Below are 133,765 nucleotides of genomic sequence, written 5' to 3'. Positions count from 1 at the left end.
GACAATTTTGTAATTACTAAGATACCACACTGAAAAGTGTCAGATGCTTAAAATTAGCCAGGTTGGTGAGTCAAGAACAAATCCGACTGATCCTTACATCACACATACTAGTGACTTCTTTCATCTGTATCCTTTCCATGTAATTTTTTTTTCATTTAGAGTGGTACAATTCTTCTTTATATCCAGATTCAGTTCAGTTCAATTGCTCAGTCATGTCCGCCTCTTTTCAACCCCATGGACTGCAGTACACCAGGCCTCCCTGTCCATCACCAGGACATACTCAAACTCATGTCCATCGAGTTGGTGATGCCATCCAACCGTCTCATCCTCTGTCGTCCCCTTCTCTTCCCTCCTTCAATCTTTCCCAGCATCAGGGTCTTTTCAAATGAGTCAGCTCTTTGCATCAGGTGGCCAAAGTATTGGAGTTTCAGCTTCAACATCAGTCCTTCCAATGAACACCTAGGACTGATCTCCTTTAGGGTGGACCAGTTGGATCTCCTTGCAGTCCAAGAGACTATCAAGAGTCTTCTTCAACACCACAATTCAAAAGCATCAATTCTTTCAGTGCTTAGCTTTCTTTATAGTCCAACTCTCACATCCATACATGACCACTGGAAAGACCATAGCCTTGACTAGATGGACCTTTGATTTCAAAGAAATATCCAGGTTACATAAATTTTATTGTTTTTTTCATAATGTTATATGGTTTATACTTACGTTCACTGAATAAGTCCATATCAGTAAAATGATCTGAATAAATTGACCATTAAAACTAAGAAATGTATAACCTTTGCCCATGAAGCATAGGTGCAAAGTAACTGCCAGATGTATAGCAGACTCACATTTGAGAAAATGGAGAAATGTCTGTCCTGGGATTTCATGCATACAATTGCAAATGTATACAGTAAAAATAAACTGTAATCCTAATAAGATTTGTTCTTCAAGTGTTCACTTGAGGAAGAGGTTTTCTTGGCACATATTCCAGATACCACCTTGTAGTAACTTACATATCTTTGCTTATAAGTAGGAATTTGAAGGAGGGGCAATCTCTATTATGAGTTACACCTACTTTTAAACCAAAGATTGGCTAACTTGGAATGTTACGTTACGATTTAGTATAACTGTCTTTATAAACAGTAACTGAACCTAACACCTTACATAGGTAAAATCTCCATTGACTGAATCTAAAACTTTTTATTCAGATGTTTTGGTGTGCCATTTGGCAATCACTTATCTGTGTCAGTTTAGAGTAGTTACAACGTCACATTAGTCCCAAGATTTCACTGATGTTTTTTCAAATTTGTGGATAATTAAGTAAATGCATTGCTTCTACTAACTAGGGAGACATTCTGGGACTATTTATACCTGAGGTCAAAGAATCAGTTCAGTCACTCAGTCATGTCCGACTCTGCGACCCCATGAATGGCAGCACACCAGGCTTCCCTGTCCATCACCAACTCCCGGAGCTTGCTCAAACTCATGTCCATTGAATCGGTGATGCCATCCAACCATCTCATCCTTTATCATCCTCTTTTCCTTCTGCCTTCAGTCTTCCCCAGCATTGAGGTATTTTTCAATGAGTCGGTTCTTCCCATCAGATGGCCAACGTATTGGAGCTTCAGTTTCAGCATCACTCCTTCCAGTGAATATTCAGGACTGATTTCCTTTAGGATGGACTGGTTGGATCTCCTTGCAGTCCAAGAGACTCTTAAGGGTCTTCTCCAACACCACAATCAAAAGCATCAATTCTTCAGAGCTCAGCTTTCTTTATGGTCCAACTCACATCCATACATGACCATTGGAAAAACCACAGCTTTGACTAGACGGACCTTTGTAGGCAAAATAACGTCTCTGCTTAATATGCTGTCTAGGTTGGTCATAGCTTTTCGTCCAAGGAGCAAGCATCTTTTAATTTCATGGCTGCAGTCACCATCTGCAGTGATTTTGGAGCCCAAGAAAATAAAGTCTGACACTGTTTCCACTATTTCCCATGATGTGATGGGACTGGATGCCATGATCTTAGTTTTCTGAATATTGAGTTTCAGGCCAGCTTTTTTCACTCTCCTGTTTCACTTTTATCAAGAGGTTCTTCAGTTCCTCTTTGCTTTCTGCCATAAGGATGGTGTCATCTGCATATCTGAGGTTATTGATATTTCTCCCAGCAATCTTGATTCCAGCTTGTGCTTCATCCAGCCCAGCATTTTGCATGACATACTCTGCATATAGGTTAAATAAGCAGGGTGGCAATATACAGCCTTGATGTACTCCTTTCCCAATTTGGAACCAGTTTGTTTTTCCATGTCTGGTTCTAACTTGCTTCTTGACCTGCATACAGATTTCTCAGGAAGCAGGTAAGGTGGTATGGTATTCCCATTTCTTGAAGAATTTTCCACAATTTGTTGTGATCCACACAGTCAAAGGCTTTGGCGTAGTCAATAAAGCAGAAGTAGATGTCTTTCAGGAACTCTCTTGCTTTTTCTGTGATCCAGTGGATGTTGGCAATTTAATCTCTGGTTCCTCTGCCTTTTCCAAATCGAGCTTGAACATCTGGAAGTTCTCGGTTCATGTATTATTGAAGCCTAGCTTGGATAATTTTGAGCATTACTTTGCTAGCGTGTGAGATGAGTACAATTGTGCGGTAGTTTGAGCATTCTTTGGCATTGCCTTTCTTTGGGACTGGAATGAAAACAGAGATTCTTGGTTATTATCCTGAGTGGGGGGCAGGGGAGGGGAAGGGGAGGAGAGGAGCCTGTTTTTCAAAAAGTCACCCTAAATAGAAAGCTCAGTAACTTTCTACTGTGTTGAAGAAAATCTGATTTGTGCAGCAAACTCTCAATAAATGTTTACTGATGGTGGGGAGACAGCTCAGTTATTCATCCATATTAATGATGATTCATGATTTTATCTGTGACTATGTAAGAAAGACATGTTCTGCAACTTTATTTTTATAAATCTTTATATCTGAAAAAAGAATGCTTATTTACTAAGAGTCTTGTCTCCTTATAGTATGTTCAGAATAAATTCTGACTTACATTCTTGGGTTTATTGATGCTTCATTAGTTCAAGCAAAAAAGGGAAACTATAAATCTCAAAAATTAGTTACCTGGCAATATGCATGGGTACATGCTAAGTAACTTTAGTTGTGTCTGACTGTGTGACCCTGCGGACTGTGACCCGCCATGTTCCTCTGTCCATGGGATACTCCAGTCAAGAATACTGGAGCGGTTGCCATGCCCTCCTCTAGGGGAGCTTCCCAACCCAGGGACCGAGCTGGTGTCTCTTTTGTCTCCACCATTGGCAGATGGGTTCTTTACCACTAGCGCCACCTGCGAAGCCCCTCCTGGCAATATATGTGATGACAAAGGCTGTGTTTGCAGATAGTTATTTCATATATATGTGATAGGTAGGTATGTTGCATTGACAAATATAATGATAGAGTATTATATGTTACTTTTGAAGCTCATTTTCCTTTGGTTCTTCTTGAGACATGCTTACTCTCTGGTGGGGCAGCGTGCTACTCCAGGGGTGTGATCTCTCATCTGATCCCCATAGCAGGTCCCATATGGCGGGAAACTAACTGTTGGCTGTCGAGAGTAAGCAAGCAGCAAGTGGACTGCCAGCTTTTGGGTCCCAGTTTCTCCACTTGACATTTGACCTTGAGCAAGTAAAAATGGTCATGTCATTTTTCCAGTGGTCATGAATGGATGTGAGTTGGACTGTGAAGAAAGCTGAGCACTGAAGAATTGATGCTTTTGAATTGTAGTGTTGGAGAAGACTCTTGAGAGTCCCTTGGACTTCAAGGAGAGCCAACCAGCCCATTCTGAAGGAGATCAGTCCTGAGTGTTCATTGGAAGGACTGATGCTGAGGCTGAAACTCCAATACTTTGGCCACCTCATGTGAAGAGTCGACTCATTGGAAAAGACTCTGATGCTGGGAGGGATTGGGGGCAGGAGGAGAAGGGGATGACAGAGGATGAGATGGTTGGATGGCATCACCGACTCGATGGACATGAGTTTGGGTGAACTCTGGGAGTTGGTGATGGACAGGGAGGTCTGGCGTGCTGCGATTCATGGGGTCGCAAAGAGTCAGACACGACTGAGCGACTGAACTGAACTGAAGTTAAAATGTAAAGTTTCTGTGACCCAATTTTTTTTTATCTGTTAAACAGTCATAATAATCGTGTTTACCTCAAAGGCTGGCTGAGGTCTCAGTAGTCAGTGCATCTGAAGTATTGTGTGTAGCACGTGGAGTGTAGCAGTACTAAATACGTCTGGTTCTTCAAATCCTCCTCCCACCCCTGGTTCTACAGGTGAGGAGATTCAGAGTTCAAATAAAGTAAACGAAAGTGACTTAACTAATACTTCTGACAGAGAAAAGCACTCCTGCTTAATGAGGATGTAACGCAGTATTTCAGACTTTGTAAGTGCCTTTAAAAAGTGGATGATCATTACTCTGACCATAGTTATTTAAAGATTACAGTGGTTTTAAAAATCTAGATAAAAGAATATAGAGATTACAAAAGGGGAGATTCTCCATCTTTCATAAGAAAATCTCCTGATCTTTCCAAACTGACCCCACGTTGGTCCTGAAGGCTGAGGAATGTCTGTCCCCTCAGACTTGCAGCACAGACTCCTTCTGAGGTCGGCGAAGGTGGTGTGTAACAGCAACCTCAAAGGGCTTTCCGTGCAGTGCCGTGTACACGTGCACGTGTGTGTGTGTGTGTGTGTGTGTGCGCGCGCGCATGCGTGCTCGAGTGCTTACTCAGGCATGCCCACCTCTGCACATTGACTGACAGTAGCCGGCCAGGCTCCTCTGTCTGTGGTATTCTCCAGGCAGGAATCCTGCAGTGGGTTGTCATTTCCTCCCCCAGAGGACCTTCCCCACCCAGGGACCGAGCCTGGGTCTCCTGCATGGGCAGGTGGCTTGTTAACCGTCTGAGCCACCACCAGGGGAGCCCCAGACTACCCTGTATACTATGTCTATGTATATGTCCATAAGCGGTTCTGCTTTACACTAGAACTAGCAACTTTCTTGTTTGAAGTTTTTTGGTATGCTGTTCTAATTTGGCATGTGACAAGGATAAACTTGATATTGTGAAATGAAATAAAGTATATTTTAAAGGATCAAGGCAACAATTTATTCCTTTCTTCTGCTGCTGCTGCTAAGTTGCCCCAGTCGTGTCTGACTCTGTGACTGCATAGAGGGCAGCCCACCAGGCTCCTCCGTCCCTGGGATTCTCCAGGCAAGAACACTGGAGTGGGTTGCCATTTCCTTCTCCAATGCATGAAAGTGAAAAGTGAAAGTGAAGTCAGTCGCTCAGTTGTGCCCGGCTCTTAGCGACCCCATGGACTGGAGCCTACCAGGCTCCTCCATCCATGGGATTTTCCAGGCAAGAGTACTGGAGTGGGGTGCCATTGCCTTCTCCAATTCCTTTCTTCATGTGTGCTAATATCTTTATCCTTTTTTTTTTTTTTTTTTCCTTTTTGCCTCTGTATTCCTTCCCCATCTGTTTCTAGAAGTTGAATAAAGGTCAGAAGTAAACCCATACAGAGCACCCTCCCCTGGCCCTTTTCCTGGGGACCTCCAGGCCGAGCTTGTCTGACACTCGTACTCCCACGCCCACGCTGGTGTCTGCTGGCTCCTGGTGTCAAGTCTGTCGCTTTGTTTCCTGACACATTTTATTTCTAACTGCTGGCCCGGCTCTAACATGCATGTGTGTCTGGCATTGGCTTCTGGTGGGCAGACTGGTCTATAGGATGACAGAGGTCTGTTGGGGCTTGTGGGTACTGAGATTCCATCCCAGTTCCTGGCATACTAGGCACCCAGCACATTTATTTACCTCACTCGATAGAGACAGTGAAACTGAAAGGAGCTCAGTCGTGTCTGGCTCTTTTCGACCCCATGGAATTCTGCCAGGCTCCTCAGTCTATGCAATTCTCCAGGCAAGAATACTGGAGTGGGTAGCTATTCCCTTCTCCAGGGGATCTTCCCAACCCCAGGGACTGAACCCAGGTCTCCCACATTGCAGGCGGATTCTTTACCATCAGAGCCACCAGAGAAGCCCAAGAAAACTAGAGTAGAGTTTTCCAAGGAAAACTGAGTTCCTTCTCAGGGGAACTTCCTGACCCAGGGATCGAATCAGGGTCTCCTGCATTGCAGGTGGATTCTTTACCAGCTGAGCTACCAGAGAAGCCGATTTAATTCAGATGACCATTATATCTACTACTGTGGTCAAGAATCCCTTAGAAAAAGTGGACTAGTGCTCACAGTCCACAAAAGAGTCTGAAATGCAGTACTTGGGTGTAATCTCCAAAATGATAGAATAAACTCTTTTTGTTTCCAAGGCAAAGCATTCAATATCACAGTAATCCAAGTCTATGCCCCAGCCACTAATTCCGAAGAAGCTAAAGTTGAATGGTTCTATGAGGACCTACAAGACCTTCTAGAATTAACACTAAAAAACGATGTCCTTTTCATCACTGGGGACTGGAATGCAAAAGTAGGAACTCAAGAGATACCTGGGGTAACAACAGGCAAGTTTGGCCTTGGAGTACAAAAGGAAGCAGAGCAAAGACTAACAGTTTTGTCAAGAGAACACACCGGTCATAGCAAACACCCTCTTCCAACAACACAAGAGAAGACTCTACACTTGGAAATCACCAGATGGTCAATATCAACATCACATTAATTATATTGTTTGCAGTCAAAGATGGAGAAGCTCTCTAAAGTCAGCAAAAACAAGACCGGGAGCAGACTGCGTCTCAGATCATGAACTCCTTATTGCCAAATTTAGAATTAAATTGAAGAAAATAGGGAAAACCACTAGACCATTCAGGTATAGCCTAAATCAAATCCCTTATGATTATACAGTGGAGGTGACAGATAGATTCAAAGGATTAGATCTGATAGAGTGCCTGAAGAACTAAGGATGGAGGTTCATGACATTGTACAGGAGGCGGTGATTAAGACCATCCCCAAGAAAAAGAAATGCAAAAAGGCGAAATGGTTGTCTGAGGAGGACTTACAAATAGCTGAGAAAATAAGAGAAGTGAAAAGGAAAGGAGAAAAGGAAAGATATACCTATTTGAATACAGAGTTCCAGAGAAGAGCAAGGAGAGATAAGAAAGCCTTCCTTAGTGATCAGTGCAAAGAAATTGAGGAAAACAATAGAATGGGAAAGACTAGAGATCTCTTCAAAAAAATTAGAGATACCAAGGGAACATTTCATGCAAAGATGAGCTCGATAAAGGACAAAAATGGTATGGACCAAACAGAAGCAGAAGATATTAAGAAGAGGTGGCAAGAATACACAGAAGAACTATACAAAAAGATCTTAATGACCCAGATAACCATGATGGTGTGATCACTCACCAGGAGTCAGACATCCTAGAGTGCAAAGTCAAGTAGCCCTTAGGAAGCATCACTACAAACAAACCTAGTGGAGGTGATGGAATCCCAGCTCAGTTATTTCAAGTCCTAAAGATGATGCTGTGAAAGTGCTGCACTCAATATGCCAGCAAATTTGGAAAACTCAGCAGTGGCCACAAGACTGGAAAAGGTCTGTTTTCATTCCAATCCCAAAGAAAGGAAATGCCAAAGAATGTTCAAACTACCGCACAATTGCATTCATCTCAAACGCTAGCAAAGTAATGCTCAAATTTCTCCAAGCCAAGCTTCAATAGTACATGAACCGAGAACTTTTAGATGTTCAAGCTGGATTCAGAAAAGGCCAGAGGAAACAGATCAAATTGTCAACATCCGCTGGATCACAGAACAAGCAAGAGAGTTCCAGAGAAACATCTGCTTTATAGGCTACACCAAAGCCTTTGATTGCATGGATCATAACAAACTGTGGAAAATTCTTAAAGAGATGGGAATACCAAACCACCTTACCTGCCTCCTGAGAAATCTGTATGCAGATCAAGAAGCAACAGTTAGAACCGGACATGGAACCACAGACTGGTTGTAAATTGGGAAAGGAGTACATCAAGGCTGTATATTGCCACAGTGCTTATTTAACTTTTATGCAGAGTACATCATGCAAAATGCTAGGCTGGATGAAGCACAACCTGGAATCAAGATTGCTGAGAGAAATATCAATAACCTCAGATATGCAGATGACACCATCCTTATGGCAGAAAACAAAGAGGAACTGAAAAACCTCTTGATGAAAGAGGAGAGTGAAAAAAAACTGGCCTGAAACTCAATATTCAAAAAACTAAGATCATGGCATTCAGTCCCATGACTCCATGGCAAATAGATGGGGAAACAATGGAAACAGTGACAGACTTTATTTTCTTGGGCTCCAAAATCACTGCAGATGGTGACTGCAGTCATGAAATTAAAAGATGTTTGCTCCTTGGAAGAAAAGCTATGACCAACCTAGACAGTGTATTAAAAAGCAGAGACACTACTTTGCTTACAAAGGTCCGTCTAGTCAAAGCTGTGGTTTTTCCAATGGTCATGTATGGATGTGAGAGTTGGACTGTGAAGAAAGCTGAGCGCTGAAGAATTGATGCTTTTGACTGTGGTATTGGAGAAGACCCTTGAGAGTCTCTTGGACTGCAAGGAGATGCAACCAGTCCATCCAAAAGGAAATAAGTCTTGAATGTTCATTGGAAGGACTGATGTTGAAGCTGAAACTCCAATACTTTGGCCACCTGATGGGAAGAACAGACTCATTGGACAACCCCCTGATGCTGGGAAAGATTGAAGGCAGGAGAAGGGGAGGATGTAGGATGAGATGGTTGGATGGCATCACCGACTCAATGGGCATGAGTTTGAGCAAGCTCCGGTAGGTGGTGATGGACAGGGAAGCCTGGTGTGCTGCAGTCCATGGGATCACAAAGAGTCAGACGTACTGAGGGACTGAACTGAACTGAATCATGGATACACACCCGAGGCTCGATGTTTCACAGTTAATCACTGGGCCAACAGATCAAATATCAGTTGAAGTCTTTCTAAAGCCACTGTGTCTCACTTTTACCGTCTGAAGTCAACAAATTCTTTTTAAAAGTCAATTTAAAAATTCTTTTTAAAAGTCAGTATTTAGCAAGTGATATGGAAGTTATGGTTTGGGAAGGTCATCGAGGAATTGATGGTGATGAAGACAGAAAAGCACAACCAAGGAAGACAATGTGAGGCAGATATGATGCTATCAAAAGGTTTTCATTCTGGATTGGGCTTTGAGTGGTTATCATATCTTGTCAGTTTCTGTGTGGAGGAAGAGGGGTAGGGTGGGGGGTGGGTGGGATTTTTTGTGTATCTTCAAGTTTTTCCAAATTAAAAAATGTTAAATTTACTAGGCACATAGGTTATTTTGTTTAGCACTATTATCAGAACATAATTCCATATGGTATCATGATGACTAGTAGTACTTCAGTAAAGTCTTAAAATCTGCAGCATTTGAAAAATCCTCTTTCTGTTTATCTCTAAATGAATTCAATCAGTTAATTTATGTGGTAGAGTGACTGCAAATAATTATTGGAAAATATCTGTGTGCTGTCGCATCTGCTTCTAATGAAAAGAGAAGCTCTTGTTACTTCTGTCTGTTCCTTTCATTCTTTCCAAAGGGAATTACTTGGGATGAATTGTGTTGAAAGGCAGTATGTTTATAGCAGCCTCAGAAGACACATTAAAAATGCTGACAGCAAAAGAATGAGACTTCTTATTTTTAACAAGGCTGCAGTTGATTTTGAGAAGTGCATAGGAAACAAGATAATTCCCCTAAGTTGTTAGAAGAACAATCTTGTAATCTTGTGAATAATGTCGTGTTGTTTGTGCGTGCTCAGTTGCTCAGTCGTGTCCAACTCTTTGCGACCCCATGGACTGCAGCACACCAGGCTTCCCTGTCCTTCACTGTCTCCCGGAGTTTGCTGAAACCCATGTGCATTGAGTCGGTGATGACATCCAACCATCTCATTCTCTGTTGTCCCCTTCTCCCGCCTTGAACCTTTCCCAGATCAGGGTCTTTTCCAATGAGTCAGTTCTTTGCATCAAGTGGCCAAAGTTTTGGAGTTTCAGCTTCAGTATCAGTCCTTCCAATGAATATTCAGGATTGATTTCCTTTAGGATGGACTGGTTGAATCTCCTTGCAGTCCAAGGGACTCTCAAGGAGAAATAGATAGGGGTCCCAAATGTCCTGTTCACAACAGTGAACATTTATTACCTTTTTTTTTTTTTTAAAAATCTCATCCAAAAACAGAACTGGGCCCTAAGAGATGTGTGACATTTGCTTTTATGTCCATAGACGATGAAACAGGTCCACAGAGACAAGGCCAGTTGGAAAAACACATCCCCTGTCCAGGGAGTCCAGGGATTTACAGTATAAAAGCCACTGGTCATTTCTTTTGAAACTGTAAACGTGTATGAGCAGAAGAGCACTATAGTTCATTGATAATATTGGATAATACTTAGATTTTCACATTAAAAGTTACTTTGAAGCCTACGTCCAGATACCCCGTGGGGAGCGGTGGTGATCATGGACTTTGGGGTGAAAGGCAGGTGTCGAGTGTAGACAGAATAAGCTGGAGCCCCCGCCCAGGCGAGGAGAGCAGGAGGAGCAGCCTGGGTCTGGGGGCGGGAGAAGCATGTTTGATGGAAGCACGGGGCAGTGGGTGGCGGGGGCGGGGAGACGCGGAGAGGAACCAGCAGGTCTCACCGGGTCGTGGCGCCGGACTGGGGACCTGAGCTGCCTCACCCCGCCCATGCCGTCCAAGACTCCGAGGACAGGCAAGTCCATCCTGCGTCACGGCTGAGGCCCATGAAGCCCACTCAGACTAAATAACTTAGGCAGAGTTCCTGAAGAGCCAGGGGCTGAGCCAGGTCCGAATCCGTTCGTGTGAGCCCAGCACCAGGGACCGCTCACCCCAGCGCCTCCGAGGAGGCCTCTAGACAACCCCCGCCGGCTGGGACGAGGGGCAGCCCCGGCCCGGCCTCTGCCAGCGTGGCGGCCCCCCCCCCCCCCCCAACTCCTTGGGGAAGTCAGCAGCCCTCGCTCACCGGCAGGGCTCTCTCATCTAGAAAGGTCATCGCGACCAGCGCCTACGTGGGAAGCTCTCTGGCTGCACACCGCCCGCCCAGCAGGCCTGGGAGAGCTGGCGGGCACAGCCCCGTGTGGTCGCGGAGAAACACTGTTTCCTCCCCACTCACCCCTTTCTCCAGGACAGAACTGCCCGGCAGGACTGAAGTTGGCCTAGATGTGCGTCTGATTCTCCCTGGGGTCAGACTTCCTGCCTTCTTGCTGTTCTTCCGTTGATGAAGTTTCTGCCCGCAGGAGAGCCGTGCCTTTGACAACGTGACCTCCTTGAACCGACCCAACCAGGAATCAGAAAGGACAGGCTGTCATGCGCCTCCTCCTCCGCCAGAGTTTCTCAGCTTCTCTGTGTTCTGGTTTGGCTCCTTCAGACACGTTCATGCCGTCTGTGTGTCGGAGGAGGCTGGGGAGGGGAGGTTCGGGTATACAAAGTGAGGCCGGCGGGTCGGCTCTGTCTGTAAATGCAGCGGGCGACTCTGGGACGAGGAGTGGATTTGGGGAGAGTAAACGCAGGCGCGCTGTGGTTGGGTGTCTGTCTGCGGGGTGCCCCCTCTCCGTGTGGACTGTCAGAGAGAAGCCTGGAGGGACGCAACTGATGGACACTGGGCAGGTATTGCCCCAGGAATGAGTGTCTGCCCTCTTGCCTCCCAGCCCTGTCCGAATTCCCAGCCTAGCCCAGCCCAACCCACAAATCTTCCTGCTCCCAAAATGCCGCTCATATCTAATCTGGGCAAATCCACTATTGACCTGTCAGCTGTCTTTCCCAGGGCCCAGCAGTGTCCAGGGGAAGCAAAATGACTGATTGGGTTTGTGAATGAATACGTGTCAACCTGACCCCGCCTCCAGGTGTGAAAGCAGTGTGGGCTTGATTCTGGAATCACATGTGACTGGTGTTAGAGAAGGTCTTAAATGGTGATTATGGTAAAGTGAGGTCATGGGTTGGGACCCTGATCCCAGAGGACAGGTGTTCTTTACTGCTGTTATTCTTTCATTGCTAAGTAGTATTTGACTCTTTGTGACCCAATGGACTATAGCCCACCAGGCTCCTCTGTCCATGGGATTCTCCAGGCAAGAATACTGGAGTGGGTTGCCACGCCCATCTCCAGGGGATCTTCCGGACCCAGGGATGGAACCCGGGTCTCCTGTATTGCAGGCAGATTCTTTACCACTGAGACTCCGGGGAAGCCCGTCTTAGAGAAAGAGACACCAGGGATGTGTGTGCAAAGGAAAGTCCAGAAGATGGAGTGGGAAGGCGGGCCTGGAGCAATCTAGGAGGTCACGTGGTTTAAAATTAGGGCCTTATTATTTCAACTCATTTTACTTCAGAGGCAGAAGCCAACAAAGGTCCTATTTGAGGAAGCCAGAAAAAGCCACCATCCCGTGTGTCCTCAGAACACTCTTCTCAAAGGTGATCGATGTGAAGTTCAGGGGAGCCCAGAGCATGGCTTGCTCCTCCCTATCTGCAGGCCTTCCTGTTTGTCCTGGGACCACAGCATTGGAGGGCAGGGACGGCAGAGGTTGTCGGAGTCACAGACCCCCTAAACCAGCACCTCCACAGGCCCGAGGCTCCCTACATCCCCAGTCAAGGTCACAGCTGCAGGCCTGGGAAGACAAGCCTCCTCGGGACAAGCCACGAAGGAGGCAGCCTTCTGCGGGAGGGACCAACCTGCCCGAGGTACTGAGGGACTCACAGTCAGCCATGTGAACACAGCAAAGCCCGGCCCAGCCGGTCCTGTGGACCCTGAGGCCCAAACAGCTCGGGTTTCCCCGCAAAGGATGGAGCGGCCGGAAGGGCCAGGCTGATGGGACAACCAAACCAACAGCCGGCTTTTCCCGCCGCATACCGAGGAGACCCCGCCTGCGGATGGAGACCGGGAGTCCGGGGGTCCTGTAAGCGGCCCCGTGGCCCGAGCGAGGCTTCCTAAACGGCGGGGGCGCAGGTTCCGTATAAGACGGAACCTCCGAGGACCTGAGATGAGGATTCCTAGGTAGCGCATCTCAGCTTCCGTGACCCGGGAAATATTTTGGCTCCAGGCTTTTTTCTCCCAGACGGGCTTCCAGATTTAGTACATTTGTGTTTGGCTCTTTTTTGTTGTTGTTTTTGAAATCCCCGCCTAGATTAGACTTCTGTAAGCGTTTCTCGACGCAAAGCCGCCGCCCAGGGGAGCGGGAGCTGGGCCGGGCTCTCAGCGGACGCGGGTCGCAGAAAGGGGTGGCGCGCCATCTAGTGGCCAGAGGAGGGACGACAGTTTGGCCACTGGCTTCAGCCCAAGTCCTTCAAGGATGAGTTTGAGAACCAAGACGCAGAAAGCAAGACAGCGGCTTCAAGGCCGAGTCATCCTGTTAACACGGAGGGACGCTACGTAGCTGCCCCGCGGCCAGGCCTCGGTTTTTTCCCGGGCTCTCGCTTGCTCCCAGGTGATTTGCTCCAGGCACCCCGAGTCCCTCCTGCGTCCTGAGTGCCGGGAGAAGGTGCCCAGGGGCTCTGTCTTCCGTGGGGAGGACACCCCGCCTGCTCAGGCGCCCAGAGCCCTCATCAGTCACTCCTGCCTCGCCGTGCAGGGACAGAAGGTCCCTCCTGTCCTGTCGGCCTTATGCGTCCAGCTGGACCCTCCCCCTTTCACACCAGTCTTGCACGTGAGGAAAGTGGGGTCACCTCCCAGGTTAGGACACAGCCCTGCCTTTGGGGGCTTCCTTCTCCCAGTGGGGGAGACCTGCTGTTGCTGGCATCACTGGTGGAGACCCGGCTGCCATGTGCTGGAGAGACTGGTTTGCCCTCCGTGCGAAACACCTAGAGACAGAGAGGTCAGCTTTCTCTTTGGACACCAGGAAAGATCTTTGCTGCACTCCTAGAAGCAAGGGGACAGTTTTCAAGAGCTGCAGGGTGGGGTTCACAGAGAGCCTGGCCTCAGAGGCCTGGGGTGCTCTCTGGGATGTCTGAAGTCAGGAGATACGAAGGAAACAGCCCTCTGTAATTCCCTTTCCATCGCTGTTGTTCAGTCACTAAGTTGTGTCTGACTCTTTGCAACCCCATGGACTGCAGCACGCCAGGCTTCCCTGTCCTTCACTATCTCCTGGAGTTTGCTCAAACTCATGTGCATTGAGTCGGTGATGCCATCCAACCCTCTCATCCTCTGTCGCCCCCTTCTCCTCCTGCCCTCAGTCTTTCTCAGCACCAGGGCCTCAACTAGTGGAACACTGTGCCCCTAAATGCATGTGGAGAGGTCTGAAGAAGGTTGGGAAGACATGCCTTGTGGAATGTCACTAAATGGTAAGGGGCTCATGTATAACCTGCAACAGGTCATAATTTTTCTCACTATTGAAATGTGTTCATTTCCAGACTGAACACAGCTGGCACAGACAGGGGGTCGTAAAGTGTGGGTTTTTGCTCCACTGTCCATTGGTCATGGTAGCCTGGAACTCCTTCCCCTACTGAGTGTCTCTGAGGAAGTCTCCTTGAGTCCTGGTTTCCTCATTTGCAATCTGGGAACAGGTGAGAGTTCCTTCCATCTTGGGTTGTTGGTAGGACCAGGTGAATCAGTGCATCAGGCCTGGCATATAGGTGTTTGATAAATGTTTGCTATCATAATCTGAATTCCTGTTAACTCAATCAAATAAATCCAAGGAAGTAAACATTAATTTTAGGCTGGTATATTTTTCTGTGACTAGAAAAATTGGCTAAAAAATTGTTGTTAGTCACTAAGTGTCTGACTCTTTTGTGATCCCATAGACTGCAGCCTGCCAGGCTCATCTGGCCATGGGATTTTCCAGGCAAGAATACTGGAGTGGGTTGCCATTTTCCACTCCAGGGGATCTTCCCAAACCATGGATCGAACCCATGTCTCCTGCATTAGCAGGAAGATTCTTACCACTGAGACACCAGGGAAGCTCCTGGCTAAAAAATAGAACCATATTATTTTTCTTTTTTGGTTTGGTTTTTCAAGAAAGAAAAAAAAAAAGAAAAAACTCTCTGCAAACTTAAATGAGCAAATGAACTAAAGGAAATTTGCCTCTATGGGGAGTCATTAAATTTCAAGGCCTCCCTGGGGGCCTCGGAGAAGCCATCACTCCATGACTCCAGCCCATGGAATCATTTGAGAATGCCCTTCCCGGGACTGGATAAAATGATGCAGGCTGATTTTCCATCTGCAGGGCTGTGAGGATGGTTCCCACTGGCCCCTGACCCATCTGAGGCCTGTGACTAGGTGACTGCTTTCTTTCCACATGGAAAAACTGCCTTTAATGGGAGATCATGATCATGGAACCCTTTGCGTCTCATGATGGACAGTGTTTCCTAGTTCATTTCATTTCCCTTGACCACCAGAAGGTGCTGACTCTGTTGAAAACATGAAAGTCCATCTGCTTTAACTAGCCCATCCCCAAACCACAGCCATTAGCCTCGAGTTGGAAAGCATCTTTCCTCCTGGGGTTGCTGCCTAGGTTTGAACAGGAATGGACTTCAAACAGGCAGCTCGTTGAAAGAGGGCTGGATCTAGACAACCTGGTCTTACATCCTAACGTTACTTGCTGTGTGATCTTGAGGAATCCTTCTTTCTCAGTTCCTGTGTATTCATCAGTAAGGAAGGACGGATGCTGAAGCTGAAGCTCTAATACATTGGCTACCTGATGTGAAGAGCCGACTCACTGGCAAAGGACCTGATGCTGGGAAAGACTGAGGGCAGGAGAAGAAGGTGGCAGAGGATGAGGTGGTTGGATGGCATCACCAACTCAGTGGACATGAATTTGAGTGAACTTTAGCAGATAGTGAAGGACAGAGGAGACTAGTATAATGCAGTCCATGGGGTCACAAAGAGTCAGACTCAACTTAGTGACTCAGTTCAGTTCAGTCACTCAGTCGTGTCTGACTCCTTGCGACCCCATGGACTGCAGCACTCCAGGCCTCCCTGTCTATCACCAACTCCTGGAGTTTACTCAAACTCATGTCCACTGAGTTGGTGATGCCATCCAACCATCTCATCCTCTGTCGTCCCCTTCTCCTCCAGCCTTCAATCTTTCCCAGCATCAGGGTCTTTTCAAATGAGTCAGTTCTTTGCATCAGGTGGCCAAAGGATTGGAGTTTCAGCTTCAGCATCAGTCCTTCCAATGAATATTCAGGACTGATTTCCTTTAGGATGGACTAGTTGGATCTCCTGGCAGTCCAAGGGACTCTCAAGAGTCTTCTCAAAAGCATCAGTTCTTTGGCACTCAGCTTTCTTTATAGTCCAACTCTCACATCCATACATGACTACTGGAAAAACCATAGCTTTGACTAGATGGACCTTTGTTGGCAAAGTAATGTCTCTGCTTTTTAATATTCTGTCTAGATTAGTCATAACTTTTCTTCCAAGGAGGAAGTGTCTTTTAATTTCATGACTGCAGTCACCATCTGTAGTGATTTTGGAGCCCAGAAAAATAAAGTCTGACACTGTTTCCACTGTTTCCCCATCTATTCTCCATGAAGTGATGGGACTAATGCCATGATCTTCGTTTTCTGAATGTTGAGCTTTAAGCCAACTTTTTCACTCTCCACTTTCACTTTCATCAAGAGGCTTTTTAGTTCCTCTTCACTTTCTGCCATAAGGGTGGTGTCATCTGCATATCTGAGGTTACTGGTATTTCTCCCAGCAATCTTGATTCCAGCTTATGCTTCATCCAAGCCCAGCACTTCTCATGATGTACTCTGCATATAAGTTAAATAAGAAGGGTGACAATATACAGCCTTGACTTACTCCTTTTCCTATTTGGAACCAGTCTATTGTTACATGTCCAGTTCTAACTGTTGCTTTCTGACCTGCATATAGGTTTCTCAAATGACAAGTCAGGTGGCCTGGTATTCCCATCTCTTTCAGAATTTTCCAGAGTTTGTTGTGATCCACACAGTCAAAGGCTTTGGCATAGTCAATACAGCAGAAATAGATGTTTTTCAGGAACTCTCTTGCTTTTTTGATGGTCCAGTGGATGTTGGCAATTTGATCTCTGGTTCCTCTGCGGTAATTTGAGCATTCTTTGGCATTGTCTTTCTTTGGGATTGGAATGAAAATGGAGCTTTTCCAGTCCTGTGGCCACTGCTGAGTTTTCCACATTTGCTTAGTGACTGAATAACAACAAAAAAAGAAAACCGAGGAGTGTGGCGTTTTGTTATACGATGTTCAGATGAGGCATAGATAGTGGCTGGATATGAGGACGTGGGTGGGAAAGGCTGGCGGGTTGGCGAGGATCAGGTACTAGAGGGACTGTGGAAACCCTAAGAGCGAGCTTGAGGAACATTGGTTACCATATGTCAAAGGCGAATTATTTATTCGCTAGGACAGGTCAGCACCAGGTAACACAGCCAGTGTGTGTTCAGGAGGAAAAAGTCTGTTTCCTGGAGACTTCCAGAAAAGTCTCTGAAACAGTAGGTGCATATGATATATTAAAAATATATAAGTCCTAGCTGTATTTCACGAACACAGTGATAAGCACACACGCAGTGGGAGGACAGTGTGAACACGGGAGACACACAGTCCTCCACGTGAAGCCAGTGGGTTGGAGACAAGCCCCCGCAAGCCAAGGAACAGCAGCAGGAGCCACAGGGGTGAGAGGATCCCCGAGGGCTTCAAGGGGGTGGGGCCCTGCTGACACCCAGAGTTTGGACATCTGGCCTCCAGAACCGAGATAATACATTTCTGTTCTGTCCCTGTGAGGGCATCAGAGCCCACAGCTTTGTTTTGAGGCAGCTCAGGAGGAGACACAACTGTTACAGAAAGATGATCCGAGAAACGGTGCCCTCCTGGAGGGGGCGGAAATGCAGCTCCGGGCAGGAAACTTTCCCAGAGAGAGCGGCTGATGGAAGTTGAGGCAAGGCTGGGGTAAGCCGGCCTGGAAACAGGCCTCCTGGCGTCTTGAGTGCCGTGCGATGCTGCCATGTTGCTTCCAGGAGCATTTTCATGTACCTTTTGATGCTGCAAAGGATATAATATTTTTAATGATTAAAAGCCAGTCTGCAAACGATCGACTAGACTTCACACAACAGCAGCAACGGTTAAATGGTTTATTTCTCCCCACAAGGGGTAATCGACTATCTCATGTGGTTATCTTATTTGTTGTTACCCTTTCCTCCACTGTTTTTATTTTATGACTTAAATTTTAAACTTTATTGACATGTCATTGACATGTCAAATTTGGCTGTATTTAAGGTGTACAACTGGATGTTTTGGTAAATGTATGCATTATGAAAACATCACTGCAGTCAAGCTAAATAACTTATCCATCACCTCTGCACAGTTACCCTGTGTGTGTGTGTGTGTGCAGGGGGTGATCACTATTATGTACACACCCTTTTTATATATAAAACGCAAAAGCAGTAATGTGGGGAAAATTTCTCCAGCCTAGTAGTTTTCCACACTGGCTCGGAGGTGAGCTGCAAATGGTACAAATTACTGGAGGATTTGGCTGATGTTTCCCTGGTTTTGTTTCAGGAAGTGACTACCCCGAGCTCGGTGGGGGGCAGGTGGGGCAGAGAGGGCTGTGGGGTCTCCTCCTCTGAGCCCTCTGTCCCCTGGAGACCACTGGGCCCCCAGGAGCCATGCGGTTCAGGTTCTGCCGGGGGCTGGAGTCCTTCCGGGGAGGCAGCTCCAGTCTCTGTCCGCTATGGAGGGCGCCATCGGGGCTCACCGTAGCTGCGTGTGTACCAGGTTGCTTCAGTCGGGTCTGACTCTTGGTGACCCCATGGACTGTAGCCCGCTAGGCTCCTCTGTCCATGGGATTCTCTAGGCAAGAATACTGGAGTGGGGTGCCATTTCCTCCTTCAGAAATCTTCCTGACCCAGGGACTGAACTCACATTTCTTATGTCTCCTGCATTGGCAGGCGGGTTCTTTACCACTAGTGGGACCTGGGAAGTCCCATCACATGTATTTATATCTACAAAAAGACAGATAGATAGATGGATAATTTTCTTTATCCACTCATCCACTGATGGATTCTTAGGTTGCTTCTGTGTCTTGGCTGTTGTAAGAACGCTGCCATGAACATGGGGGTGCAGACACCTTTTCGAGTTAGTTGTCTCTTTTCCTTCGGATAAATAACCAGAATTGAAATCGCTGGATCATATGGTGTTGTATTTAGTCTTTCAAGGAAACTTTGTATTGTTTTTTGCAGTAGCTGCACCAATGTACATTCCCACCAACAGTGTACAAGGCTGCCTTTTCCCCACGTCCACTCAGCACTTCTTATTTGTGGTCTTTTTGCTGACAGCCATTCTGACAGGTGTGAGGTGCTGGCTCTTTGTGGATTTGATTTGCATTTCCCTGACGACTAGTGACATTGAACCTCTTTTCATGTACCTGTGGGACATCTGTATGTCTTCATTGGAAAAATGTCCACTCGGGTCCTCTGCCCATGAGAGGAAATGAAAAATGAGATTTTTTTTTTTCTTTTTGGCTATTGAGTTATGTGAAAGTGAAAAGTCAAAGTGAAAGTCATTCAGTTGTGTCTGACTCTTTGTGACCCCTGGACTACACAGTCCATGGAATTCTTCAGGCTAGAATACTGGAGTGGGTAGCCTTTCCCTTCTCTAGGGGATCTTCCCAACCCAGGGATCGAACCCAGGTCTCCAGCATTGCAGGCGGATTCTTTACCAGCTGAGCCACCAAGGAAGCCCATTGAGTTACGTGAGTTCCCTTTTAACCATTTTAAGGGCACAGTTCAGTGGCATTATATGCATCCACGCTGTTCTATATCAGTTATTACTTCCCACCTCCAGGGCTTCCCAGGTGGCGCTAGTGGCAGAGAACCCGCCTGCCAATTCAGGAGACATAAGAGATGTGATTCGATCCCTGGGTCAGGAAGAGCCCCTGGAGGAGGGCATGGCAGCCCACTCCAGTATCCTTGCCTGGAGAATCCCATGGATAGGGGAGCCTGGCAGGCTACACACTGAAGCGACTTAGCATGCACACATCCACCCGTGGATCTTACCCCTTTTAAACAGACTTTATATTGTTAAGGCCGCTTTCGGTTCAGAGTGAAATTGAGGGGAAGGCACACAGAGTCCCCACAGCCCTGGGCTCTGTGAGCTCTGCGGGGTGGCTCCCTCACTGCCCAGCAGCCCCTCCAGCCAACGCCCTTCCTCTTGGGAGCTGCCGGGGTCCCAGCACAGAGGGCTGTGCTCTGGCAGACACGAAGACCCCACCAGGGGATTGGGGGTTAGATTTCAGGAGAGGAATTCAAAGGCCTCTGCAGGTTTATCTGGGAAAGATCCCAGGCCTTGTGGAGGCCTTACTGGGATCCTGGTGAAGAATGAAGCCTCAAAGGTAATTACCTACCTGCAGAGGTGAGGCTAACTGATCAGATAGCCCGACACACAAATCCGTTTATGCCTGGCTTTTTTTGTTTGTTTGTTTTTGTTTATTTTTAATTTCTAGTTGGGAGAAATAACATCAAGTTTGTATGCAGATGGGAATAACCCAGTGGAGACTTTAACAATTCGTATATTACCTAATATATTGACCATATATATTTGACCTCTGTCTAACAATCTGAATTTACAAATGCATTTCCCCTAGAAACTGGTTATGTATTTCTGACTCTAATCTCTCAGTATCAGTACTTCCACTGGGAACTTATCATCCTAGCAATTTGATTGATGATTAAACTCTTTCCTGGTATTTTCTAGAGCCTATAGCAATCATGCTTTTTCAATAGAAATTTGATTTCCTTTAAAGAGCTTTACAAATAGACGTTAAACAGAAATTAGCTACCATTATGTTTTAGTGGTAAGAAAAATCACTACTGATATCAAAAATCAAAAGGAAACTCATGTCCAGGACAGACTGAGTCCTCTCCCGATACTTCAGCTACTACTGATTCAAATCTGATTGAACTCTGTGTAATTATTTGAAGTTCCAGTGATTGAGGCCTGGGGTTGATGCTGACCAGGTGGAACATCACTGTGGAAGCTGTGTTTTGTAGCAGGCATCTGGCTGGGGGAAAGACAAGCTAAAACCTACCCAGAGGGGGCAGATTTTCCTGTCATGTAGGAGTGGGTGACGGGAACTGGTGGTGGCTCAAATGTGAGTGCCTGCCAAATCCACCTGCCAACACAGGAGACATGGGTTCGATCCCTGGGTCAGGAAGATCCCCTGGAGGGGGATTGCCATCGCAACCCACTCCAGTATTCTTGCCTGGAGAATCCCATGAACAGAGGAGCCTGGTGGGTCACAAAGAGTTGGACACGACTGAGCACACACACACGCACACCCCACAGTGAGGGCAGGGGACATGAAGCAATGTTGAGGGCTGACGGTCTACAGGGGAAGGAAACCAACAGTGTGGAGCTTTCCTACAGCAGGATTTCAACTTAATTCCTCTCTTTCTTCCCTTTTTTGGTAGCTTAATATTTATCTTGAGTCTCACATGCCAAACACCATGGTAGGCAGGATCCTTGTGTGACCTCAAGAGCACTGATGAGCTCTGTGCAAGACAGGCGCTAGCATCCGGCCCACTTCCTGGATGAGGAGACTGAGGCGTGAGGCAGGACCCCTGCCAAGGTCACGGCAGGCACGCTTGATGCAAAGCCAAGCCCTGCTCTTTGCCTTTGGCTGCTCCTTATGGAGATCCAGGCCCTGATGCTCAACGATGCATTTATTTTTCACCCCAAGTTTATAGAGGTTGTGTACATGTTCAGATAAAAATAGACTCTTTCTGGGAGGCAGCCAAAGCCTGATGAGAAAGTATCTTGAAAATTGCCAAGTGTTACAAAGAAGGTTTTTTAAACAACCTCATTATACATTATTGCATAAAGTGTTACTGTTTCTATTATTAGTGGACATGTCCTAGAATTGTTTTTTTTGTTTTTCTGCAGAAGAACTGACTTGGGGATATGTTGGAAGGGAAAGAAAAAAAAAAGATTTCTCTGACCAGCATTGCAGACAGAGGATATCTGAGTCTTATGCAGCAGGTACCTGTATTGCAGATGACACCCCCCTTATGGCAGAAAGCAAAGAGAAACTGAAGAGCCTCTTGATGAAAGTGAAAGAGGAGAGTAAAAAAGCTGGCTTAAAACTCACCATTCAGAAAACTAAGATCATGGCATCCGGTCCAATCACTTCACAGCAAATAGATGGGGAAACAATGGAAACAGTGACAGACTTTATTTTCTTGGGCTCCAAAATCATTGCAGATGGGTGATTGCAGCCATGAAATTAAAAGATACTTGCTCTTTGGAAGAAAAGCTATGACCAACCTAGACAGCATATTAAAAAGCAGAGATATTACTTTGCCAACAAAGGTCCATCTAGTCAAAGCTGTGGTTTTTCCAGTGGTCATGTATGGATGTGAGAGTTGGACCATAAAGAAAGTTGAGTGCCGAAGAATTGATGCTTTTGAACTGGTATTGGAGAAGACTCTTGAGAGTCCCTTGGACTGCAAGGAGATCCAACCAGTCCATCCTAAAGGAGATCAGTCCTAAAGATGCATTGGAAGGACTGATGGTGAAGCTGAAACTCCAATACTTTGGCCACCTGATGTGAAGAACTGACTCATTGGAAAAGACCCTGATGCTGGGAAAGACTGAAGGCGGGAAGAGAAGGGGATGTGGTTAGGATTAGCCTCCAAGAGAGCCTGGAGGATGGAGGTGATGTCAGTTGAAGGAGCTGGAGTTGGCAAGGTGACAGGGAAGGGGGAGGGTGGTCCGAGGAGGCAGTTGGACTGGGGAATGTTTTGAAGCAACATTTGTTTGACGTGCAGGTGTGTGTGGAATCTTAGCAGAAGCACCTGGAGAGAGAGGTGGTGGGGATAACTCACCCAGGAAGGTCAGGAGGGAACAGGAAGGGACGGAGGGGCTGGGGTGGGAGATGGGATTTTGTAAGGACGAGGACCAGAGATAGAGAGGCTGAGCAAAGATCCCAACCCCTTTCAGCAAGAGGACATGGGAAGCCGAGGGGCTTGCTTCCCTTCTGATGGGGTCTATCTTCCCAGTTCAGCTAAAGCACAGAGGAGACCCTTGGGATCAATGCTGTGGGCGCCATCGCAGGGAGGAAGGGGAGGTGGGGAAAGCGATTCTAGACACACAAAGAGCCCGGATCAGAGCAAAGAGGGTGCATCCATGGGGAGGCTGTCTCCTGCTTTGTGGGTTTTCTCCCAGAGCCTGGATAATGGTTATCCCTGTTGAGTGTGAGCTGAAGTTGTCATCAAATCTCTCAAACTTCTGAGTCATGGGCTGGCCTCTGGGGGCCTGGGGGAGGTGGGGGGAGCTGGGGGATTGCGGTCCCTCAACAGTTGCACACACCCCCTCTGGGAGTGGGTCGGGGGGCACGTCCAGGCCCCCTCTCCTCAGGCTCTGTAGATGCTCCTCACTGGGGGCTCAGGGTGACCAAAGGACCAGCTGGAACCTCCTTGCTGTGCCACTGCAGAAACAAAGACACTGAAAATTCTTTATTCCATAAACGTGTCTTGAGCACTCAGAGTGTTAGAACCAGGCAGGGTCCTAGGTTCCAGGGTGCAGTGGGGAGCGAGGCTGCCTGGCTGCCGCAGGGGGCTCACATTCCATTCAGTTCAGTTCACTTCAGTCGCTCAGTCGTGTCTGATTTGCGACCCCATGAACTGCAGCACGCCAGGCCTCCCTGTCCATCACCAACTCCTGGAGTTTACCCAAACTCATGTCCATTGAGTCGGTGATGCCATCCAGCCATCTCATCCTCTGTTGTCCCCTTCTCCTCCTGCCCCCAATCCCTCCCAGCATCAGGGTCTTTTCCAATGAGTCAACTCTTCGCATGAGGTGGCCAAAGTATAGTTTCAGCATCAGTCCTTCCAGTGAACACCCAGGACTGATCTCCTTTAGGATGGACTGGTTGGATCTCCTTGCAGTCCAAGGGACTCTCAAGAGTCTTCTCCAACACCACAGTTCAAAAGCATTAATTCTTTGGTGCTCAGCTTTTTTCACAGTCCAACTCACATTCATACATGACCACTGGAAAAACCATAGCCTTGACTAGACGAACCATTGTTGGCAAAGTAATGTCTCTGCTTTTTAATATGCCGTCTAGGTTCGTTATAACTTTCCTTCCAAGAAGTAAGCCTCTTTTAATTTTATGGCTGCAGTCACCATCTGCAGTGATTTTTGAGCCCCCAAAAATAAAGTCTGACACTGTTTCCACTGTTTCCCCATCTATTTCCCATGAACAGATGGGACCAGATGCCATGATCTTAGTTTTCTGAATGTTGAGTTTTAAGCCAACTTTTTCACTCTCCTCTTTCACTTTCATCAACAGGCTTTTTAGTTCCTCTTCACTTTCTGCCATAAGGGTGGTGTCATCTGCATATCTGAGGTTATTGATATTTCTCCCGGCAGTCTTGATTCCAGCTTGTGCTTCTTCCAGCCCAGCGTTTCTCATGATGTACTCTGCATATAAGTTAAATAAGCAGGGTGACAATATACAGCCTTGACGTACTCCTTTTCCTATTTGGAATCAGTCTGTTGTTCCATGTCCTGCTGCTGCTAAGTCGCTTCAGTCGTGTCCAACTCTGTGAGACCTTATAGATAGCAGCCCGCCAGGCTCTCCCGTCCCTGGGATTCTCCAGGCAAGAACACTGGAGTGGGTCGCCATTTCCCTCTCCAATGAATAAAAGTGAAAAGTGAAAGTGAAGTCGCTCAGTAGCGACCCCATGGACTGCAGCCTACCAGGCTCCTCCGTCCATGGTATTTTCCCGGCAAGAGTACTGGAGTGGGTCGCCAGTGCCTCCAGGAGACCACAAATGCCAGGTCATCCCCTGTGCGGAGAAGCAGCACCCGGGAACGAGAACCTACCGCCGATCTCAGCCCCGCGGTGCCGAGAGCCCGGTGCTGCTTAGAGCAGACTCGCAGAGGCCCGAGGACTCCACTCACACCCGCAGGGCCTGGGCCAGGCCGCTGGGGTCCGGATGGAGCCGCTCTCTGACGGCGGGGCCCCGGCGTCCAGGTGCCGCAGCTCAGCCTCCGCGGTGAGGGGCGCAGGCGGGTGGGCGCGCTGCTGCTGTTGGCACACACGGCGCCCAGGCTCAGACAGCACCTGCCCGTGGAGTTGGATGCGTGACCCGACACCCAGGGCGGCTGCTCTGCGGCAACCTGGAGCGATGGGGGGCGGGGGGGGGGGGGGCGGGCAGGAGGGAGGGGACACGTGTGTGCCTGTGGCCGAGTCACACTGACACCTCGTAGGGGCCATCACAATATTGTAATTACGGACTTTCCTGGTGGCTCAGACGGTAAAGCGTCTGTCTACAATGCGGGAGACCTAGGTTCGATCCCTGGGTCGGGAAGATTCTCTGAAGAAGGAAATGGCAACCCACTCCAGTACTTGCAAAGAGTCGGACAATATTGTAATTATCCTCCCATTAAAATAAATATATATTAAAGAAAAAAAAAAACCTTCCCTTGAAGAAAGGGGATCGCTGCTCCGCCCAGAGCCTTTCCAAATGCTGGGGAAGGCTCCGGAGGGGCAAAGCCAGGAAGGCACCAGGAGCCCCTATCACCTTAACCCTGGACTCGACGGATGGTGAAAAGCCGAACATGGCGGAGAAGCCATCACTTCCCAGCCCAGATGGTAACCAGCCTCGGGACTGGCCGCAGCAAGGGCACCCGGGGGAGCCGGGTTGAATTCCAGGCTGTGTTGCCCTTGACGCCCCTGTCTGGGCAGGAGCAGAGAGCTCTGGGATGCGGGGTGCGGGGGGCGGCGGGGGGTGGGGGGGGGGTGGAGGGGGCGGTGGAGAGGCTGGAATTCAGCCCAGGCCCTGAGACTTAGCGTGTCTTCCTCTGACCCTGCTGTGGCCCCCACCCCCGGACGCCTCTAATCTGCAGGCTGTGTTCTCTGAGATGGCCCCTGGGGGGACTGAGCTTTCTCCCAGGGCTGGAGGACCTTCCTCTGCGTGTGCTCTGGGAACATCCCAGCTCGGGGGGCGGGGGGATCTCAGGGCCCTCCTGTCTTTCCCCGCAGGCCCGGGGAGGTGTGGTCCCTGCAAACCTGCGGCTGGGGCCTCGAGGAAGCAGAGAGGAGAGGCTGCCTTCAGCGGTCGCTCGTGGAGGACAGAGTGTTTCCTGTGCACTTCGCTGGACATGTTCTGGGAGCCTGGTTTGTATTCAGTGGATATTTTCCTTGGCTCGTCACCAAAGCACAGCTTGCCTGGAGGTGGAAGAAACCAATTTGTTAACAATCCTCAGAAAAAGAAGAGGCCGGACGGGTAGCAGGAGAATAGAATCCAGAGGCAAAACCCAGCCAGCCCAGAGAGAGGCCTGGGTCCAGGCTCTGCTTTTGCCTCCTCCTCTGGCCAGGACCCCTCACCCCTGCAAGTCCTCCTCCTTCAGGAAGCCTTTGAGCCCTTCTCCTCCTGGTGATGTGATCAGCTCTCTTTGCTTCTTTGCAGGAGGCGTCCTCCACAGCCACGAGCTGGATGCGTTGCTTTGGTTTGCTTTTATGCTTGTTAAGATGGTGCAACCCTGCTTGAAGTTGTCTGCTCTCAGGCCACTGGGGTCCATGTTTCCTAAGTCCAGGACACCTGTGACTCTGTTTTGTTTCTCTTAATAGTCTTCATTTTTTTTTTTTAAAGCAGTTTAGGTTCATAGCAAAATTGAATTGAAGGTACAGAGACTCCCCATGACCCCTTTGTACCATGGCCTCTCCCAGGAACCACATCCTGAACCAGATGCCACATTCGTTTCAATCAGTGAACCTCCACTGACAAATCTTAGGGCTCACTCTTGGTGGTGTGCATCCTATGGGTTTGGACAAGTGTATAAGGGTGTGTATCCACCACTATAGACTCATTCAGAGTCTTCTCATTGCCCTAAAAATCCTCTATGTTTCACCTCTTCATCCCACCACCCCTCAATCTCTGAAAACCACTTATCTTTACAGTCTCTATAATTTTGCCTTTTCCAGAATGTTACAGAGTTGGAATTACACAGCATGGAGACTTTTCAGATTGGCTTCTCTCACTTTGTCCTATGCGTTTAAGGTTCCCCCATGCCTGTTCGTGGCTTGATTTTATCACTGAATAATATCCCATTGTCTGGAGAGACCACAGTTTATTTAGCCATTCACATTCTGAGAGACACCTTGATTGCTTCCAAGTTTTGGCAAGTATGAATAGAGTTGATAAAAATATCTATGTGCAGAGTTTTGTGTGCACCTAAGTTTTCAACTCCTTTGGGGAAATGCCAAGGTGTATGATTGCCGGATCGTGATTGCCGGTAAGAGAATGTTTAATTTCTAAGAAAGAGCCAAAGTGGCTGTACCATTTTGCATTCCCACCAACAATGAAGGAGACTTTCCTGCTGTTCTACATCCTCACAAGCCTTTGGAGATGTCGGTGTCCAGGTCCGGTCATTTTCCTAGGGGTGTGGGGCATCTCCCTACTGTTTAAATTTGCATTTCCCTGATGACATCTGATGCGAGGAGCATCCTTCCGTGTGCTTGTTTGCCATCAGAGCATCTCTTCTCCCACACAGTGACAGGGTCGTGCTGGGCAGTCATTGGGTTCTGAGCACTGGACTTGCTCTCTCATTCCTTATTCTTGAAATTAGGAAGAGAGCTTGCTGAGGGCAGGGTGTGTCTCCCAGGTCAGACCTTGACCCTGGAGAGTCTGGGCACCGTGGGGTAAGAGCACATCTGCTTGTGTGATCACAGAGAGGCTACATCACCCACCTGAGCCTCAAGCTCATCACCTGTCAAGTGGGGAGACGCCCAGGACCTTCTTTAGAGAGTTGTTTCCAGTAGTAAACCTGCTGCTGTATATAGAATAGCTCTGAGCCTGGCACATGGGCAACCCCAGGAAAGATTAGAGAATGGTGACCGAGACTGTTCCGTTTGCATCTTGGAGGAAGGACCAGCTTCCATTAGCCCAGATAACAGCTGAGCTGGGACAGGGGAGCTGGAATCATTCTCAGAAGAAAGGCCAAGAAATCTGAAGCAGCTGCCAGGCTGCCTCCTTGTGTTGTCTCATTACGAAGATTTTTTTTTTTTTTCTAAAATAGGTGCCTAGGAGTTTGGGGTGATGAGTAGGCAGAAAAGGTTAAGACAAAGCCACTATGCCATGGTTGCAGCTTGATAAACTTCAACTCCCAGAGCAAGTATTTGGTTGGAAACACACAGTTTTTGAGAATTAAATGTAAAGATTAAGAGACATTACCTAATATGGGGATTCACCCAGGAGTCAGGCTCAGTTATCAGCAAAGGGGTGAGCTGTTAACAGAAGACTAGTTCCTGGGGTTCCTCACTCACTTTCTTGGCTCCAGCCAAGGCCAGTCCTGGCCTGCCCTCTTTCCTCACACCATCAACACACAATTAATGAAATGTTGGAATGGGCCCAGACGAAAAACTTGTTTAGAACACTTCCTCCCCACTTCACCAGCACACAAACATCTATTCTGGGTTTGGGCTATTTTCCAAGTTGTGTTACATGATAATAAACAAGCTTGTTTTGGTTTTTTTTATGAGTGAAATTTTAACTGGGTACTTTGCAAAACACAATTAAAAACATTATTTGGAGAAACTATTAAGTGGAAAATTTCAAGACATAAAGAATTGCATGTGGGTTATAAAAATGTTTTTCTCTAAGCTCTGTTTATTCCTTGGCATTTGGAAAGACCTGCTTGGACACATTTCTTCTCAGGAATATGTGCTTCCCATAGATGTTTGGACTTTCTTATATAGGCTATCAATATTAGCTATCTTATTTTAAGGATAAAAAATGGGAGAAGTTCAAGAAATTGATGAGCAGGCTTAAATTTGCTGAGAAGCTTAGAATTCATGACTGAAATTTACAAAGTAAATCAACACACTATGAAGAAGTAAATTAACCCCGAATGACAAAATGAAGGGATGGTTCCCATGTAACCTCATAAATTTCCTGCTTGATGCATTTCAAGTCTCTGATTTCTAATAAAATTCTCATGAGAACATACTATTGCTCCATAAAATCTCCTGAACTCTCCCCATGAGAACCAACTGGTTTATAAGGGCACAAGGGTTCAAGGCTGTGGTTTATTTATTAAAAAATTCTCAGTAAATAGATCACGGTCCACTGGAGAAGGCCCCACAATTATGGAGCGGCCGCATGTCATTCCTCCTGTCCCCAAGCATGAAGAAAAAAAAGAAGAAACACGTCAAAAACTCTGAACAAGGAAAAAAATTGTAACCATTTTTTTTTTCCCTTAAAGAAAGTTCTATGTGAGTTGCTCCAGGCCTTTTTCCTAGGTGCCAAGGATAGGGAAACTCTCACGGGAGTTTCACCTTTGCTTTAGGGGAGTCTGGTTGACAGCGAGGCCGCAGGCGCAGAGTAGAGTCTTGGTGTCCTTTCCCTTTGGGGAGCACCCCCCGGGGCACCCCTCCTGGGACCACACGGCAGACAAAGGCTGCCAAGTAGGTCTGCACAATCTGAGAGATTTCAAACGTCTCAGAGAAGACAGGTTTTAATGTATTTAAATGTAGTCATGAAGATAAGGAGTTTGTGGCATACTCAGCTCCACCCCACATTCCTACCACCTGGGAAAGTAATCTCTACTAACCTTGTGTTTTCATCTGTGCCAAATACTTGGTGAAAAGCTGTATGGGGGACCTCCCTGACGGTCCTGTGGTTAAGACTCCATGCTTCCAATGCAGGGGCATGGGTTTGATCCCTGGTCGGGGAACTAGGATCCCATGCATTGCATGGTGCAGTCAAAAAAAAAAGAAAGCTTTATATTAGACCACACTCGATTGTACATACAATCCTGTAACACAGGCTGTTTCTGTCAAGCTCATTTCAGAGCCCTGAGGGAAACTCCGCACAGAAAGGTTAACTCAGCTCACAAGGTATGGAGCAGGGACCCAAACCCAGCCAGGCAGACTGAAGTGCTGACCGCTAACCACCCGACTGGACTTGGAGGAAATGCCCACCAAGGAGGTGCCATGACTCCTGGGCCTTTCCAGGTCTCAACAAGCTCACCCAAGATGCTCTTTAAACAGACTCAAAGGTTCAGGTCTAACAGCTGCAAAGCACCTTATCGGGTTGAAAACTGTACTGAACTCCTCACGGGTGGGCTGCGTCTGACCCCGGCAGCCTGCAAGGGAGACAAGCCCTCTGCCTTCTGTGCCACTGTCTTTTCACCGGACTCCACACTCCAGACCTGGACCTTGTGTTTCCAGCGCTTGGTGAGGGGACTGGCACATATAGGTGCTTGATGAGATGTTCTGAGAGATAAAATTAGGTTTTGGCTCATGGCTGAGAAGAAAGGATAATTAAGATTTAAAACAACGGACTGCTTTTAAATAGCAACCTTGGATTCAGAGCAAAATTGAGAGGAAGGTACAGATTCCCAGATATCCCCTGTCCGACCAAGGCGTCACCTCCCCCACTGTCAACATCCCCACCAGATGGCACGTTTGCTGCGACTGATGAACCAACACAGATACACCATCACCACCCAGGGTCCACAGCTTCCGTCAGGCTCAGTCCTGGTGCTGTGCCTTCCATGGGTTGGGACAAGCGTATAACTGTGTGTATCCATCATTGTAGCATCATGTTGAGTAGTTTCACTGCCTGAAACATCCTCTGGGCTCCACCTGTTCACCCCCCTGCCTTCTGTCCCAAGCCTCGGCAGCCACTGACCTTTTTACTGTGTCCATATTTGCCTTTTTGAGAACGTCACAGAGTTCGTAGTCTTTTCAGATTGGCTTCTTTCTCTTGTGTGTGTTGTTACTTCAGTCGTGTCCAACTCTGAGCGACCCCATGGACTGTAGCCCGCCAGGCTCCTCTGTCCATGGGATTCTCCAGGCAAGAACACTGGAGTGGGTTGCCATGCCCTCCTCCAGAGGATCTTCCTAACCCAGGGATCAAGCCTGAGTTTCATGTCTCTTGCATTGGCAGGCAGGTTCTTTACCGTTATTGCCACCCGGGAAGCCCGGCTCTGCTCTTAACAATTATCTCAACAAACCCTTAAGCCTACAACTGATAAGGGCAGGGCCTCTGCTGGTTGGGAGACGCAAAGGCCACATGTAGCTTTTCAGAGCACGTGCTGCCGCCCATGCGGGGTGTTGGTGTACATGACTGAAAGCAACGGATTAAAAATCAACCAACTAAACTTGTACATAAATGGATGAAGGATGGAGGGGCAAGAGCGCCACCTACTGAGCCCACACCACCCTGCAGGTGCGGGAGCCAGCCTGTGGCTGCAGAGAAATCCCCTGTGCATTGCCCCTGCTACCCAGGGTTGGGGATTATGTGATGCTAGCGCTTGCTCTTAAAACACGGACGTATAGTATGCTTAACTCCATAACACACATCTAGTAACAGCCCCACACAGCACGTCTTCATTACAAAAGTCAGCAAGATCTATGGCCATTTAATGCATTAACATGTCAGGGGATGCTCATCTCTGCACAGAACGGGCTTTTTGCAACTTAGAATTATGGCTAAACCTTGTCATGAATTAAGTGAGAGGAGAAAGCAGTTGGCCATTTATTTCAAACCCAAGTCAAAACGAAGCCAGATTAAGCTTTTTAGCTGATAGTTATTTAAAATAAATGACTTGAAATCCTAAAAGTTTGTATAACCTTACAAAATGCGATTTGGACCTTTGTCCACCTACCTCCATTACTCAGATTAATCACATTGCTTCCTGACCGCTGAGAAAAAAAATCTTGACCTCCAAATTCTTCAGACGTTTGAGAAGGGAAAGTGGGGTCTGAGTATCTAAGGAAATATTTATCCCTTGACTTGTAATGGCTGTGATTTAAAGCAAACACGGGACCTGCCACCAGAACCAGTCTCGTTTCCTCTGGTGTTCCTAGAAGTCCGGGGGCTTTCAGAGGGGCAGGCTGGGACGGAACATTTCGGGAATTCCTGTTTTGTTTGTCAGTCGTTTCTAAGGGTCAGTTGATCATTTCTAAGGATCACCCTATGAGCCTACAAAGCCTGAGAAGGGTCTCTGCCCTCACCCCACTGGATTCTTGCAGGAGGCTGACCTTGTGACCCCACGAGGTCCTAAGCCTGTGGCGAGATGCCCTGAAGTGAGTTTATGGCTTTGGAGCAATTACTGTAAAACGTTTTAAGTCAAAACAAGCTTAAGTCTCCATGAGGACCCAGGATGCACTGTCTCTGGGGTATGTCAGCGCCCTGAAGGTGGTGGCGTCTCCTTTCCTCCATGGTCTGGGGAACAAAGTACCCCCAACCGCACCAAGTGACTCAGGCTCCATCCTCTCTGGAGGGCAGCCGGGACACTGGGCTTGGGAGAGGGGGCCCACGAACTGAAGGGGCCTGCCCCGGGGGTGGGGCAGGCCATCTCCGCTGGCCGTGAGGCCACGCACAGGGACTCTGTGAGGCAGCCAGGCTAGCTCAGTGTCTGATTCACAGAGGAGGAACCTGAGGCTCAGAACCCTGAACTGACTTCTGTCCAGTCAGACGTTAGCTGGAGAAAGAGCAGAAGAGAGTCCAGGTCTCATCTGCTGCAGGGATCTCCCACCTCAGAGCTTCCCTCAGAGGTGCAGTGCACCAAAGCTCATCTCTTTCAGGCATTAAAAAAAAAAAAAAAAGTGAATCTCCATTCTCTTACCAAATATTCCATCTCTTAAAGTAAATTAAAGGCCCGTATAGTCAAAGCTATTATGTTTCCAATAGTCATGTCCGGGTATCAGAGTTGGACCATAAAGAAGGCTGAGCGTCAAAGAATTAATGCTTTCAAATGGCAGTGCTGGAGAAGACTCTTGAGAGTCCCTTGGACTGCAAGGAGATCAAACCAGTCAGTCCTAAAGGAAATAAATCCTGAATACTCATTGGAAGAACTAATGCTGAAGCTGAAACTCTAATACTTTGGCCACCTGATGTGAAGAGCCGACTCATTGGAAAAGACCCTGATGCTGGGAAAGATTGAGGGTAGGAGGAAAAGGGGGTGACAGAGGATAAGATGATCGGATGGCATCACTGACTCAATGGACATGAATTTGAGAAAACTCCAGGAGATGGTGAAGGACAGGGAAGCCCAGCATGCTGCAGTCCATGGGGTCACAAGGAGTCAGATACAACTCAGCGACTGAACAACAACGACAAGACAAAATGTTGCCTTGAAATCCAAAATGCTCAGGTCTGGATGTCATTCTCAATAACACTGGTTATTTTTTGGTTGGTCTGTGTTCTCTTAGTTTTGGCTTGAAGGATACACTAAGAACAAAAATCCATATTGTTTATGCTGTTCCCCTCTTCCCATCCCCCCACCCCCAGCCTTGCCAATTTGTAAACAAATCAGAAAAAAAAAAAATCCCCAGTGGGCTGGAAACCTGTCCATGGTTTGCTCCAGCTGGAAAGAATTGTGTTCCACCAAGATTTAGACCCCATTTATAATGGAAACCCTGACGGGCAGTGTTGTAATTATAGTCTTGCCGTAATGAATGTATCTCTGTGGTCAGTCGTGGATTTTTCCATGGTATTTTTCCATGGGAGATTTCCTCCCTGGGAGATGCTAACTTAAAATCTGGACTATAGCTTTGACTTCAGAGCAGACTTCTCCTGGCATCGATGGAGCTTAAAGTCGACCATCATATTGGCTTTGGTAGACAGCGTTAGCAAGGGGGACATTAGTCAAGTTGAGTTTTGCAAGATTGATGGGGCTGGGGGATAAGGGTTTGGTGCTGGAGGACTGTATTTTGGGAACCTTGCATTGTTGCCCAGATTTTTAAACCAGAGACTGTTTTCTCTGCTGAGTGGCTACATGAAGTAGGAAAAAGTGTCTAGAGTGGACAGGTATCAAGGTGACCAGCCATCCCGATCGGCCCGGGAGACTATCTGGTTTAACTCTAAAATCTCACATCTCAGGAAACCCCCAGTCTTAGGGAAACCAGGATGGTCGGTCATCTTAAAAAGTGGGTGAAATTGAATCAAATTCTACAACTGAGCTGAGTTTTAAAGTAAAATCCTTTCTGTGTGTTTAAAAAAAACTCAAGTGTCATCAGCCCTTAGCTTGAGAACTGAATTGGGGGCATGGGAGCGGGGTCTCAGAAGGAATAAGTCTCAATCTCACGCTTGGCTCGGCACAATATAGTATGAAAAACCCAAGACGCCACCACGCTGTGTAAAGATTTCTTACGCTGACCGATCCCACTCTGGAGGCGTGAGCAGGACAAGGCGGCTTGAGGTGTGCTGGCTGTCCCAGGAGATGCTGCCGGGGCCCGCAGAGGGAAGGATGCAGGGGCGAAGGCGTCAGGGCTGGCGTGGGAGCCGGGGCACCCTCTCTGGGCCCCGACTCAGTGCCCTGGGCCCGGAGGTGGCCTTTTGGGCCTCTCTCAGTTCGCTCTGATGGCCTTTTCCAAGGACTGCGGAAGCCTCTGCCTTTTAGGGACTGGGAGGCTGACTGGGGTAGGAAGAAACAGAAGAGTAAGGAATCAAAGCCTAGGCCAAAATGGCCAACACCAGGGACTTCCCTGGCGGTCCAGTGGTTAAGACTTTGCCTTCCAATGCAGGGTGGATGCAGGTTCGATCCCTGGTCAGGGAACTAAGACCCCACATGCTTTGGGGCCAAAACACCAAAACATAAGACAGAAGCAATATTGTAACAAATTCAATAAAGACTTTAAAAGTCATCCACATAAAAAAAAATCTTAAAGAAAATGACCAACTCAAGATCCCAAAACATGAGGGACCTTTGCACAGGGGTGAGAAGACACACGTGTCAAACCTCCTTGTGACTTCTAAAACCAGGCAGCTTGGGACACAAATATTAAACCCGTTTTTGGGGTTATAAATGCTGAGGTTTCGGGGTAGGAATAGAAGCTGTTTCTATAAGCTCAGAGCCTTTGGTGGATGTGTGTTATCTCTGCTGTTGCAGATTCTATAGCTCTGAGGTTGAGCATCGAGACAGAGAAGCAGGGCACACTTAAAACGGCCACGTCCCTGCTTGGGGGCAACCGGTTTAGAGGCAAGCGCGCTATAGTTTGTGAAAGAAGCTGAGAGCACTGCTGGGGGGAACTGGGCAGTTACTTTCAGTAACCCCAGGCTGGTCTCCCAAGCTACTGGGCTCGGGGCGCCCACTTTTGGGGAGTTCGTGTCCTCTGCCTTCCCTTTCTGGCAGTGGTGGTGGAGAGCGGGCCCGGGACATTCACTCCTTGGCCTCCTGTGGCCTGCTCGTGTGGGTTGGCATTGGTCCTTACCAGCACCAACAGCACAGCACACCCAGGGCTCCACTGCAGCAAGAGGACCCTCCTGGGGCTGGTGCAACCCCCTTCTCCTGCAAGCTAGGGTGCTCTGGTTCCCGGGACTCCAGCCAGAACGCTGCACACCAGCCCCGGTCAGACTGTCGACCAGCCTGTGAACGTAAGAGCCACTTGTGCTCTAGGAGAGCAGGGAGCTCAGCAATAAAGGCAGGCGTGTGCAACTGTTTTTTACAAAAACCCAGACAGTTATTCAGAGGCTTTGCTTATGACCGGCGCAATCTCTAGTCTTTCAGAAAAATCTAGAATTTAATTCCACATAGGGGTGTTCTCTGCTTGCTGTAAGCTGTCTGTCAGCCAGGCCTCACCAGGCAAACAGCTGAAGAAAACAGCCTGTCCCAAGGAGCGAACCATCAGAGAAACATTCGTGGAGACCAACCCTGATTTCCTCAGCTTCTGGAGAGCCCGCTTTCCCTCCTTTGTGTGGGACATGCGGGCAGTCGGTAGCAGCCGATTCTGCAAGTCCTTGCATTGCTTCCTATGCAGCTTCAAGGGAGAAGGGAGTGAGGTAGGCTTAAAGAAACAAGAAAAGCAGGTGCGACAGCAGATATGAGATAAATGTCCTCAAGCAAATATCCGGGGGCAGCCTGTACTTTCAAGGTTCTGGATGACGGCCACTCACTGAAGCAGGAACATCAACAGAATATATCCAATATGTGAGACTTAGCCTAACAAACAGCTGTGCAGGGACTACCGATATTCCGAGGGAGCAGAGAGCAGCCCCTGAATCTGGGAGCTCATTGGATGCTCCCAGCTGGGCCATGTGTTCTGCCATTCACAGGGTCTCACAGGTTATCAGCTTCAGAAGAGGCCACCTGGAGACGGCGACAGAGAAAAAGCAACATCACTGCACGCCCCGCAAGATCCACCCCTTCTACCCAAAGGGGCAACGGCTGGCCGGCTTTTCAAGCGTGGCTTCTTTCCCAGTCTGGTCTAGCCTCTGCAGGTGCAGGGGCCAGGTCACAGAACTGCACCCGAATCAGAGCGGACACCTGCTCCCCAAGGTCCTTCCCAATTCCCGCACCGCGGCCCCAGCCTCGGTCCCTCCTCAGACTCGTCCTGAGATGCCCTGTGGCGCTCATTCCCCGTCACCGTGATGAGTCCTGAACCTGCTGGTTCGAGCTCAGGTGGCTCCTGGTGGTCCTCCCCTGAGGACATGTGCAGTGCCATCTCCAAACGTCACGCTCAAGGTGCGCGCGTCCTGACCACGGAGATCCAGACGAGGAGGAGTCGAGTAGAAAGCTCCCTCCAGTGACCGCTTTCTCAAGGTCACACAGAGCATCCAGTTCTTGCTGAGCTTTTGATGTGGAGGGGAAAGGCCAGAAGCCCCGGGTGGAGCCACTGATGCTGTTCTCCGCGTCCTCCTGACAAAGATTCTCTTTGACCAAACCCTGCTCAGGCTATCCTGAACTTTTCAGCCAAGTCCTCTTCCATGTTCCTCTCTGCTTTGTCCAGTTTTAGCATGAATCCTGCTAAGTCAACTTAGCCAGAAGCCCCCACCCTCAGTATCTGATCATCTTCCATACCCGATCGGGTTCCTCATTCACCCGATCCTCCGACCCAGGATGTCTGACCTCACTGGCCTGCCTTCAGCAAGCATCCTGCTACACTGGTTTAGCCAGAAGCCCCCTAACCCCGATGTTTCCTCTTTATAATTTTCCACCCACTAAGCCCCACCTGCTCCTCGGCTGTAAACCCCACTTGTCCACACTGAGTTCAGAGTTGAGCTAGTTTTACAAGGAGGCCTCTTCCCCTATTGCAACAGCTCCTGAATAAAATCTGTTTTCACCACTTCAACTCTGTCCAGCTCTGGCTTTTCTCTGACTCTCCTTCTACGGGACAGAGGCCCGAGGTGTCCTGAGGCTTACAATGGATTTCATAAAATAATGCAGCTAAAATACATTTAAAAGAAGAGTGACTAATAACCACTTAAGTGTTATTAACGAATAAAATAGGGCTCTAGGTTTTACCCTTGAGTTTACTGGGGAAGCCACAGAAGAATCATAGAGTTTGTCAGGGGCTTCCCTGATGGCTCAGATGGTAAGGAATCTGCCTGCAATGCAGGAGAGTCAGGTTCAATCCCTGGGTCAGGGAAGATCCCCAAGAGGAGGGAATGGCGACCCAGAAGCAGGCGATTGGAAGGAAGCTTTATCGTCGTCAACTCCCTCACGGTGTTAGAGAAGGACTCCTATGAGAAGTGTGGCGTGTGGTGCTTGCCGGGGACCTTAGAAACAAATCTAATCCGGTTCCCCCGTTTTCAGGCTGAGCGGACAGACGTCCGGAGGGGCTGTGACATACTCAAGGGTGGAGGTGTCGGAAGTCCCTACCCCAGCGACCAGCCTGACGGGCCGGCCTGTGGGTCACCTACTGACCGTGCTCAGCGGAGAAAACCTCGGCCGTCAGCCTCGCCCTGCGGCCGCAGCCCCCGGCGCTGGCCGTGCACCGGGGTGGACGTGAGGCAGGGTGCGTCCGCGGGTCTCGGGTGCACCTCGGATAGCGGCCTCTGGGTGCCAGCTGCGACGGGGCGACGCGGGGACTCCCGCTGCCCCCGGAGCCCCGCGCCGCCCCAGGTCCGGCTGCTGGGCTGCAAGCGTCCTCCGGGGCCTAAGATGGGGCTGATGTCGGCCACGCTGAGGGGAAAGCGCTCGGTGGCTGGCTGGGCGGAGCTGCCCAACCCCAGCCCCCTCCCGGAGAGGGGCGTCAGCTCCCCGGGGGAGGGTAGCGCCTCTTCGGCGGTGGCGCTGAAGTACAGCGTGGAGCCGCCCTGCCCGCCCTCGCCCCCCGGGCGCCCCCCTACACCTCTCGCCCCAGGGGCGGCCAGGGATCCCTCCTCTGAGCCGCTCTCCCGCCCTGCAGCTGAAGACGGCAGCTGGGCTGGAGCTCGGTCAGGACTCTGGCTGTCAAAAGACAGGTAACTTGAAGTCTCGTCAGCCTCTGCTTTGGGGACCACTGGAAACTCAAAGCCTTCCTCTGAGGTTAGAGGATCCTGGGGTGATGAAGGGGGCTCCTGCTGCGGGGGTGGGGGCGTCCTCCCCTCGCTGTGGTGTTCGCTCAACCCCCACTCAGGGGAGCAAAAGCGGGCCAGGCCGTCTTCTCCAAAGGCTGCATTGATCTTTGACACGTTCCCAGTCTTCAGAGCGAGCTTCACCAGCAGCCAGTGGTGGCGGCTGAGCAAAGAGGCCTCCCCCGCTGTCTGGCTTTCCAGCCCAGCCTCTGGGGGCGCCCACTGTGGGCTCGGGGGTTTCTCCAGGCTTGGGAGCTCACTGGTTTCCTCTGGGCAGGGCCCCAGGCTGTCCAGTCCCTCCCCAGCTGGGCCCAGGGCTTGTGGAGAAGAGTCTCCTTCTGCTTTATCACCCTCTGTGGGGCCACAGGATGTGTGTACACAGCCCCGCCAGATGTCTGTGGATTTCGGATGCAGCAGGCTGTAGTAAAGGACCAGCGAGACACTGCCTGCAAAACAGGGCGGGGGAAAAAACGCACAAGGTTACGTTCTTTGAAGTCCTGCATCCTCCCTGTGGTTTGCAGAATTCCGGGTTCTCCAGTTTTGAGTAGAGTAATATCATTTGGGATCCAAAACAGGACTCTTGTTGGAGCATCAGAGGTGGGTATTTGGGGGAATTTACGTATGTTCCAGCTCCAATAGGGCTTCCCAGGTGGTGCTAGCGGTAAAGGATCCACCTGCCAATGCAGGAGATGCAAGAGACACAGGTTTGATCCCTGGGTTGGGAAGATCCCCTGGAGAAGGAAATGGCAACCCACTCCAGTATTGTCTGGAGAATTCCATGGACAGAGGAGACTGATGGGCTACAGTCCATGGGGTCGCAAAAGAGTCAGACACAACTGAGTGACTGAGTGTGCATCCATACACACACATACACACATACACAGTTCCAATAAACTGCAAATGTTTCTACCCTTAAAAAAATTTAAGAACAGCGTTTAAATCTTAGAGATTTTATGACTTCTTCCTTGAAGGAGGCTCCAGCCGAGTCCTCTAGGTGTATGCGTGCATGTATGTGAGACAGAGAGAGAGGTTTGATAGAAAAGGTAATTTAACTTTCAGAAAACCGGGTCAAATACTCAGAACACAACCATCCACATACTGATTGATGGATTCCAAAGTGAAGGGAGAGAGAGATAATCATTTCAAAAACAAGACCCAAGCAGAGGTTAAACATACCCATCAAAACCCCCATATCAAGGAATTTCCACGAGCAGCAACAAAACTTCCTTTGTGCACAAACATCTGAATCACATTGTTGTCAGCTTCATTTATTTTGATCAGAAGTGTTGACTGCGGCAATAATTTATTTAGCAGAGCATTCCAGTAATCCTCCCACGTTATTTCCAGTTTCCTGTTGTACTGGACCAAGCGCCGGGTTTCAGGGAGCTCGTAATAAACAGCATGAAGCCTGATACGGGGGCGGGGGTTGGGGGGTGGTGTGAGCTTCGGCAGGGCCAGGAAACGCAGCAAGGATGCAGCTAGAAGGAACCCAACAGACGTCCCCTCGCCTGCTCTCAGCATCTCTGGGGGAATGGGGTCAGAACTCCTAATGGAGGGTGACCCAGTGTTGTCTCTGCAGGAGGCACAGCTCAGGCCATTTCCACCCAGTGTCCTGAGTCCTCATGGTCAGTGGGCAGGAGGGATTGTCCCCCTTCTGCTATGAGGAGCCCCCCGAGACCAAGAAAGGGGAGCTGACCCCGTCTGCACCCCATCCTGCCAGTTGCAGGGCTGTGTCTGTTCGATGAAGACAGACTTTCCTCAAAAGCCTGCTGTTTAACTGGTTTCTTGGTGGCAGCCCCAGGCTGGCATGCAATAGGCACTCAACAAATGTTTATCCAGGCAGCTCAAGGTGGAAGCTGGAGCTGCTGCTTTATAGCCTGGGCTCCACCTCCCCACTGAAGACTCTAGTCCAGGGCACTGGACAGTCGGGGGTTCCCCTGCCCCTGGAAGCTGGGGGTAAGGGCCAGCCGGCCTGGCTCTGCCTGAGCCCCTCCAGCCTCACCAACAGGCCATCTCTGGGGTGGCCCCTGCTTGGCTTGCGGCTCTGAGCACGGCCGAGCTAAGGAGACAAAGGCCGATCCAGGCCCTCATGCCTGGGGAGGTGGCCTGGCCATCCTCAGCGCAGGGCCTGGCCCTGGTCTCCACCCAGCCGCTTCCGAGCCCCAGTTCCTACCCCTGGGGTGAGCTGACCGCAAAGAAGCAAGTTGTGGGAGGCGGGTGGGGGATGGAAGGACAACAAAGGCGACCTTGAGGCTCACCAATCAGAAATCCAGACAAGACGCCTGCGAAGGCCCCCAGGCTGGTCCACGAGGCCCCCTGGAGAAAGTCCGTCGCCAGCAGCACGAGGATGATGTTTTCGAGCAGCATCACCTGTGAGAACAGCAGAGTCAGCACGCCTGGGCAGTGCACGCAGCCTGGGCACGCTCCAGTTCCGTGATCTCCTGCAGCCCCCTTCAGGGCTGGGGGCTCCCACTGCTGACCGGGCCCCCTAGCAGCAGGGCAGGGCCGAGCGAGCCTCTCCCGCCAAGGGGGCCCTCCTGTTCTCACTGTAGCTCGCTAAGTGTCTGCAGAGGCAGAAACGCACAGAAAACGGAAGGGCATGGTTCACAAGGCTGCAGGGGTCCCTTTGGTGAGTCGGGTGGGGCTGACAGAGAATTCCGTTTGCTGCTTTATCTGTTGCATAGTCTCATGTTAACTGTATACATGTTAGTTTTATCATGAGATAATTAAAAGTAACTGCAGAGCTCACAGTGACACTGGATTCCAGTGAGTCACAAACGTTCATAACAATTTCAGAATTTTTTTTTTTCCCCAAATATTTGCCCAAGACACCCCTGGACACCGGAGTCATGGTTCTTGGTCTTTTGGGCCTGGACTGAATAATCACCAGCTTCCTGGTTCTCCAGCTTGCGGAGGGTGAAGGTGGGACTTGGTGGCGCTGTAATTGCATGAGAAAATCCCTGTACCAAATCAATTATGAATCTAGACATATCTCACTGGTTCTGTTTCTAGTGGTTGCGTTTGTCAGGGCCCTCCAGAAAAACAGAACCAACAGGAGGTGAATGCAACCACTTTCCACTGACAAAGATGCTCTTCTGGACCAAACTTGACTCAGACGGGCTCCTCTGAGCACTCTTCTTGGCCTATAACAACTGCAGAACTGAAGCAGAAACGACTGTTTGAAACCAACACTAACGTACTTTCTAATAGCTTAAGCCTGCATCCCCAGCGTGGTGACCCAGCCCCAAAGAAGTTCCTGCCTGAGAAGGCTCGGTGCTGCCCGGAGCACTTACTGTTTGTTCTGGAAAAAACCTGGTCATAAGGCAAGAGCGGCCCAGACCCCTCCACGCAGGGGAGCTACTTTAGAAAGCCTGCAATTATACATATTTTCTCTGCTCCTCTGAAATGTCAGTCTTTGACCGCCCAGAGCTGTCTTCTCCAGGACCTGAGAACCAGCCCTTGGAAACACAAACATCCCAGGGGATGACTCTCCCAGCTCTGTATATGTGTTAGTTGCTCAGTCATGTCCGACTCTTTGTGACCCCATGGATTATAGCCCGCCAGGCTCCTCTGTCCATGGGATTTTCCAGGCAAAAATACTGAAATGGGGTGCCAGTTCCTTCTCCAGGGGAGCTTCCCGACCCAAGGATTGAACCCGGTTCTCCCACACTGCAGGCAAATTCTTTACCATCTGAGTCACCAGGGAAACCCAGCTCTAAAGTGTGTTAACGCTGCCTCCCATCATGAATACGTGGGAAGTGTGTGAACGATGGTGTGCAGATGGTGTGCAGTCACTCCCCGACTTTGGCGGAGACCACACTGTTCCCTCCACCCCGTTCCCCCTTTAAAACGTGCAGTCGCCTCCACATAAATGGAGGTGAGGGGTCAGTCCATGCAGGACGCCTCTCCTTGTTGCAGTTGAGTTATCAGCATCTGTGTCCCTTGCCTTTCCTCCGTGTCTGGATGTATTATCTCAGCACCATCCACATGTGCTCGCCCTTGGGCGCCCCCGGTTCCACAGCCTTTATTGTGCTTCTGCGGCTTCTCCCCATTTGAAACTTCCGCACTGTCTAATTTCTGCCTCTCCTGCTTGATCGCTCTGAGCTCAGTGGTCCAGTGCCTAAGACGGCTGGAAAGCAGGAAGCACTTTTCCTCCTTCCTTGTATGATGAACGTGCGCTCAGTCACTTCAGTCATGGCTGGCTCTGGGCAACCCCTGCACTGGGGCCCGCCAGGCCCTCTGTCCATGGCATTCTCCTGACAAGAACACTGGAGTGCGTTGCCATGCACCCCCCCAGGGGATCTTTGGGACCCAGGGGTTGAATCTGAGTCTCTTGCTTCTCCTTCATGGCAGGCAGATTCTTTACCCAGCGAGCCACCTGGGAAGTACCCCTTCCTTGTATAATGGCCCCTAAAACTATCGGGACACGATCTGCTGACGAGGGTGTGAATGTGACAAAAGCCAGCAGAAGCAGCCAATGTGAAACACCTCCTCATTTAGTTCTGCTTCTCAGGGCGCCTCTGGACATCAGCACGTCAGCGTGAAGCTCCCACAAATGGACAATGAAATTCACCCTCTTTTATTCACAGTGCGCGCGGGCTGGGCTGACCACACACCCAGCCCTCAGCCCACACGGTGTGAGGGGCCTGGTTACTCCCAATTTCCAGATGTGGAGACTGAGGCTTGGGGTGACTCACCCAGTATTGTGGGTCCTCTGTGGGCCTGTGGCCTCAGGGGTCAGCGAGCTCTACGGGGCTCTCCTAAACCTGGAGATGACCACGCCATCACCTGCCCTGGACCGGACCTGCCTCCCCGGCTTTTCCCTTCACTCTGGTCTCCGTCCTGAAGCACCGGCACCTCTGAAAGTCTCAACTTCTATTTTTGGTAAAGGCCACTCTTGGTTTCTTATTTCAGCCCAAGTTTATTATTTTATTTACTCTTCACAGGGACCCTGAAAAGTAGGTAGGTCTTAACATTATTCTCTCAGCGACACCAAGAGGTGAGTTTCTGAAGCGCTGATGAAAAAATAGGTCCAGAGAGTCTAAATTCTCAGTCACAGTTGGTAACGGTTAATGACAGAGCCAGGGTCCCATGGAAGCCATCTGGTTCCAAAGCCTCAGCTCTGAAGCCTGTGGCTGATCCAGGCTCTCCTTTGACTTCTGCAATACAGTTCAACTTCCTGCCTCTCGTCAAAAGTGTCCCTGGTCATCCGAGCAGGAAGTGATAATCCTATGAGATTCAGACACTGCTTTCTCTGCTGGCATTGATCCACATTCTGCCTCTGTATTATTATTTGGGTACAAATAATATACACGCATGCACACCCACATTCCACATATACAATAAAGTTAGGATCACTTGCCATGTAGAACGTGGCCATCCTGTTTCTGGAGGGGCCGTCCCAGAGGTTATTTGTTATTATTTGGGTACAAACTTATTTCCTCTAATGGACTAGAAGCTGCCTACAGATAAGCATTATGTCACCTTTGTGTTTTTCACACTATCTATGACCACAGCTATAACTCAGCTATAAATTGAGCTGATTGACAAGGATGTCATGCATATGACAAAGAATAGAACTGTGATTATATTTATCAGATGGGCTGATGTAGAGAGTCGCTGAAAAGCATCACCAAATACACCACAATCCTCGCTATGGTAACTACGTGGAAACAGACATCCGGTTGCTCCTTTCAGAGACCATCATCTCTGCTCAAGACTATAATTCCTTTTAGAATTTTTCCTAAAATAAAGCTATTCCTTCATAATAGATATGCATGCACAATTGCACACATGCACACACATACATGCCCATGTTCCACATATACAGTAAAGTTAGGATCACTTGCCGTGTAGAATGTGACCATCCTGTTTCTGGAGGGGCCGTCCCAGAGGTTGAGGTAGCAGAGGATGAACACGGCACCCATGAGCAGGTTGAAGAGCCTCCAGCGGCAGGTGCTGTCCACGATGTCACTCTGCTGAGCCACGAGCCAGAAGGTCATCACCAGCCAGTGGGCACCTGGAGAGAGCAGCCCCGGGAGTCAGGGCCCAGAGAGGGGAGAGGGCTGGGGGAAGCAGGAGGGGTGGGGCAGGGCTGGGGGAAGCAGGAGGGGTGGGGCAGGGACTTGGAATCCGGGGCGGTAACCCTCCTCTCTGTTCTGACAGCATGTGACTCAGCATACAAGGAGACGGATGAAAACCCAGGAGAGATCCGAGGGACACAAAACATTCGCACGTTTAATGTCACGTGAGCCTTCGTGCACTCCTCTCTCCCTGGACACTCAGGGACACTCAGGGCATCCCTCCACATTCCTGAACCTGGGCTGGCCAAGACCGCTTTGCCGGGCAAAATTCAGCTGAAGTCATGCTGATCCAGGTCTGGGCTAGATTTAAGAGGACTGGCCGCTCCCATCCCCTTGCTCTTGGAATTCTCAGCTGCCGCGTCTGAAGCCAGCTGGCTCTCCTGCATGGACAGGGTGGAGGGGCCCCGGGTGCAGGATATCTGAACAGCCAGCCCAGGGAAGCCCCTCTGTGGGTCCAGATACCTGCAAGCCTACAGGGATGGTGCGAAGACCCTGCAGGCAGGAAGCCCCAGCGAACCCCGGTCGGCCCACAGAGGCCAGGTTGTTGCTCACCAATGGTTCTTTTCAGGCATTAAGCTCTGGGGTTGCTTGTTGTGCAGCAGTAGACTGTAGGGACAGAAGCTCAGCTTACCTGCGACAACCAGCACCCAGACACGGTAAGCCCAGAAGAAGAGAACCAGGCTGAGGACGCGAGCCCCGACCATGCCCATCCTCCAGAGCTGCTGGCAGCCAAGGGCCATCCAGGGTGCAGAGGGGTGGTCCGGCTTCACGGAGCGCAGGGATCGGGCATAGCACACCAGGGCCCAGGAGAGCGTGGTCCAGGAGCACAGGGCACTCACTCCTGGAAGGCAAGCGGGACCCTAGGGCCGCTAACCGACAAAACCTGCCTTCACAGAGGGCATTGTCACCTCCATGCAAACATGCAGGCCTGTCTCCATGCAGAAGAAACGAGGACTTGGGTACTCCTCCCCACCAAGGTAGGCTGGGCTCTCTGTGGGTTCACACTTAAGAAAAAAGGCTCAAGGGCTTCCCTGGTGGCTCAGTGGTAAAGAAGCCATCTGCCAATGCAGGAGACATGGGTTTGATCCCTGGTCTGGGAAGAAGATCCCATGTGCTAGGGAGCAACTCAGCCTGAGCACCATGACCACTGAGCCTGTGCTTGCGAGCCCGGGAGCTGCACCTACCCGGCCCACCTGCCACAACTACTGAAGCCCCTTCACCTGGACCCTGTGCCCTGCAACGAGAAGCCCACACCCCACCACTAGAGGGTAGCCCCCACTCAAAGCAACCAGAGGAAAGCCCACACAGCAAAATGAACACCCAGGGCAGTCAATAAATAAATAAATAAAATTATTAAAAAAAAGCAGCCCAGCCACTTTCCCTCGAGCACCTCTGGTTTATGACAAAGCAGCTCTTAACAGCTCTGAACATGGTATTTCATCTCAGTTGTACTTTGCAGTTCAATCCATATGCATGCATGTATGTTGTGTCCAACTCTGCAACCCCTGGTGAGCCATAGCTTGAAAGGCTCCTCTGTCTGTGGGATTCTCCAGGCAAGAATACTGGCATGGGTGGCCATGTCCTCCTCCAGGGGAATCTTCCTGACTCAGGGATCAAACTCACGTCTCTTCTATCTCCTGCACAGGCAGGTGGATTCTTTACCACTTGTGCCAATCGGGAAGCCCTCAGTCCATACAAAGGAGATGTAACCAGATAAACAAAACCAGAACAGTAGGGGGTGCCAGGCCTGGAGGAGACACCCTGAGCCCTGGCCTGAGTGCCAGAGCCTCTGCCGGCGCCCGAGGCTCCCAGGCTGTTGATCCCACTGCTCTCAAGCGGTGAGGCTCAGGCTGCACAGAGTTAGTCCCAGGAGAAACAAACATACTGATCTCACAAGGGGCAGCACAGGCCTCCCCAAGGTGCTTTCAGGGTCCTCTCACCACCTGCAACTTTCCTCTCATGGACCAACCCCCACGAAGGAAGTCCACCCCCTGGGAACTCACCGCCCCAGACAAAAGCCAGTTTTAACCATCACCTTGAGCATCGTAGGTAACATCCCTGGCGGCTCAGATGGTAAAAGAATCTGACAGCAATACAGGAGACCTAGATTTGATCCCTGGGTTGGGAAAATCCCCTGGGGGAGGAAATGGCGACCCACTCCAGTGTTCTTGCCTGGAGAATCCCATGGACTGAAGAGCCTGGAGGGCTACAGTCCATGGGGTCGCAAAGAGTCGGACACGACAGTGACTCACACTTCCACTTTTTCACTTTTGTGCACTGTAGTGAGCTTGGGCTGCCCTAACTCTGCCTAACAGGGGATATCTTAGGTTGCCAGGGTTTGCTAAACAAGGAGTTAGCTTCTGTCCCCCATGAGAAGTCAGGCAGTCTGTGGTCGGGGGTGGAAGTCACTCACCTGGCACGGGAGCAGTGAAGTCAGAGGCGAGGAAAACGTATGTTTGGACCAGCAGGTGGGGCCCGACCTGAAGCAGGGCTTCGAGGAGGTGCAGGGCCGCCAGGTCTGCCTCCCACAGCAGCAGCCGGGCCTGGGGGGCGGCCTGCCCTTCCTTCCAGAGGCTGGCGGACACAGCGTCCCACTGCCTGGGGCGGAGGAGGGCCAGGACTCAGAACCGCACTGCAAGGGCTCAGTTGGACCCCTCTCCTGGTGTATCACCTAGAGACCGAGAGCCTTCTAGGGCCTAGCCCGCCACGCCTGCATCCCAGGTCCCTGAGCCCTGACTCTAGGCTGAGGGTGGCGCTCTTGTTCCCAGTGTAGGAATGCTGCCCAGTGGACCTCACTCTGCCCACACATGGAAGGGCTGCTGGGTTGGGAGCTGGGAGCAGACAGGTTTGCTGGGGCTCTCTCTGAGCCCTGCGAATCCCGAGCTAAGCCTGAGCCCCCTCCCCGACCCCGGGGCTGCCAGTGTCAGTCGCTCTGTGTGACCCCCTGGATTGTAGCTCGCCAGGCTCCTCTGTCCATGGGATTCTCCAGGCAAGAATATGGGAGTGGGTTGCCATGCCCTTCTCCAGAGCCTCTCACGATGGGAATTAATGCAGTCCCGTTGGACGGCAGGGAGGGCAGGGGGCTACTGGAGGGTCTGCAAGACCAGGCTGGCCCGGGCACAGGAACACACTGGCACCTCCAGGGGGAGGAGTATTCCTCACATCCAGGAAAAGGAGTCAACACAAGAGGAAAAAAAAAAAGTCAGTAAGTGTTCCTGTTTCATTCTACTTCCGATAAGCCCACCCTCGAAACCTTTCCTGATGCTTCAGCCTCATGCAAGATGACCGGAGGTGCCATGGACCACCATCCTGTGCCACCTGGATAGTCATGCATGTATAAAAATGTCACTGCAGGCTCTGAGGACTTCAGGTTTTCATAGCAATTTCCCCCTCACCCTCCCAGGGGCAGGAATAAGGTGATCCCTACACCTGCCTGCAGCAGGGGCAGGCATGCCTGCCAAGTCCACGGGCGATGGCAAACTTCAGTCCTATCCAAGTTAAGAAAAACTGGAAATCATTTAAATTTACTGATTTCTGAACCAGAGCTGGGTGTGCCTTTCAAGTCACCCCAAACGCCCTCTCTCTCTGATCTCTGGCCAACGTTTCTTCAGCCAGAACAGGAGGGGGTCCTCTTTGAAATGTTCTTAATCAGGGTACCGAGAGCCCAGGAAAGGGGCTCGAGAGAAAACAGCTTTCCTTTTTCATGACTTGGATCCCGGAGTGAAGTGATTTCTCACTGAGTCTTTGAAGCTGTGATCTCTGACCCAAACAGAATGTTAAGAAAAAGCAGATGAAGCCAAACCTGTAGCTGCCCTTCGGGTCCTGAATCCTCAGTTCTGGGGACACCCCAGCCCCCTTCCTACCCTCCCAGCTGCCCCTGTTCATTCAGCAGGCATCTTTATGGGCTGCCCCCACCTGCTGGAGACTGCAGAGGCCGCAAAAAAAACTGAAGACCTTCTCTAGAAGCCCAAGACTGAGTTATGGAAAGAATGCCACACACACGCGCCAAGTTTTAAGCAGGAAGAAAGACGTGCCAAAACGAGAGGGGTGAGAGGGGTCCTGGGAGAGAGGACAAGGTGGGCATAAAATGCCCAGTGGCATGGTCATGGACCCTTCTCCCCCAGGCCCCGGCAACCACCATTCTAACCTCTGTCTCTATGGTTTCGGCCACTCTAGGCACCTCATGTAAGTGGAATTATACAACATGTGTCTTACTGCATCATGTCCTCGAGACTCATCCGTACTGTAGCATGTTACAGAATTTGCTTCTGTTTTCCATTGCATGTATAGACCACACTTTACTTATCCGTTCATCCGTTAATGGACACTTGGGTTGCCTCATGTTTTGGCTATTTTGAATGATGCTGCTACGAACGTAGGTGTATAAAGATCTCTTCAGGACACTGCTTTCAACCTGTTTGGATATTTACCGAGAAGTGGAATTGCTGGATTATACGGTAATTCTGTGTTTAAGTAATTGAGGAACTACTATACTGCTTTCCGGAGCAGGCAATGGCACCCCACTCCAGTACTCTTGCCTGGAAAATCCCATGGACAGAGGAGCCTGGTGGGCTGCAGACCATGGGGTCGATAACAGTCGGACACGATTGAGCGACTTCCCTTTCACTTTTCACTTTCATACATTGGAGAAGGAAATGGCAACCCACTCCAGTGTTCTTGCCTGGAGAATCCCAGGGACTGGGGAGCCTGGTGGGCTGCCGTCTATGGAGTTGTACAGAGTCGAACATGACTGAAGCGACTTGGCAGCATACTGCTTTCCACAGTGCCTACACTATTTCAGATGGCCACCAACAGTACACAAGGGTTCTAATTTCTCCACATCCCTGCTAACATGTTATTTCCCTTTTTTTTTTTTTTTTTTTTTTTTTGTGGTGGTGAGGGATAGTAGCTATCCTAATGGGTGTGAAGTGGTATCTCATTGTGGTTTGATTTGCATTTCCCTAATGGTTAGTGAAGTTGAGCATCTTTTCATGAGCTTATTGATGGGAATGTATATTACAAACTTTTAAATGTTAAACTTTATACCCATCGATATTAAGCTTGCCTTACATATCTTTAAAGCTCATTTCAACTTTCTTTGTAATAATTTTTCCCTTCCACTAAACAAATATTTTTAACCCAAAACACAGGCTCAGGATGAGATGGATTAGGTATTCTTCTATGATCTCATACTGAGTTTACAAATGCATTTACAGGCTTAAAATTTTTTTACTCGTTGGTAACATATAGCATTAGAGTAGAAATATAAAAACAAAATAGAAAAATGTAACTGACTTTGTTTAAACAAGTAGTTACTAATGTCAAGTTCTTTTGAACAGTCAGACTTAACATTATCTGTATTATTTGGAATTAAAAAAAACAATACATGGGACTTCCCTGGCAGTCCAATGGTTAAGACTCTGCACTTCCAATGCAGGGGACACATATTCAAACCCTGTACCTGATGGGGGAACTAAGATCCCATGACATGTGGCCGGAAAAAAGAAAAAAAAGGAAAACATTTATGTTTTAACTCCTTGAACTTTTTATAAGCTACTTTACGTCAGGAGGTTTTTGTTTAATTGGTTTCTCTGTAGTTAGTACAGTCTTCTGCATTGTATCGAGCCGCATGTGTGCTAGGTCATTCAGTCATGTCTGACTCTGTGACCCCATGGACTGTAGCCCATCAGGTTTCTCTGTTCATGGGATTCTCCAGGCACGAAATGGAGTGGGTTGCCATTTCTTCCAGGGGACCTTCCAGACCCAGTGATCAAACTGGGTCTCCTGCATTGCAGGTGGATTCTTTACCATCCAGGCCAGGATCCCTTTTTGAAAAGGTCCGTCTAGTCAAAGCTATGGTTTTTCCAGTAGTCATGTATGGATAAGAGTGCCAAAGAATTGATGCTTTTGAACTGTGGCGTTGGAGAAGACTCTTGAGAGTCTCTTGGACTGCAAGGAGATCCGACCAGTCCATCCTAAAGGAAATCAGTTCGGAATATTCATTGGAAGGACTGATGCTGAAGCTGAAACTCCAATATTTTGGCCACCTGATACTAAGAGCTGACTCATTTGAAAAGACCCTGATGCTGCAAAAGATTGAAGGCAGAAGAAGGGGATGACAGAAGATGAGGTAATTGGATGGCATCACCTACTCAAAGGACATGAGTTTGAGTAAACTCCGGGAGTTGGTGATGGACAGGGAGGCCTGGCGTGCTGCAGTCCATGGGGTTGCAGAGTCGGACCCTACTGAGCGACTGAACTGAACTGAACTGATAGAGGATTGTGCAAACAGAGTTGCTTTGGCTCCACCTAGAGGCGCTTTTACTGAACTGCAGTTTGCTGAGAGGCTTCTTGACTAACCCTGATTGGGAGTCCATTACAAAATTCCGGGTGGATTTACTTAAAGACAATTCATTATCCAGTGTCTTCTTTGTGAAAGCCAGATATGCTGCTTGCAGGATGAGAAATAGATTTGTTTTCTACTTTAACTTTCAAAGCTTTCTTCTAAGGAAGTAGATTTCAATTTGTTCGTTTTTTTTGTTTGTTTTTTTTTTTTTTAAACACAGAAACCATGGAGCTTCTTATGTTAACAAAAGTGAAGTCATTCATTCGTGTCTGACTCTTTGCGACCCCATGGACTGTAGCCTATCAGGCTCCTCTGTCCATGGGATTTTCCAGGTAACGGTACTGGAGTGGATTGCCATTTCCTGTCCAGGAGATCTTCCTGACCCAGGGATTGAACCCAGGTCTCCCGTATATGTAGACAGGCGCTTTACCATCTGAACTACCAGCTAAACTCAGACCCAAATTGGCTGTTCACCTCAAGTAACTGTACTGTTCACCTCAAGTAACTGTACTGTTCACCTCAAGTAACTGTATTTTGCCATTACCTTCTTTTCCAGCACTCCCTTCTGCTTCCTGAATGTTCTCACTTCTTTTCTTTCTTCTTGCCTTTTTTTTTTGTCCTTTTAAATTATATATATATATTTTAGTCACCTTAACTGATTTTTTAAAATAAGAAGAGATATAGATGACTAGTTGTTCTTCCTAATTTCTAATCTTCATGTCTCTTCACTTATTTCCATTTTAAAAAATGTATTTAGTATTCATGACATCATTGGAGAGACTTGGGGAAGAGTAGGGGGTCAGCGTTGGACACCAGCATGAAAGTAGACACGTGAGCCTGACCCTGCCCCACTTCTGAAAAAGGTACTGGATCGGATGGGCCGGAGGGTCCCCACAGGACCCCAGAAGGCAAACTTATCTGACAGTTATTCAGGAAGCTTCTCTCAAGTGACTGGCATGGACTTTACTCTTCTTCTGAGCTATGACATGTTTGCTTAGGGGAAAGCTGATTCATTTTTTCAAGAGGTGGTCTGTCTTTGAGGTCACATGCTTGTTGGCTATAACATACCAGGTGGTCCCCAGAAGGACTCGAGCCCTTAATGGTTTTCAGACCAAGCTGGGCTGAGAGAAGCATCTGCACACGTGAGTAGTGCCCATGACAGGCTCCAAGCCCCCCTGAGCCAGAAGGAAAAGCCACCTCTGCTCTCTCCCCACTGGTCAGAATCTCATCTTTTCAGAGAAACCACACAGCTTGAACACAACGGTCCACCATTAGGCTAAATTGGTGTGGCTGAAAATGCTTTTGGGGCTTTTAGAGATGGAGGGATCCAGCTCAGAGAACCCCAGTGAAATTTGGCTAGCTGCATGATATCTTTATAAGAAGCACCCTCTGGGGTATTCCCTGGCAGTCCAATGGTTAGGACTCTGGGCTTTCACTGCAGAGGCCCCAGGGTTCGATCCTTGGTCAGGGAACTAAGATCCCACATGCCTGGCTGCAAGGCCAAAAAAAAAAAAAAAGAAGCACCCTCTGCCTCCAGCTTGAGATGCACTCCCTCCTCAGAGTCTGCTGAGACACCATAAAGCTCACCTCAGTTCCTCTAAAGAAAGCCTTGGGCTACAGCTTGAGGGCATAAAATACCCACCAGCACAGCCTGAGATCTGAGACTAGACAACCACTCCTTGGACAGCCTTCCCACCCTGGGCGCCTTCCTGTACCCTGAGCTAAGGGGCTGCACTGGTCTGGTCTCCCACAGGCCAGCCCGCTGAGCACTCGCCTGTCCAGGCTGCCTTTTATGGAAAACTTTGGCCCTGGAACTCAAATGGTTTCTTCTTGCAATAAAAACTTAATGCAAATGTCACCATACAGCCTACTGCACTGCTTCAATCTGTGCCACCCTCGTGGGGTGAAGGGGTGGGGTTCACATGGGCTGCCCCGAACCGACTCACTTTCTATGGGTTTCTATGTGTAGAGTGACTCTCCTATCTCAGGTGTAAAGTCACCCAGCAGGGTGAAAGGGGCTGTCTGTTCTTACCGCTTCCACACGCCGAGCTGGAGGAGGTGCAGGACCACCAGCAAGCAGCCACCTTGACGTCCATCTTCTCGGAACCAGAGATAGCTCAGGCCCTGGACCAAGAAGCCGGGCAGTAGCACCGAGAGGACCAGCCAGGCCCAGAAGAGCCGGCCTGTGGTGAAGTAGTAAACCACAGCGCAGAGGCCTGGGGCCAAAGAGGAAGGACCAGAGGGTTAGTGGGAGGCTGGGGGGGGGGGGGGGGGCGGGCCTGGGCAACACTGCATCCCCAGAGTTGGCCGGGCTGCCTGCTAGACCCAGCCTGGGAGCCGGCAGAGCCCACAAGCAGCCTAGAGGGGAAGGAGGTTGAATGGAAGGGCCAGAGCTACCCAAAGGATCAGACATCATGGTCCGAGAAGGGGACTGCTGGTTCGCATACGGCAGCATGCACAAAACACTGGGTACTTAGCACGTGCTCAAAAATGTAAAACCTTCCCTCTGGGGACAGAAGATCCTAAGACAGGGTCGGGTTTCCCAGGTGGCTCAGTGGTAAAGAATCTGCCCACAATGCAGCAGACATGGGTTTGATCCCTGAGTTGGGAAGATCCCCTGGAGGAGGACATGGCAGCCCACTCCAGTATTCTTGCCTGGGAAACCCCACGGACAGAGGGGCCTGGCAGGCTACAGTCCCTCCTGTGGAAGAAGGGTTGGACATGACTTAGCGACTAAACAGCAACAAGGGTCAGGTGGTGGAAGGAGCTGATTCGGATCTAATTCAGATCTGCCCTCCCTGATGAATGACAGTAGAGGTGGGTGCCCAGACTCACAGGAATTGTTTGATATGACTGTTGCTTGGGTTTCCCAATGTTAGAGTTTAACATGGATTTATGGGTGCATGAGGCTGTGAATTGCAGCAGCAAGAGGGTAGCAGCCCCGGGTACAGACTGAGAAGCCCCAGCTTGGGCAGCCCCTCCTTGGTTCACAGGCTCTGTGTTTTGTTGAGTCGCTAAGTCCTGTCCGATTCTTTGAGACCCCATGGACTGCAGCACACTAGGCTTCTCTGTCCTTCACTATCTCCCAGGGGTCTGCTCAAACTCATGTCCGTTGAGTCAGTGATGCCATCCAACCATCTCATCCTCTGTCGCCCTCTTCTCCTCCAGCTTTCAATCTTTCCCAGCATCAGGGTCTTTTTCAATGAGTGAGCTGTTCACATCACATGGCTGAAGTACTGGTGCTCCAGCTTCAGCATCAGTCCTTCCGATGAATATTCAGGGCTGATTTCCTTTAGGATGGACTGGTTGGATCTCCTTGGTTCGGTCCCCTGTTCTAATCACCCGGCACACACAGCAAACTAGGGTCCCCCAGGCAAAAAGCGTCAGGTGGAGTCACAGCCTCCCCAACCTGAGGAATGCCCAAGCCCTGGCTGGGAGGGAAGGAGGAGGCTGGTCTTGGGGACCACCTGGAGTGGGTACTGGGACTGGGGTCCTGTCTCATCGGGGGCGCTGGCCCCGGGCGGGAGTTTAGGGGCAGATCTCAGCCTGGCGCCTCCTCTGTGCACCTTAGAAACCTCAGGGGAACTGCACGGACCGCAGTTCATAAGGGCCCTGATAACACTAGGTCGGGGGCGGGGGGCGGGCAACGCGCTCCCAGGGGTCAAGTTCAGGGCCCGGCACTCAAAAGTGGTGCGAGCTGGGGAGGGGCGACGAACCCTGGGGGTCTCGAAGCTGGAGCCCCATCAAATCCACTTCGCACCCGCCATCCGGGGGGACCCCGCGGAGGAAGAAGCGGCTGCAGGGAGCGGGGCAGAGAGGGGCGGAGGCCTTGGCGCCGGCACTGAAGGAGTTACGCGTTCAAACTGGAAAGGCGCGAAACCGCTCCCCGCGCTCGCTCCTCCGCGGCTGCGGGCCCGCGCTCAGCACTCGGCCTGGGGGTCCCCAGTCGGCAGCCTCCGGCCAGGATGTGAACTGTCCCTCCAGAGCTCCGCGGACGTCGAGCTCGGTCCCACCCCAACCCGGCCCCAAACAGCTCCCCGCGCCGCCCGGACCCCAGGCGGGCGAGGGAGCGGGCAGGGATGAGCAGGGCGCGCCAGGCCCGCGTGCAGCGCCCCGGCCCCGCAGCACCGAGAGGCCTTCTGGAGGGAAGGCGGGGGGGGGGGGGGGTGGGCTCGGGGGCGGGTCAGACGTTCCCAGACTCCCGGCGAGGATCGCCCGTCCGCTGGGGACGAGGGCTGGGGGTCGGGAAGAGGATTGTGCATCCGCAAGGGAGAGGTCTCAGGCACCCGGAAGACCGTGCATGCAGCGGGGCAGGGGTCCATGCATCCTCTGGGGGATTTACGCCTCCCCGGGAGGTCACGCGTTCGCGGGGATCCCCGAGGGGCTGGGCGGGGGTGCGGAGTGCCCAGGGCTAGCACTGGCGCGCAGTGCTGGGGTGCAGGGCACCGCCGTGGCGGGGCGGGGGTGAGGGTCCCCGGGCGTCAGGGTGGGTCGGAGGGGCGAGCATGGCCTGCCCCGCACTCACGCGCGCTCTGCTCGGCCGCCAGCAGCAGGGCGGACAGGCCCAGAACCCCCGCGTGCATCCTCCGCGCCGCCCGCCCGCCTCCTGCGCCCCCGCCCCTTCCCCTCCGGCCGACCCGGGACGGGGAGGTTTCCGGCCGGAGACCCCACTGCAGGTTGCGTTTGGGCTGGGCTCTTCGGCTCAACGTTTTTTCCCGGGTTTCCCTCGGGTTTTTCCCGGGTAACTAGACGGGGCGGAGGGAGGGAAGAGAGGCAGCTTGAGTGGTCTGGTTGCTAAGTCAGGTAAAGCACCGATTACGCCCGGCCTCTGGATGTGCGCAGCGGAGGTCCCCCAGCCCTGTGACCGGACTCGGTGAGTGTTAGGGCCGCGGAAACCGGCCCCCGCCTCGAGCCGCTGAGCGGCAGTCTGGTGAACCACTAGTCTGAGAGCACATGGGCGTCTGTGGGAGGAGCTGACTTGGAACCGTTAAGGAGTCTTTTCGAAACCCTGGAGGGCATGAAAGCTGGCATTTTCCCCGTTTCTCACTCTTAAATCCATCACGATCTCTGACCGCACATTCCCCCCCCCTCCCCCCCACATGGACTTGACGGTTAATCAAGATTCCCACATGTAAGAAGTGAAACAGCTCTTTGGAGACACCTTCCCCCACGTGGTACGACCAGTCTTGGCCTTCCGCAATCTGCAGAAATTGAGTAGAGGGCAGAGGAGAGATTCAGGCAAGGCTTTACTGGGGCTCCTGCTCTGGCCGGAAGAGTGTGTGTGTGTGTGTGTGTGTGTGTGTGTGTGAGAGAGAGAGAGAGAGAGAGAGAGAGAGAAGCAGTAGTTCCCTTGCTAGCTCCCAGAATGTGTGTGTGTGTGTGTGTGTGTGTGAAGCAATAGTTCCTTTGCTAGCTCCCAGAAGGGTTAGGGTTGGAGCAGGGAGCTTCTTCCTTATTTGGGGTGAGGGTTGGGGTGGGCTCAGGCTGGAGGCGTGGCTCAGGTGGTTTGCTCACCTTTTTGTGGTGTTGAGTGCAGAGGGTGCTCAGTACCCTACTTTTGTTCTTACACTCAGTTTTTGCTCCTGGCTCTTCAGAAATGACTGCTGAGTTTATTTTTGTCTTTGTGTGTCTTTTGGGTTGAAGAAATCGCCCCAACTGCACATGCACACAGTTATTTTTAGTCTCCTACAGTTTCTTTGGATTTTGTAGGATGCAAGCATTCCAGCACTGCAGCAAAGTGTCCCAGTCCCAGGCCTGTCTCACCAAGACATCTATCTGTGTGTGTGTCTTATCTATCTAGCTAGGGTGTAGTTTAAGGAAGAAGTGATATTTAGGCATGGTGATGCTGATGATGCAGGTGGGCCGTTTAACTTTCAAAGTAGGCAGTTAGCCAAACTATTCCTCCTTTTGGGGCTTCCCTAGTAGCTCAGATGTTTAAGAATCTGCCTGCAGTGTGGGAGACCCAGGTTTGATCCTTGGGTCGGGAAGATCCCCTAGAGAAGGAAATGGCAACCCACTCCAGTATTCTTGCCTGGAGAATCCCATGGACAGAGGAGCCTGCAGGCTATAGTCCGTGGGGTTGCAGAGTCGGACACGACTGAGTAAGTAACAGACACACACACACACATTCCTCTTTTTTATTTGGGAGTTTTCCACGTGCCTCCCTAACTCAAGGATTTGCCACTTCCAAAAGACCTTGCTGTGCTGACCCGCTGATTTAATGAGATAGAGTACCCGCTCCTTCCCTACAAAAGCCCTACAGTAGAAAATGCCCCAGCTGAAGAACTTATATTTTGAAGGGAAAAAATAGAGGGGGGTGACCCAGGTGACCTTCTAAATTAAGTGAAGCTACAAAACATAGTTATTTTTTCATTTACCAAAATAAAACTGCAGAGTCAGACATCTTTGATTCTTCCCTAGGGTTTGGATGCAGTTCTTAAAAAAAATGCTTTATTTTTATTGAAAGTAATGTATTTGGCTTCCCTTATGGCTAGTGGTAAAGAACATGCTTGCAGTGCAGGAGACACAGGAGACGCTGATTCAGTCCCGGGTGTGGAAGATCCCCTGGAGAAGGAAATGGCAACCCACTCCAGTATTCTTGCCTGAAAATCCCGAAGGAGAGAGGAGCCTGGTGGGGTACAGTCCAGGAGGGTCCAAACAGTTGGACATGACTTAGCAACTGAACAGCAACGTTTATTTATCCCAAGAGGCTTCCCTCCTAGTTTTCCACTCACTTTTCAATGCATTTCTGGATTTCTCATCAGAATTTTGAATTCTGATCTTCTAGGTCTGTCCCCATTTCACAGTCACCCCCTGTAAACCTTTGGTGATGCTTCCCTCAGGGCGTCCCTTGTGGCTCAGCTGGTAAAGAATCGCCTGCAGTGTGGGAGACCTGGGTTCAATCCCTGGGTTGGGAAGATCCCCTGGAGAATGGAAATGCTGCCTACTCCAGTATTCTGGTCTGGAGAACTCCATGGACTCTTTGATCCATGGGGTCACAAGAGTCGGACAGGACTGAGTGCCTTCACTTTCACTTTCCCTCTATATCAATACAAAGGAGCAGGTTTAAGATCTGAGTTGCCATACGTTCAGCTTCATTTTCACCAAAACCGTCTTGTTAAAAGGCCCACTCCCTTTGGCTGACTACTACCTCCCCTTTTATTGGCTTCCAGTCCCCCAAACCCCCTTTTCCTGGTTGTCCAAAATGAAACATGTCCAAAAGGAGTATGTCATAATGTGTCCACATTGGGAGCAGGACTCTCCTCTAGAAAAGAGATAGAAAATTGAAGTCACTTACAGAATTTGGAATTGGGAGGAAAGGAATCATTGTGGTATTCCATACTTTCCTCAGTGTTTCAAGTTTTGGAAAAAAAGAATGTTTCTCCGAATTCCTAAGTATTATTGGAGACATAAAATATGTATCCTATTTTCATGTGTTAAAAAAGAATCCAATGATTTAAAGGTTTGGAGGAGGGTCTTACTCCTGGGACAGCAGCAGTTTGAACAGGAGCTACAGTGAATGTCTTCAGCCCTGAAGCTATGGGAGGGTTTTTGTGAGGAAAAGGATATGGATATGTGTCAAAGGATAACTTTCCAAGTCCTGCAGACAAGGTGGGGAGATCTGCTTTGTGACAACATTTTTTGGGGGAGGAAAAGCACATTGCGCTAATTATTTTAAAAACCTGCTTGTGTGATGGCTGGTAGTTTACACATTTTATATTCCTGCAGATTTATTCCATGAGCTTGTCCTGTTTAGTGAGACAACTGTGTGCATAATTCAAGAATTAGCTGAGTAAATTAGTATGATCATGGAAGGAACCCTCCATCCACTTGGCACAGTTCTGAGGTTTTGGTACAGAATAACAGAGATTTCTGAGGTCTTGGAGGGCAGAGATGTCTGTCTCTTGAGCCCCGGGTGGTTTCCATCTGCAGACATAGGTTGAAGGGCTTCAAATAACGTAGGACCAGATGTCTCTGAGGCTCCCCAAGGACCTTGCCTGAGCAGGTTGTGACATTCTGGGAAACCTGGCCAGTGGAGCTGAAGATCAGAGCTGTGTCACCCCAGGGCCTGAAGGGGTAGATGGGGGGTATGTTGGAATGACTAGATCTGAGTTGTGAGGAAAGAGCAGTGGAGAAAGGGGGACTCAGAGAGTGGGGCTGAGTGTCTGCCCACTTTTGCAGAGTGCAGACCTGCACCCCTGTGCTAAGTCTCTTCTGTCATGTCCGACTCTGCAACCCTGTGGACTGTGGGCCACCAGGTTCCTCTGTCCATGGGGATTCTTCAGGCAAGAATACTGGAGTGGGTTGTGGTGCCCTCCTCCAGGGGGTCTTCCCGACTCAGGTATCACACCTGTGCCTTACATCTACCTGCACTGGCAGCCGGGTTCTTTACCACTAGTACCTCCTCCCAGCCCACCCGTGTTTGCAGGGGCCCAACGAAACCAGACAGCAACACTAAGCTCCTTTAGCCACAGGCTTTATTGTTTGAATATTTTCAACTATGACTTTTTTGGACAGACTTTAACTTTACAAAAACCTACATTCCATGTCGCTGGGTCACTTCACTCTCCATTTGATACCACATTTTCATGAAGAGGTATTTCCCCCAATCACAAACTGCCTGACTGTTACAGGATTCTTATAGGATTCTCCCTCCCACACAGTATCTTTTTTTTTTTTTCTGATATGAAATCTAGCTGTAGATTCACTTTTGGTTTTAGGATTGCTACATCCTCATGTGAGAATTTAATGTTGACTGAGAAATGAAAGTGATCCCTGAAGTCTTCCCTTCTGTCATGACCCTGAGAGTGTGTTCTGTAGACTGAGCATGTGTGAACCAGAGGGGTTGCTCTATGGAGAAAGAATTTCCCATACCTTTCCATGAAATAACTTCTCTAGGATGAATTATTTAAAAGTATGCTTGGTGTTGCTCAACCTACTTTGGTATCTTTCAAGAGTCTTCATCTTTGTTCTTGTGTTTATTTTTTTTCAAGGTTTCTTGTGCACCTCAACTGAATGGTTGTCAACAGTTAACACAGTCTTAGTGGTTTTCTCCTTGGAGTTGGTTCACATAGATCAATAATTATTGAAGAAGTAGAAGGGGTTGCTTATCCTCTGCTCATGTCCTCTAAGGTCTTTAGAGTTGGGGGCTGTTGCTGGAAACACCCATATTGTGTTTGTAGAGTGAGTTCTGTTAAGTTACACGAGGTCAGGCTAATGACTAAAGGCTTAGTCACAGAGAAAGCACACGTGTGGATCCACATCCACAGGCAGTGCCTGTCTGGACTGCATAGCACAATGCCTGGAGGAACCTCCGCATTGATTATGTCACCTCAGGTCAGAACATCTACTGAGGGTCCTACTGATTTTCTCTCCTGTGCTGGGTTCCCTTGTGTCGTCTAAGGGAAGAGGCACGAGTGAAGTGTTCTCCACAGAGCTGACATTCATAGGGCTTCTCTCCGCTGTGGGTTCTCTCATGTTCCCTCAGCTTAGCATATTTATTGAAGGCCTTCCTACACACAGAGCATACATGTGGTTTCTCTTTAATGTGGATTCTTTTGTGCACATGAAGCCCTGAACTATGAGTAAAGGCCTTCCCACATTCAAGACACACATGTGGCTTCTCTCCAGTGTGGACTTTCTTATGTGAACTAAGGCCAGAACTTTGAAGAAAGGCTTTGCCGCACTGATGACATTCATATCTCTTCTCTCCTGTGTGAGTTCTCTCATGTTGTTTCAAGGAGGAATTTTGATTGAAGACTTTCCCACACAGATGACATTTGAATGGTTTCTCTCCAGTGTGAATCATGCTGTGTCTCCTGAGGCTAGCACATCTACTAAAGGCTTTTCCACACTGATGACATTCATAGGGCTTCTCTCCTGTGTGAGTTTTCTCATGTACTTTCAGGGAGAATCTTTGATTGAAGATTTTCTCACACAGTTGACATTTGAATGGTTTCTCTCCAGTGTGAATCATCTTATGTCTGCTAAGGCTAGAGCATCTATTAAAAACTTTCCCACACAGAGCGCATTCACATGATTTACGTCTAGTGTGAATGTGACCCTGTCCATTGAGGAATGACCCTTGACTAAGTGATTTTCCATGCTGTTTGCTAACATTATGTTTGCTTCTGAAGGGAACTATTGAATATTGAAGTGAAGATGTAGGAGTAACTTCATCTCCCAAATCAGCACATTCAGCAGGATCCCCTTGTGGGTGAGAAACCTGCTTTGAGGGGAGGAGATATGAGGCTGTTACTGGTTTGCCTATGTCCAGGTAGACACTCATTGTCTACATATTCACCCTAGAGCATCAGCCGATAATAGTCTCCTGTTAAAGTGTCTCCAGTGTTGGTTGCAAACACATGTTGTGTTACTCCCCTGCAGGCACAAACATTCTCTTTTCTAGTTTCCTGACCCCAGATATCAGATTAATTTTGAAGATTTCATTGTGTTTTAAAGACTATAAGATGAGCAATGTTTTTGCAACTGACTTTTTTTTCTTATATTATGGTTTTGAGCTCATACTATCTTATTAATTAGTTTCAGATATCTAAAAATTTGCCTGGAAAAAGCTCAATTTCAACTTACATACAGGAAATTGTGCTCAGTTACCAACTTATCTCATCACTAGGTCATTCAGTTGATGCCTGGGCTTCTCACCCATGAAACGTACCATTGTCCTTATTGGGGATGTGTGCTTCCAGTAGACACTTTGCATTAATGTCATTTCTTGTTGTCTAAAGAGACTTTCACTGCCTAAAGAAATGGAAAAAATGTATAGATTTTAGAATGGCATTAGAGAAATAAAAACATAGATAAACACCAAGGTCCAAGTGCCTATGTTTCAAAAATTGGTACTTAGATGGAGAAACTGTGTATAACAAAGAAATCCTGAGGTTGTAGAAATACTTTAAAGGTAATTGTCTAGGAGCTTCTCTGGTGGTGCAGTGGTTAAGATTTCATCTTCCAGTGCAGGGAGTGTGGGCTTGATCCCTGATAGGGGAGCTGAGATCCCACATGTCTTGTGACTGAAAAACCAAATCATAAAACTGGAGAAATATTCTAACAAATTCAATAAAGACTTTAAAATGGTCCATATTAAAAAAAATCTTTGTTTTTTTTAAGAGTCACTGTCTATTATGATGAAAAAAAACATTAAATGGGAGGATCAGGACAAGAATCACTATGTAGAAGTTTTAAGTTCAGAAAGCCCACAGCACTTTTTCCCTGAAAGAAGAGCAAGTGGCTGGAAGGAAGTAATATGAATTGTGGTGATAGATGCACAGGATGATAACAATGTGAGGAATATGCCCAAATGTCCTCACTTCCGTTTTAGGATATGGCCCTCACTTCACTTTCGTTTGGTATCTCCAAGGATGCTCACCTGGACTCTGACCTTGGAGGCCTCCTGCTGCTTCTGTCCACAACTCTTTCCCTTGTTCCAGTTGGAAAACCACATCTGATTTGCTGATCTGATAGCCTGTTTGATTAAAAAAAAAAAGCTGTGGATTTTGAGTCCAGGCTAATTACTCTTTGCTGTGCTCAAAACAGGTAAGGTACTGAGGAAAATAAAGAGATAATTGAAGGTCAGTGCAGGCAGCAACATCTTTACCACACAGAAGAGTGAAGGTCGTTCAACGGACCAGGAGGAAACCCAGAGCAGCAGCAAGAACAGTGAGGCTGTCTAAGGCTGATGCCTGTGCACCAGTTCAGAGAGAGGCCACAGAATCTTTTCCAAATGGGAAAGATCAAAAGACTCTACAGTGGGCTGAATATTTCTGTCAAACAGGATCCAGTAATGATTCACCTTACAGGAAGAATCAAAATTATGTCATATACAGACATGAATATGACATATACATGTACTCTGGTCTCAAGCCTTCATGCAGTGACAGGAACAAAAGAATTATTTTAAAAAATATTTCATCCTTTATCCTATTATTTATGTATTACAATATCCATTGAGTCCTCAGATCTGTTCTGAATGTTGACACTGAGTAGCAACAAAGATATGAAACCTGGCCAAGATAACCCTTCCATGTGGTAATAAAAAGTACCTGGAAAGGAACAGCTTCCTTTTATGTAGTTATGAGGACTAGCAGAGAATCAGGAAGCAGCTGGAGTGGGACACAGGATAGCTTGTTCAGTGAGTGAATGAACAGAATGGACACAGATGCAGGCACATCCCTGTTGACAGACTCACCTACAGAGACCAGGTGGGAGACAGTTTCCAGCATCACATTTCTAAACAGGTTTTTCTGGGACTTGTCTAGCAGGCTCCACTCTTCCTGGGTGAAGTCGATGGCTACATCTCCAAATGTCACTGATTCCTAAAACATCAGGGATATTCTGGTTTAGACAGAGCAGCCCTACTGCTGTCCAAAGTGAGTGGGCGAGCTGAGGAAGGATAGGGACTGGGTGCAGCTTCAGGAGGAAGCATCACTACTCACCAGGGGCTCCATCCTTAAGCTCAGTCACCGGGAGCCTTTCTCAGGATCTCATTCACAGCCGATCAAGCACTAGGCAGGCCAACCTGAGGATGGAGAAGCCATGAGACCCCAGTCCTGTGCTTCCAGACCCACCTGAATTCAAGCCCCAACCTTCACCTGGGTGTAGCCCCAGCCCAGCACTCAGAAACCAGTGGTGCATCCAGGGAATACTATGCAGCTTCTTCTCTCCCAGATCCCATGTGAAGAGCTAGAGCTGCGGTTGCTAACACAGAAAGTCAGAGTCTGCAAATAACGTGTTAAGCATTGACATTGTGTTCATCAGCCCGTGGCACCCAGAATCGCTCAGTGTCCTCCCGGGTTCCCACCCTCGGGGACCCTGACTCTCGCCAGAGTGGATGGTGGTTTACTGCTGTAGGTAAACACTTTGGAAGCCCCCAGATCATCTCCTGCCTTATGCGCCCACAGTGCTTCTCCAACAGCCCTGGCAGTCCTCTGGAAACACACTGCCTTCCAGCTCTCCCTCAGCCCTGAGGTTAGTTCTCTCTTCCATGGATATGGATATCAATTACCTTCGGCCCTCTTTTAGGATGGAGTTAGACTGAGGACTTCTTCCATTTGGAGGAATCACAGCACCCACCCTGCCAGCCCCGTCCTTAACGTCCCCTGCACCACAAAGTAGCAGGAGTCCAGGAGTCACAGTGTTACTGTCAGACTGTCTCAATCCTCCTGCTCGAGGATGGTCAGAAATATGGAGGTTTAGAAGGAAATTGCTTCACTTACCAATTTACAATGGACACCCAGAGGTTCCAAAATCTTTAGTATATGACAGGGTTACACTAGAGGAAGGAGCAGCTGTCATTTAATTTTGCTCAGTCTGTGTCTTGTGATCAAATACCTTTAGCCTAACAAAGATCAATAGGTTCTGTAAGATGACTTCTAACAACAATAATCAGAAGAAACTCCTGTTATTTCTCTCTTTGTATTTATCGCTTAGTTTGGGGGGAACCTCTCCATATATCCAAAGTCAATCCCCTCACCACATCCCCTCTATCTTGAAACAGAAATCTCCCTGGAGATATTTGCTCTCAATCTTCTGCTCTCCGGCCCTCCCTTCGAAACCAAAATGAAAGCCTAGGGATCATTTCCTATCAGAAATGAATTCCTGGATCCATGCCTCTGCTCACTGTGGAGAGGAATCTAGTGTCCAGGACAAAACACAAATCCCAAAATCCACTCAAGAAAAAGTGACTGGATTAGTGATTAGAGTATGCAGAGCACCTGGGGAAACCCAAGCTGGGAGGGACTGTTCAGGAAAACCAATCAAGACTTGACCGTGGATTGACTTTGATTTCGATTCAACTTAAGACAATTTCCAAAGTGAAGTGAAGTGTTCTTTTTCACTCTTAGAATATTTCTTCTACTGGTAATAGGAATAGGTAAATTACTATGATATCCAGGGAAACCCCAGGCGTATGGAACAGGCTGCCTACAATAGAAAGAAGATGGAACCTAGGCAACTTTGGCTTGTTCAGCTTAGATGTCATAAGAATCAAAGGAGGTTAATATATATTTATTTTTTGGAAGAATTAAAATAAGTATTTCAAGTGATTTATTCCATCTTGAGATAATTATTTCAACATAAAAATAGATCTCAAGACACATAAATAAAGTGAGGAAAATCACCTGATGAAATCCATTAAAGGAAATTAATTCAGAGAAGCAGAAAATGAAATACTTAGAAGATAATCACCTAAATATTTAGAGACAAATATTTAAAAACATCAGATGTAGATCAATGACCAATAAAACTTTTTAAGACGAAGGACACTGTATCTGCATTGTGTGATACAGAAAGTGTCACACATGTGGGATGAAGTCTGGCTGGCAGTACCAACGACTGAAATTTAGCTATTTAACTGGATTAATTTAAATGTTCAAGCCACATGGTACTGTATTTGAAAGCACAAGATTAGGATCTTAGGTTAGGTGGATAAATAGATTCAAGACAGAAATGTTGGAGCTGAAAAAAGGGATGTGAACAGTCAAAGGTTGGAATGAGAGTGGCAGAGAAAATGTTGACACAGTACGATTCAGAGACCATGACGTGTCTAGAGACAGATAAGACATAACATTAAAGGAAGGAAGCACAGTCCTTTCTCACAGTTTGGAGCACTCACCAAAATCCTAAATTGGAGGAGCGGGTCAAGCCAAATGGATTCTGAGGATTCCATAGCAAGCAGCTGATTCCTCTTCCTCCAACCTCCTAAATGGTCCAGCTTCTCTGAACAAATGCCTCCCTCTGTCTGTTTGACTTCCTTTTAAACCTGAATAGCAGTTTATAACCCAACCTGATCCACCCTATCAAGATCCTGAGCTTAATAGGGTTTCAGTCTGTGAACCACGCCCCGTCCGGTTTGAAAGTCTGGATTTTCCAGATTAATCGAAATTGTAACCCACACCCAGTGTTGGAAGAGCAAAGATGTAATGACATTGTCCAGGGACAGTGAGAAGATCCATCGTTCTCTTCTTCATTCATAAATACTTTTGAGTGCATTCTCTGTACTGTCTTCAAATAACAGGGCATCAGACACACTGGGATTCTGTGGAAATGAAGCTGGGGTTCCCTGGGAGAAATTTGGAATTAAAAATGAAATGCAAGATGAAGAACTATGAACATTTGAAATATAAATAATGAGGTGACAGCATAAAATCTATTGCTGGGCTGCAGAGCGTGACTTTTAAAGTACTGACAACACAGTACCTTCAAGAACATGTTAAAAATCTATTAACTGTAAAGAAAATGGGAAGACAACTTTATACTTTGCTTCTTGGTTAGTAGGAAAATCCATACAAGTGTTCCTACATGGTAAACTATCATAAGTAATTTTACTTCCATTGTATGCACAGCTGATTTAAATATTTGAGTGGAAATCTTATGGATGTGGAGATGGCTTTTTAAGCTTAAAATTCCTGGTTCCCAAGTGGAAAAAATTTACCCAAGGGACACGGTATTTCACTGTATCTGAAGACATTTTGCTTATACCTCATACAATGCCTGGTGATCCTATTATCTTTTGCATTTCAATTCCATCTCCCATATTCATTAAAGAATATTTCACCTGAAACTAGTATATTAAGGTAAATCCACTGTACTTCAATTTTTTAAAAAGAATATTTTAAACTTATGCCATTACCATTCAGTCTCCATGGACTCCTCCTTTTCCTTTACATTCATCAGATTGTGTATAGACTGTTTCCAAAATGAAATAGATAATTTGAGTGTGGACTCTTTCTACCACAAGATTTAAAGAACTCTTGTAGGGTCATGTATTAATTATGCCATCTCCCCAATGTAACGAAAGGAATTGCCTTTCATCTAAGCTTGGGAATTTATTTCTACACTTGTGTTCTTTCCTATTTTTTCCTGGCACATTAGAATGTATGTTTTGACTCAAAACGTATACACTTTATTTTATTTTCATTTAATTTTTAAAGTATAGTTGATGAACAATATTATATTTGTTTCAGATATACAACTTAGTGATACAGTATTTTTTATAGATTATACTCCTCTTGAGATTATTATAAAATATTGTGTGTATTCCCTGTGTTGTACCTTATATCCTTGTAGTGATTTATTTTACATATGGCAGTTTGTATCTCTTAATCCTTAACCCCTAACTTGCCCCTCCCACCTCCCCCTCCCAATGGTAATCACTAGTTTGTATTGTATACCTGTGAATCTGTTTCTGTTCTGTTATTTCTTTTTTTTTTTTAGATTAACATATATATGATAGCATACAGTATTTGTCTTTCTCTGACTTATTTCACTAAGGACTGTATGCCTAGGCTCACCCTATTGTTTCTAACGGCAAATTTCATTCTTTTCTTTTTTGCTAAGTAGTATTCCATTCTAATTGGAGAAGGCAATGGCACCCCACTCCAGTACTCTAGCCTGGAAAATCCCATGGACGGAGGAGCCTGGTAGGCTGCAGCCCATGGGGTCCCTAGGAGTCGGACACGACTGAGCGACTTCACTTTCACTTTCATGCATTGGAGAAGGAAATGGCAACCCACTCCAGTATTCTTGCCTGGAGAATCCCAGGGACGGGGGAGCCTAGTGGGCTGCCATCTATGGGGTCGCACAGAGTCGGACATGACTGAAGCGACTTAGCAGCAGCAGCAGCATTCCATTCTAATATATACCACATCTTCTTTATCCATTCATCTGCAGATGGACACTAAGGTTGCATCCCTGTCTTGGCTCTTATAAGTAATAATTCTGCAAATATGGGAAGTGCATTATATCTTTTGTTGTTCTTTCCTTTTCTTCAGATATGTACCCTGGAGTGGAATCACCTTTGTTCCTTGAGGGTTTTGACAGATGATTTTTCTTCTGAAAATATTATGTGGTTTAATATATTCTGTCAAGTATGTATAATGAGCTTTGTGTTGCCCCCCAAGTTCATATGTTGAAGCGGGAACACTCAGTGCATCAGAAGGTGACTTTACCTGGTGAGCCTGTGGTGAGAGCCAGGATTAGATTAAAGTGATGGCCTTCTGGTGGGGCCCTAATCCAATCTCATCTGTGCCCTTAGAAGCAGGAGAAGACACCAGGGGTCTGAGCAAGAGGAAAGGCCGTGTGAGGACACAGTGGGTTGATTCCTGTCAGCTGTACATGGACACAGGCCTTGGGGACAAACAAACCCATCTGTGCCTTGATCTGGGAAATTCTGGCTCCAGGAAACCTTGATGGAAACTAATGGGAAACTCCAGACTAGAGTAGGAGGGAATGTGCTATTTCACATTAAAGACTTCAGAACACATTTTCCATGTCTTTTGTTCTTTCCCTCAGGAGGCAGAGACTTAACACAGAGCTCTGCTCGGGGGTTTCAGGAGACCAGAATGTGGTCAGTGAGGATGAAGGGCTTAGAATTCCTTGAAAAGGACTTCAGGATGCTATATGCATCTAATGTCTATATAATGTCAGCCTATGTACATTCTTTCTCATTCTTCATTTGTCATGAGTTCTATTTCACACAGCTTGAAATGATGTATAAATTCAAATAAGTTTTTAAAAACATGGATGTTATCTCACACTTTTTCAATTTTTCAAAATATATTGTCATTACACATTTTTTTGTTATCTTTCTTCCCTGGGCTATTTAAATGATTATTTTTGTTTTGAAAGTAGGAGATTGTTGAACCCCTCTTTGCTTACTCTAAATATTTTGGGTCAAGTGTGGCTAATGAGCTGCGTGCCTTCACCTGGGCAGATGGAGGACCACCCTCTTCTCACAGCTGACAGCACGTGTTCTGATGGAGCCCAGATCTGTGCATCTCACTAAAATCGTCCTGTGTCCTGAAGCCCTGCCCCCTGGAGGCACAGGCCCAAGAATATCAGCCCATCCCTAATAATTCCAATCTCACCTGGCTTCTGTGACAGACTCCTCTCTACTCCTGTGATGCTCAGAGGATCCCATAAAATAGAGCATTTCTCAGGCCCATTCAGAGCCTTTGAAATGACAAAGTTGAAGATCAGATGATGTTTTGTTTTGTGAGAATCTAAGAATGTCATGAGGAGGATTTAGGTCCTGAGACAGGGAGTAAAAGGAATAGGCTGTGACCCAGGTCACAGAGAAAGACCGTCTCAGAAGTTTTGCGGGGTCTGGGCACAGCCCCCCTGTGCCAGCCGTCTCCCTGATGGTTTCATCCCCTTGCACCTTCAGCCAGCAGCCCCCCTGCCCCTGAGGTGCAGGGCTCTGCAGAACAAGGACATTCCCCCAGCCGTTGCTCTGTAGGAAGGAAGGAGCACAGTTTGCTCTTCCAAGGAAGTCCTCTCCACGCGGCTCAGTGGCTGTTCTTGGACCTACTCGGGTCTTTTCCTGCTGGAGAAGAGAGGTAGCCGGTGAGGTGGGTGATCTCTGCCCACCACCTCCAGTGCTTCTCAAACTCTGCTGCTCGTTTGAAGGCCTCAGAGCAGCGGCAAGCCCGGTGCCCAGGCCTCAGAACAATGAGCTCTACCTGTAAGGAGGATTCGGGCGTGTACAACATTGCAACTCACCAACTGAGTCCAGTGTGGCCAGAGTGAGAATAAACTAGTACAAATGCTTATTATATTCTCTACACACGGGACTCACACGGTGCATTGTTAATGTGCACATGTGGGGATCTGGGAGGGCCTGATTTTGTGTTTTTATAAGGTCTTCCGAAGCTCTTTCCCTCAATTATAAAATCTATCTTGAGTAAAAATAATATTCAGATCCTCTTCAAGGCGTAGAGATAAAAACCACATAAAACATGTCTTATATGGTAGAACTTTATTAAAATTGAAAGAAAATTTTTTATCCTATGGTAAATTTTATAAAATTTTTGAGAGACATTATATCAATCCTGGAAAAATTATCATTAAAAAGGAAGGCGGGAACGTTAGGGCACAGGAAGGCCCTTCTAGGGCTGAGTTCAGGGCCTGCCTGCCACAAAATGCTCTTTCTACATCTCTTGATATGATTGTATAGTTTTTCTTGTTTATTCTATAAATATAGAAAAAATTTAAATAAAGCTTTATAGTAACACCCCTGGGGGCTCAGAGGGTAAAGAATCTTCCTGCTACAGGAGACTCAGGTTTGATACCTCAATCAGGAAGATCCCTTGGAGGAGGGCATGGCAACCCACTCCAGTATTCTTCCCTGGAGAATCCCCATGGACAGTGGAGCCTGGTGGGCTACAGTCCATGGGGTTGCAAAGAGTCAGATATGACTGAGCAGCTACCACTAATAAAACATAATAAGCACAGCCATGGGAAGGTCCCCCACCATGATTTACAGTGAAAGACTCCACAGAGTCCATGAGTCTCACCTCAGGACAGGGCGCGGCTGACCTTCTGCAGAGCAGAGTCAGGCCCTTTTGGCAGCTTCCAAATGTTCAGATACAGATACTACCATCCAACACCGACACTACCATCATCAACTACCGATACTCCCATCACTTCCTATCTACACAATGGTTAAAAGTCACTCCTATATTTGCCTCAATTCCTGATAATAGATTGAGGTTGACAGCTTGACATTCTGTTGGATGAGTGCCATGGGACAGGGCAGTGTGTGCAGCTGTGTGTCCCCAGGGTGGTCCGGTCCCACTGCTGTCTCGCCCACCAGGGTGGGGAGTCCTGCTTCACCGGGAACAGCCGCTCCCTCTAACACCCAGCCCACCCGCCAGAGTCACAGTCACGACAGGACACCGGGCCCTGGAGGACGAGTCTCAGTTGCCACTGGTGTTTTGCTCCCAGTCACTCTCTTCGGAGGAAGAAGACACCTGGAGGTCATCGTAGAGGACGCTCCGGGGCCCGGGGACAGCATGTCTCTCGGGCTCCTGGTCGACGGACGGGCTCTGAGCAGGAGGGGCTGGCCGCTCTGCAGGCCACGGAGACGGGGCCGCCGTGTACCGGCAGCTCCAGCAGCCTTCGCCTTCTCTCAGGAAGAGCATCCTGAGAGGCTGGGCCGGGACGCCGACGATGGACAGGGGGTGGGCTGCGGAGGCGGCGCGCACGCTCCTGGAAGGAGATCTGTCCGCTGGAGGCTGGAGGTCCAAGCGTTGCCCCTGGACAGGTGTCTCCCTGGATACATGGGCGGCCACTCTCGGTCCACGTCCAGCTGTGCTGGGTGGAGGAGGGAGATTCAGGAAGGCCCCCAGATCTGCTGTCGGAGTGCTCTGCTGGGGGGTCTGGACGGGGCTGAGTCTAGGTTTCTTTGGGGGGTTCACACATGTCAGGGTGGGGGTCTGTGCATATCTCTTGCCTGGAGCCTCGATGCGGCCCTTGGAGGCCGGGGCCATATTTCTGCCGATGAGAGGCACTGCGGGGAGGCTGGATTTCACATCATCTCTCCTCGTTGGTGACCCTCTTGTGTGATCTGGATGCTGGAGGGATTTCCTCTTGGATGTGTGGATAAGCAGCGGCATGTTTGGGTGCTGTAAGAGAAGACCACACAGAGAGGCCAGGTGTGAGAATCTTCTCTCCATCCAGTAAAACACCTCACAGGCATTAATTTATATGATAAGATCCTCAACATCAGGTTTGCTCATAAAAAAAGAAAATTACAGTATGACCTTGATACATTTATGGATCAAATAGGTAAATGGAAATGTTATAAAAATATATCTTGTTAAGTTAGGGGAAACAAGCTTTTGGTACACACTCTTCTTAGGACTGTACACAGCTTGGTGTTTTGCAGGCAGTATGATGGCAAAATGAGTTTTCATGGTCATGGAGGATGAATCACAATTCACAGATTCCTGTTTTAACTTCTACTATGGAAGCTTCTACTATGGAAGTGATAAAATCACTTCCATGTCCCTGCCAGCTTTTTCTTGCCAGACATGCAAGTAAGAATGCAAAGTCAAAGACAGCAAGAAAAATGGCATCTGAAAAATAAATGATGACTTTGGTCAGGAAAGAACATGACTGGTTTCCTCCCACAGACAGGACTGAGGCCAGTGGATTAAAGAGGGGGCCCAGCAGAGACTGACCCTCAGGCAGAGGCTGGGCTCCGGCTCCTCCTTCCAGCTCTGCAGCTGCCGACTGCGGGGCCTCCTGGGAAATCGCTGCAGGAGCTTCCTCTGCTGCTCCTCTTTCCTGCAACACAAACATGTCAAGTGTCAGAAACCCAGTGTCCTTGCCACAGTTGGGGCCAACGGAGCTGTGGCCCAGCCCCTTTTCTAGTTTGGGAGTGACACCGGACCTGAACCCTTCTGCCTTTGTGCAGACACCCCATGTCCTTCCCCGACTCCAGAGACCCCTCCAGCGTCTCCCAGGAAGTCCTGTCTCTTCATCTCTATGGCTTCGGGGCCAGTCAGCTGCAAAGTTGTGTGTGTTTCCCACTCTCCTTAGTGACTTCGGGGCCTAGTGTGAGCCCCCGAGTGTGGCCTCTGAGGACATGGCTCCTGTCTCTTTCCCCAGTTCCCCTGTCCTTTCTAGAGATGGCTCAGCACAGTGTCAACAAGGAGAGGAACCATCTCCGGATTGCAGCCCAGACCTTGGGTCCCACCTCCCCGCCGCTCACCTCTGCCTTTCCTCCTCCTCTCTCTCAGCCGTGTTAGGAGTCCCTGGGGTCGGTGGGTCCTGCAGCTTCCACGCCAGGTTCTCCTTACCAAATCTGGACCCCAAGGGCAGGGGGACCAGCGCCCCTTGCCAGCGCTTCATGGGGCACCTGAGGCTCCTTGCTGTGTGCCCAAAGGCTCCACAGTCCTTACACTTCACCTGTGGGTGGAGGAGAACCAGGTCAGTGAGTCATCAGAAGCCACAGGCAGGAGGCCAAAGGGAATGCAAGGACAGATGGAGAGCGTTGCATGCTGGTTCTGGAGAAAGGACGCGGTCCCTCAGGTGCCGGGATAGTTACAATATTGTGGTCCCCAAAGCCCTCATCAGGAGCATCAGAGGAAGAGGGGCTGGCAGTCTAAGGTGAACAGTAAGAGCCCCATTGAAAGATCTGGATGAAGCCAGGGCAGACATAACCCTGAGGAGCCCAGATGGTTCCTCCCAGGCTCTGAGTGGCCCGATCTGCTGGGGAGGGAGGTCGAGCCAGCTATCTTTGGATGCGAATGCACTAGTGAGTTATGAACCCAGAATATTCCAGGTCTAAACCCTGTCTCTGCAGTCCATGCCACCCACAGATTCCCTGTGGGTCCAAGCCTCCACTCACCATGGAGTCTTTCTCCTGTGGTGGGGGAGCCATCTGCCTCCCAGGTCCCGGGTTTTGCTTCCTCACTTTCTGGTCTTGAAAGAGTTGGCAGGCTTTCAGCCATCCATAATGACCAGCCATCTTCCACACCTACTGGAGGTTCTCCTGAATCTTAATTTTTGGATCACCTATGTGAAAAGAAAAAAAAAACAAACTGTCAAATTGATGCAGAGACACAGAGACATCCCTGCCCTATAGACCCTAAATGGGGATCATGACATTGGGACCAGGTTTCTGACAATTTGACTTCTCCTGCCCAGATCTTTCTCTTCACAGAAAGTGAAGAAGAACTAAAGAGCCTCTTGATGAAAGTTGAAGAAAAGAGTGAAAAAGTTGGCTTAAAACATAACATTCAGAAAACTAAGATCATGGTAAGTGGATAGGGGAACAGTGACAGACTTTATTTTCAGGGTTCTAAAATCACTGCAGATGGTGACTGCAGCCATGAAAGGAAAAGACGCTTGTTCCTTGGAAGAAAAGCTATGACCAATTTAGACAGCATATTAAAAAGCAGAGTCATTACTTTGCTGACAAAGGTCCATCTAGTCAAGGCTATGGTTTTTCCAGTAGTCATGTATGGATGTGAGAGTTGGACTGTAAACAAAGGCAAATGCCGAAGGATTCATGCTTTTGAACTGTGGTGTTGGAGAAGACTCTTGAGAGTCCCTTGGACTGCAAGGAGATCCCACTAGTCCATCCTAAAGGAACTCAGTCCTGAATATTCACTGGAAGGACTGATGCTGAAGCTGAAACTCCAATACTTTGGGCACTGATGTGAAGAACTGACGCACTTGAAAAGATCCTGATGCTGGGAAGGATTGAAGCCGGGAGGAGAAGGGGATGACAGAGGATGAGATGGTTGATGGCATCACCAACTCGATGGACATGAGTTTGAGTAAGCTCCCGGAGTTGGTGATGGACAGGGAAGCCTGCCGTGCTGCAGTCCATGGGGTCGCAAAGAATCATACATGACTGAGTGACTGAACTGAACTGAAGGAGGAAGCTTCAGGGGAGAAGGCAGGATAGTAACTGTGGTCAAATGTGTAGCAGCAGTGAGAGAGGAAAATCTGGGTGGTGAGCATGAATAAGGCTCAAAAAGCTGAAATGTGATCATGTACAAAAGGGCAGAGTCGCTGCAGTCAGCGTGATGCGAGGTAACCAGCAGGAGCTTTCCCGCCAGAAGAATAAGAAAAGGCAGAGCAGCTTGGTTAAGGGAAAGCACTGAGCCGCTGGGGCGATTGTCCCCCAAGCAGAGGGACACGCAGATCATGCAGCAGAAGCTGAAAAAGGCAAAAGGGAAGGAGGAAGCCAAGTAGCTTTGGGGCTTCGTATGCAACCCTCTTGCCCTTGGCCTGTGCACCTGAAGCCAGTGCCCCCACGCTGGGGTTTCCTGCCACAGGGCTCCCGGGGCCAGGACCGATGGCGTTCCCTTTGCCCTGAGTCTGCAACGGGTCCCTTTTGTGCTTCCTTCCCCTCAGGTAGCCTCTCTCCCTTTTCAGCCACTCCCAGAGGGTGAGGGGGTTATCCTTTCCTAGTCTTTTCTATTCCTGTGGGGTTCACCCCAAAGTTTTAAAATTAGCTTTGTAAATGCAAAAAAAAAAAAGTACAAATGAAACGTCTAATATTAACATCAATGTTTACTCAATTTAAAAAATAAAATTATAAATTTAAAGACACCTTACCCTATTGCCAGGCCAAACCACTACATAAGTTTACTATGGACTTTTTTTCTGAGCGATATGCTGAACACCAGCTTTAAAAAGCCAACCATTCTAAAATCCAGCTGTGCTCCTCCTCTCTGTAGGAGTTGATCAGAGAGGTGGGGGAGGATGCCCTCACTGAGGGAGATGCAGCTTTGATGGTGGCTGAGGACCAGTCAAGAAGGAATGTCCCCTTCCCAGCTGACCTGAGGCTGCTTCCAAGGTCGCATGAGCTTGTCGAGACTTTCTTAGCAAAGTGACACCATCTATTCCCTTTGGTCTAACCACATCTGAAGACATGTGAAGAGATAGAAATAATTCACAATTTCACTCATGTGTGGAATACAAAAGACAAACAAAAGAAAACAAGGAAATAGAATTTTAAAGAAGACAACATGGACATGATAGCAAATACAAAGATACACAGACCTGAGTAAAGGGAATCAGAAGAGGAGCCTCAAACAAAATGGGGCAGCAAATACTAACAGAGGAAAACTGCAGATTTTGGTGCTGAGAAGGTGTGTGATTCACAGAAGCTGAAATGTATGGCGATGCACCTAAAACTTCACTAAAATTATAATGGGATAATACCAAAACTTAAAACAAGTAAAATAAAATTCAAAAGAAATTACAGAATCGATCCGCAGCTGCCTAAAGCCGCATCACTACGTGATGTTACTCTTGTCCCATTTCCCTGAGGGACTAGCCAAACACCAATTTTAAACCACACAACCTGAAATTCAGCTGTGAGCCTCTAGTCTGTCAGCAGATGCTCAGAATCATGAGTTCTGGACACTCGAGCTGAGGAGATGCAGCTTCCAAGGTGGCTGAGGAGGGTCAGAGGGGAAATTTCCCCTTCCCGATGACTTGATACTCCCCTAAGGTCACATGACCTTGATGAGGTTTTTCTTTCCTTTTTTTTTTTTTGATGAGGTTTTCTTAACCAGTCAACGTTATGTAGGCTACAGTCCAGGGGGTCACAAGGAGTCAGACACAGCTGAGCGACTGAACAGCAAAACTCACCCTGTATCTCTCAGTGTCTTGAAGACCCATTTAGAAAAGGGAAATATCTTGTGAATTCACTTCGATATGGAACACTAAACACAAATTTCAAAAGCAAATAAGTCAAAACAAAAAGAAAGGAAAGCAAATGACACAAAAGTGAACATTCTCACAGAGCAGAGCAGGGTGTGTCAGAGGATAGTGGCAAGGGGACGGCTGAGGAGTGAAACGGGTCCACAGGATGGTCACAAAAACACCCAAGTTGTTGGTGCTCACCAATTTTATAATCTACTGGAATTGAAATATATTTTTGTACATGTAAAACTTATCTAACATTTTCACTGAATGATACCCAACAAAAATAATTAAATTAAAAAATTAAAATATTCATGCTCATGGCCTAGATTACATTGGTACCTATTTTGTCTACTGTCCCATTTCTCTGATGGACAAACTGAACATCAAATTTAAATCAACCTGAACCGTAGTCACATGCCTCTTACCTGTCAGTAGATGCCCAGAATGCTGGGTGCTGGGCACTCTGCACCTTTGAAGATGACCGAAGAGGGCCAGTGGGGTAACTTCCCCTTCCTGCTGCCTTTGATTCATCCCCAAGGTTACCTGACCTTGATGAGGTTTTCCTAATCCAATCAAGGTTATATATCACCTTTGATCTAATAATGTCTTGTAGACACCTTTAGAAAACAGAAATACCTGATGAATTGATTCATATATGGAACACTAAATACATGGAAAAAGAACAAATAAGTAAAAAAAAAATATTAAGACAGCAAATGACTTGCAAATAAACACATATTCCCAGAACAGAGCCGTGGATGTCAGAGGGCACCAGCAGGGGGATGGCTGATGAGTGAAATAGGTCCACAGGATGGTAAAAGTGAAAAACATTGAAGTTTTTGGTGCAGGTCAATTTTATGGTATACTGAAATTGAAATATATTTTATATAAATAAAACATATAATATTGTAACCAAATGAATGATACTCTAGAAAAATAATTAAGGGCTTCCATGATGGCTCAGACAGTAAAGCGTCTGTCTGCAATGCGGGAGACCCGGGTTCGATCCCTGGGTCGGGAAGATCCCCTGGAAAAGGAAATGACAACCCACTCCAGTACTCTTGCCTGGAAAATTCCATGAGCAGAAAAATAATTACATGAAAAATTATCCATGCCTCAGTGCATAAAGCCACCTGTGTACATATTTTGTCTATGTCTTGTTTCTCTGAGGGATACACTGAACACCAAATAAAACCAAACAACCTGAAATCCAGCTGGGTACCTCCCATCTGTCAGTAGATGCTCAGAATGGTGGGAGCTGGACACCGTCCACTGGAGGACATGCAGCCTCAGAGGTAGCTAAGGGTCTGTGGTGGAATTTCCCTTTCTTAGCTGACTTGTTACTTCTCCAAGATATGTGACCTTGTTAAGATTTTCCTGACTAATCCAAGTCATATATCAACTTTGTTCCCTCTGTGTCTGAAGACAGATTAAGAGAAGAGAAACACCTATTGACTCTACTCATGTGTGAAGTAGGAAGAAACCAAGAAACAAAGAGAAAACAAGTGAAAAAAAAATCAAGTAACTAAACAAATGACACAAGAACACATACACAGATACACGGAACTGAGTGGTGGATGCAGAGGGGAATTGGCAGGTGGGAGGGCCCAAGGGTAACACAGTCACGGAGAGTAAAGGAGGGAAGATAACGTGCTGGTGCTAAGCAGGTGTACAGTATGCAGGAGCTGAAATCCACTTGTAAACGTAAAACTCATCTAATATTATAACTGAATGATAGCTCAGTATAAGATAGAGATGAAATAAAAAACAAATTAAAGAATCTTTACTCCATTGTCTAAAGCCAGAACACTACATATTTTGACTGCTGTCGTATTTCTCTGGAGGTTTAGCTAACACCACATTTATTTCAAACCAACCTGAAATCCAGCTGCACTCCTCCTATCTGTAACTAGAATTGCAGAAAAATGGGTGCTGGGCAAACTCCACTGGATGAGATAAAGCTTTCAAGGAGGCTGAGGAAGTGTCCATGTGTAAAGTTGTCTTTGCAAACTGACCTTCATACTGCTCCAAGGTCACATGACCTTGTTGAGCCATTTGTACCCACGGAATGATACGTGTCACAATAGACAGACAATAGAATTGGTTGCTCATCACCTTCACCCAGGACTTGTTTTCCCATCTTGACCGCCCCCAGAATTCCTTGTGGAAATTTTGAAAACCAGTGATGGAGTTTCTCTGGTAGGTCAGTGGATAAGAATCCTCCCGCCAAGGTGGGAGACACAGGTTTGATCCCTGCTCTGGGAAGATCTCACGAACAACTAAACCCCTGTGCCCACTGTTGAGCCTATGCCCACTGTTGAGCCTGTGCCCTAGAGCCCCAGGAGCACCAACTACTGAGTCCAGGAGCCCTAGAGCCCAAGCTCTGCAGCAAGAGAAGCCACTGCCATGAGAAGCCCACACAGTGCAATTAGAAGTTCCTGTTTGCCACAAGTGGAGAAAAAGCCCTCCCAGTGATGAAAACCCAGCAGAGCCAAAATTAAATAAAATTTTTTTAATTAAAAAAAAGTCATTATGGATCAGTACCATCCTTGTGAGTGTTTCTGTGAGTGGACTCAGGCCTTGGTTGGGGAATTGTGCTGCTTTGGCAGGAACACACATCATCTGAGTGGATATCCGGGAGGACTCTCCCTGGAGATATGGGTTCAATATGGATGTGTCAAAGGATAACTTTCCAAGTCCTGCAGACAAGAGGGGAGATTCGCCCTGTGACATTTTATTTGGAAAAAGACATTGTGCTAATTATTTTAAAAACATGCTCGTGTGATGACTGATAGTTTTAGGCATTTTATATTCTTGCAGATTTATTTCATGAGTTTATGTGGTGGTAACAAGGCTGGGTTCCTGTTTAGTTAGACGGCTGGGTCCAAAATTCAGGAATCAGCTGAGTAAGATAGAGAGTACAATCATGGAAGGAACTCTTCATCCACTTGGCTCAGTTCAGAGGTTTGGGGACAAAATAACAAAGAGATTTCTGAGGTCTGGAAGGGCAGAGCTGTCTGTCTCTTGAGCCCCAGGTGGTTTCCATCTGCAGACAGGTTGTGTGTGCCAGTGTGCTAAGTCGCTTAAGTTGTCTCCGACTCTTTATGACCCCATGGACTGTAGCCCGCTAGGTTCCTTTGTTTGTGGGATTTTCCAGACAAGAATACTGAAATGGGTTGCCATGCCCTCCTCCAGGGGATCTTCCCGACCCAGGGATGGAACCTGAGTCTCTTATGTCTCCTGCATTGGCAGTCAGGTTCTTTACCACTAGCGCCACCTGCCTGCAGACATAGGTTGAGCGGCTCAAATAATGTAGGACCAGATGTCTCTGAGACTCCCCCCAGGACCTTGCCTGAGCAGGATCATGGCATTTTGGAAACCTGGCCAGTGGAGCTGAAGATCAGGGCTGTGTCACCCCCAGGGCCTGAAGGGGTGGATGGAGTTGGGGGCCGTTGGAATGAGTGGAGCTGAGTTGTGAGGAAAGAGCAGTGGAGAAAGGGGAGACTCAGTGAGCGGGGGTGTGTCTCTGCCCACTTTTCCAGAGTGCAGACCTGCGTCCCTGTGTTTACAGGGGCCCAAAGAAACCAGACAGCAACACTGAGCTCCTGTAGCCATGGACTTTATTGCTTGAATATTAACAACTATTATTCTATACACACATTTTAATTTCTTACACAACTCTACATTCCACGTTGCTAGGTCTCTTCATTCTCCATTTTATGCCACATTTTCATGGAAAGGTATTTCCCTGAATCATAATCTGCCTGATTGTGTGTTTGTTGTTATGGTTGTTGTGGTCTAGTCGCTAAGTTGTGAACTCATGGATCATAGACCCCCAGGTTTTTTTGTCCATGGGGTTCTCTAGGCAAGAATACTGGAGTGGGTTGCCATTTCTTTCTCCAGGGGAACCTTCCAGACCAGGGATTGAATCCATCTCTTGCACTGCAGGTGGATTCTTCACCACTCGGCCACCTGGGAGGCCTGATTGTGTGTTACAGGTTTCTTTTGCAGGCTCCCCTTCCTACACAGGGTCATTTTTGCTGATATGAAATCTATCTGTAGCTCCACTGTGACTTTAGGATTGCTGCATCCTTAGTGTGATAATCTTGTGTTGACTGAGAAGTAAGTCCCCAAAGACTTCCCTTCTTCCTTCACAACACCGAGGGCGTGTCATACAGACTGAGCATGTGTGGAGCAGAGTGGTTGATCTATGGAGAAAGAATTTCTCAGAACCTTCCATGAAATCACTTTGCTAGGATAAATTATTTAGAAGTATGCCCTGGTATTGCTCAACATACTTTAGTATTTCTCAAGAGTCTTCATCTTTGCTCTTGTTTTAGTGTTTATTTTTTTCATTGAGTTTCTTGAGCACATCAAGCCTGGGGCTCCGCTGAATGTTAACAGTGATTACAATCCTACTGTTTTCCTTCATGGAGTTGGCTCATGTTGAACAATTAATTATGAAAGAACTAGGGGTTGCTTGTCCTCTGCTCATGACCTCTAGGTACTCAGGGGCTTCAGAGTTGGGAACTGTTGCTGAAAACACCCATATTATATTTAGAGGGAGTTCTGCTAAGTTACCTGAGGTCAGGCCAGTGACTAAAGGCTTTGCCACAGAGAGAGCGCACATGTGGACCTAAGTCCACAGGTGATTCCTGTCTGGACCGGGGAGTGTGATGCCTGAAGGAGCCTCCATATTGATTATAGACAGTTACTTTAGTGAGTGTGAACTTGGTGAGTTTAAATGTTAATGCTATGGCTGCTGTTCCTCTCACATTCCTCATGTGTGGAATGTGGAAGGAACAGCGTGTCACCTCAGGTGAGAAAGTCTACTGAGGGCCTTCCTGCTTTGCTCTCTGGTGCTGGGTTCCCTCGTGTCGTCTAAGGGAAGAGCAGTGACTAAAGCATTTCCCACAGAGCTGACACTCATAGGGTTGCTCACCCGTGTGTGTTCTCTCATGCCTTCTCAGGTTTGCATATTGACTGAAGGCATTCCCACACCGCTGACATTTATAGGGTTTCTCTCCTGTGTGGGTCCTTTTGTGCCGAGTCAATTCAGAACTCTGACTGAAGGCCTTCCCACACACAAGACACACGTGAGGTTTCTCTCCAGTGTGGATTCTCTTGTGCTGACTAAGGCCAGAGTTTTGGCTAAATGTTTTCCCACACTGGTGACATTCATACTGCTTTTCTTTGGGGTGGATTTTCTCGTGTTTTCTAAGGTAAGAGATTTGATTAAAATTTTTCTCACACAGACGACATTTGTAGGGCTTCTCTCCTGTGTGAGTTTTCTCGTGTTGTTTCAGGTAGGACCTTTGACTAAACAGTTTGCCACACACATGACATTTAAATGGTTTCTCTCCAGTGTGGACCCGATTGTGGTTTCTAAGGTCAGAACTTTGAAAAAAGCCACTTCCACAGAGACCGCATTTGTATGGTTTCTCTCCAGTGTGAATCGTCTTGTGTTGTTTGAGGCTAAAGCAATCGCTAAATACTTTCCTACACAGAGGACATTCACACAACTTGCCTCTACTGTGAATGTGACCCTGTGCGTTAAGGGATGACCCTTGACTAAGTGATTTTCCACACTGTTTGCTGACATTACGTTTCCTTCTTAAGTGAATTGATGAATGTTGAGGGGAATATCTAGAAGGAACTTCATCTCTCAAATCCGTGCATCCAGCAGAATCCCCTTGCGGGTGAGAAACCTGTTTGGATAAAGGAGATATGAGGCTGTTACTCGTTTGCCCATGTCCAGGCAGACACTCATTTGTCTACATGTTCACCCTAGAACATCAGCTCATAATAGTCTCTGGTTAAAAGGTCTCCAGTGTTAGTTGCAAACACATGTTGTGTTATTCCCCTGCAAGCACGAACATTCTCTTTTATAGTTTCCCAATCCAAGATATCAGATTAATTTTGAAGATTTCAGTGTGTTCTAGAGACTAGGAGATGAAAAATGTTTGTGCAACTTATCTTTTTCTCCCTTACATTATGGTTTTGAGCTCATGTTAACTTCTTAACCAATTTCAGAGTATCCAAAAATTTGCTCAGGAAGAGCTCAGTCTCAACTTACAGGCAATTGAGCTCAATTACCAACTTATCTCACTGCAGGTCTTTCATTTGGATGACTGGGGTTCCCACCCATGAAACTCACCATTGCCATGGTAGGGGATGTGTGCTTCCTGTAGACACTTTGCATGAACATCATTTCTTGTTGTCTAAGGGGTCTTTCGCTGCCTAAAGAAATGTGAAAAGTATAGATTTTAGAGTGGCAATAGGGAAATAAAATGTAGACAAACACAAAGGTCCATGTGAGTATATTTCAAAAATTGGTACTTGGAGAAACTGTGTATATAACAAAGAAATACTCAATATAGTAGAAATACTTTAAAAGTCATATCTATTAGAAAAAAGCCCAGGCTTAAAATATAAAAACATAATACGGTGAAGAGATATTGGGTCAGAAAATGGTAGACAAAACTTTAAGTGGCAGGATGAGGACAGGAATCACTATGCGAAAGCTGAAGTGTGGTATAGTCCACAAGCACCTTTTTCCCTAAAGGGGAGAAAATATCAGGAATATGAATTGTGATGATAGGGGCCCAGAATGATAACAACTCGAGGAATATGCCCCAGTGTCCTCACTTCCACTTTGGAATATATCCCTGCCTTTATCAGACTTTCATCTGGTGTCTCCAAGGACTTAACACACCAGCTGAAACTGTTCTGCCCCGAAGCCCAGGCCCTTGACGCTCACCTGGACTCTGACCTTGGAGGCCTCCTGCTGCTTCAGTCCACAGCTCTTTTCCTTGTTCCAGCTGGGAAATCACCTCTGATTCGCTGATCTGATAGCCTGTTTGATTAAAAAAAAGAAAGATGTGGGTTTTGAGTCTGGCTAATCAGTCTTTGCTGTGCTCAAAACAGGAGTAAGGTACTGGGGAAAATAAAAGAGACAACTGAAGGTCAGTGCAGGTAACAACATCCTGAACAGGCAGAACAGTGAAGGTCCTTCATCAGACCAGGAGGAAACCCAGAGCAGCAGCAAGAACAGTGAAGCTGTCTAGGGACTGATGCCCATGCACCAGTTCAGAGAGAGGCCACAGAATCCTCATTCTTTTCCAAATGGGAAAGATTAAAAGATTCTACAGTGGGCTGAATATTTCTGTCAAACAGGATCCAGTAGTGATTCACCTTACAGGAAGAATTGAAATTATGTCATATACAGGACTTTGCTCTCAGCCTTCATGGAGTGATTGGAACAGAAGAATTAGTTTAAAATATTTGATCCTTTTATTTATGCATTAAAATGTCCATTGAATCCCCAGTCCTGTTCTGAACGTTGAGACTAAGTATCAATGAAGATATGAAACCTGGCCAAGGTGACCTTTCAGTGTGGTAATGAAAAGTGCCATGAAAAGGAATGTCTTCCTTTAAGTAATTATGAGGACTATCAGAGAATCAGGAAGCAGCTGGAGTGGGACACAGGGAAGCTGTTCTAAATGCTTGTTCAGTGAGTGAATGAACAGAATGGACACAGGTGCAGGCACATCCCTGTTGACAGACTCACCTACAGAGACCAGGTGGGAGACAGTTTCCAGCATCACATTTCTAAACAGGTTTTTCTGGGACTTGTCTAGCAGGCTCCACTCTTCCTGGGTGAAGTTGACGGCTACATCTTCAAACATCACCGGTTCCTAAAATGTCAGGGATATTCTGGTTTAGACAGAACAACCCTACCACTGTCCAGAGTGGGCAGCTGAGCTGAGGAAGGATGGGGACTGGGTGCAGCTTCAGGAGAAAGCATCACTACTCACCAGGGGCTCCATCCTTAAGCCCAGTCACTGGGAGCCTTTCTCGGGATCTCACTCACAGCCGATCAAGCACTAGGCAGGCCAACCTGAGGATGGAGAAGAAGCCATGAGAAATTACTCCTGTGCTTCCAGACCCACCTGACTTCAAGCCCCCAACCTTCACCTGGGTGGAGCCCCAGACCAGCACTTGGAAACCAGTGGTGCATCCAGGGAATACTGTGCAGCTTCTCTCCCAGATCCCATGTAAGGAGCTAGAGCTGTGGTAGCTAACACACAAAGTCAAAGTTCAGAGAGTCTGCAAATAAGAATGTGCTAAGCGTTGACTTTGTGTTCATCAGCCCGTGACACCCAGAATTACTCAGTGTCCTCCCTGATTCCAGCCCTCGGGGACCCTGACTCTTGCCAGAGTGGATGGTGGTTTACTGCTGTAGGTAAACACTCTGGAAGCCCCCAGATCATCTCCTGCCTTATGCGCCCACAGTGCTTCTCCAACAGCCCTGGCTGCTGCTGCTGCTGCTGCTAAGTCGCTTTAGTTGAGTCCGACTCTGTGCGACCCCATAGACAGCAGCCCACTAGGCTCCTCTGTCCCTGGGACTCTCCAGGCAAGAATACTGGAGTGGGTTGCCATTTCCTTCTTCAATGCATGAAAGTGAAAAGTGAAAGTGAAGTCACTCAGTCGTGCCCAACTCTTAGCGACCCCATGGACTGGAGCGTACAAGGCTCCTCCGTCCATTGGATTTTCCAGGCAAGAGTACTGGAGTAGGGTGCTATTGTCTTCTCCGAAGAGTCCTGGCAGTCCTCTGGAAACACACTGCCTTCCAGCTCCCCTCAGCCTTGAGGTTAGTTCTGTCCTCCATGGATGTGGATATCGATTACCCTAGGACCTCTTTTAGGATGGAGTTAGACTGAGGACTTCTTCCATTTGGAGGAATCACAGCACCCACCCTGCCAGCCCGTCCTTAACGTCCCCACACCAGAAAGTAGCAGGAGTCCAGGAGTCACAGTGTTACTGTCAGACTGTCTCAATCCTCCTGCTCGAGGATGGTCAGAAATATGGAGGTTTAGAAGGAAATTGCTTCACTTACCAATTTACAATGGACACCCAGAGGTTCCAAAGTCTTTAGTATGTGACAGGGTTACACTAGAGGAAGGAGCAGCTGTCATTTAATTTTGCTCAGTCTGTGTCTTGTGTTACCCTAAACACCTTTAGGGTAACAAAGATCACCCAGATTTTACCTGTAATACAGACTCTAACATTAACAATCAGAAGCAGCTCCTTGTTACGTGTCTCTTCATGATTATTGCCCAGTCTGGGGGGAACCTCTCTGTATATCCAGTCGATCCCCTCATCATATCTCATTTATCTTGAAACAGAAACCTTCCTGAATATATTTGCTCTCCGGTTTCTGCTCTCCAGTTCTCCTTTCACCATCAAAGTGAAAACCTAAGCATCATTTCCTATCAGAAATGAAGTCCTGGATCCATGCCTCTGCTTACTGTGGAGAGGAATCAAGTGCCCAGGACAATAAACAAACCCCAAAATCCACTCAAGAAAAAGTGATTGGATTAGTGATTAGATTATCTGAAACTGGTGAAACCCAAGTTGGGAGGGATTGTCCAGGAAAACCAATCAAGACTGGGCATAGATTGCCTTTGGTTTAGACTTCAATTTCTGCGTGAAGTGAAATGCTCTTTTTTATTCTTAAACTTCTTCTTCTATTGATAATAGGAATATGTAAATTCCTATGATATCCAGGGAAACCCCAGGCATATGCGAAAGGGCATTCCTACTATAGAAAGAAGACAGAACCTCAGCAACCCTGGCGATGTCCTGCTTAGAGGTCATAGGAATCAAAGGAGGTTAATATTAAATATTTGGAAGAATTAAAATAAATATTTTAAAATATTTATTTTATATTGAGATAATTATTTTCACACAAAAATCCATCTCAAGACACATAAGAAATAAAACGAAGACAATCACTTGATGAAATCCATAAAAGAAACTTCAGTGAGGCAGAAAATGAAGCATTTAAAAACAAATTCGTGAGGAGGAGCCAAGATGGCAGAGGAGTAGGACGGGGAGAACACTTTCTCCCCCACAAATTCATCAAAAGAGCATTTAAACGTCGAGTAAATTCCACAACACAACTTCTGAATGCTGGCAGAGGACATCAGGCACCCAGAAAAGCAGCCCAACTCTTCGAAAGGAGGTAGGAAAAAATATAAAAGACAAAAAAAGAGACAAAAGAGGGAGGGACGGAGTTCCGTCCCGGGAAGGGAGTCTTAAAAAGAGAGAAGTTTCCAAACACCAGGAAACCCTCTCACTGCCGAATCTGTGCCGAGCTTTGGAAGCACAGAGGGCAACATAAAAGGGAGGGGAAAAAAAAATAAACAATTAAAAATCGCGGATTGTGAGCCCTACGGGAACTCCCCCAGCAGAGAAGCAGCGCAGACGCCTGCACACGGCATTAGCAAGCGGGGGCTGGGCAGGGAAGTGCGACGCGGGCTGTGTCCCTTAGAGTAAGAATTGGGCTGAATGTCCTGAGCGCGATCTGAGCGAAATAATTTGGGCTAGCAAACCAGACTGTGGGATATCTACCACGCGAAAAGCCAGCCCTAACCTAAGACACCGCCAGGCCCGCGCACAGAACAAAGGACTGAACAGAGATAGCCGGCTGCAGACCTTCCCCCTCCGGTGACAAGCAGCCAGAGCCGGAAGGGGGCAATCGCAGCCCCAGAGAGACACTATCTATAAAACTGTAAGCAGGCTTCTTTGCTAACTAAAACTTCTTGGGGGTCTGGATGGTCAACATCTGCCTGAGAAGGTGCGCCGGTTTTACACCCAGATAACCAAGTGGCGGGGAGGCGATAAGTCGCAGCATTGGCGCCCGCCAAACACCTCATCACCTGAGCTGCTCGGATCTGGGAAGAACACAAAACGCAGGCCCAACCGAGCCTGCGCCTCTGAGGACTACCCGAGTGCCTGAACCTGAGTGGCTTGGACCTGGGAGCTCAGCCCAGGGCCGGCCTCTGATTGTTCCCGGCGGAACAACCTAGAGCCCGAGCAGTGTGGGCAGGGAGGCTACACGCGCCCTGAGCGGGGGCAGACCCAGTGTGGCTGAGGCACTGCGAGCGCACGCCAGTGTTATCTGTTTGCAGCATCCCTCCCTCCCTCCCCACAGCGCGGCTGAACAAGTGAGCCTAAATTAAAAAAAAAAAAAAAAAAAAAAAAAAATAGTGTCCTCAACCATCCCCTTTGTGTCAGGGCGGGAACCAGACACTGAAGAGACCAGCAAACAGAAGAAACTATAACAGAGGGAAATGCCTTGGAAGCTACAGGCCATAGATTAAAACCCTGTGGTTACTACGGATTACATAGGAAGGGGCCTATAGATCTTGAGAAATATAAGTCGGACTAAGGAACTGCCAAAAATGAACTGAACCCACAATACTCACAACAAAACCAGAGAAAGACCTAGATATATTTTTACTATTTTTACGATCAATATTTCTTTCTTTTTTTTTTAATTAAAAAAAAATTTTTTTAAGTCCTCTATTGTCCTTTAATTTTCACTTTTATAACTATTACTTTGCAAAAAAAAAAAAAAAAGACCCTATTTTTTTTTCTTCTTCAGCAAACTTCATATATATATTTTATAATTTTTTGACCGTGGTTTTTTTGCTTTTTCTTTTTTCTTTTTCTTCTTTTCTTTAACATTGTATTTTTGAAATTCCAAACTCTACTCTAGATTTTTAATTTTAGCCTTTTGATATATGTTATCAATTTTGTACCTATAGTTTTTTTCATAATTTCTGTGACTTTTTTTTTCCTCTGTTTCTTTCTCTTCTTCTTTTATATAACATCGTATATCTGCAATTCCAAACTCTACTCAAGATTTTTAATTTATGCTTTTTGGTATTTGATATCAATTTTGTACCTGTATTTTCTTTATAATTTTTGCGACATTGTTTTTGTTGGTTTGTTTGTTTTCTCTCTTTATTTTTCTTCTTCTTCTTCTTCTTTTTTTTTTTTTAACGTTGTATTTTTGAAATTCCAAACTCTACTCTAGATTTTTAATTTTTGCTTTTTGGTATTAGTTATCAACTTTGTACCTGTAGTTTCTTTATTACTTTCACGACCTTGTTTGTTTTTCTTTGTTAGTTTTTTCTCTCTTTCTTTTCCTCCTTCTTTTCATTAACATCGCATTTTTGAAATTCCAAACTCTACTCTAGATTTCTAATTTTTGTTTTTATGTATTTGTTACCAATTTTGTACCTTTAAGAACCCAATCTTCAGGACCCATTTTTCACTAGTGTACGAGATTACTGGCTTGACTGCTCTCTCTCCCTTTGGACTCTCCATTTTCTCCACCAGGTCACCTGTATCTCCTCCCTAACCCCTCTCTACTCTACCCAACTCTGTGAATTTCTGTGTGTTCCAGACGGTGGAGAACACTTAAGGAACTGATTACTGGCTGGATCTGTCTCCCTCCTTTTCATTTCCCCCTTTTATCCTTCTGGCCACCTCTGTCTCCTGCCTCCTTCTTCTCTTCCCTGTATAACTCCGTGAACATCTCTGAGCGGTCCAGTTGTGGAGTGCACATAAGGAAGTGACTACTGGCTAGCCCACTCTCTCCACTATTGATTCCACCTCATCTCATTTGGGTCACCTCTAACTCCCTCCTCCCTCTTCTCTTCTCCATATAACGCTGTGAACCTCTCTGAGTGACCCTCACAGTAGAGAAACTTTTCATCTTTAACGTAGATGTTTTATCAGCGGTGCTGTATAGAAGGAGAAGTTTTGAAACTACTGTAAAATTAAGGCCGATAACTGGAAGTAGGAGGCTTAAGTCCAAACCCTGACTCCAGGGATCTCCTGACTCCAAGGAACATTAATTGACAGGAGCTCATCAAACGCCTCCATACCGACACTGAAACCAAGCACCACACAAGGGCCAACAAGTTCCAGGGCAAGACATACCAAGCAAATTCTCCAGCAACAAAGGAACACAGCCCTGAGCTTCAAGATACAGGCTGCCCAAAGTCACCCCAAAACCATAGACATCTCATAACTCATTACTGGACATTTCATTACACTCCAGAGAGAAGAAATACAGCTCCATCCACCAGAACATCGACACAAGCTTCCCTAACCAGGAAACCTTGACAAGCCACCTGTACAAACCCACACACAGCGAGGAAACGCCACAATAAAGAGAACTCCACAAACTGCCAGAATACAGAAAGGACACCCCAAACTCAGCAATTTAAACAAGATGAAGAGACAGAGGAATACCCAGCAGATAAATGAACGGGATAAATGCCCACCAAACCAAACAAAAGAGGAAGAGATAGGGAATCTACCTGATAAAGAATTCCGAATAATGATAGTGAAATTGATCCAAAATCTTGAAATTAAAATGGAATCACAGATAAATAGCCTGGAGGCAAGGATTGAGAAGATGCAAGAAAGGTTTAACAAGGACTTAGAAGAAATAAAAAAGAGTCAATATATAATGAATAATGCAATAAGTGAAATTAAAAACACTCTGGAGGCAACAAATAGTAGAATAACAGAGGCAGAAGATAGGATTAGTGAATTAGAAGATAGAATGATAGAAATAAATGAATCAGAGAGGATAAAAGAAAAACGAATTAAAAGAAATGAGGACAATCTCAGAGACCTCCAGGACAATATTAAACGCTACAACATTCGAATCATAGGGATCCCAGAAGAAGAAGACAAAAAGAAAGACCATGAGAAAATACTTGAGGAGATAATAGTTGAAAACTTCCCTAAAATGGGGAAGGAAATAATCACCCAAGTCCAAGAAACCCAGAGAGTCCCAAACAGGATAAACCCAAGGCGAAACACCCCAAGACACATAGTAATCAAATTAACAAAGATCAAACACAAAGAACAAATATTAAAAGCAGCAAGGGAAAAACAACAAATAACACACAAGGGAATTCCCATAAGGATAACAGCTGATCTTTCAATAGAAACTCTTCAAGCCAGGAGGGAATGGCAAGACATACTTAAAATGATGAAAGAAAATAACCTACAGCCCAGATTATTGTACCCAGCAAGGATCTCATTCAAGTATGAAGGAGAAATCAAAAGCTTTTCAGACAAGCAAAAGCTGAGAGAATTCTGCACCACCAAACCAGCTCTCCAACAGATACTAAAGGATATTCTCTAGACAGGAAACACAAAAATGGTGTATAAATTCGAACCCAAAACAATAAAGTAAATGACAATGGGGTCATACTTATCAGTAATTACCTTAAACGTAAATGGGTTGAATGCCCCAACCAAAAGACAAAGACTGGCTGAATGGATACAAAAACAAGACCCCTGCATATGTTGTCTACAAGAGACCCACCTCAAAACAGGGGACACATACAGACTGAAAGTGAAGGGCTGGAAAAAGATTTTCCATACAAATAGGGACCAAAAGAAAGCAGGAGTAGCAATACTCATATCAGATAAAATAGACTTTAAAACAAAGACTGTGAAAAGAGACAAAGATGGTCACTACATAATGATCAAAGGATCAATCCAAGAAGAAGATATAACAATTATAAATATATATGCACCCAACACGGGAGCACCGCAGTATGTAAGACAAATGCTAACAAGTATGAAAGAAGAAATTAACAATAACACAATAATAGTGGGAGACTTTAATACCCCACTCACACCTATGGATAGATCAACTAAACAGAAAATTAACAAGGAAACACAAACTTTAAATGATACAATAGACCAGTTAGACCTAATTGATATCTATAGGACATTTCATCCCAAAACAATGAATTTCACCTTCTTCTCAAGCGCACATGGAACCTTCTCCAGGATAGATCACATCCTGGGCCATAAAGCTAGCCTTGGTAAATTCAAAAAAATAGAAATCATTCCAAGCATCTTTTCTGACCACAATGCAGTAAGATTAGATCTCAATTACAGGAGAAAAACTATTAAAAAATCCAACATATGGAGGCTGAACAACACGCTGCTGAATAACCAACAAATCACAGAAGAAATCAAAAAAGAAATCAAAATTTGCATAGAAACAAATGAAAATGAAAACACAACAACCCAAAACCTGTGGGACACGGTAAAAGCAGTCCTAAGGGGAAAGTTCATAGCAATACAGGCACACCTCAAGAAACAAGAAAAAAGTCAAATAAATAACCTAACTCTACACCTAAAGCAACTAGAAAAGGAAGAAATGAAGAACCCCAGGGTTAGTAGAAGGAAAGAAATCTTAAAAATTAGAGCAGAAATAAATGCAAAAGAAACAAAAGAGACCATAGCAAAAATCAACAAAACCAAAAGCTGGTTCTTTGAAAGGATAAATAAAATTGACAAAGCATTAGCCAGACTCATCAAGAAACAAAGGGAGAAAAATCAAATCAATAAAATTAGAAATGAAAATGGAGAGATCACAACAGACAACACAGAAATACAAAGGATCATAAGAGAGTACTATCAACAATTATATGCCAATAAAAAGGACAACGAGGAAGAAATGGACAAATTCTTAGAAAAGTACAACTTTCCAAAACTCGATCAGGAAGAAATAGAAAAGCTTAACAGACCCATCACAAGCACGGAGATTGAAACTGTAATAAAAAATCTTCCAGCAAACAAAAGCCCAGGTCCAGACGGCTTCACAGCTGAATTCTACCAAAAATTTAGAGAAGAGCTAACACCTATCCTGCTCAAACTCTTCCAGAAAATTGCAGAGGATGGTAAACTTCCAAACTCATTCTATGAGGCCACCATCACCCTAATACCAAAACCTGACAAAGATCCCACAAAAAAAGAAAACTACAGGCCAATATCACTGATGAACATAGATGCAAAAATCCTTAACAAAATTCTAGCAATCAGAATCCAACAACACATTAAAAAGATCATACACCATGACCAAGTGGGCTTTATCCCAGGGATGCAAGGATTCTTCAATATCCGCAAATCAATCAATGTAATACACCACATTAACAAATTGAAAAATAAAAACCATATGATTATCTCAATAGAAGCAGAGAAAACTTTTGACAAAATTCAACATCCATTTATGATAAAAACTCTCCAGAAAGCAGGAATAGAAGGAACATACCTCAACATAATAAAAGCTATATATGACAAACCCACAGCAAACATTATCCTCAATGGTGAAAAATTGAAAGCATTTCCTCTAAAGTCAGGAACAAGACAAGGGTGCCCACTTTCACCATTACTATTCAACATAGTTTTGGAAGTTTTGGCCACAGCAATCAGAACAGAAAAAGAAATAAAAGGAATCCAAATTGGAAAAGAAGAAGTAAAGCTCTCACTGTTTGCAGATGACATGATCCTCTACATAGAAAACCCTAAAGACTCCACCAGAAAATTACTAGAACTAATCAATGACTATAGTAAAGTTGCAGGATATAAAATCAACACACAGAAATCCCTTGCATTCCTATACACTAATAATGAGCAAACAGAAAAAGAAATTAAGGAAACAATTCCATTCACCATTGCAATGGAAAGAATAAAATACTTAGGAATATATCTACCTAAAGAATCTAAAAACCTATATATAGAAAACTATAAAACACTGGTGAAAGAAATCAAAGAGGACACTAACAGATGGAGAAATATACCATGTTCATGGATTGGAAGAATCAATGTAGTGAAAATGAGTATACTACCCAAAGCAATCTATAGATTCAATGCAATCCCTATCAAGCTACCAACAGCATTCTTCACAGAGCTAGAACAAATAATTTCACAATTTGTATGGAAAAACAAAAAACCTCGAATAGCCAAAGCGATCTTGAGAAAGAAGAATGGAACTGGAGGAATCAACCTACCTGACTTCAGGCTCTACTACAAAGCCACAGTTATCAAGACAGTAAGGTACTGGCACAAAGACAGAAATATAGATCAATGGAACAAAATAGAAAGCCCAGAGATAAATCCACGCACATATGGACACCTTATCTTCGACAAAGGAGGCAAGAATATACAATGGATTAAAGACAATCTCTTTAACAAGTGGTGCTGGGAACTCTGGTCAACCACTTGTAAAAGAATGAAACTAGAACACTTTCTAACACCATACACAAAAATAAACTCAAAATGGATTAAAGATCTCAACGTAAGACCAGAAACTATAAAACTCCTAGAGGAGAACATAGGCAAAACACTCTCTGACATACATCACAGCAGGATCCTCTATGACCCACCTCCCAGAATATTGGAAATAAAAGCAAAAATAAACAAATGGGACCTAATTAACCTTAAAAGCTTCTGTACATCAAAGGAAACTATTAGCAAGGTGAAAAGACAGCCTTCAGAATGGGAGAAGATAATAGCAAATGAAGCAACTGACAAACAACTAATCTCGCGAATATACAAGCAACTCCTACAGCTCAACTCCAGAAAAATAAATGACCCAATCAAAAAATGGGCCAAAGAACTAAATAGACATTTCTCCAAAGAAGACATACAGATGGCTAACAAACACATGAAAAGATGCTCAACATCACTCATTATCAGAGAAATGCAAATCAAAACCACTATGAGGTACCATTTCACACCAGTCAGAATGGCTGCGATCCAAAAGTCTACAAGTAATAAATGCTGGAGAGGGTGTGGAGAAAAGGGAACCCTCTTACACTGTTGGTGGGAATGCAAACTAGTACAACCACTATGGAGAACAGTGTGGAGATTCCTTAAAAAACTGGAAATAGACCTGCCTTATGATCCAGCAATCCCACTGCTGGGCATACACACTGAGAAAACCAGAAGGGAAAGAGACACGTGTACCCCAATGTTCATCGCAGCACTGTTTATAATAGCCAGGACATGGAAGCAACCTAGATGTCCATCAGCAGATGAATGGATAAGAAAGCTGTGGTACATATACACAATGGAGTATTATTCAGCCATTAAAAAGAATACATTTGAATCAGTTCTAATGAGGTGGATGAAACTGGAGCCTATTATACAGAGTGAAGTAAGCCAGAAAGAAAAACACCAATACAGTATACTAACGCATATATATGGAATTTAGAAAGATGGTAACAATAACCCTGTGTACGAGACAGCAAAAGAGACACTGATGTATAGAACAGTCTTATGCAGTCTGTGGGAGAGGGAGAGGGTGGGAAGATTTGGGAGAATGGCATTGAAACATGAAAAATATCATGTATGAAATGAGTTGCCAGTCCAGGTTCGATGCACGAAACTGGATGCTTGGGGCTGGTGCACTGGGACGACCCAGAGGGATGGAATGGGGAGGGAGGAGGGAGGAGGGTTCAGGATGGGGAACACATGTATACCTGTGGCGGATTCATTTTGATATTTGGCAAATCTAATACAGTTATGTAAAGTTTAAAAATAAAATAAAATTAAAAAAAAAAAAAATAAAAACAAATTCGTAAAAGCATAGTTGTAGATCAATGGTCAGCAGAACCTTTCAAGATGAAGGACATGCTCTGTATCTGTATTGTGTGAACAGAAAGGGCCACACACAGAATACCTGAAATCTGGCTGGCACTACCAAGGATGTGAAGTTTAGCTGTTTAACTGCATTAATTTAACTGCATTACTGTACTGGAGATCACAAAATCTTAGTTTAGGTATATAAAATAGATTCAAGACAAGAATGTTGGAGTTGAAAAAAATCATGAACAGTCAAAGTTTGGAAATGAGAGTGGCAAGGAAAATGTTGACACAGTATGATTCAGAGACCATAAGAGGCTGCTTTGACTCCAGTGTCTAGAAAGAGATAAGACTTACAACATTTAAGGGAATGAAACACTCCTATCTCAGTTTGGAGGACTCACCAAAACCCCAAATTGGAGGAGCCGGTGAAGCCAAGTGGATTCTGAGGACTCCACAGCAAGCAGCTGATTTCTCTTTCTTCAAGGTCCCAAACAGTCCAGCTTCTTCTCTGAACAAATGGATCCCTCTGTCTGACTTTCTTTTATACCTGAATAGCAGTTTATAACACAATCTGGGCTACGATCCACCCTATCGGATCTTGAGCTTAATAGGGTTGCAGTCTATGAGCCACACCCTGTTCAATTTGATTGGATTTTCTAAACTAATTTGAAGTTATAACCCACACCCAGTGTTGAAGAGCAAAGACGTAAGGACATTGAGAAGATCCATCATTTCCTTCTTCATCCATAAATACTTCTGATGAGTATTGGAGATCACAATATGGTGCTGTACTGAGAACCATTCAATGTCTTCAAATAACAGGGCATCAGACACCCTGGGATTCTGGGGAAATGAAGCTGGGACTCTCTGGGAGAAACATGGAATTAAAAATAAAATGCAAGATGAAGAACTATGAACATTTGAAATATAAGTGATTGAGTGACAACACAAGATCTATTGCTGGTCTGCTGAGCCTGACTCTTAAAGCACTGGCTACACAGTACTTTCAGGAACATGTTAAGAATCTATTAACTGTGCAAAGAAAATGAGAAGAGTTTTACACTCCAATGTTAATTAGTGGGGAAATGAACACAAATGTTCCTACATAGTGAACTATTGTCAATTATTTCACCTCCATGTGTCGTGTACAGTTGATTTAAATATTTGAGTGGAAATCTTATGGGTGTGCTGATGGCTCTTTAAGCTTAAAATTCCTGGTTCCCAAATGGAAAAAATTTAACCAGAGGACACAGTGAGTATTTCATTGTTTCTCAGGACATTTTGCTTATACCTCATACAATGCCTGGTGATCTTATTGTCTCATGCATTTCAGTTCCATCTTCCATATTTATTAAAGAGTAGTTTGCCTGAAACTAGTATATTAAGTTAAATCTACTATACTTCAATTTTGAAAAAAGAGTATTTTGAACTTTCATCATTATCATTCAATCTCCATGGAATCATCCTTTTCCCTTAAATTCATCAGATTATGTGTAAACTATTTCCTAAATGAAACAGATCATTTTGGATATAGGCACTTTCCACCACAAGATTTAAAGAACTCCTGTAGGGTCATTCATTACTTATGCCATCTCCTACATAGCAGGGAAGGAATTACATTCATCTCAGCTCAGGAATTTATTTGTTTTTTTTCCTATTCTCTCCTGGCACATCAGAATATATGTTATGATTTAAAACATGTGCACTCTCTTTTCGTCTAGTTTTTTAAAATATAGTTGATGTACAATATTTTATTTGCTTCAGATGTAGAACATTGATACAGTATTTTATAGATTATGCTCCACTAAAGTTATTGTAAAATATCATCTGTATTCCTCATGTTTTGCAATATGTTGTTGTTGTTGTTGAGTTGCTAAGTCATGTCCAACTCTTTGAGACCCTATAGACTGTAGCATGCAGGCTCCTCTGTCCTCCACTATCTTCCAAAATTTGCTCAAATTCATGTCCATTGAGTCAGTGATGCTATCTAACCATCTCACCCTCTGTTGTCCCCTTCTCCTGCTCTCAATCTTTTCCTCAATTGGAAAAGCATCAGGGTCTTTTCCAGTGAGTCAGCTTTTTGCATTGGTGGCCAAAGTACTGGAGCTTCAGCTTCAGTCCTTCCAATGAATATTCAGTTTTGAGTTCCTGTATATTTGACTGGTTTGATCTCCTTGCTGTCCAAGGGACTCTCAAGAGTCTTCTCTAGCCCCACAATTCAAAAGCCTAATTTCTTCAGCACTCAGCCTTCTTTAAGGTCCATCTCTCACACCCACAATATATACTGGTAGCTTATTTATTTTATACATGTAGGTTTGTTCTTCTTAATTCCCAACCCCTATCTTGCCCCCCTCACCTCCCCCTCCTAAATGGCAACCACTAGTTTGTATTCTGTATCTGTCTTTTTCTGTTTGATTTTGTTTATTTGTATTTGTTTGGAAAAGGTCAGTTTTCATTCCAATCCCAAAGAAAGGCAATGCCAAAGAATGCTCAAACTACCGCACAATTGCACTCATTTCACACACTAGTAAAGTAATGCTCAAAATTCTTCAAGGCAGGCTTCAGCAATACGTGAACCGTGAACTTCCTGATATTCAAGCTGGTTTTAGAAAAGGCAGAGGAACCAGAGATCAAATTGCCAACATCCGCTGGATCATGGAAAAAGCAAGAGAGTTCCATAAAAACATCTATTTCTGCTTTATTGACTGCCAAAGCCTTTGACTGTGTGGATCACAAAAACTGTGGAAAATTCTGAAAGAGATGGGACTACCAGACCACCTGACCTGCCTCTTGAGAACTCTGTATGTAGGTCAGGAAGCAACAGTTAGAACTGGACATGGAACAACAGACTGGTTCCAAATAGGAAAAGGATTTTGTCAAGGCTGTATATTGTCACCCTGCGTATTTAACTTACATGCAGAGCACATCATGAGAAACACTGGGCTGGAAGAAGCACAAGCTGGAATCAAGATTGCTGGGAGAAATATCAATAACCTCAGATATGCAGATGACACCACCCTTATGGCAGAAAGTGAAGAGGAACTAAAAAGTCTTTTGGTGAAAGTGAAAGTGGAGAGTGAAAAAGTTGGCTTAAAGCTCAACATTCAGAAAACGAAGATCATGGCATCCGGTCCCATCACTTCATGGGAAATAGATGGGGAAACAGTGTCAGACTTTATTTTTTTGGGCTCCAAAATCACTGCAGATGGTGATTGCAGCCATGAAATTAAAAGACGCTTACTCCTTGGAAGGAAAGTTATGACCAGCGTAGACAGCATATTAAAAAGCAGAGACATTACTTTGCCAACAAAGGTTTGTCTAGTCAAGGCTATGGTTTTTCCTGTGGTCATGTATGGATGTGAGAGTTGGACTGTGAAGAAGGCTGAGTGCCAAAGAATGGATGCTTTTGAACTGTGGTGTTGGAGAAGACTCTTGAGAGTCCCTTGGACTGCAAGAAGATCCAACCAGTCCACTCTGAAGGAGATCAGCCCTGGGATTTCTTTGGAAGGAATAATGCTAAAGCTGAAACTCCAGTACTTTGGTCACCTCATGTGAAGAGTTGACTCATTGGAAAAGACTCTGATGATGGGAGGGATTGAGGGCAAGAGGAGAAGGGGACTACAGAGGATGAGGAGGCTAGATGGCATCACTGACTCAATGGACGTGAGTCTGAGTGAACTCCGGGAGTTGGTGATGGACAGGGAGGCCTGGCGTGCTGCGATTCATGGGGTCACAAAGAGTCGGACACGACTGAGTGACTGAACTGAACTGAACAGAGATTCACACACATATGTGATAACACATAATATTTGTATTTCTCTGTTTGAATTATTTCACTTGGCATAATACACAATGCAATATTACTCAGTCATAAAAATGAAAGCAATTTACCATTTGCAAAAACAAGGATGGACCAGGAGGGTATTATCTGTTCATCTGTGGATGGACACTTAGGTGCTTCCATATCTGGGCTGTTGTAAATAATACTAGTGTGAAATGAGAGGTGCATTTATCTATTTGAACTTGTGTTTTCCTTTCCTCAGATTTTACCCAGGAAAGGAATTTTGGATCATAAAGTTGTTCTGTTTTCAGGAACCTCCGTACTGTTCTCCACAATGGCTACACCAATTTGCAGTCCCACCAACAGTGTAGGAGGGTTCCCTTCTCTCCATATTCTAGCCAACACCTGCTAGCCATAGAATTCTGTTGATAACCGGGACAGGTGTGAGGTGAAATCTCATTGTGGATAAGACTTCCATTTCTTTGATTAGCATTGTTGAGCTTCTTTTCATGTGCCTGTGGCATATTTCTTCTTTGTAAAAATGTCTGTTCAGACCTCTGCTCAATTATTTATTACTTTTTTTTTGGATATTGAGTTGTATGAGTTGCAAACCAATCATACACACTTTAAACTGCTCCTTCTCTCTGAACCCTCCTCTTGGCATTTAAATATATTATGACATCACCCAACCTGAAATTTGAAACGAAACAAAAAAAGATAAGCAAACAATTTGGATTCCTTTTATTTCTAATGGTTTCCCTCTCATACCCTCTTTAATCCAGGTTGAGGGTAGAGCTTATCAGCACTTTTCCCCACCTCAAACAATCTTGTGTTTTGTCCCCATTAATTCATAGACATGATTCTTGCCAGCAAAGCTCATGTCCGATCAAAATTCAAGTCTCATGAGGTGTCATCAGTTTTCATCCTGAGCAGAAGTTGACTCCTTCTGTTGTGAGCCCGATTTTCCCTGGAATCTTATCACTTTCATCACAGTTTTGGATACCAGAGGGCAGAGGAAATGGCGCTTCATGTGCTGGGTATTTATTAGGAAGTGATCTCAAAATAAACATATAGTGAAAAGATGAGGAAGAAATCCATGCAATCAGAAACCTGGCTTCACCTCAGCCATCAGTAAGCACTGTCCAAGCACACACGCAAGCTCAGCCAGGGTGGATGGCAGGAATGCGGCCAGCTGAAAGAGGAGAGTGAAAAAGTTGGCATAAAACTCAGCATTCAGAAAACTAAGATCATGGCATCTGGCAATTAGATGGGGAAACAGTGGAAACAGTGGCAGACTTTACATTTTTGGGCTCCAAAATCACTGCAGATGGTGACTGCAGCCATGAAATTAAGATGTTTACTCCTTGGCAGGAAAGTTATGACCAACCTAGACAGCATATTAAAAAGCAGAGACATTACTTTGCCAACAAAGGTCCGTCTAGTCAAGGCTATGGTTTATCTGATAGTCATGTATGGATGTGAGAATTGGACTATAAAGAAAGCTGAGTGCCGAAGAGTTGATGCTTTTGAACTGTGGTGCTGGAGAAGACTCTTGAGAATCCCTTGGACTGCAAGGAGATCCAACCAGTCCATCCAGAGGAAATCAGTCCTGGTGTTCATTGGAAGGACTGATGTTGAAGCTGAAACTCCAATACTTTGGCCACCTGATATGAAGAGCTGACTCATTTGAAAAGATCCTGATGCTGGGAAAGATTGAGGGCAGGAGGAGAAGGGGATGACAGAGGATGAGATGGTTGGATGGCATCACAGACTCAATGGATTATTAAACTCAATGAGTTTGAGTAAACTCCAGGAGTTGGTGATGGACAGGGAGGCCTGGTGTGCTGCGGTCCATGGGGTTGCAAAGAGTTGGACATGACTGAGCGACTGATCTGAACTGAACTGAGGGGGAGTGACACTGGGAGCTGACAGTCAGTACCGAGTGGTGCTGCTGGCGGGTGTGGATCAGGACCCTGCCTCCCAGGAGGCAGCCACCCTGCCAGCCAGCTGTCCTCACTCTGGAGAGCCGGTGGTGTCCTGTGGGGGACCTGGACCAGGTCTCTCTGTGCCCAGAAACCCCTCCATATAAGGCTGGCAACGGGGTTAAGTGCCCTGGTCCTCATGTATAAGTGGATTCCTTTCTCTTCCTGCTCCTAGGCTGTGCCCCCAGAATGTATTTCCCTGTTAAATCTAGAGCTCTGCTGCCCCTGAGAACTGATGTCATGACCCTGTCACTCACTCGGTAAAAACCTGTCTCTCATCTCCCATCACTGTAGGTTTATTATCATCATTAATATAATGAGTACATCTCCCTCCCCATGTTCATTGCTGCCTTAATTGTTATTGTTGTTAATCTTCTTTATTCCCATTATTGTATATTATAGTACATTGTTATTCAGTCAGTTCAGTTGCTTATTCGTGTCAGACTGTTTGGGACTCCATAGACTGCAGTACACCAGGCTTCCCTGTCCATCACCAACTCCCAGAACTTGCTCAAACTCATGTCCATTGAGTTGGTGATGCCATCCAACCATCTCATCCTCTGTCGTCCCCTCTCCTCCTGCCTTCAATCTTTTCCAGCACCAGGGTCTTTTCCAAGGAGTCAGTTCTTTGCCATTGGGTGGCCAAAGTATTGGAGCTTCAGCTTCAACATCAGTTCTTCCAATGAATATTCAGGACTGATTTCCTTTCAGGTTTATGGGTTTGATCTCCCTGCTGTCCGAGGGACTTTCAAGAGTCTTCTCCAACACCACAATTGAAAAGCATCCATTCTTTGGCACTCAGCATTCTTTATGATCCAATACTCATATCTATACATGACTATTGGAAAATCCATAACTTTGATTAGACAGACCTTTGTTGGTAAAGTAATGTCTCTGCCTTTTAATATGCTGTCTAGGTTTGTCATAGCTAGTACATTGTGGTTGTTGATACAGAACATTGAGGTGAGATGCTCTTTAGAAAAGTGTTTTCAGCTGTACCACAAGGTATCATTTTATCCTGAGGAGCTTCCTGGAATATTCCAATTCTTGATTCTACCAGGTGTGAAATAGATAACTAATAGTGATGTAATGTACAAGCATAGGGAATATGGCCAATATTTTATAATTATTTTATATGGAGTATGATCCATTAAAAATATTGAAGTACTAAGTGCTGCACCTGAAAGGTTTATAATCCTGTAAATTAACTGTACTTCAACTAAAAAAATCAATAAAAAATAAAAGCCAGTTTTTAAAACATAAAAAACACAAAAAAGAATGAACTTTTAGAAGCCAGATTTTATCTCCTACCAAATTCATATGTTCAACTATTCAGCTGTATATTGCCACCCTGTTTATTTAACTTCTATTCAGAGTACATCATGAGAAACGCTGGACTGGAAGAAACACAAGCTGGAATCAAGATTGCCGGGAGAAATATCAATAACCTCAGATATGCAGATGACACCACCCTTATGGCAGAAATTGAAGAGGAACTAAAAAGCTTCTTGATGAAGGTGAAAGTGGAGAGTGAAAAAGTTGGCTTAAAGCTCAACATTCAGAAAACGAAGATCATGGCATCCGGTCCCATCACTTCATGGGAAATAGATGGGGAAACAGTGGAAACAGTGTCAGACTTTATTTTTCTGGGCTCCAAAATCACTACAGATGGTGACTGCAGCCATGAAATTAAAAGACGCTTACTCCTTGGAAGGAAAGTTATGACCAACGTAGACAGCATATTCAAAAGCAGAGACATTACTTTGCCAACAAAGGCTCGTCTAGTCAAGGCTATGGTTTTTCCTGTGGTCATGTATGGATGTGAGAGTTGGACTATGAAGAAGGCTGAGTGCCGAAGAATTGATGCTTTTGAACTGTGGTGATGGAGAAGACTCTTGAGAGTCCCTTGGACTGCAAGGAGATCTGAACCAGTCCATTCTGAAGGAGATCAGCCCTGGGATTTCTTTGGAAGGACTGATGCTAAAGCTGAAACTCCAGTACTTTGGCCACCTCATGTGAAGAGTTGACTCATTGGAAAAAACTCTGATGATGGGAGGGATTGGGGGCAAGAGGAGAAGGGGACGACAGAGGATGAGATGGCTGGATGGCATCAGTGACTCGATGGATGTGAGTCTGAGTGAACTCCGGGAGTTGGTGATGGACAGGGAGGCCTGGTGTGCTGCTATTCATGGGGTCACAAAGAGTTGGACACAACTGAGCGACTGATCTGATCTGATCTGATCTGATCACATTGAAGAGACCAGAATGGAGGACGTTCCTTGTGGTCCTGTGGTTAAGACATTGCCTTCCAAGGCAGGGTGTGCAGGTTCCATTCTTGGTTGTGGTAACATGTTGCAAAATGTGGCCCCTAAATTAAAAATAAATCAATAAAACTTGAAGAGACCCTAATGTGGCTGTCTATGGAGACTCCTTGTGAGCCCATGGACTGTAGCCTCTCAGGCTTTCGGTCCATGGAATTTCTCAGGCAGAACACTGGAGTGGGTTGCCATGTCCTTCATGTCTATGGAGAAGGGGCAGATAAAGCAGTGTTTAGGTTAAAGTCATACCCTCATCTCAGCAGACTGGTGCCTTTAGAAGAAAAGCAAGAGACCCCAGAGTCTAAGGACGGGCAGGCCACTGAAGGATGCTGGTCACACTCTAAAAACAGAGGCCTCAGGAGAAAACAGAGCAACTACACTTGGTCTGGAAACTTCATGCCTCCAGGACTGAACCTCTGCCTGCAGTTGGAGATCTTTATTTAGATAGAAACTGGAGTGTGGACCTCCGGAGGTGCGGTTTCACACCAAACCCCTCAGAGCATGTTTTCCATTTCTATAACCCAGTAACTCTGGAGGCAGAGACCAAGCCTTGGGCTCAGATCTGGGGACTCCCAGGACCAGACCTGGGGTTCAAGGACTGAAGAAGTGCTCTAAAAGAATAAATGTTAGTAGAACTCCTACCGTCAAATATCTATGATCTATCCAACTTCTTTCTCATACCTTTCATTTCAGGTGTTCTTTTTCATACATCTTGAGTTGACTTCTACTTTCAAATACTTGGGATGAATGTCGATGATTCCCAATAAGTTTTCATCTTTCTAAATGTGTTATAGTTTCACCATTTAAAAAACTATCTTTGGGGAATTCCTTGGCAGTCCAGTGGTTACATGTCAGACACGCACGGCTGTGCATCAGGGCACCCAGGATATCTCACTTTCTTGTGCATTTTGTCACCTGTGAAATCTGAGACCCACTTCCGAGCTGAAAGAGACATGAGCTGGGAGTTGGGCTTCGAACATGGGGAACACCTGCTCTATGAATGCAGTGCTCTAGTGCCTGAGCAACAAGCGGGCCCTGGGCAGCTCATGCTGTTTCAGCAGCATGGACCATCTGTCCCTACCATATCTGTGTGCTGTGTGCTATGCAAGCTCACATCACCCGAGCCCTCCTTCATTCTGGAGAGGTGATCTGGCCCTGGAAGGACCTGGTTGCTAGTTTCCACAGATATAAGCAGGAAGATGCCCACGAGTTTCTGATACTCCCCTGGACATCATGCAGCAAGCGTGTCTGAGTGCCTATGAGCTGTTAGATCATGCCTCTGAGGACAGCACCCTCATCTGTCAGATCTTTGGAGGGTCCTGGAGATCTCAGATCCAGTGTCTCCACTGCCTTGGTGTCTCAGACACTTTTGACCCATGTCTGGACATCCACTGGATATCATGGCAACTCAGAGTATGAACCAAGCTTTGAGAGAGCTGGTGAAGCCCAAGAAGCTAGACGGTGGCAATGCCTATCATTGTAGCATATGTCTCCAGAAGGTGCGGGCCACCAAGAGGTTGACTCTGCACCACGCCCCCCCAAGGTCCTGATCCTCATGCTAAAGCGGCTCTCAGGTTGCACAGGTGACAAAATGCACAAGCAAGTGAGATATCCTGGATGCCTTGATGTTCTACTGATGTTCTACTTGATGTTCTGAGCAGAAAGTAGGACACCTGGATTATGTGCTCTATGCCGTGCTGGTCCACTCCGGGAAGAGCTGTCACCAAGGACATTACTTTTGTTGCGTAAGAGCTGGAAATGGCCAGTGGTACAAGATGGACGATGCTAAGGTCACCCCCTGTGCCATGCATCTACCCAGAGTGCCTATGTCCTCTTTACATCCAGAAGAATGAACTGGAAGGAGGTGATGGGGGTAGCGCCAGGAGGTCCCTGGGGGTTGACCCCGCAGGTGTGGATGCAGCCCATGGCGAGCCTGCAGGAGATACCAGTCCTGGAGCTCCTGGGTCGGAGGAGCCCCTGGAGGAAACTGACGTTCAAGAAATCAGCTTAAAAACCATATGATTATCTCATTAGATGCAGAGAAAGCCTTTGACAAAATTCAACATCCATTTATGATAAAAACCCTCCAGAAAGCAGGCATAGAAGGAACATACCTCAACATAATAAAAGCTATATATGACAAACCACAGCAAACATTATCCTTAATGGTGAAAAATTGAAAGCATTTCCCCTAAAGTCAGGAACAAGACAAGGGTGCCCAGGTGTACAACATAGTGATTTAATTATTTAAAACATTGCTTCTGCTGCCAAGTCGCTTCAGTCATGTCCAACTCTGTGCGACCCCAGAGACGGCAGCCCACCGGGCTCCCCCGTCTCTGGGATTCTCCAGGCAAGAACACTGGAGTGGGTTGCCATTTCCTTCTCCAATTTAAAACATTATACTCCACTTAAAGTTATAATAAAATATTCCCTGTGTGGTACAATTTATCTTTGTAGCTAAATTAAAATTTTTTTATACATAGTAGTTAGTATTCCTTGATCTCATGTTTTCAGTTTGCCCCTCCCCTCTTCCTTTTGGTAAGCCCTGCTTTATTCTCTGTGAGTCTATTTGTTTTCTTATTTCATTTGTTTTTTTTTTTTTTTAGGTTTCACATATAAGTGATAGCATACAGTATTTGTCTTTTTGTGTCTGACTTATTTCTCTAATCATAAGACCCTGCAAGTCTGTCCATATTGTTGCAAATGGCAAAATTTCTTTTTTACAGCAAAGTGATATTCCATTGTACATATACATCATTTGTTATTTACTCTGTTGATAGAGATGTAGGTAGCTTGCATATCTTGACTTTTGTAAACAAAGTACTTATGGACATTGGGGTGCACATATCTTTTCAAAATAGCATTTTTGTTTTCTTGAGCTGCACACCCAGGAGTGGGGTTGTTGGATCATACAGTAGTTCTATTTTTCACTTTTAGGACCCTCAATACTCTTTTTCATAGTGGCTGCACCAATTTGCATTCCCACCAACAGTGTGCTGCTGCTGCTGCTGCTGCTGCTAATTCGCTTCAGTCGTGTCCGACTCTGTGCGACCCCATAGACGGCAGCCCACCAGGCTCCCCCGTCTCTGGGATTCTCCAGGCAAGAACACTGAAGTGGGTTGCCATTTCCTTCTCCAAAGCATGAAAGTGAAAAGTGAAAGGGAAGTTGCTCAGTTGTGTCCGACTCTCAGCGACCCCATGGACTGCGGAGCCTTCCAGGCTCCTCCGTCCATGGGATTTTCCAGGCAAGAGTACTGGAGTGGGGCCATTGCCTTCTCCAAACAGTGTGCTAGGGTTCCCTTTTCTCCATATGCTGGACAACCTTTTCAAGTCATAGAACTTTTTGTGAGGGCATTGAGACAGGTGCAAGGTCACAGCTCATTGTGGATTTGATTTGCATTTCTCTGATGATTAGAGGTGTTGAGTATCTTTTTATGTGGCCATGTGTATCTCCTCTTTATGAAAATGTCTATTCAGATTCTCTGCCCATTTAAAAAAAATATTCATTTATTTATTTATTTTTGACTGTGCCGGGTCTTGGTTGCTGCCCAGGCTTTTCTCTAGTTGTGGCGAGTGGGGGCTACTCTTGTCATGGTGCCACCACTTCTCATCCCGATGGCTTCTCTTGTTGCAGAGCACAGGCTCTAGGTGCTCGGGTTTTGGTATCCGCAGCTCCTGGGTTCTAGGGGATAGGCTCAGTAGTCGCGGTGCACAGGCTTAGTTGCTCCATGGCATGTGGGAATTCCCCGACCAGAGACTGAATCCCGGGGTTGCCTCCAGGGAAAGTGACTAACCTCCAGCCCGGGAGGACTCAGCTTCCTGCCAACAATGCTGGGACGCAGCTCTAAGAAAATCGTGGGCTCCAATTGCCTAAGGCTGCAAACCTCAGGCCCTGTTGCTTCTCCTACAGCATCTCACTCCTTCTCCCTGTGACCGGCTGCCAAGGGCCAGCGGGAGAGGGGTTTCCCACACCGCCACCCAGGATACCGCGTTGCTGGTGGTCTGTCTAATTTCTGCACTCAGCTCGGTCCAGAGAGGCAGGCGGTCCGGCCCGGAGCAGCCCCAGCCCTCGGCCCTTGTTCCCGGGGACCGGTCCCTGCGGCGCCACCACGACGGGAGGCTCGGATCTCCTCTAGTTCAACAGAAACGCGCCCCACGACCACACCCCCGGAGGCTGGAGCAGAACAGACCCGGCGAGACCTCCCTGACGGCGGAACCGCGGCCCAGACAAGTCTGTGGCCTTCAGACCTGACCTCTGGGACGCCATCAAGTCCCTCAGTCGTCTGAAATACGTGTCTTCGAGGTCCTGAACTACAAGAGGTTTATGGCAAGTTGGAAAACGGAGACTCAAACAGTCAGAGCGCTGGCTTTCAGCTACTGAGAAGGTCCTGCGCCGGAAGGTGCCGGCGGCCCTGGAGCCCGAGGCGGCGCCGGAGAAGGGACCGGGCGGGTCTACGTTCCGGGCGTCAGGCGGGACCGGACTCCTCTTGAACGCGAGTCTGCAAAGAGCCTGGACTGTTAATGGAGAGACGCAGGTGCTCACTGACACGGCGGAGTGAGCGCCAGGCGGAACTTGAGACCTGCGATCCTCCTTTGAAAAGTGCGAGAAGCGGGCGCTGTACACGAGGAGCCGCGGGGTCGGCCGGCCGGACGCCGCGGGCGCGGGGCCCACACACCGCGCGCTTCCCGGCAGCCCTCAGCTCCCCCCACCCCCTCCGCTCCTTTTCTTGGTGCCGTGGAGCCGGGCTGTTCACTCGGAAGAGCAGAGAGCAGGAGAGGACTCGGAGACTCACACCCAAACCCACAGGGACGACTTGGCTCCGGGGAGCAGGCTCCACGAGCAGACCTGCGCTCCGCTCCTGTGAGACGGGCGCGCCCGGACCTGCTCCCGGACTGACCTGGGGGGCCCTGGGGCTCCGGGCGTCCTCCTCACACGACAGCGCCTGAGGGACAGGGCTGGGGGGCGGAGGTGACCCTGCGGCTGAAGGGGCTTGTAAAGTCCTCCGTGGCTGCTTCCTTTCTTATGGCGAATGCCCAGTCGTGATGTTACTTAAAGACAAAAGAATAACCTTTGTAGCATCACTAAACTCATGACTTTTCTCTTTCTCTCCCTCCTCGCTACTCCTTTCTTTCCTTTTCTTCTCTTTTTAAACTCTCACATCTGACAAGTGTCAAATACACACAAACGTATAATGAATCATCATATTCCTATTTCCTCTCTTCTTGGTATTTATCAATATTTTGCAAATCGTTTTTCAGCTCTGTACTTTTCATGTCTTTATTTCTCTCTTCCTTTTCTTTTTTTGACTGAAATGGGAAGTGTGTACTCTTTAATTTTTATTTATGTATTCATTTCTTTTTTAATTGGACTGTAGTGGCTTTACAACGTTGTGTTGGTCTCTACTGTGCAGCAAAGTGAATCAGCTGCATGAATACATGTATCCCTTCTTTCCTGGATTTCCTTCCTACTGAGGTCACCACAGAGCATTTTCCCTTTCTTTTTCTTTTTGCTAGACTGTTTTGAAGCAAATCCAGGGTACCCTATCATTTCACTGCTCAGCCCTTCAGTGAGCTTCTTTAGCTGATGAGGCCCTTTCTCTTCCAGCATAACTGCCACATTGCTGGCACCCTAATCAAGTCAACAAGAAGCCTCAGATATTACCCAGTCCATATTCAAACTTATCTGGCCCTCTCAAAAATGTTTTCTTGCAATTGATCTCTTTGATACAGAATCCAAACAAGGCCCACTGTTGGTTGTTTTGCCTCTTTTCTCTCCCTATAATTGTAATCCTCCTTTCTCCTCAGGCCATTCAGATCAGATCAGATCTTGTAAAAAAAAAACTAGTTTGTTTTTCCTACCTAGCATCTCCTGTCCTGAGTTTGACTTATTGCTTCCTTGAGTTGTTGTTTGACTTGTTTCTCTAACTTTTGCATTTCCTGTAAATTGTTAGATGTAGAAGCTTGATTAGTTTCAGGTTCAACTGCTGGTGAGCCCTGAGGGAACTCAGGAAGGAAACAAGAAATACCCACTATCTAGTAGCCATCAGACTGCAGCCACCCCGATGGTGCAGCTTGAGGAAACTCAGGATGAGAAAACACAGGATCCGGGCCCCAGAGAGCCGAGGAATGATTTCAGTGAGCCCAAACTCCTGCATCTTCCCATACCTAGAAAAGTGCTAAATTCCTTAACTGGGGATATCTGTTTTTCTTTTATTACCAGTAACCTCTTGTTCTCACTACGTGTTGTTATCGCAAAAATTCCTATATATCCTGGAATATATGCTGGGTTCATCATTTCCTCTTTCAAACAGTTTTATCTGAGAGGTGCTCTCCCTAAAACTGCCGGCCGAATAAACATAACTCTCAACTTGTAGGTTGTGCATTTTTTTTCAGTGAACATGCTTTTGTTCAGAGTATTTCTTAGGTGGTGGTGTGCCTTCTCTGAATCACAATAGGAGGTCCATGAACCTCTGATCCTGTCACTTACAGTGAGGACAAAGTTGATGATTGAGTGTAGTTGGTCTCAGCCATAATTCTCTACCATCAAATTCCTTGCCAAGCTTTCCAAAAGATATTTTAAATCCATCCATTGACATTGTTTTAGTTCTATGGTTTCATTCAGGGGTGCAAAATGTGATTTTCCAATTCTATTACCCATTCTTCATTTATCTGGAAATTTTCTATAAATATTTCACTCATATAATGGTTATTTACCATAAAATACAGTTTCTACAAGAAGGGCAGAATAAATACTCGATCTTTTCTCCTATATTCCAATTTCCAGAGTAATAAGTTGGAATCTTAACAAACCCCAAGTATAAATAATATTGTTTTTTAAGTATCAGTATGACCTCATGGATTTTTCTATACTTGATGTGTTTAAAATATAATTTACTATTATATTTTTGTGTGTTTAATGTGTTTATATATTTTATGTATTTAATCATTTGTAGTCATAATTCTCTGCCAGGATGGAAAAAGCTCCATCCTAGCCTAGGGAGTCCCCCTCAAATTGGAGCCAGTGTTCTCTGGACATTCACCCGCCTTTGGTAGCTTCTCTACTATCTAGCACAACGAGATACCCCAGACTCATCTTGTCCATCTCACGCTCAATACTTGGAAACTGCTGTTTCTGTAAGACATCCTGGTTCTTTCTAGTGGGAAAGGTAATGACCCATGGCCTGTATGCTAGGGGTGCTCATTGCTACTTCACTGTCTCTGCATTTGTAGGGGTGGGGCTGAGAAATATACTCTTGTTAAGAGGGGGAAAGTCCGGATTTTATACTAATACATCCAATTCAAATTTAAGGCTATAGGATTTTAATATAACCTTTTAATTTTATATGAATCTTCTCTTACATCAAAAATCTTGGTTCTGATGATGTTTTTCATCCTTCCCCCAACCTGACTTTCATCTTGAGAAGCTTCAGATGGACACGCAGGCAAGATTAGTACAGTGCGTACCCATACACCCTCCCTCTGGATCCACCAGTTGTAATCGCTTTGCAAATTTAATTTGCTTTGAGTGATTACAGAGGAAGTTGCCAGCTTTGTGACATTTCAGCCAGCTCTAAATATTTCAGCTCATACCTCCTAAGAACAGGCCATTCTTCTGCAAATGTCAGTTCAGGAAACCACACAGATGCAAATCTCGTAGATACTGCTCTGAGGAGGGGCACTGGTCATGGTGTGTTCAGATGACTTTGGCTTTTCCACTGGAAAACAGTCATGTCTTGCATCTTCAAAATATATGTTCTATACTCTGCATCAGATCAGATCAGATCAGACTAGATTATGTGATCTCAATCATTTTCAAGATTCTGAGGCTAGTCATCTTTCTTTTGGTGAGGAAATAGCACTTTTATGGTTACTTTTTTTTTAATTTAAACTTTTTCTTTTATATTGGAGTATAGCTAATTAACAATGTTGTGATAATTTCAGGTGGACAGCAAAGGAACACACCCATACATGTACATGTATCCATTCTCCCCCAAATGCTCCTCCCATCTAGGCTGGTGTGTAACACTGGGCAGAGTTCCATGTGCTATACAATACATCCTTGTTGGACATATAGCATTTATATATACCATTTTATATATAGCAGTGTGTACATGTCCATTCCATTATGGCTGCATTTAATTCTCCAAGAAATGTATCACTAACTGACAGAGGAATAGAGATTAAATGTTCTCATTATCTAATCAGTCTATGGTTATATTATGTTAAAAGATGCAGAAAAATATTGGAAAAAATTCAACATTGACTCATGATTGAAAAAAAGAAAGAAAGAACTCCTACCAAACAAGGAACTGGAGGAAACTTCCTTAACCTGATAAAGAGCACTTACAGAAGCCTACAGCACACTGCACACTTAATGGTCAAGCACTGAAACATTCCACGAGACGGCAATCAGATGAGCGTAACTGCTAGTCATTATCACTCCACATTGTACTTGAGGCACTAGCCAGGGGAAAAAGATAAGAAAGAAACAAACAAAAGGTAGAAGCGTTGGAAAGGAAGGAAAAAACCTGTCTCTATTTGCAGATATTATGATTATATGTAGGCAGTCTAAAAGGAATTAACAGGAAAGCTTAGCAAATTTGCTGTCCATGAGATCATATACAAAAAGAAAAAAAAGAATTTTACTTCTGCAATCAACAGGAAAAATAAAAATAAAAACACCTTATAGAAGAGCATAAAACATACCTGGTTACAAATCTAAAAAATAATGTACAATATCTCTATCTGTAAAGAATATAGTATTTTTTAAAGAGGCCCTAAATAAGTAGAAATGCTATGCTTAAGCATTGGAGGATTAATTATTTTTAAACTTTTAATTTTCCCCCAATTAAGCTGCAGTGCTAGCCCAAAACCATGAAAATCCCAGGAGATTCTTGCAGTGAAACTTGATGAGTTGATTCTAAAATTTTTGTGGCAATTCAAAGGACCAAGAATAGCTAAGGCAGTCTTAGCAAAGAAGGCAGGAGAACTTGCTTTACTGGTTTTGAGACTAATTATAGAGCCACTGTGATTAGACCAGATGGTGAGGATACAAACATACCAATGGAACAGGGCAGACGAATATACAAACAGAATAGCAGAAGATGCCCAAGGAGATCCATGCAGATGCTGAAAGTTGAACAACAGTGGCTCAGCATAACAGTGGAGGAAAATGGTCTCCTCCATGCTTGGTTCTGGCACAATTAAATATTCATAATGGAAAAAATAAACCTTTACCCTTAGTCACACCATACGCGCACATTAAAAATCACTGCCAGATGATTATAAACCTAGATGTAAAAGGAAAATCAATAAGCCCTCAGAAGACAACACTGAACACTCTTCATGCCTTTGGGCTAGAAAAAGATTTCTTAAGGCATCAAAGTACTAACGCTAAAGGAAAAAATATGACACGCTTAACCACCTTAAAATAATGTGGAAAATTCAGAGAGTGAAAAACTAAGGCACAAGGTGAGGGAAGATATTTGTCATGCTTACAGCTGACAAGGCTGCTATGTAGAATATATAAAAAACTACTCCAGATTACAGGGCCTCTCCTCCATCCAGCCTCCACACCCAGGAGACCAATCACTTAAAGGAGCCATGTCTGGGGCACCCCTGGTGGTCCAGTGGTTAAGAATCTGCCTTGCAATGCAAGAGACATGGGTTTAATCCCCAGCCCAGGAAGATCCCACATGCCTCAGGGCAACTGAGCCCCACATGCCACACTACTGAGCCTGTGCTCTAGAGCGTGGGATCCACAACTGCCGAAGCCCACGTTCCGGAAAGCCCGTGCTCATCCCCAAGGAAGCCACTACAACAAGAAGCCTGCACATGCAACAAAGAGCAGCCCCCGCTGCATAACGAAGACCCAGCACGGCCAAAATGAAGAAATAGGTCCTTACAAAGAAGGAGAAGCCATGTTTGATTCTGTGACTCTGGTTTGAAAGCCTCTGGGGCCCACCTGAACACAGATGGGGTCTCCTGCTGCCTCAGGCGTGATTAACCTGTGCTTCCCTACATCCCTGGCTCTTCTCCTGACCCCTCACCCAGGTCCCGGCATGCTTTGTGCCTTGACAGCCCTGCAGTGTTGGAGCTGATGGCCTGGGTTTGACAGAGTTGCTGCTCTGTCTGTTACCAATCATGTGACTTTAGCCAAGTTATTAAGCCAAAGAATGGGGGTAATGATTCTTCCTCCCCAAAGCGGAGCTGGGAAGACTAGAGTAAGAGTGAGAGCTCTGATTTTTTTTTTTTTTATCTGGACGTCTGGGCTTTCAGGGAGGCCTGGGGTGCTGCGATTCATGGAGTCCCAAAGAGTCGGACACGACTGAGTGACTGAACTGAACTGAACTGAACTGGGCTTCCAAGGGGATCCCCTGGTTGCTCAGAGTCTGCCTGCAATGCAGGAGACCAGGGTTCAGTCCCTGGGTGGGGTAAGATCCCCTGGAGAAGGAAATGGCGCCCTACTCCAGTATTTTTGCCTGGGAAATCCTATGGATGGAGGAGCCTGGCAGGCTACAGTCCATGGGGTCACAAAGAGTCGGACACAACTGAGCGGCTCGCCTACCTCCTGGGCTCTCATACTAACTCTGCTTCCCATGTGGTTTGTCCTTGCCATCTCTCATTTTGATAGAGGCAGAGTGAAGAGACAAATAGGTGATTAAATAGTTAATCCCACTAGGGGATTGCAAGCAGAAAAATATGGGAGACCCCTGTAAGTTAGTGATCACTCGAGAGAGATTTGCTTAACCCCAAAACCAAGCAGATTGCTTAGCAACCAAACCATGCAGCAGAGGCACGAGGCATGGCTCAAAACAGTAAAACAATGGTGGCATGAGACCCACATCTGCCCAGTGAGCTCCGTGAGTCAATGACCCCCAGACATGCTCTCTGCACACATAGTAGAACTAAGTTGTGGACCTAGCTTGACCAGGAAGGGACAAGAAAACTCCCCTGCTCAATCTGGAGGAGGAGCAATGTTGGAAGCATGATGTCCACCTAAGAAAGTCAAAGAAGTTCTCCCTCTCCCCACTTTTCCATTGCTTATAAAAGAAGCCAGTAAGTTTTGGGGTGGTGGCTGCATGGGCGCAGGAGGGCTGAGAGGAACTACTGGACATTTAAGGTCAGGTGGGGCGGCCGTGAGGAGGTACTCCTTGTACAAGGTAAGGAGCAGCAGCTGCACTTTGCTGGAGCAGCTGTGAAGAGATACCCCACGTCCAAGGTAAGAGAAATCCAAGTAAGATGGTAGGTGTTGCGAGAAGGCGTCAGAGGGCAGACACACTGAAACCATAATCACAGAAAACTAGTCAATCTAATCACACAGACCACAGCCTTGTCTAACTCTATGAAACTAAGACATACGCTGTGGGGCCACCCAAGACAGGAGTGTCATGGTGGAAAGGTCTGACAGAATGTGGTCCACCGGAGAAGGGAATGGAAAACCACCTCAGTATTCCTGCCTTGAGAACCCCATGCACAGTATGAAAAGGCAAAATGATAGGATACTGAAAAAGGAACTCCCCGGGTCGGTAGGTGCCCAATATGCTACTGGAGATAAGTGGAGAAATAATTCCAGAAAGAATGAAGGGATGGAGCCAAAGCAAAAATAATACCCAGTTGTGGATGTGACTGATGATAGAAGCAAGGTCCGATGCTGTAAAGAGCAATATTGCAGAGTGCTTGATGAACTATAGATGGAGGTTCATGACATTGTACAGAAGGCAGGGATCAAGACCATCCCCATGGAAAAGAAATGCAAAAAAGCAAAACAGCTCTCTGAGGAGGCCTTACAAATAGCTGTGAAAAGAAGAAAAGTGAAAAGCAAAGATATTCCCATTTGAATGCGGAGTTCCAAAGAAGAGCAAGGAGAGATAAGAAAGCCTTCCTCAGTGATCAATGCAAAGAAAGAGAGGAAAACAACAGAATGGGAAAGACTAGAGATCTCTTCAAGAAAATCACCCTACAAAAATCATGAAATGCAAACATTAAAGTATCCATACGCCATTGCCTAGACCACATCGGTACCTCTTTTGTCTACTGTCCCATTTTCCGATGGACACACACCACCAAATTTAAATCAGCCTTAATCCCAGTCGCATACTTCTTACCTGTCAGTAAATGCTCAGAATGTACATGCTGTACACTCTGTGCACCTTTGAAGGTGGCTAAGGAAGGTCAGTGGGGTCATTTCCCCTCCTGCTGCTTTTGAGTCTCTCCCACATCACCTGACCTTGATGAGGTTGTATTAATCCAATCAAGGTTAAGTATCACCTTTGATCTAACATCTTGCAGACACTTTCCAAAAAGAGAAATACCTTATAAATTCACTCATATATGGAACACTAAATACTAAGTAAAGGAGGGAATAAGCACAAAAAATTAAAGAGACAGCAAATGACACAAGAATAAACACACATTCACAGAACAGAGCAGCGGGGGTCCGAGGGTGGCAGTAAAAGAGGCCCACAGGGTGATAAAAGAAAAACCCGGTTTTTGGTGCTGGTCAGTTTTATGGCATGCCAGTGTTGAAATCTATTTTTATACAAATAAAACATATAGTATTGTAACCCAAAGATACCCTAGAAAAAGAAGTACTTAAAAACTACATTATCCATGCCTCAGTACATCCCTTGTGACTCAGCCGGTAAAGTGCTGCTTGCAATGCCAGAGATCTGGGTTCAATCCCTGGGTTGGGAAGATCCTCTGGAGATGGGAAAGGCTACCCACTCCAATATTCTGGCCTGGAGAATTCCACGGACTATACAGTCCATGGGGTCGCAAAGAGTTGGACACAGCTGAGTGACTTTCGCTCACTTCACTGAGAGACAAGGGGGTGATGACCCTCAGCCTGAGCAAGGGTAGATAAGTGCCTGGTTGGTCCGGGAGTTCTCGAACCACTCGTGGTGGCCTCTGCTAGCCCCTGTTGGTCCAGGAACAACAGTCCCTGACACTTGCCTGTAGCCCCCTGCTGAGATCCCCCTGACAGCCCCCTGCATTCTGGACTCCCAGGGTTCTGGAGGAAGAGCTGGCGAAGGGCACCTGAGGATGAGGGCTGAGCTGATTCTGGGGCTTCCTGTGGCTGTAGGCACTCCACAGGCTGACCACATTCTCCAAGCAGGGGACTGACACGGGGGCATTGTTAACGTGCATAAGTGGCCCCGGGGATCTGGGAGGCCCTGATTCTGTGTTTTTCATAAAGTCCTCCCATGCTCCTCTTTCCCCTCCATTACAAGATCTATCTTGAGTCAAAATAGTATTAAGAGGATCCTCAAGGCTTAGAGATAAAAACCACACACAAAATGTTTTCTATGGTAAAACTTTATTAAAATTCAAACTTTTTCATTAGTAAATGTTATAAAATTTGTGGGAGACAGTATATCAATCCTACCAAAATTATCATTCAAAAGCAAGGCGGCAACTGATTCCAACTAGTTTTTCATACCACGATGACATAATAGGGCTCCCCTAGTGGCTCAGTCTGTGAAGAATTTGCCTGCAATGCAGGAGACCTGGGTTCCATCCCTGGGTTGGGAAGATCCCCTGGAGGAGGGCATGACAACCCACTCCAGGATGCTTGCCTGGAGAATCCCCATGGACAGAGGAGCCTGGCGGACTGCAGTCCATGGGGTCCAAAAGAGTTACACACGACTGAGCAACTAAGTGTAGCATTCCATGATAACACAATCAAAGAATACATAATAACAAAATCAAAAATTTCCTGATGAGCATAAAAACAAAAGATCTTAATAAACTTCTAGCATATTACATTAAACAGCATGTAATTACATATACATATGAAATGGATCTTGACCTATTGCTGATTTGATTTAGGGCAGAAGGAAGGCCCTGCAGGGGCTGGGTGCAGGGCCTGCCTGACCAGGGTGTTGAATGTGACCAAATGATCTTTCTACATCTCTTGAGAGGACTGTGTAATTTTTCTAGTTTATTCTGAAAACACAGAAAGAAATATTTCAAAGCAAAGCTTTGTAGTAACATTTAATGACACTTGATAAGCACAGCCACGGGAATTTTCCCCACTGTGATTTATAGTGCAAGACTCCACAGAGACCACTAGACTTCTCTCAGGACAGGGCGCGGCTGACCTTCTGCAGAGCAGAGTCAGGCCCTTTAGGCAGGTTCCAAATGTTCAGATACAGATACTACCATCCAACACAGACACTACCATCATCAACTACTGATACTACCATCACTTCCTATCTACCCGGTGGTTAAAAGTCACTCCTATATTTGCCTCAATTACTGATAATAGATTTAGGTTGACAGCTTGACATTCTGTTGGATGAGTGCCATGGGACAGACTCGGATTCCATGAGGAGACAGGGCAGTGTGTGCAGCTGTGTGTCCCCAGGGTGGTCCAGTCCCACTGCTGTCTCGCCCACCAGGGTGGGGAGTCCTGCTTCACCGGGAACAGCCGCTCCCTCTAACACCCAGCCCACCCGCCAGAGTCACAGTCACGTCAGAGCACCGGGCCCTGGAGGACGAGTCTCAGTTGCCACTGGTGTCTTGCTCCCAGTCACTCTCTTCGGAGGAAGAAGACACCTGGAGGTCATCGTAGAGGACGCTCCGGGGCCCGGGGACAGCGTGTCCCTCGGGCTCTTGGTGGACGGACGGGCTCTGAGCAGGAGGGGCTGGCCGCTCCGCAGGCCACGGAGACGGGGGCGCCTTGTACCGGCAGCTCCAGCAGCCTTCGCCGTCTCTCAGGAAGAGCATTCTGAGAGGCTGGGCCGGGACGCCGACGATGGACAGGGGGTGGGCTGCGGAGACGGCGCGCACGCTCCTGGAAGGAGATCTGTCCGCTGGAGGCTGGAGGTCCAAGCGTTGCCCCTGGGCAGGTGTCTCCCTGGATACATGGGTGGCCACTCTCGGTCCACGTCCAGCTGTGCTGGGTGGAGGAGGGAGATTCAGGAAGGCCCCCAGATCTGCTGTCGGAGTGCTCTGCTGGGGGGTCTGGACGGGGCTGAGTCTAGGTTTCTTTGGGCGGTTCACACATGTCAGGGTGGGGCTCTGTGCATATCTCTTGCCTGGAGCCTTGATGCGGCCCTTGGAGGCCGGGGCCATATTCCTGCCGATGAGAGGCACTGCGGGGAGGCTGGATTTCACTTCATCTCTCCTCGTTGGTGACCCTCTTGGGTGATCTGGATCCTGGAAGGATTTCCTCTTGGATGTGTGGATAAGCAGCGGCATGTTTGGGTGCTGTAAGAGAAGACCACACAGAGAGGCCAGGTGTGAGAATCTCCTTCCCTCCAGAAAAAAACACCTCACAGGAATTAATTTTATATGATAACATCCTCAACATCAGGGTGCTCATGTGACCTTGATACATTTATACATCCAATGGCAAATGGAAATGTTCTAACAATGTCTCTTGTTAAGGAAGGGGAAGCAAGCTTTTTGTAGACCTTCTCCAGACTGTACACAGATTGGGGTTTTGCACGCGCCATGATGGCAAAATGAGTTTTCCTGTCCAGTTTTGGAGGATGAATCACAATTCACAGATTCCTGTTCTAACTTAAAGGATTCGACTATGGAAGCTGCTGATAAAATCACTTCCATGTCCCTGCCAGCTTCTCGCCAGACATGCGAGTAAGAATGCAAAGTCAAAGGCACCACGAAAAATGGCATCTGAAAAATAAATGATGACTTTGGTCAGGAAAGAACATGACCAGTTTCCTCCCACAGACGGGACTGAGGCCAGTGGATTAAAGAGGGGGCCCAGCAAAGACTGACCCTCAGGCAGAGGCTGGGCTCCGGCTCCTCCTTCCAGCTCTGCGGCTTCGGATTGCGGGGCCTCCTGGGAAATCGCTGCAGGAGCTTCCTCTGCTGCTCCTCTTTCCTGCAACACAAACATGTCAAGTGTCAGAAACCCAGTGTCCTTGTCACAGTTGGGATCAACGGTGTTGTGGCCCAGCCCCTTTCCTAGTTTGGGAGTGACACCAGACCTGAACCCCTCTGCCTTTGTGCAGACCCCCCCTGTCCTTCCCCAGCTCCAGAGACCCCTCCAGGGTCTCCTAGGAAGTCTTGTCTCTTCATCTCTATGGCTTTGGGGCTGGTCAGGTGCAAAGTTGTGTGTGTTCCCCACTCTCCTTCATGACTTCAGAGCCTAGTGTGAACCCGCAAGTGTGGCCCCTGAGCACGTGGCTCCTGTCTCTGTCTGCCCAGTTTCCCTGTCCCTTCTAGAGATGCCTCAGCACAGTGTCAACAAGGAGAGGAACTGTCTCCAGACTGCAGCCCAGACCGTGTGTCCCACCTCCCTGCCGCTCACCTCTGCCTTTCCTCCTCCTCTCTCTCAGCCGTGTTAGGGGTCCCTGGGGTCGGTGGGTCCTGCAGCTTCCACGCCAGGTTCTCCTTACCGAATCTGGACCCCAAGGGCAGGGGGACCAGAGCCTCTTGCCAGCGCTTCATGGGGCACCTGAGGCTCCTTGCTGTGTGCCCAAAGGCTCCACAGTCCTTACACTTCACCTGTGGGTGGAGGAGAACCAAGTCAGTGAGTCATCAGAAGCCACAGGCATGAGGCCAAAGGGAGTGCAAGGACGGATGGAGAGCATTGCATGCTGGTTCTGGAGAAAGGATTCGGTCCCTCAGGTGCCGGGATAGTTACAATATTGTGGCTCCCAAAGCCCTCGTCAGGAGCATCAGAGGAGGAGGGGCTGGCAGTCTAAGGTGAACAGTAAGAGCCCCATTGAAAGATCTGGATGAAGCCAGGGCAGACATAACCCTGAGGAGCCCCGATGGTCCCTCCCAGGCTCTGAGTGGCCCGATCTGCTGGAGAGGGAGGTCGAGCCAGCTATCTTTGGATGCGAATGCACTAGTGAGTTATGGACCCAGAATATTCCAGGTCTAAACCCTGTCTCCGCAGTCCATGCCACCCACAGATTCCCTGTGGGTCCAAGCCTCCACTCACCATAGAGTCTTTCTCCTGTGGTGGGGGAGCCGTCTGCCTCCCAGGTCCCGGGTTTTGCTTCCTCACTTTCTGGTCTTGAAAGAGTCGGAAGGCTCTCAGCCATCTGTAATGACCAGCCATCTTCCTCACCTACTGGAGGTTTTCCTCAATCTTAATTTTTGGATTTCCTCTGTGAAAAGAAAGAAAAAACTGTCAAATTGATGCAGAGACACTGAGACATCCCTGCCCTATCGCCCCTAAATGGGGATCACGACATCGTGACCAGGTTTCTGACCCTAAATGGGGATCATGACATCGCGACCAGGTTTCTGACAATTTGACTTCTCCTGCCCAGATCTTTCTCTTCACAGAAAGTAGAGAAGAACTAAAGAGCCTCTTGATGAAAGTGAAAGAAGAGAATGACAAAGTTGGCTTAAAACTCGACATTCAGAAAACTAAGATCATGGTAAGTGGATAGGGAAACAGTGACAGGCTTTATTTTTTGGGCTCCAAAATCACTGCAGATGGTGACTGCAGCCATGAAATGAAAAGACGCTTGTTCCTTGGAAGAAAAGCTATGACCAATTTAGACAGCATATTGAAAAGCAGAGACATTCCTTTGCTGACAAAGGTCCATCTAGTCAAGGCTATGGTTTTTCCAGTAGTCATGTATAGATGTGAGAGGTGGACTGTAAACAAAGGCAAATACCGAAGGATTGATGCTTTTGAACTGTGGTGTTGGAGAAGACTCTTGAGAGTCCCTTGGAGGGCAAGGAGATCCAACCAGTCCATCCTAAAGGAACTCAGTCCTGAATATTCACTGGAAGGACTGATGCTGAAGCTGAAACTCCCATACTTTGGGCACTGATGAGAAGAACTGACTCACTTGAAAAGACCCTGATGCTGGGAAAGATTGAAGGCAGGAGGAGAAGGGGATGACAGAGGATGAAATGGTTGGATGGCATCACCAACTCAATGGACATGAGCTTGAGTAAGCTCCCGGAGTTGGTGATGGACAGGGAAGCCTGGTGTGCTTCAGTCCATGGGGTCGCAAAGAGTCAGACATGACTGAGCGACTGAACTGAACTGAGGGAGGAAGCTTCAGGGTAGAAGGCAGGATAGTAACTGTGGTCAAATGTGTAGCAGCAGTGAGAGAGGAAAATCTGGGTGGTGAGCATGAATAAGGCTCAAAAAGCTGAAATGTGATCATGTACAAAAGGGCAGAGTCGCTGCAGTCAGCGTGACGCGAGGTAGCCAGCAGGAGCTTTCCCGCCAGAAGAATAAGAAAAGGCAGAGCAGCTTGGTTAAGGGAAAGCACTGAGCCGCTGGGGCGATTGTCCCCCAAGCAGAGGGACACGCAGATCACGCAGCAGAAGCTGAAAAAGGCAAAAGGGAAGGAGGAAGCCAAGTAGCTTTGGGGCTTCGTATGCAACCCTCTTGCCCTTGGCCTGTGCACCTGAAGCCAGTGCCCCCACGCTGGGGTTTCCTGCCACAGGGCTCCCGGGGCCAGGACCGATGGCGTTCCCTTTGCCCTGAGTCTGCAACGGGTCCCTTTTGTGCTTCCTTCCCCTCAGGTAGCCTCTCTCCCTTTCGGCCACTCCCAGAGGGTGAGGGGGTTATCCTTTCCTAGTCTTTTCTATTCCTGTGGGGTTCACCCCAAAGTTTTAAAATTAGCTTTGTAATTGCAAAAAAAAAAAAAAAAAAAAAGGTACAAATGAAACATCTAATATTAACATCAATGTTTACTCAATTTAAAAAATAAAATTAGAAATTTAAAGACACCTTACCCTCTTGCCTGGCCAAACCACTACATAAGTTTACTATGGACTTTTTTTCTGAAAGATACGCTGAACATCAGATTTAAAAAGCAAACCATCCTAAAATCCAGCTGTGCTCCTCCTCTCTGTAGGAGTTGATCAGAGAGGTGGGGGAGGAATGCCCTCACTGAGGGAGATGCAGCTTTGATGGTGGCTGAGGACCAGTCAAGAAGGAATGTCCCCTTCCCAGCTGACCTGAGGCTGCTCCAAGGTTGCATGAGTTGTCATCAGTTTCTTAGCCAAGTGACTTCATCTATTCCCTTTGGTCTAACCACATCTGAAGACATGTGAAGAGATAGAAATAATTCACAATTTCACTCATGTGTGGAACACAAAAGACAAACAAAAAGAAAACAAGGAAAAAGAATTTTAAAGAAGACAACGTTGACATGATAGCAAATACAAAGATACACAGACCTGAGTAAAGGGAATCAGAAGAGGAGCCTCAAACAAAATGGGGCAGCAAATACTAACAGAGGAAAACTGCAGATTTTGGTGCTGAGAAGGTGTGTGATTCACAGAAGCTGAAATGTATGGCGATGCACATAAAACGTCCCTAAAATTATAATGAGATAATACCAAAACTTAAAACAATTAAAATAAAATTCAAAAGAAATTAGAGAATCGATCCCAGGCTGCCTAAAGGCACATCACTACATGATGTTACTCTTGTCCCATTTCCCTGGGGGACTAGACAAGCACCAAATTTAAACCACACAACCTGAAATTCAGCTGTGAGCCTCTAGTCTGTCAGCAGATGCTCAGAATCATGAGTTCTGGACACTCGAGCTGAGGAGATGCAGCTTCCAGGGTGGCTGAGGAAGGTCAGAGGGGAAATGTCCCTTTCCCGCTGACCTGATACTCCCCTAAGGTCACATGACCTTGATGAGGTTTTCTTTCCTTTTTTTTTTTTTTTTTTTTTGATGAGGTTTTCTTAACCAATCAACGTTATGTAGGCTACAGTCCAGGGGGTCACAAGGAGTCAGACACAACTGAGCGACTGAACAGCAAAACTCACCCTGTATCTCTCAGTGTCTTGAAGACCCATTTAGAAAAGAGAAATACCTTGTGAATTCACTTCGATATGGAACACTAAACACAAATTTCAAAAGCAAATAAGTCAAAACAAAAAGAAAGGAAAGCAAATGACACAAAAGCGAACATTCTCAAAGAACAGAGCAGGACATGTCAGAGGATAGTGGCAAGGGGATGGCCGAGAAGTGAAACGGGTCCACAGGATGGTAACAAAAACACCCAAGTTGGGGGTGATCACCAATTTTATGATCAACTGGAACTGAAATACATTTTTTGTACACATAACGTTTAATCTAACAAATTCACTGAATCAGTTCAGTTCAGTTGCTCATTGGTGTCCAACTCTCTGTGACCCCATGAATCACAGCACCAGGCCAGGCCTCCATTTCCATCACCAACTCTCAGAGTTCACTCAAGCTCATGTCCATCGAGTTGGAATTGCCATCCAGCCATCTCATCCTCTGTCGTCCCCTTCTCCTCCTACCCCCAATTCCTCCCAGCATCAGGGTCTTTTCCAATGAGTCAACTCGTCGCATGAGGTGGTCAAAGTACTGGAGTTTCAGCTTCAGCATCAGTCCCTCCAGTGAACACCCAGGACTGATCTCCTTTAGGATGGACTGGTTGGATCTCCTTGCAATCCAAGGGACTCTCAAGAGTCTTCTCCAACACCACACTTCAAAAGCATCAATTCTTTGGCATTCAGCTTTCTTCACAGTCCAACTCTCACATCCATACATGACCACTGGAAAAACCCTAGCCTTGACTAGATGGACCTTTGTTGGCAAAGTAATATCTCTGCTTTTCAATATGCTATCTAGGTTGGTCCTAACTTTCCTCCAAGGAGTAAGCCTCTTTTAATTTTATGGCTGCAATCACCATCTGCAGTGATTTGGGAGTCCCCAAAAATAAAGTCTGCCACTGTTTCCACTGTTTCCCCATCTATTTCCCATGAAGTGATGGCACCAGATGCCATGATCTTCGTTTTCTGAATGTTGAGCTTTAAGCCAACTTTTTCACTCTCCACTTTCACTTTCATCAAGAGGCTTTTGAGTTCCTCTTCACTTTCTGCCATAAGGGTGGTGTCATCTGCATATCTGAGGTTATTGATATTTCCCCCAGCAATCTTGATTCCAGCTTGTGCTTCTTCCAGCCCAGCATTTCTCATGATGTACTCTGCATATAAGTTAAATAAACAGGGTGACAATATACAGCCTTGACGTACTCCTTTTCCTATTTGGAACCAGTCTGTTGTTCCATGTCCAGTTCTAACTGTTGCTTCCTGACCTGCATACAGGTTTCTCAAGAGGCAGGTCAGGTGGTCTGGTATTCCCATCTCTTTCAGAATTTTCCACAGTTTAACGTGATCCACACAGTCAAAGGCTTTGCAATAGTCAATAAAGCAGAAATAGATGTTTTTCTGGAACTCTCTTGCTTTTGCCATGATCCAGCAGATGTTGGCAATGTGATCTCTCGTTCCTCTGCCTTTTCTAAAACCAGCTTGAACATTTGGAATATCACAGTTCACGTAGTGCTGAACCCTGGCTTGGAGAATTTTGAGCATTACCAGTGTGTGAGATGAGTGCAGTGGTGTTTGAGCATTATTTGGGATTAACTTTCTTTGGGATTAGAATGAAAACTGAACTTGTCCAGTCCTGTGGTCACTGCTGAGTTTTCTAAATTTGCTGGCATATTGAGTGCAGCACTTTCACATCATCATCTTTCAGGATATGAAATAGCTCCACTGGAATTCCATCACTTCCACTAGCTTTGTTTGTAATGATGCTTTCTAAGGCCCACTTGACTTCCCATTCCAGGATGTCTGGCTCTAGATGAGTGATCACACCATTGGTGGCCGAGAGGAGCTACCCCACATCCAAGGAGTGGTGGCTGCGTGGGCACAGGAAGGCGAGACGAGCTACTCCACCTTCAAGGTCAGGAGGGGCAGCCGTGAGGAGATAACCCTCGTCCAAGGTAAGGAGCAGTGGCTGCGCTTTCTGGAGCCGCCGTGGAGACATATGCCACGTCCAAGGTAAGAGAAACCCAAGCAAGACGGTAGGTGTTGCGAGAGGGCATCAGACAGCAGACACTCGGAAACCACAATCACAGGAAATTAGCTAAACTGATCACATGGACTGCACCTTGTCTAAGTCAATGAAACTAAGCCATGCCGTGTGGGGCCGCCCAAGACGGGAGGCTCATGGTGGAGACGTCTGACAGAATGTGATCCACTGGAGAAGGGAATGGCAAACCACTTCAGTATTCTTGCCTTGAGAACCCTGTGAACAGTATGAAAAGGCAAAATGATAGGATACTGAAAGGGGAACTCCCCAGGTCGGTAGGTGCCCAATATGCTACTGGAGATCTGTGGAGAAATAACTCCACAAAGAATGAAGGGATGGAGCCAAAGCAAAAATAATACCCAGTTGTGGATGTGACTGGGGATAGAAGCAAGGTCCAATGCTGTAAGAGCAATACTGCATAGGAACCTGGAATGTCAGGTCCATGAATCAAGGCAAATTGGAAGTGGTCGAACAGGAGATGGCAAGGGTGAATGTCGACATTCTAGGAATCAGCGAACTAAAATGGACTGGAATGGGTGAATTTAACTCAGATGACCATTATATCTACTCCTGTGGGCAGGAATTCCTTAGAAGAAAAGGAGCAGCCATCGTGGTCAACAGAAGAGTCCAAAATGCAGTACTTGGATGCAATCTCAAAAAGGACAGAATGATCTCTGTTCGTTTCCAAGGCAAACCATTCAATATCACGGTAATCCAAGCCTATGCTCCAACCAGTAACGCTGACAAAGCTGAAGTTGAATGGTTCTATGAAGACTTACAAGACCTTTTAGAATAACACCCAAAACACATGTCCTTTTCATTATAGGGGACTGGAATGCAAAAGTAGGAAGTGAGGAAACACCTGGAGTAACAGGCAGGTTTGGCCTTGGAGTACGGAATAAAGCAGGGCAAAGGCTGATAGAGTTTTGCCAAGAGAATGCACTGGTCATAGCAGACACTCTCTTCCAACAACACAAGAGAAGACTCTACACATGGACATCACCAGCTGGTCAACACCGAAATCAGATTGATTATATTCTTTGCAGCCAAAGATGGAGAGACTCTTTACAGTCAGTAAAACAAGACCGCGAGCTGACTGTGGCTCAGATCATGAACTTCTTATTGCCAAATCAGACTTAAAGTGAAGAAAATGGGGAAAACCACTAGACCATTCAGGTATGACCTCAATCAAATCCCTTATGATTATACAGTGGAAGGGAGAAATAGATTTCAGGGACTAGATCTGATAGGCAGAGTGCCTGAGGAACTATGGATGGAGGTTCGTGACATTGTACAGGAGACAGGGATCAAGACCATCCCCATGGAAAAGAAATGCCAAAAAGCAAAATGGCTGTCGGAGGAGGCCTTCCAAATAGCTGTGAGAACAAGAGAAGCCAAAAGCAAAGGAGAAAAGGAAAGATATAAGCATCTGAATGCAGAGTTCCAGAGAATAGCAAGGAGAGATAAGAAAGCCTTCCTCAGTGATCACTGCAAAGAAAGAGAGGAAAATAACAGAATGGGAAAGACTAGAGAGCTCTTCAAGAAAATCACTCTACAAAAATCATGAAATGCAAACATTAAAATATCCATACCCCATCGCCTAGACCACATTGGTACCTCTTTTGTCTACTGTTTTCTTGGATGGACGCACACCACCAAATTTAAGTCAGCCTTAATCCCAGCTGCATACCTCTTAGCTGTCAGTAAATGCTCAGAATGTTGGTGCTGGACACTTCGTGCACCTTTGAAGGTGGCTAAGGAGGGGCAGTGGGGTCATTTCCCTTTCCTGCTGCCTTTGAGTCTGCTCCCACATCACCTGACCTTGATGAGGTTGTATTAATCCAATCAAGGTTAAGTATCACTTTTGATCTAACCACATTTTGCAGACACTTTCAGAAAAGAGAAATACCTTATAAATTCACTCATATATGGAACACTAAATACAAAGAAAAAGAGGGAATAACTACATAAGATTATTAACAGACAGCAAATGACACAAGAATAAACACACATTCACAGAACAGAGCAGCGGGTGTCAGAGGGTGGCAGTAAAAGAGGACCACAGGGCGGTAAAAGAAAAACCCAGTTTTTGGTGCTGGTCAGTTTTATGGCTTGCCAGAATTGAAATATATTTTTATACAAATAAAACAGGTACTATTGTAAGCCAAAGATACCCTAGAAAAAGAAGTACTTAAAAATTATATTATCCATGCCTCAGTGCATCCCTTGTGACTCATCGGGTAAAGAATCTGCCTGCAATGCAGGAGACCTGGGTTCAATCCCTGGATTGGGAAGATCCACTGGAGAAGAAAAAGGCTTCCCACTCCAATAGTCTGGCCTAGAGGATTCCACGGACTATACAGTCCATGGGGTCTCAAAGAGTCAGGCAGGACTGAAGGACACTCACAGTGCATGAAGCCTGTACCTGTGTACATATTTTATCTACGCCTTGTTTCTCTGGGGGATACACAGAACACCAAATAAAAACAAACAACCTGAAATCCAGCTGGATGACTCCCATCTGTCAGTAGATACTCAGAATGGTGGGAGCTGGACTCCGTCCACTGGAGGAGATGCAGCTTCAGAGGTGGCTGAGGGTCCGTGGTGAAATTTCCCTTTCTTAACTGACTTGTTACTGCTCCAAGGTCATGTGACCTTGTTAAGATTTTCCTGACTAATCCAAGTCATATATCAGCTTTGTTCCTTCCATGTCTGAAGACAGATTAAGAGAAGAGAAAACCTATTGACTACTCACATGTGAAGCAGGAAGAAACCAAGAAACAAAAAGAAATTAAGTGAAAAAAAATCAAGGAACAAAACAAATGACACTAGAACACATACACAGATACTCGGAACTGAGTGGTGGATGCAGCAGGGAATTGGCAGGTGGGAGGGCCCAAGGGTAACACAGTCATGGAGACTAAAGGAGAGAAGATAACGTGTTGGTGCTGAGCAGGTGCATGGTATGCAGGAGCTGAAATATATTGTTGTAAACCTAAAACTCATCTAATATTATAACAGAATACCTCAGAAAAATAAAAATGAAAATTTTTAAAAATTAAAGAATCTTCACCCCATTGTTTAAAGCCACATCACTACATATTTTGACTGCTGTTCCATTTCTTTGGGGGTTTAGCTGAACACCACATATATTTCAACCCAACCTGAAATCCAGGTGCACTCCTCCTATCTGTCAGTAGAATCTCAGAAAAATGGGTGCTGAACAAACTTCACTGGACGACATGAAGCTACTCAGGAGGCTGAGGATGTGTCCATGGGGAAAGTTGTCTTTGCAAACTGACCTTCATGCTACTCCAAGGTCACATGACCTTGTTGAGCCATTTGTACCCAAGGAATGAAATGCATGACAATAGACAGACAAGACAATTGGTTGCCCTTTACCCTTGCTCAGTTTTACCACCTGGCTGTCCCCAGAATTCCTCGTGGAGATTTTGAAAGCTAATGATGGAGTTTCCCTGGTAGTTCAGTGGATAGGACTCCACCTGCCAGTGCAGGAGACATGGGTTCGATCCCTGGTGTGGGGAGATCACACATGCTACAGAGCAACTAAGCCCATGTGCCACTATTGAGCCTGCGTTCTAGTGCCCAGGAGACACAACTACTGAGTCCATGCACCATAGAGCCTGTGCTCTGCAGTAAGAGAAGCGATTGCAAGGAGAAGCCTGCACAGTGCAACCAGAGAGTGGCCCTGGCTCACTGCAACTAGAGAAAAAGCCCTCATAGCAAAAATACCCAGCATAGCTAAAATTAAATAAATAAGTAAAAAAAAAAAGAAAGAAAGAAAAGTAGTGAGGTATCAGTACCATCCTTGTGTGTGTTTCTGTGCGTGGACTCGGGCCTTCTTGGGGAATTGTGCTGCTTTGGCAGGAACACACCTCATCTGAGTGGATATCCAGGAAGACTCTCCCTGGAGATATGTGTTCAGTATGGATGTGTGTCAGAGGATAACTTTCCAAGTCCTACAGAGGAGAGGGGAGATTTGCTTTGTGATGACATTCATTTCTTTCTTTGGAAAAGGACATTGCACTAATTCTTTTAAAAACGTCTTGTGTGATGGCTGATAGTTTTAGGTATTTTATATTCTTGCAGATTTATCCCATGAGCTTATGTGAAGGTAACAAGACTGGGTTTCTGTTGAGACTGCTGTGTGCATAATTCAGGAATCAGCTGAGTAAGATAAAGAGTACAATCATGGAAGGAACTCTCCATCCACTTGGCTCAGTTCAGAGATTTGGGGACAAAATAACAAAGATTTCTGAGGTCTGGGAGGGCAGAGATCAGATGTCTGTCTCTTGAGCCCCAGGTGGTTTCCATCCGCAGACATAGGTTGAAGGGCCTCAAATAATGTAAGACCAGATGTCTCTGAGACTCCCCGCAGGACCTTGCCTGAGCACGTCGTGACATTCTGGGAAACCTGGCCAGTGGAGCTGAAGATCAGAGCTGTGTCACCCCCAGGGCCTGAAGGGGTAGATAGGGTGGGGAGATGTTGAAATCAGTGGAGCTGAGGTGTGTGGAAAGAGCAGTGGAGAAAGGGTGATTCAGAGAATGGGGCTGAGTCTCTGCCCACATTCCCAGAGTGCAGACCTGCGTCCCTCTGTTTACAGGGGCCCAAAGAAACCAGACTTCCCAGGTGGCACAACTGATAAAGAACCCACCTGCCAATGCAGGAGACATAAACAGACATGAATTTGATCCCTGAGTTGGGAAGATCCCCTGACGGAAGTCATGGGAACCCACTCCAGTATTCTTGCCTAGAGAATCCTATGGACAGAAGAGCCTGGAAGGCTCTGGTCCATGGGATCAAAAAGAGCTGGACACGACTGAAGCGACTAGCATGCCCACAGGCAAAGCAACCAGACAGCAACACTGAGCTCCTTTAGCCACAAACGATTGTGTGAATATTTACAACTATTATTGTACACACAAATTTTAACTTCTTACAGAATTTTACATCCACGTTGCCAGGTCTCTTCATTTTCCATTTCATGCCACGTTTTCATGAATAGGTCTTTCCCCAAATCACAATCTACTCAGGTGTTTGCTGTTGTTCAACTGCTAGGTTGTGACTAACTCTGCAACCCCATGGATTGTACCCCATGGCTCTTTTTTCCATGGGGTTCTCTAGGCAGGAATACTGGAGTGGGTTGCCATTTCCTTCTCCAGGGGATCTCCTGGACCCAGGGATCAAACCCACGTCTCCTGCATTGCAGGTGAATTTTTTTTTTTATACCACTGAGACACCAGGGAGACAGGATTGTATGTTACAGGATTTTTTTATGGGCTTGCACAAAGAATTTTTAGGGGTTTGCCCTTCTACACAAAGAATCTGCCTGTAATGCAGACCTGGGTTTGATCCCTGGGTTAGGAAGATCCTCTGAAGAAGGGAATGGCAACCCACTCCACTATTCTTGCCTGCAGAATTCCATAGACAGAGGAGCCTGGTGGGCTACAGTCCATGGGGGTCACAAAGAGTCTGACACAACTGAGCGACTAACACTACACCTCCTACACAGGATTTTTTTTTTTCCTGATATGAAATCTAACTGTAACTCCACTGTGATTTTAGGATTGCTGCATCCTCAGTGTGATAAGTTTGTGCTGACTGAGAAATAAGTGATCACCGAAGACTTCCCTTCCTTCATGACACTGACGGTATGTTGTATAGTCTGAGTACATGTGGACAAGAGGGGTAGCTCTATGGAGAGAGAATTTCTCAGAACCTTCTGTGAATCACTTCTCTAGAATAAATTGTTCAGAAGTATGCTTTGGTGCTGCTCAACACATTTTAGTATTTCTCAAAGGTCTTCATCTTTGTTCTTGTTTTAGCGCTTATTTTTTTCACGGAATTTCTTGTGCACATCAAGCCTGGGGCTTGGCTGAATGTTTGTTGACAGTTATCAAAGTCCTAGTGGTTCTCCACATGGAGTTGGCTCATGTTGAACAATAATTATGAAAGAAAAACTAGGCATTCTTATCCTCTGCTCACATCCTCTAGGGTCTTTAAGAGTTGGGAGTTGTTGCTGAAAACACCCATATTATATTTAGAGGGAGTTCTGCTAAGTTACCTGAGGTCGGGCCAGTGACTAAAGGCTTTGCCACAGAGATAGCGCACATATGGATCCATGTCCACAGGTGATTCCTGTCTGGACCAGGGAGTGTGATGCCTGAAGGAGCCTCCACATTGATTACAGACAGTTACTTTAGTGAGTGTGAATTTGGTGAGTTTAAATGCTAATGCTATGGCTGCTGTTCCTCCCACATTCCTCATGTGTGGAATGTGGAAGGAACAGCATGTCACCTCAGGTGAGAAAGTCTACTGAGGGCCTTCCTGCTTTGCTCTCTGGTGCTGGGTTCCCTCGTGTCGTCTAAGGGAAGAGCAGTGACTAAAGCATTTCCCACAGAGCTGACACTCATAGGGTTGCTCACCCGTGTGTGTTCTTTCATGCCTTCTCAGGTTTGCATATTGACTGAAGGTGCTCCCACACTGCTCACATTTATAGGGTTTCTCTCCTGTGTGGGTCCTTTTGTGCCGAGTCAATTCAGAACTCTGACTGAAGGCCTTCCCCCACACAAGACAAATGTGAGGTTTCTCTCCAGCATGAATTCTCTTGTGCTGACTAAGGCCAGAGCTTTGGCTAAAGACTCCCACACTGACAACATTCATAGTGCTTCTCTTTGGGATTGATTGTCTCATGTTTTCTAAGGTAAGAGATTTGATGAAAACTTTTCTCACACAGATGACATTCATAGGGCTTCTCTCCTGTGTGTTTTCTCATGTTCCAGGTAGGAACTTTGAAGAGTTTCCCACACACGTGACATTCGAATCGCGTCTCTCCCGTGTGGACCCGGTTGTGGTTTCTCAGAAAATAGCCATTTCCACAGAGACTGCATTTGTATGGTTTCTCTCCCGTGTGAATCATCCTGTGTCATCTGAGGCTAAAGTAATTATTAAAGAGTTTTCTACATAGAGGACATTCACATGATTTTCCTCTAGTGTGAATAGGACCCTGTGCATTAAGAAATGATCCTTGACTACATGATTTTCCACACTGTTTGCTGACATGTTTCCTTCTTAAGTGAATTGATGAATGTTGAGGTGAAGATCTAGAAGCTAATTCATCTCTCAAATTAGCGCATCCAGCAGGATCCCCTTGCTGGTGAGAAACCTGTTTTGGGAAAGGAGATATGAGGCTGTTACTGGTTTGCCCATGTCCAGGCAGACACTCATTCTTCTACATGTTCACCCTAGAGCATCAGCCAGGAATAGTCTCCTGGTAAAATGTCTCCCATGTTAGTTGCAAACATGTTGTGTTACTCCCCTTCAGGCACAAACATTCTCTTTTATAGTTTCCAAACCCCAGATATCAGATTAATTTTGAAAACGTCAGTGTGTTCTAAAGACTAGGAGATGAACAATGTTTGTGATATTGACTTTTTTCCTTACATTAGCTTTAAGCTCATATTCACTTAACCAATTTCAGACTATCCAAAAATTTGCTCTGAAAGCTTTATCTCAACTTACACACAGGCAACTGTGCTCAATTACCAACTTATCACACTGCTGGGTCTTTCATTTGGATGACTGAGGTTCCCACCCCTGAAACTTACTACTGACATAGTAGAGGATATGTGATTTCTGTAGACACTTTGCATGAATATAATTTCTTGTTGTTTAAGGGATCGTTCACTGCCTAAAGAATGGAAAAAATATAGATTTTAGAATGGCATTAGGGAAATAAAATGTAGACAACCACCAAGGTCATGTGAGTATGTTTCAAATATTGGCACTCAGTTGGAGAAACTGTGTATAGCAAGGAAATACTCAATGTAGTATTTGAAAGAAATATTTTAAAAGTCATTGTCTATTAGAAAAGAAAAACAGGATTAAAATATAACGACGTAATGTGGTCAGGAGACATTGGGTCAGAAAATGGTGGAAAAAACATGAAATGGCAGGATCAGGACAAGAATCACTATGTGAAAATTTAAGTTCGATAACTCCATAAGAACCCTTTCCTTAAAGAAGAGAAAATGGCAGGAAGTAATATGAATTGTGATGATAGGGACCCAGAATGATGACAACATGAGGAATATGCCCCAGTGTCCTCACTTCCACTTTGGAATATATCCCTGCCTTCATCAGACTTTCATCTGGTGTCTCCAAGGACTTAACACACCCGCTGAAACTGTTTTGCCCTGAAGCCCAGGCCCCTGACGCTTACCTGGACTCCGACCTTGGAGGCCTCCTGCTGCTTCAGTCCACAGCTGTTCCTTGTTCCAGCTATGAAATCACATCTGATTTGCTAATAGCAAATTTGCTGATAGCCTGTTTAATTAAAAAAAAAAACGTGGATTTTGAGTGTGGGCTAATTACCCTTTGCTGTGCTCAAGTCATGGGTAAGGCAGTGAAGAAAATAAAGAGATAATTGAAGGTCGGTGCAGGTAACATCTTCACTGGACAGAACAGTGAAGGTCCTTCAGCAGACCAGGAGGAAACCCAGAGCAGCAGCAAGAACAGTGAGGCTGTCTAAGGCTGATGCCCGTGCACCAGTTCAGAGAGAGGCCACAGAATCCTCAGTCTTTTCCAAGTGGGAAAGATCAAAAGACTCTACCGTGGGCTGAATATTCCTGTCAAACAGGATCCAGTAGTGATTCACCTTACAGGAAGAATCGAAATTATGGCATATACAGGACTCTGGTGTTAGGCCTTCATGAAGTGATTGGAACAAAATAATTATTTTTTTAAAATATTTGATCCTTTTATTTATGCATTAAAATGTCCATTGAATCCCCAGTCCTGTTCTGAACTTTGAGACTAAGTATCAATAAAGATATGAAACCTGGCCAAGATAACCTTTCAGTGTGGTAATGAAAAGTGCCATGAAAAGGAATGTCTTCCTTTAAGTAATTATGAGGACTAGCAGAGAATCAGGAAGCAGCTGGAGTGGGACACAGGGAAGCTGTTCTAAATGCTTGTTCAGTGAGTGAATGAACGGAATGGACACAGGTGCAGGCACCTCCCTGTTGACAGACTCACCTACAGAGACCAGGTGGGTGACAGTTTCCAGCATCACATTTCTGAACAGGTTTTTCTGGGACTTGTCTAGCAGGCTCCACTCTTCTGGGTGAAGTTGACTGCTACATCTTTAATGTCATCAAGTCTTAAAAAACTATGGATGTTCTGGTTTAGACAGAGCAGCCCTATTGCTGTCCAGAGTGGGCGGCTGAGCTGAGGAAGGATGGGGACTGGGTGCAGCTTCAGGAGGAAGCATCACTGCTCACCAGGGGCTCCATGTTCAATAGATCAGTCACCGCAAGCCATTCTCAGGATTTCACTCGCAGCCAATCAAGCACTAGGCAGGCCAACCTGAGGATGGAGAAGCCACGAGACCCCAGTCCTGTGCTTCCAGACCACCTGAATTCAAGCCCCCAACCTTCACCTGGGCGTAGCCTCAGCCCAGCACTTGGAAACCGGTGGTACATCCAGGGAATACTATGCAGCTTCTTCTCTCCCAGATCCCATGTGTAGAGCTAGAGCTGTGGTTGCTAACACAGAAAGTCAGAGTCTGCAAATAAGAATGTGCTAACCACTGACTTTGTGTTCATCAGCCCGTGGCACCCAGAATTGCTCAGTGTCCTCCCGGGTTCCCACCCTTGGGGACCCTGACTCTCGCCAGAGTGGATGGTGGTTTACTGCTGTAGGTAAACACTCTGGAAGCCCCCAGATCACCTCCTGCCTTATGCACCCACAGTGCTTCTCCAACAGCCCTGGCAGTCCTCTGGAAATACACTGCCTTCCAGCTCTCCCTCAGCCCTGAGGTTAGTTCTGTCCCCCACGCACATGAATATCAGTCACCTAAGGACCTATTTTAGATGGAGTTGAATAGAGGACTTATTCCATTTGGAGAAACCATAGCACCTATCCGGCCAGCCTCGTCTTTAACATCCTCTGAACCAGAAGGTAGC

General features: G+C 46.6%; 6 protein-coding genes, 1 long non-coding RNA gene and 2 pseudogenes across 22 annotated transcripts; 2 read left to right on the top strand and 7 right to left on the bottom strand.

Annotated features, from left to right (window-relative positions):
* Window positions 1–17,373: 17,373 nt before the first annotated feature.
* LOC123332590 lies at window positions 17,374–30,797 on the bottom strand. The gene is made up of 3 exons (XR_006549442.1): window positions 30,631–30,797; window positions 26,007–26,165; window positions 17,374–17,977 (listed from the first exon to the last, which is right to left on the bottom strand). It is a non-coding gene; the product is annotated as an uncharacterized LOC123332590 (long non-coding RNA).
* Window positions 30,798–35,449: 4,652 nt separating this feature from the next.
* Window positions 35,450–55,696, bottom strand: XKR5 (XK related 5). 5 transcript variants are annotated; one of them, XR_006549439.1, is made up of 8 exons: window positions 55,178–55,682; window positions 52,685–52,868; window positions 46,720–46,904; window positions 44,938–45,147; window positions 44,073–44,242; window positions 40,482–40,593; window positions 36,329–38,669; window positions 35,450–36,034 (listed from the first exon to the last, which is right to left on the bottom strand). XR_006549439.1 is itself a non-coding variant. In XM_025280790.2 (7 exons), exons 1-7 carry the CDS (start codon window positions 55,233–55,235, stop codon window positions 37,597–37,599), a joined length of 1,992 nt encoding a protein of 663 aa, XP_025136575.2. In that variant the 5' UTR covers window positions 55,236–55,682; the 3' UTR covers window positions 35,450–37,596. The 5 variants fall into 5 exon arrangements, 4 of the variants coding, with proteins under 4 accessions (XP_025136575.2, XP_044794857.1, XP_044794861.1 ...); XM_025280790.2 differs by having other exon boundaries at window positions 35,450–38,669; XM_044938922.1 differs by lacking the exon at window positions 44,938–45,147 and having other exon boundaries at window positions 35,450–38,669; window positions 55,178–55,696.
* A 1,631-nt stretch (window positions 55,697–57,327) lies between these two features.
* On the bottom strand, window positions 57,328–65,431 carry LOC102410355 (zinc finger protein 2). 8 transcript variants are annotated; one of them, XM_044938852.1, is made up of 7 exons: window positions 65,282–65,431; window positions 63,105–63,187; window positions 62,858–62,984; window positions 62,039–62,134; window positions 61,328–61,410; window positions 57,835–57,916; window positions 57,328–57,528 (listed from the first exon to the last, which is right to left on the bottom strand). In XM_044938852.1, exons 2-7 carry the CDS (start codon window positions 63,114–63,116, stop codon window positions 57,491–57,493), a joined length of 438 nt encoding a protein of 145 aa, XP_044794787.1. In that variant the 5' UTR covers window positions 63,117–63,187; window positions 65,282–65,431; the 3' UTR covers window positions 57,328–57,490. The 8 variants fall into 8 exon arrangements, with proteins under 8 accessions (XP_044794787.1, XP_044794784.1, XP_044794756.1 ...); XM_044938821.1 differs by lacking the exons at window positions 57,328–57,528; window positions 57,835–57,916 and adding exons at window positions 59,113–60,880; window positions 63,885–64,006 and having other exon boundaries at window positions 65,282–65,420; XM_044938849.1 differs by lacking the exon at window positions 57,328–57,528 and having other exon boundaries at window positions 57,726–57,916.
* A 4,322-nt stretch (window positions 65,432–69,753) lies between these two features.
* On the bottom strand, window positions 69,754–71,943 carry LOC123332580 (putative protein FAM90A12P). The gene is made up of 2 exons (XM_044938884.1): window positions 71,631–71,943; window positions 69,754–71,072 (listed from the first exon to the last, which is right to left on the bottom strand). The coding sequence occupies exon 2, from the start codon at window positions 71,061–71,063 to the stop codon at window positions 70,365–70,367; it is 699 nt and encodes a 232-aa protein (XP_044794819.1). The 5' UTR covers window positions 71,064–71,072; window positions 71,631–71,943; the 3' UTR covers window positions 69,754–70,364.
* A 204-nt stretch (window positions 71,944–72,147) lies between these two features.
* On the bottom strand, window positions 72,148–73,185 carry LOC102413746 (putative protein FAM90A8P). Its single transcript, XM_006050687.3, has 2 exons — window positions 72,803–73,185; window positions 72,148–72,360 (listed from the first exon to the last, which is right to left on the bottom strand). Exons 1-2 carry the CDS (start codon window positions 72,920–72,922, stop codon window positions 72,160–72,162), a joined length of 321 nt encoding a protein of 106 aa, XP_006050749.3. The 5' UTR covers window positions 72,923–73,185; the 3' UTR covers window positions 72,148–72,159.
* Window positions 73,186–73,754: 569 nt separating this feature from the next.
* Window positions 73,755–76,561, top strand: LOC112583750 (annotated as a pseudogene).
* A 2,663-nt stretch (window positions 76,562–79,224) lies between these two features.
* Window positions 79,225–94,437, bottom strand: LOC123332568 (zinc finger protein 596-like). 5 transcript variants are annotated; one of them, XM_044938796.1, is made up of 6 exons: window positions 94,287–94,437; window positions 83,439–83,521; window positions 83,192–83,318; window positions 82,382–82,477; window positions 81,779–81,861; window positions 79,225–81,329 (listed from the first exon to the last, which is right to left on the bottom strand). In XM_044938796.1, exons 2-6 carry the CDS (start codon window positions 83,448–83,450, stop codon window positions 80,451–80,453), a joined length of 1,197 nt encoding a protein of 398 aa, XP_044794731.1. In that variant the 5' UTR covers window positions 83,451–83,521; window positions 94,287–94,437; the 3' UTR covers window positions 79,225–80,450. The 5 variants fall into 5 exon arrangements, with proteins under 5 accessions (XP_044794731.1, XP_044794741.1, XP_044794739.1 ...); XM_044938806.1 differs by lacking the exon at window positions 94,287–94,437 and adding an exon at window positions 84,672–85,477; XM_044938804.1 differs by lacking the exon at window positions 94,287–94,437 and adding an exon at window positions 84,521–84,651.
* Window positions 94,438–102,056: 7,619 nt separating this feature from the next.
* Window positions 102,057–104,035, top strand: LOC123332901 (annotated as a pseudogene).
* A 12,436-nt stretch (window positions 104,036–116,471) lies between these two features.
* On the bottom strand, window positions 116,472–132,107 carry LOC112578700 (putative protein FAM90A24P). The gene is made up of 5 exons (XM_025263434.2): window positions 132,022–132,107; window positions 118,888–119,056; window positions 118,249–118,445; window positions 117,714–117,819; window positions 116,472–117,179 (listed from the first exon to the last, which is right to left on the bottom strand). The coding sequence occupies exons 2-5, from the start codon at window positions 119,005–119,007 to the stop codon at window positions 116,472–116,474; spliced, it is 1,131 nt and encodes a 376-aa protein (XP_025119219.2). The 5' UTR covers window positions 119,008–119,056; window positions 132,022–132,107.
* Between the last annotated feature and the right edge of the window lie 1,658 nt (window positions 132,108–133,765).

Source organism: Bubalus bubalis, chromosome 1 (assembly GCF_019923935.1).
Source record: "Bubalus bubalis isolate 160015118507 breed Murrah chromosome 1, NDDB_SH_1, whole genome shotgun sequence".
Lineage (NCBI taxonomy): Eukaryota > Metazoa > Chordata > Mammalia > Artiodactyla > Bovidae > Bubalus > Bubalus bubalis.
The sequence above is the reverse complement of the archived record's forward strand: the minus strand, read 5'-3'. Positions and strand labels throughout refer to the sequence as shown.

What these genes read in the sequence shown, in the direction of transcription:
- LOC123332580 (XM_044938884.1), bottom strand. Translation starts at nt 71,063, where the DNA reads ATGCCGCTGCTTATCCACACATCCAAGAGGAAATCCCTCCAGCATCCA.
- LOC102413746 (XM_006050687.3), bottom strand. Translation starts at nt 72,922, where the DNA reads ATGGCTGGTCATTATGGATGGCTGAAAGCCTGCCAACTCTTTCAAGAC. An exon ending in CACAGGAGAAAGACTCCATG is followed by an intron (nt 72,361 to 72,802) that starts GTGAGTGGAGGC and finishes CTCCACCCACAG; the next exon opens with GTGAAGTGTAAGGACTGTGG.
- XKR5 (XM_025280790.2), bottom strand. Translation starts at nt 55,235, where the DNA reads ATGCACGCGGGGGTTCTGGGCCTGTCCGCCCTGCTGCTGGCGGCCGAG. An exon ending in GGCGGCCGAGCAGAGCGCGC is followed by an intron (nt 52,869 to 55,177) that starts GTGAGTGCGGGG and finishes CTTTGGCCCCAG; the next exon opens with GCCTCTGCGCTGTGGTTTAC. An exon ending in CTTGTCTGGATTTCTGATTG is followed by an intron (nt 38,670 to 40,481) that starts GTGAGCCTCAAG and finishes CCTGTTTTGCAG; the next exon opens with GCAGTGTCTCGCTGGTCCTT.
- LOC102410355 (XM_044938814.1), bottom strand. An exon ending in CTCCCACCTGGTCTCTGTAG is followed by an intron (nt 62,135 to 62,857) that starts GTGAGTCTGTCA and finishes TTAATCAAACAG; the next exon opens with GCTATCAGATCAGCAAATCA. An exon ending in CCTCCAAGGTCAGAGTCCAG is followed by an intron (nt 61,411 to 62,038) that starts GTGAGCATCCTT and finishes CCATTTCTTTAG; the next exon opens with GCAGTGAAAGTCTCTTTAGA.
- LOC123332568 (XM_044938796.1), bottom strand. An exon ending in CCTCCAAGGTCAGAGTCCAG is followed by an intron (nt 81,862 to 82,381) that starts GTGAGCGTCAAG and finishes ACATTTCTTTAG; the next exon opens with GCAGCGAAAGACCCCTTAGA. An exon ending in CATCCCCTACCATGGCAATG is followed by an intron (nt 81,330 to 81,778) that starts GTGAGTTTCATG and finishes TTATCCAAACAG; the next exon opens with GTTTCTCACCCGCAAGGGGA.
- LOC112578700 (XM_025263434.2), bottom strand. Translation starts at nt 119,007, where the DNA reads ATGGCTGGTCATTACAGATGGCTGAGAGCCTTCCGACTCTTTCAAGAC. An exon ending in CACAGGAGAAAGACTCTATG is followed by an intron (nt 118,446 to 118,887) that starts GTGAGTGGAGGC and finishes CTCCACCCACAG; the next exon opens with GTGAAGTGTAAGGACTGTGG. An exon ending in GAGGAGGAGGAAAGGCAGAG is followed by an intron (nt 117,820 to 118,248) that starts GTGAGCGGCAGG and finishes TTTGTGTTGCAG; the next exon opens with GAAAGAGGAGCAGCAGAGGA.